This window comes from Schistocerca nitens, chromosome 6 (genome assembly GCF_023898315.1).
Source record: "Schistocerca nitens isolate TAMUIC-IGC-003100 chromosome 6, iqSchNite1.1, whole genome shotgun sequence".
Taxonomy (NCBI): Eukaryota; Metazoa; Arthropoda; class Insecta; order Orthoptera; family Acrididae; genus Schistocerca; species Schistocerca nitens.
In genome coordinates this window covers 465,426,068-465,564,658 of record NC_064619.1, presented here as the reverse complement: position 1 = coordinate 465,564,658, position 138,591 = coordinate 465,426,068, and the positions used below count along the sequence as shown (strand labels likewise).

General features: G+C 40.9%; 1 protein-coding gene across 2 annotated transcripts; it reads left to right on the top strand.

Moving 5' to 3' along the window:
- Positions 1-17,786: 17,786 nt before the first annotated feature.
- On the top strand, positions 17,787-106,904 carry LOC126262472 (alpha- and gamma-adaptin-binding protein p34-like). 2 transcript variants are annotated; one of them, XM_049959133.1, is made up of 9 exons: positions 17,790-17,944; positions 18,013-18,152; positions 19,136-19,326; positions 41,630-41,753; positions 74,957-75,115; positions 101,697-101,852; positions 101,935-102,056; positions 103,515-103,603; positions 105,356-106,904. In XM_049959133.1, the coding sequence occupies exons 2-8, from the start codon at positions 18,086-18,088 to the stop codon at positions 103,581-103,583; spliced, it is 888 nt and encodes a 295-aa protein (XP_049815090.1). In that variant the 5' UTR covers positions 17,790-17,944; positions 18,013-18,085; the 3' UTR covers positions 103,584-103,603; positions 105,356-106,904. The 2 variants fall into 2 exon arrangements, with proteins under 2 accessions (XP_049815089.1, XP_049815090.1); XM_049959132.1 differs by having other exon boundaries at positions 17,787-18,152.
- Positions 106,905-138,591: the final 31,687 nt, after the last annotated feature.

Below are 138,591 nucleotides of genomic sequence, written 5' to 3'. Positions count from 1 at the left end.
ACTTTTGTCTTACAGTAGATTCACTAAAAGCCAGTCAACATTTCAAATGTGGTGCTGCACTTCATTCCATTTTTCATGCTAAACCTAATGCAAAGTTTTTGATCCATCTCTTTCCAAAGTAAGAATTCACCGTGCACTTGGACACGTATAACCTTCTTGTTCTGCAGTCAGGTTGAAATGCCAGTTCTCTAAATTTCCTCAATAGTGTTCCTTGAAGAGAACATCACCTTTCTTCCAAAGATTATCATCTTGGAAATATACTGGCCACTAAGGGTGAAAATTGCCCATCAGATTTATGAGCTCATTGATTATGCAAGCAATGCATCTGTGAATAGTCATTTGATTCATTCTCTCTCTCACAGTACAGATTTGTACTTAAACTTAAGTGATTTAAATATTTCATTTCTCTTTCTTTGTAAGGCTGAATGAAATCCTTTTTGGAACCCCTCAACGTGATTGTGTGCTGCAAAAGTCTCTCCTTTACATCAAATATAGTTCTATGAAGAAAGTGAAGGTTTGATTATGTTCAGCATACTCATCCACAATCAATCATTCTGTTAATGAAATTTTTGTATTCAAATTTACTTCTTAAATACTTTTTTTGTATGTGGTGCCCCACAGATTCTAAATATTTAAAGAACTTAATAATAATCAGGATAACTACTACTCGAATAAAAACTTTTTATTGACAAGTTTTGATTGCACATATCAGATCCATGTATAAGAATGGAAAAGCTTTCTTTCTTTTTTCTTCTTCTTCTTCTTCTTCTTCTTTTTTTTTGGGGGGGGGGGGGGTGTAACAGCAGTCATCATTTTAGGGGGAATAAATAAAGATTTTATGAATCATCAACACTAACCAGCAATGAGAAACAAGATGACCGATCTGGGAGAGACACCAATAACTGCCATTTGCAGTGAGGATACAAGTATGGGCACAAGTATAATCTTTGTTCCAATTTAAGTTTAAAGAATTTTTTGCATTGTTAATCACAAAAAATTGGAAATATGATTTTCCTCAACCCCTCAAGTTTTTTTAGGGCATCCATTAGGCAACTTTTTTTGTCCTAAACTGCAATTATTTAGCACCAATAAATTTTTTTAGCATCCCCTCAATAGAATCAGTGCAACATATCAGGATACTTTCCAGAGAAACATCCCATTTTGAGAATGATCCCAGTTTCAATCTGTCACTATATTTGAAACTTTTTGGTTCATCTACCTTTACTGATAACATAAAGGTCAGTTATAGACACATACATTTCTGCTCGGCAAGCCACTTTATGGTTGTGTGGCAGAGGATGTACATCTATATGTGCAGCACTGAAGTGGATGACAGTGGGTGCTTTTATTTTAACTCTGTATTACAATTATTCCTATTCCATTTACAGATGGAATGTGCAATGAATGATTGCTTTCAGGCTTCAGTGGGAGCTGTTATGTACCTAATTTTATCAGCATGACCCACACCATATAGGATGTGTAATGCTGAAGAATATTTGTAGTTTTGCCCTAAAGGACTACAGTTGAGCCTCTGTGGTCACGGTTGTTCCATTTCATATCTCCGCACTCCCAAGTATTTGTATGTTATGGCTGACTACTTGTCATTCACCACATGCGTGCTCCCCCACCGTTACCCTGCTCTCTCTCCCCTTCTCGCCCTATGCCGCCTCCTTACTCCAACAACCAATCCCTGATTGCTGCTCATGTCAGACGCAGGCACGGCCTATAGTTTGGCCAGTGGGACTGTAGACAGTAGGGCATGTGCATGTTTTTTTTTTTTACTTCTGAAGGAGGATATTATCTTTTTGTCTGAAAGCTAAAAGTGCGGTGGTCTTTTCATTGTTTCAGTCTGCGACCCGACTTTTCTCTAAGGTGAGCGATCTATCCTTTTCATACTGTTTACTCCAGCCTTGGCTTTCCATTCTTTGATTTTGTCACTTAGCAATACATTAGTTAAGGGTTACACACTTTCATTTTTGTGAAGTCCAAACCTTTGCCTTTCTCTGCATTGAGAGGAAGTTCCAGCTTTGAAAAAGACTGATTTGATTGAGGTGTATTGGGATATTAATATTTTCCCAATTTTTTTTCCCCCCAATAACTGGATCATGGGAAAAGCCTCAAATTACTGTCCATTCAATCGTTAATGTATAACAAGAACATAAACTGTCCTGTTACGCTGCCTTGGGACAAAGTGCAAATTACACCAAAATAACATTTTGCAACCTCTCCTCTACAGGAACTCTTTGTTACGTAATCCATCGCTAGCTTTTTCTTTAGAAGCAGCAATGTGGTGCTGAATCCAATGCTTTTCTAAAGTCTATACACATCAAATCAATGTTTTTTCCTCTATCGTAGCACTATGGATATTATGCGCATTCCTAGATTTTCCTTTGTGAAGGAACATTTGAAGATGGAATTTAATTTTTTGGATTTGATTTGCTACTTTTGCTAACTATACCATCCACAAGCATCAGGACACTGCCACTGACAGTCTACCACAGTATTTTGGGGTTTTAAGGTAGTTCATTTGATAACATTTCACAGTGATAAGTTACTGTAGTATTTACACAATGCCCTTCTCTTACGTTCCTGTGTTTCAGTAATCTGCCTATGAGTAGATTTGTGCTTTGGTTTGTACAGATTATGCAGCAGGTGCTGTACTCAAGGAAATTCTTGATATTTCTTGTTTACCAAGGAGGGATCTCTACCATTCTTAATTATGCTGCTAGGTACATAATTTTCTAATCACATAAACAAACACTGGAATTCAGGGAAACAATTTTCTTAAACAATATATCTCCACAATGATTAGGAAAATACAGATGTAGATCACAGGTGTAAAATTTAGTACAGAATTTGTTTCATGTGACGTACGTGAACTATCAAAAGTCCTAAAATATGTCTCTAGTAAAAACTATCAAAACTTCATAATATGTCTCTAGTAACACTGCAGTTTGCAAGAACGAGATACTATGAATTATATTATTAATTGTACTCATAAACTTATGAACATTTTAAAAATATAGTAATTATAATTCTTAATGAATTTCATCTGAAAAAGCTTGGTCAAAGTTTTCAAGAAATGGGAATGCTAAGAAGGAGTAGATACCCAGTACATTTAATCTCCAGGTTCCCTTGTTTTCTTCTCTGGCGTGAACATTGTTTCAATGTTTAAAAGTGTATCTGTTCGTGTTTTTGTGTCTCTTTACATATTTTTAAGCATTTTTATGTGTCTTTTCACCTATCCGGCTCCTCTCACAATAGTCAACACCTTTTTTTTTTTTTGTGCATTTCTGCGTCATTCCTGTTTCCCTAGCTAAAACCTAGTCCCACATCCTGTTTCTCAAATGCTGCCTACATCATGGAATCCTCTCAAATGGCCTAACTGTAAAGATTCCTTTTTCTGGATCCCACCCCTCCTTTCACAATGACCTACACCGTTTCAGATTCTGCCAATCCATGGCCCCCACAAACCTGGTACTGCAAAAGTACATCTCCGTGGCACAGACATCCCAGAACCACCTTTGCTCCATCCACAAATGCTATTACTCTAAGTGATCCCTACTCCATACACCACCTCCATAAGTTATCCAACCTGCTGGTATCCTACTGTCATCTCGGAGCACCATATCCATCCCCTATTGTACCCACAGTGTTCCTCCTCGTCCATTCTGCCTAGCTGACCTTTTCTACTTGTCACATCCCCTAAACTTCCTGCCAACTATCCACCAAACCCAGAGCCAAAACATCCACATAACACTGTTGTTAAACTTTCCACCAAAACCCTCATCTCCATAGAAGTTTCATTCCTGTCCATAGCGCTACTCACAAATTTAACCAAGACCTACTCTCCTCCCCGATTCCTGCAATGGAAGCACTTCTCTACTGCCAATTCCTCCATCCAAAACTACCCTAAATCCAACATTGAACCCTCCCTCTTCCAGTTCATACCACCATCCAACTGTGATCTCTCCCTCCCACTTAACGACCTGCTGGTCACTTCCAGGAATTCCTACCTCCAGTTTAGGCTCACCATCCTTCCCCAGGTCCCTTCTTCAGAACCCCAACCTTTCAGCAGAAGAAAGAACAGCCATACAAAACCTCAAAACCAATCATGACCTAATCGTCTTACCTGCAGACAAAGGTTACACCACTGTTGTTATGAATCGCAGTGACTACCTGGCAGGTGGCCTCTGCCAGTTCTGACTCCACCTATAAACTCTTCCAGTAGGCCCTTCCCAGAATATCTCCCTTGAATCCATCTCTCTCCTCACCCTGTGACATCCTGCACACCCACGTTCCTCTTGCTCCCCAAAATCCACAAACCCATCAATCCTTGACATCCCATTGTGGCTTATTATTGTGTCCTATTGAAAGAATTTCGGCCCTCCAACCAATTTCCTGTTATCTAGCTTCCCATGCTGACACACCAACCACTTCCTACCCCAACTCTTCTCAATCCTCACCCTTTTACGTCCTGGATTTCTACTCGTCACTCTTGATGCCACCTCGACTACACACCAACATGCCTCTTGCCCAAGGCCTTACCGCTATTGAACACAATCTTTCCCAATGTCCTTCAGACTCCAATCTCACTACCTCATGCTTCAAAACACCTTACTAATTTTATACTAACCCACAACTACTTGGCCTTTACCGAGCGGGGTGGCGCAGTGGTTAGACACTGGACTCGCATTCGGAAGGACGACGGTTCAATCCCACGTCCGGCCATCCTGATTTAGGTTTTCCGTGATTTCCCTAAATCACTCCAGGCAAATGCCGGGATGGTTCCTCTGAAAGGGCACGGCCGACTTCCTTCCCAATCCTTCCCTAATCTGATGAGACCGATGACCACGCTGTCTGGTCTCCTTCCCCAAACCAACCAACCAACCAACTTGGCCTTTGAAGGGAAGATATATAAAAAAATCTGCGGCACAGTCATGGCTAACCGCATGGCACCATCCTACCCTCCCAAAACACCAAACCCCTAGTATGGCTCAGGTTCATTGATGATATCTTCATGATCTGGACTTGGCCAAGACACCCTATCTTCATACCTTCCCAAGCTCAACACTTTCTCTCCCATCCACTTCACATGGTCCTCTTCAACCCAGAGTGCCACCTTCCTTGATGTTGACCACCTCCTCTCTGATGGCTCCATCTGCACCTCTGTCCACATTAAACCCACGAACCACCAACAGTACCTGCATTTTGACAGCTGTCATCCCTTTCACACCAAAAAATCCCTCTCATATAGCTGGGCCCCTCAGGGATGGTGTATCTGCAGTGACAAAACTACCTTGCTCAGTATGCGGAGGCTCTTACCAAGGTCTTCACAGACAGACATTATCCTCCAGACCTGGTCCACAAGCAGATCTCCAGTGTCATTTCTCCTCACACCCCCAATCCTCCAACCACCTCCAAGAACCAGCCACCACGGAGTGTCCCCTTCATAACCCAGTACGTCCTGAACTGGAACAACCGAGCCACATCCTTGGCCAGGGCTCTGATTACCTATTGTTATGCCATCATATGATGGACATCCTACTTGAGATACTTCCTGCCCCTCCTCCTAGTCCATCCCTATGCCACTCCCAATCCGAACCTTTTGCCTAAAGCACCATATCCCTGTGGAAGACCAAGGTGCAAAACCGGCCCAATGGACCCACCCAGCACTTCCTATTCCGGTCCTGTCATAGGTTTATCTTATTCCATCAGAGACGGCCACCTGTGAAAGCAGCCATGTCATTTACCAGTTCTGTTGCGATCACTGCACAGCTTTTAAATTGTTATGGATACCAACCAGCTGTCCACCAGGATGAACAGCCACTGGCAAGCTGTGCCCAAGAGCAAAGTAGACCACCGTGTGGCACAACATACAGCTGAACATAAGTTGCTTGATTTCAATGGCTGCTTCACTACCGGAGCCATCTGGTGGATCCCCCATCCCCACCAACGGCAGTTTTTCTGTACTGTGCAGATGAAAGTTATCCTCCGTCCCTACGATTATCTTGGCCTCAACCTATGGTAACCTACTGTCCCCACACCCTTCATCCAACAGTTTCCACCCCCTCTGTCCTATCATCTCCTCCCCATTCTCATCTCCCATCCTGTTTATTTGCCACTCTCTGCCAATGCAACCACCCATTTTCCCTGCTCCTCTCCTTTTTTTCCCCACCTCCCTGCCCCACAATCTCTCTCTCTCTCTCTCTCTCTCTCTCTCTCTCTCTCTCTCTCTCTCTCCCCTCCCCCTCCCCCCACCCACCGGCCTGTACACTACTATCCCTTCTCCTGTCCCACCCTGTCCAGATTGCTGCTTGCATCCCACAAGATAGTTGCATTCTGGCCCGAGATGCTGGAGTTGGCATGTGTGCATGAGGTGTGCTTGCTTGTGTGTACGAATGGTGTGTCTATTACTGATGAAGTCTAGGGCCAAAAGCTTTATTTAAGTGTCTTTTAATTGTGCCTGTCTGCAACTGCCAGCTGGTGTGGCCGGGCGGTTCTAGACGCTTCAGTCTGGAACCGCACGACCGCTACAGTTGCAGGTTCGAATCCTGCCATGGGCATGGATGTGTGTGATTTCCATAGGTTAGTTAGGTTTAAATAGTTCTAAGTTCTAGGGGACTGATGACCTCAGATGTTAAGTCCCAAAGTGCTCAGAACCATTTGAACCATTTTGTCTGCAACTTAACATGTCTTCTTTATGGTAAGTAGCAATCCGTCTTCTTGATATTCCTACCTGGAGTTTCCATTGTTTGATTTTGGAATGATAAAAAAAGTTACTTATTTATATAGTCCCATGGTGTGAAGCATGACGCTTAAGCTTCCAGGTAGGAGTAAGTTATTTAGCTTCCAAATTGAGACCTCCAATTCCCTGTCCCCCACAGAGAAAATGTGGTGGCATCAGGTCTGAGTCTGCACATTATGTAAAGCATGGTGGGAGGTTGGAAGTGATAAGGAAATAAATGGCACTGATGGAATTTTTATTTCTTTCACTATTTTTTGTGTGTAGGCAAGAGAAGAAGGAATTGATTGTGCATGAAGAACCACTAACTTGATTTTCACCACATCATCGAAGTTCAGAATAGGTGAACTGCATCACTGAACTCAGTGATAGTGTGCTACAAGTATTATGAGTCACTTCATCAAGCATTTCATATAACATAAACTGTTATTAAATGCTTCGCATTGTAGAGAATGGGTCATTACAGTGAGGTCTTGTTCAAATTTTTAAATGTACCATAGAATGAAGGCTTTCACGACTGGATGACATAGCTGCTGGTAAACCTTTTTGGATGTAAAGTCGTGGACCAAGAAACTCTTCTGTTCCTGATGTTTTGTCCAGCACAGACCTGTAAGAAACATCAGGAACAGAAGAGTTTCTTGGACCACTACTTTACATCCCGAAAGGTTTTAAATATATGCTTAACAATATGTGTTGGCAACACGTGGATTCAATGAACTGAACTATAATGGATATGTATTGTAGATCGTTTCCAAAGACAAGCATAAATCTAAATTTTTCTAAAGCCATAATATAACTCAAGGGAAAAAGATGCTGGTTGGCCTAAATGAAGGCTTGGTTGGTTTACAAGAAGGAACAATGACAGTATGGCAGCATTAACTCAGTGACTAGAAGTGTGCCTAGAAATTAAATACAGAATTGTAGAAGCAAGAATACTTAATTGTGAAAATAAAATGAACTGGAGAAATAATAATTAAAATCAATAAATTTGAATGAAATAGAGAATGGTAAAACATCTTAGGACTACCTAAATTTGAAACACTGCAGAATGGTAAGGTCACAGAGAAAGCAGAAGACTCAAGCTTTTCTCAAATCAAAGTAAGTACACAGGAATCTACAAAAAGCCTGGGAAGACTTGAATTTGAGAGAGAGAGAGAGAGAGAGAGAGAGAGAGAGAGAGAGAGAGAGAGATAATGCATGGAATTCGCTTCATGGTCCCAAAAGTACAAGATTTTTTTTTTCATATGACTTAATTTTCTGTCCTGTATTAAGCTGGTGAGAAACTACCAGGCTTCAAATAACTAAAAATAATCACTCACCATGCAGTTGACTGGTCAACAGGCACAGAAATTCATTGCTAAACTTTGGGGGAATGTCCTGTTCCAGAGCCAAGTAGTACATAATCCAAGTCACAAGTCAGCTCTAAAGGACACTGTCAAAAAGATAAGCAACATTTTCAACCTCTTTTATGAGCTTGTCAACTGTATAACTCCTCAGCTATGTGGTGGATGGTTACCTTTACTCCTTCAATTAATTAATTTGTATTCCATCAGGACACCCCATTACTGTTCAGATATCAACAACTTTCTGTAAACAAAACATGGAATGTTTGTTTACTGTTGCCCTAGCTTGTGCCACTGATTTAGAGCACCCAAAATATGATTATTTCACTAATAAGTATAATGTACCCCATAAAGAATCACCAGTGGAAATTATGAAAACATTCCTCACATACTACTCTATTTGTCAGAGACTACATATGAGGTCTGATTTCAGCTGGAATAAATGCATGGACAGCCAGTATGCTATAATCAATCTGCCATCTCCATAGCACTTTGCACACAGATCTTGTGAAACTGAGTGGTTGGTTTTTTTTCTGTTAAACCCATCAAATTGTCATGTCATGAGTTGTTACTAAAATTTGTGATTCTAATTTAACATGACTGTTAATAATCTGACAAAGATGGTTTTTGATGTCTGCTATGTGTCTAGTTGACAAGATAAAATAACCTCTGCATCATCTAATCTGCATCTATAGAAATGCCGGATCAGTGGGTTCCCTGAGACTTCTCCAATGGCAACTGATGTGAGCTGTAATTTGTTGTTGTTATTGTGGTCTTCAGTCCAGAGACTAGTTTGATGCAGCTCTCCATGCTACTCTATCATGTGCAGTCTTCTTCGTCTCCCAGAACCTACAGCAACCTACATCCTTCTGAATTTGCTTAGTGTATTCATCTTTTGGTCTCCCTCTATGATTTTTATCCTCCAATACTGAATTGGTGATCCCTTGATGCCTCAGAACATGTCCTACCAACCAATCCTTTCTTCTAGTCAAGTTGTGCCACAGATTCCTCTTTGCCCCAATTCTATTCAATATCTCCTCATTAGTTACATGATCTACTCATCTAATCTTCAGCATTCTTCTGTTGCACCACATTTCAAAAGCTTCTATTCTCTTCTTGTCTACACCACTTACCACCCATGTTTCACTTCCATACAAGGGTACACTCCATACGAATGCTTTCAGAAAAAAACTTCTTGACACTTAAATCTGTACTCTATGTTAACAAATATCTCTTCTTCAGAAGCGCTTTCCTTGCCATTTCTAGTCTACATTTTATATCCTCTCTACTTCAACCATCATCAGTTATTTTGCTCCCCAATAGCAAAAACTAATCTACCACTTTAAGTGTCTCATTTCCTAATCTAATTCCCTCAGCATCACCCGACTTAATTCAACTACATTCCATTATCCTCTTTTTGCTTCTGTTGATGTTCATTTTACATCCTCCTTTCAAGACACGGTCCATTCCATTCAACTGCTCTTCCAGGTCCTTTGCTATCTCTCACAGAATTACAATCTCATCGAACCTAAAAATTTTTGTTTCTTCTCTGTGGATTTTAATTCCTACTCCGAATTTTTCTTTTGTTTCCTTTACTGCTTGCTGAATGTACAGATTGAATAACATCGGGGATAGGCTACAACCCTGTCTCACTCCCTTCTTGACCACTGCTTCTTGTAAATAGCCTTTTACTCCCTATATTTTACCCCTGACACCTTCCGAATTTGAAAGATAGTATTCCAGTCAACATTGTCAAAAGCTTTCTCTAAGACTACAAATGCTAGAAACGTAGGTTTGCCTTTCCTTAATCTATCTTCTAAGATAAGTTGTAGGGTCAGTATTGCCTCACATGTGTATTCTCATAAGACAGTTCCTGATTCCTCAAAGTGTGTATCATTGTTACATAAACACTTTATATTAACATGTTGTAACCAAAACCTTAATTTTGTAAATGGTTTTAGACAGTGTAGATGTTTATGGCTTTTAGTCATTAATCTTGTTGTCTTTTCTTGTAATTTAGAATTATTTAATTTACTTGAACCCAAGAAATCATTCCTTATATAAGGATGTGTAAGAGAAATTATTCCTTAATTAAAGGTGTGCAAAATAATGGCTCCCCACAGACAGATCAGTTATAGAACTTACCAGCTATAGAGCTTTTCTCTTCATGGTCTGGACTCTGTGTGAAAAGTGGGATATGTGTCGTCATGCCTGAGAGGATTTGATCACTCTTATGACAAATGCTTTCACTCAAATGTTCTGGTGATCTAATTAGAGCAATCTAACAAATATGCACAAAATGATGTATCATGAACTATTCTGTATTACTTCTTATAAAGGTTGGCAAAATATTCCGAAGAGTCTTTATTACTTGCGCCTTCTTGGGGAAGTCACTTATGCAGATCCCAAATCCAAACAAATGCCCATGATCAGTACTTTCAGTTAACAGGGTAGGGGGAGGGGGAATTATACACAACCAAGTGTATTCTGGGTGTAGGTGTCCAGATTTGGAAAACCTCAATAAATACGTTAGTACTGGCTGGCTGAGCATGCATGTAGTATCACTTTTGACTAGTCCCACTTTCTTCCTTGTTAGTGAGGGACAGTATGACTTTACTATCAGTATTTACTTTCTTGCCTTCTCCAAAACTGAGTCACCAAAGTGAAACACATTTAACTCGTGTACTTCCCTCTTTACTTTTATGGACAACCATGCACAGCTGCAGCATTGTCCCTGGGTCAATTGATATGTAATGACACTTTGTCAGCAGTTGTAATACTAGTCTGATGCAAGCAAATCTTCACACTAGGCCATTATTTTCATAAGAGCGTAACAACTGCACACTATATCCATTTGAACCTCACTCGGTGACTCTTGTATAAGATCAGAGAGTTCCAATAGCACCTTGCATTTACAATTACACTCTGTGGGCATTGCCTGAATATAAAACAAGGATTCTTTGATAATGACTTTGGCTGGGTTGGAGCAGCAGTCAAATCCTTATTCTGATTTAGAACATTACTGAGACCCATTATTGAGTACTGTCTGAGTTTTTGGGCTTCCCACCAAATCACATTAAAGGAAGACATTGAACCAATTGAGAGGTGGGTTGCTAGATTTGTTAACCGGTAGATTCGATTAGGCCTAACACCCAAGTATTACAGAAATGCTTCATGAACTCAAATGGGAATCTATAGAGGGAAGATGATGCTCTTTCCACGTGGCGCTATTGGGGAAATTTAGAGAACTAGCACTTGAGGCTACTGCAGAATGATTATACCGCTGCCAATGTAAATTTTGTGTAAGGACCACAAAGATAAGCTGCAAGAAACTAGGGCTCATACAGAGGCTCATAAGACAACTGTTTTCCTGCACTATTTGTGAATGAAATGACAAGTAGTGGTATGTGATACCCACGCCATGCTCCATACGGTGACTTGCAAAGTGTGCTTGTAAATGGAGATGTACACACAGTAATCATTGTTTCGATAATAACTACTTGGACAGTGGCTGTGGTAGGAATGACAGTATAACAATTTCTTGCATTTAATGTTGTGTTAAAAGAGAAGGCTTGCCATTGGGAGGTACAAAAAAGAAGGGTTGATGGGCCAAGGATATAGACAATGGGGGAGGGGGACAGGTGACTGGGCTATTTTCATCATATGACAAATAAGGGACACAAACTATCTACACTCCTCGAAATTGAAATAAGAACACCGTGAATTCATTGTCCCAGGAAGGGGAAACTTTATTGACACATTCCTGGGGTCAGATACATCACATGATCACACTGACAGAACCACAGGCACATAGACACAGGCAACAGAGCATGCACAATGTCGGCACTAGTACAGTGTATATCCACCTTTCGCAGCAATGCAGGCTGATATTCTCCCATGGAGACGATCGTAGAGATGCTGGATGTAGTCCTGTGGAACGGCTTGCCATGCCATTTCCACCTGGCGCCTCAGTTGGACCAGCGTTCGTGCTGGGCGTGCAGACCGCGTGAGACGACGCTTCATCCAGTCCCAAACATGCTCAATGGGGGACAGATCCGGAGATCTTGCTGGCCAGGGTAGTTGACTTACACCTTCTAGAGCACGTTGGGTGGCACGGGATACATGCGGACGTGCATTGTCCTGTTGGAACAGCAAGTTCCCTTGCCGGTCTAGGAATGGTAGAACGATGGGTTCGATGACGGTTTGGATGTACCGTGCACTATTCAGTGTCCCCTCGACGATCACCAGTGCTGTACGGCCAGTGTAGGAGATCGCTCCCCACACCATGATGCCAGGTGTTGGCCCTGTGTGCCTCGGTCGTATGCAGTCCTGATTGTGGCGCTCACCTGCACGGCGCCAAACACGCATACGACCATCATTGGCACCAAGGCAGAAGCGACTCTCATCGCTGAAAACGACACGTCTCCATTTGTCCCTCCATTCACGCCTGTCGCGACACCACTGGAGGCGGGCTGCACGATGTTGGGGCGTGAGCGGAAGACGGCCTAACGGTGTGCGGGACCGTAGCCCAGCTTCATTGAGACGGTTGCGAATGGTCCTCGCCGATACCCCAGGAGCAACAGTGTCCCTAATTTGCTGGGAAGTGGCGGTGCGGTCCCCTACGGCACTGCGTAGGATCCTACGGTCTTGGCGTGCATCCGTGCGTCGCTGCGGCCCGGTCCCAGGTCGACGGGCACATGCACCTTCCGCCGACCACTGGCGACAACATCGATGTACTGTGGAGACCTCACGCCCCACGTGTTGAGCAATTCGGCGGTACGTCCACCCGGCCTCCCGCATGCCCACTATACGCCCTCGCTCAAAGTCCGTCAACTGCACATACGGTTCACGTTCACGTCCACGCTGTCGCGGCATGCTACCAGTGTTAAAGACTGCGATGGAGCTCCGTATGCCACGGCAAACTGGCTGACACTGACGGCGGCGGTGCACAAATGCTGCGCAGCTAGCGCCATTCGACGGCCAACACCGCGGTTCCTGGTGTGTCCGCTGTGCCGTGCGTGTGATCATTGCTTGTACAACCCTCTCGCAGTGTCCGGAGCAAGTATGGTGGGTCTGACACACCGGTGTCAATGTGTTCTATTTTCCATTTCCAGGAGTGTATATATCAACAGCACTATTAGCTATTATCCAATCCTGTTTTATCCAAAATCATTTTTGGCCTTGTTTGAGCTCAATTGTTGTTATTTTAATCAGTTCAGTCCTTATTTGTAATTGAATTCAATGTAAGTGCTACTATTTACTGATTTTCTGTTGTGTGCTGTTGTGATAGTTTCTAATTATGGGTAAGTTTGGAAGAAGAAAGGAGGAGGAAACTGATTTTGTTCATCCGCTAGCATTATGGTAAGTTGAAAACATGTATGCACTACTAAAATAGCCTAATTACCAGCAGTTTGATGTTAGCACTGAGTTGTTATTTGGAGGCTGGTAGAACTTTGGGGGTTGCAATATTTCAGTTTTTCACAAGGCAGCAACACAGTAAATATCATAACAAATGGTATTAAATTAAAATCAGTGCACAAAAATACACTTGGATTTAGCTGCATCACACAGAGATTGCATTGACCAACAAAAATATTGCCCAAATGGTGATGGTTACATTTCTTTGACAAATTTGCTCAATATCCTATTATTAATAGCCAAAATGGCAACATCTGGTTACCCAGTTACGAAACCAGTTTTGATGTGGAATGATGGGGAGGGATTTGGGGAGAGCGGGTGGGATATGTGATGACAGCACATTCTATAGTTTGTTTCTAAAAGATTTTTTTCAGTGAGTTGCTTGGATTCGTCGTAAGCCAACAGCGCCCTTCGTCCCTCCTTCAACCTTTAGTCGAAAATCTATTTACACTCTTGTAAATAACTGAAGTTATCAATTCCATGCAGTGTTAAATCTTAAAATTAGCAGGCATTCATACACTACCGAAAGACCAAATTTGCACAGTTAAAGGAAAAAATGTAATGTCAGAACTTAATCTGTTGTTGTAATGCATTTTATTTTAGTTTAAAACAAAGTACAAGAAGCCATTTTACCAAATTCTCCACTGACTTTCGGTAGCTCTGCATGTTGAGTCACTGAGCTGGCAACTCCTGGATTTGGGAGACTACGTGGCTCGAGTCCATCCACTGCCAATCTTGAAAATGATTTTCAGTGGTTTCCCATTTTACTTTAGGCAAATGCTGAGGTTGGTCCCTTACTACATGCCACAGCCAGTTCCTTGCAAACACCTTTATTTCCTGACGGATCCCAAGTCCCATAAAGCTGCAGCCCCTCTGCTTAAATGAAAAGAGTTGCACTGAAGATGAGCCAAGCACCTCTTTGGAGACTCACAGCACTAAAAGCCGTATGATAAATAATTAATAATCCAAATGCTTCGCATTTAGGCTCATGCATTTATCTGCTGGGATATTCTCTCGTGCAAAAAATGATCTTTCTTATATTGCAAGTAGAGGCAGATGCATACTTAAATGAGGAAATTTGGGAAAGTGTAAGGATGAATAATTCCAGATAATTTGCATTTTTGCTACCAGAAATTATTACAGTTTCTCTGTCGAACAGAGGTCTCCCTATTCCAAAAGTCCTGTTGGTAATAATTATGGTGTACCAAAAAAAATTAGTGCTTGTGCATTCCAGATCACTTCCTCAGCTCAACTCCACACTGAAAGAAAAAGGGTGTAAAATAACCTAAGATGGTGAAGGGAAATTGGAGCATGACTGCTTTCTAGTGGTTTGCCAATGTACAGCACTTCTAACTAATGAGATTATATCTCTGCTTGGTGAAAACTAAGAGAGCAATTTCGAATAAAACGGTTTATTGTTCTTATGAAAATTTTCAGAATAAATGAAAAACGTGTCATTGTACGATCCTCTTTAACAAATCTGACCCCCCTCCCTCGACAAAATCCTGGCTTCGTCCTTACATTTGGATTAGGAGACTGACAGTCTTCTAAGAGTTGCTATTTTGACTATTCCACAATATGACAAGAGAAAAAGACATTAAATAGGAAAAAATTAGCTTTTAACAGTTTATAGCCTATTAAGTTTTTGGATGATTTACGTATGCTCTGTAAGTTGTTGCTGTCCCTTAACTTTAATTATTGGGAAATTAAATATTTCTTTAAGTTAATGCAGCTGACTAAATAATACATTCAGGTCCTGTAAACATCTCTCCAAAGGGAAATGACATGTATTAGGCAAATTATACAAGCATTTTTTTGCAGTTAATCACTTTTGATGTTGATAATTGGCTATTATTCAAATTTTTCTTTTAAAAAGTGTTTAATAGCAAGTCATCACCAAGGTTATTAGATAATCAGATTTCCTCAGATCTTTCACGAGCTGGAAAAGGAATCAGGTTAATTTTAAAGTAACCTCCTGCCATTTTATTTTGAGCTGTTATAAAAGCTATGATAGCCAAAACTATGCTTCAATGTTAACACTTTCAAAAACTGGTTTGTTACATCTCTGACTGAAGTGTGGGGTTCAAAACCATTTATTTCTCCGACATCTGATATAAGTGAATGAAGTCCTTATGGGTATCACACTGTAAAATTAATACCAACTAAAAACAAAAGCAGTCATTTCAATGGCTGGAAATTAGTTGAAACATTTGTTTTACAGCTGCAATTTAATGTTACATTATGACATGGCATACTGCGTAATGATTCAGATTCATTCAACAAAAAACAAACTCTCAAGTCTCTTTATAAATGGTTGGATCAACTGTTTGGTTGGGGTATGGTTGACCCCTTCCTCCCACAATGGAACCACGCTAGTAATGAAGGAATCCTTGTGTACATTAGGCCATGTAATAATAGGAATTTCCTATGAAGCTTAATTCATATGCCTGTTTCAAAACCACAGTAATAAAAACAAACAACTAAAATATGGTTAAGACAAACAAATATTTATTTAGCAATCATTTTAAAACAATTTTTGAAAATCAAAAATGCCATAGAAATTTGTGCCACAGCTATCCAATGAAATTCATAACTACAAGATGAAGAATGATGTGCGCGAAGAGGAAGTCCGCGAAGCCCCTTTCAGGACTTATTCCATAGAACTGGCTCTTGTTCTGAGGATTGACTTGTAGTCGCAGACAAACTGAAAAGCAAAACAACGATCTGATATAGTGAAAAATAATTTAGGCCCTAATACACATTACTTATGCCAGCTGATTTTACAGCATGGAGTTTCGCTTATTAGAAAGAACAATGAATTTGCTAACATGTCATGATTATTTTATGCAAAATATCAGAACATAACTACATGCAGATGAGAACTCTATGAAGTACTGTGACAACTCTAATGTTACTGTCACCCTTGCTAAGAACCACATTACTGTTTAATATGGACAATTGAAATATCTTCACCAAGAATGCCTGAATGTAGTTACACATAAAAATGCTCTGCGTTTCTATGAAATGCTGGCCTCATACATTCCCAATGATGAAGATCACCGAGTAAGAAATGTCAAGTATTGTATTAATGCGTATATGTTATAAAGTGAAATGAAGTACACGTTTCACCTATCAACCACTTATCTTTGTGAAGAGTGCACATGAGTAATTTAAGTAGGTCTATAATCATTGTTACAAGCAAAAAGAGAAAACATGAACATTACTATGGTGAAATAAATAAAAGAATAATAAATAATGAGCCTCAATGGTAACAGGTACACGTAGAAATAAAGACTGAAAATTAAGGAAATGGATAGTTTTCAGTGTGTCTTCACTCCCTCTCCCTAGTGCAAGCCTCACTCCTCCTACATAGTGCAAGAGCACTGCAAACACAAAGCCATTAAAACATGGAAAAAACATTCATATGTTACTTCCCTCCTACGTCTGGCAGTCACGTCCTTGCAATCTTCGTAGTATATGGAAAAAAGAGAACACTGAATTTGTGAATCATACCTGATCAAAAGTCAGCAAGAATCACCAATTCTTCCAGTACAAACGAAGTGTTAAAATGGGACTGCCTAACGTAACACCCACCTAATGATACTTCAATTTGTCCTGAGAAATGAAGATATTTTTCCCCTAATCCGAGACAGAAATTGATCCCCGGGCAACTTAAAGTATTAAATCAACACTGGCAGTCTTCTACCAGCAATGCCACATAATCTTCGACTAAACAGCACTACACAACTAAAACCTGAAACGAACACAAAAACATACAGTGATAGTCCTCTGTGTACAGTGCGCCCTATAGTGTGCTTTCATCTCAAAATTGGAGGAACACGTGCCTACAATGCTACAAATGGGAGTTATATGGTTATCTACTACACAGGCCTAAAAATTCTTAACAGACTCTAAGTGCTTACCAACGAATACACCTACCTCCTAAGACGAAACAGCTCACGCATGAAATAAATCCACTTAAGAAGGAATTAAATGGAAATGTGCCCACTAAGCAGCAGTACACGAACTGAATAACGCCGGTTAGGAATATGTATAGCAAGTACGCATCAATTATTTTCAACTTCTTGGGTGTGTTGTTAGCATATTCCACGTAAAATTTACCCAGCACAGTTTGTAACGTTGACATTTTCTTTAATTTGTATAAATTTTTGCAACCACAGCCACGACAACAAACTCCAACGCTAACTGCTCACGTCAGAACCCGTCAACAACCGAATATCTACTGCGATTCTACAGAACACTAATATCGCACACAGCGTACCATCTTGCAACAAGCACACATGCAGAGATAATTATGCATATCATATTTTGTCATTTAATAGGAAATAAAGTATCATAGGCAAGCATAACTTAAAAAGAAATCTGCACTAATCCGGAATGTGTTGGTGCCATGACACAAAATGACACATACTGTAAGGTAACAGGAGGTGGTGCGTATTTCGGCGTTTTGAGTTTGGTACTATCATTGCCTGTTCCTGTTGACAGAGTAATCAATTTGGAGCGACAGAATTGCTTTTATATTTGTCACTTAAGAAAAGATTTCATAAATATTTAAACAATGGAGTCTCGCCCATGTGCAGTAATAGCCAGCTGCACTAGCACACACCCAGAAGATATAATAAAATGTAAGTTTACATTTCATATTATTGTCGATGTGGGGTCAATAACATGAAATTTAATAAATTTTTGCTGACTAAAAGTTCGTAAAATATCATGAAATCATCAAGAGCTGCTCTTGTACTGTTTAAATATTCGAAGTTCCCTAAGTCCTAATAACTGTCTTGATTGTGGTTATGAGTTTGTTTTTCGTTCATATTTGTTAATGCATCTTACTTTGATTCCCCTAAATATCATATAATTTCACGTTGTAGAGAGGATACTCGCAATTACAGTCCACGAAATATGAACACAAACTGATAGGTAAAAAATGTTTGCTAACATATTGCAGAGCTGCGTTATTCATGGACATTAAAACGTTGTAGTGTTTGTGCTTACTTTTAGGTAGCTTCCTTATTGTGTATTCTTATTCAGCTTCGCATTTCTCACTAAACAGATTGCAATGTTACATTATGATCATTTGCTATTTGTGGCGACTTAAGTTTTGTCTCTTACATGGCCACTTGCAAAGCGGGATCAGTTGCTTTTCTTGGCCTTGACAAGCAAGCCACTACGTTAACTAATCATAAACATTCACACTAGAAATCAAAATTAACCGCTGTAGAAATGCTATACCGTTTTATTCGTATAATTTTAATGAGTGGCCACTGAGTAAAAAAGTATTTGGTAGGATGTACGATTTATATGATAATTTAGTTCACCTAGACAATAGCCCTTGTCATAATAGGGCCTATATTATTTTCAGTTTTGCTCCTTTATCATAAGACATTATTTCCAATTTTGCTCCAGTTATAACTAATTGCATTTGGGAGTTGCTTTGTCAAACAGATATTGTCATTGACAGCTCACCTCTTAATGTATGTTACAAAATTTGTAATATTTACATTCAGTGAGCTGAACTGCAGTTGAAGTGAAAAAAATGCATACATGCGTTGTCTTTTATCTTTCTCAAAACCCTGTTATAGTTTCACTTTGCTTTCACATTTTTCAGCAATTCTGGGTGTAGAGGAACTTCCAGACTATACAGAGGTGGAAGATGGGATAAAGGCATATCCCTGGCATATAGATACTAAGTACTACACAGCAGATGTAAACCTGTGTGCTGTTGAGAAGAAAACCTTGGGCAGTGAAGATTTTGCTGTTTCTGTTGAAGCAATAGTTGTCCACTTTGACAGCAACAGGGTGAGACATTATTTACTTTATGTACGCCTACCAAAAGATAAATAAGTAATCAGTCCTCTTAATCATAATTGTTGAGAAGAAAATGTAAGCTTCTTTTCTTTCTTACAGTCAGTTTTAACTACATTAGCAGGGCATTTAAACCATTAGACAAATTGTTTCTCTTATATATATTCTTTGTCCTTACACAGATCATTTCTGTAAGAGCGCGCAAAAATGTAACAGTAATAGAGAATGCACCACTGAACTATTTGAGGGAGGGAACCTGCAGTCAGAGAAGCCAGCTTAAGGAGATACGGAAGTAAACTTGTCTACCATGTTGTCTAGCATTACTGTTTTCCAGCTTATTTACTACTAACATAGATACAAGTTTGCACATATTGTGCTGTTTATTTACATGTACACTCTTTATTTCCTGGAAGGAAACGAGGAGGATGAGCCTGATTACTAGGAAGCCATGATGCAGGTTACATTTGCTTTACTTGTCCATAAGGTGGCTCTGTTGTATCATATGACAGAGCATGTTATAAATCAACAAAAGACCTATTCATTACTCAGTGCTATTCAGAGACGTACAGTCCAACATGATGGAGCAGTACTGGTACAGTTTTGCAGAACTCTGTGATGTGCATCTTGTGTATGGGGAAGTATGCTTCTATGCTCTTGCTGCTGAAAGGCTGTACAGGGAACGATTTCTTATCAGGTATCATCCATCATGATGACAGTTTTTCTCTTGATCATCGAAGGTGGGAGACTGGTTCATTGGAAAGAAGAAACAAGAGACCTGGCAATATGAGGCCACTCGCACACCTGATTCTAAAGAGGAGTTGCTGGAATGTGTTGCAGTGGAGCCCACCACAAGTACTTGTCGTATTGCACGTGAGATGGGTGCTGCACATACTAGCATGTGGCGAGTACTCCACGAACAACAATTATACCCATATCACCCTTAACGAGTCAATGCAATGCTTGTGACTGACTTTACACTGAGCTTCACATTGTGTCAGTGGCTGTTTCAGCAATGGATTGATCGACTAGATTTCCTCAAAATCATGCTGTTTACTGACAAGGCGTCATTTAATTGGGATGGTATTTCGAACAGCAGGATGTGTGGGATGAGGAAAATCTCCGCGCTGTACTAGAGTCACACCATCAGGTACGTTTTGCTGTGATTGTCTGGGCCGACATTGCAGGCCACAATCTCATTGAACCATATCTGCTACCTGTCTGTCTGAATGGCTACCTGTATTTGAGGTTCGTGCAAAGAGTTCTACCTGAGTTGTTGGAGAATATACCCTTGGCTCTTCATGAGAAGATGTGGATACAAAATGACAGTGCACCGCCTCACTTCACTGTGGATGTCTGCAATCGTCTGAATGCTGTATTTATTGGTCGTTGGATTGGAAGGAGAGGTCCTATTCCATGGCCTGCAGGGTCACCTGACCTGAATCTTCTTGATGATTTCCTATGGTGATATCTGAAGTCATGTATGGCATTCATAACGTAATTTGATTTGCATAGTACAATGACATACTGCAGGAATGCGCGCCAGCTCGTGCCGCATTCGTGTACTAATGAGCGGCCATTTCTAGTGTGACAGTGATATGGAGCTGTGGAGTGCACAGCATCGTGCCTTCGCTGTTGAAAGTTATTTAAAAAAATAACAACTCTGTTATTGCTACCGAGCATCTATTTTGGCAACATTTCAACTTGGAACGTCATGGGAAAGTTCTGAATGAACGGACCATTTTGAGGTGGGTACGTGCATTTCAAACAACATGTTCTGTTTGCAATGGCAAACTGGGAAGAAGTGAAAGAACTTTGTGGACACCAGAAGCCATGGAAAATGTTCATGCTGCACTATTGTGTAGCCCAAAAAGATCTGCTCATCGTCAAGCACAAGCTGTGAATATGTCCGATCGCTTGTTCAGGAGAATATTGCCCGAAGATCTCCATTTTTCACCCATATAAGCTGCAGATTGTTCAGGAAATTAGGCCTCATGATAGGGTTTCACGCGAAACATTCTGCTTAACTGTGTGTGGTCTCCTTTGCCAAAATCCACAAATGTTGCACATCATCCTGATGTCAGATGAAGCTCATTTTGAGTTATGTGGCTCAGTGAATAAACAGAATGTGCATTATTGGAGTGATGTAAACCCACATGAACTGCACATCAAGCCCTTGCACAGTTCTTGTGTCACAATGTGGTGTGGAATTGCTTCCTTTGGGATTATTGGCACTTACTTCTTTGGGGATGACAGCAGTGTGGCTGTAACTGTCACCAGTGAATGCTACCTAAAGATGCTGCAAGACTTTGTTCTTCCCCAGTTAGGTATGGCCGATGTGGATGTGGAACAATTATGGTTTCAACAAGACGGATCTACCTCGCATACATCCAGAATTTGCATGTATTTCTCATGACAGACTTTTCCCGGTAGAGTAATTTCCTGTTTTCGTGACATTTCGTGGGCGCCTCGTTCACCTGACCTTTCATGAGCAGACTTTTTCCTTTGGGGCTACCTGAAGCAAGAAGTGTTCTGAACACGTTGTGCCACCATTCCTGAGTTGAAGGATCGCATCAGAACTGTTGTCGGCAATGTCCGAGGGAATACGCTACGCCTTGTTATGGAAAGCTTCCAACGCCACTTAGATGAATGTGTTCTGCAGAGGGGGCATCATTTGACAGGAGGCATATTCAAAAAGCAATCTACGCAATGGACAATGACTTACTTACACATTAGTAAATGGCATACCTTTAACTATTAATTGACATAAGAGGTAATAAATAAATTACAGTTACTGCCCGATGGTGTGTTTGTAATATCATACTATGAATGCTGCCGCACCCTGTATTTGCGATTAACTGTATCTAATGTAAATAAAAAAAGTACACAGTAATGTTATTTTGTTCCTATTATCTGCTTAAGCTGGCTTCTCTGACCTCAGGTTCCGTACCTTAAATTTTTCAGTGGAGCATCCTCTACGTCCTGCTGAATTTTTGCGTGTTCTTACAGAAACACCCTGTATATAAGCTTAAAAAAATGGTTTACACATCAATGTGCTGTTTTGTTTTCTTCCTTGCATTCTATTTTAACAGAAAACAGGAAAGCTATATTTATAACTTACTGGCTTATGATTAGAATATTGCTTTGGGATCTGAAACATTGTAATTCTACCTATTTGCAGAATAAAACTATGCAAAATACTGTCATCAGATCTACTATTGTGACAGATTCAGCAGCTGGAGAGGTCTCTCTCGTACCCCGTATACAAATGATCCCATCTGATTTACCCATTCATTTTAAACAACTTTAATTCCCAATAAAGTTTTCATTTGTAATAACAATAAACAAGACTTGAGGCCAGAGATATGGGGGAAGAAGAGGTGGACAGAGGGGCCAGGGGGCGACGGCGAAAGGAAATGGACATGCAGAGGTGGAAGGAGATGGGCGGAGAGATGTGGGGGAAAGACATTAGGATGTATATATCCATTTCCCATTCATATTTAGCAGTTGTCAAACTTTGCCAGGTTCATTAATTGTCTGTGTGAACCGGGAAGTCCCCCAGGCAGTTGCTTGTATGAAGATCTGCACTTGATTGGCTATTTTGGCTGTAGGAGTTCTTCCTATGCACAAAAAATCTTTGGTATTACTTACTGAAATGTTGACCAAACAAAAAAAAAGTGGGATAGGAATAATTTTTTTTTTTGGAAATCATCTGTTCTTTCGACAGACAATATTCCAACACAAATATAAAAGTTTGTATTTATATAATGCTGCTGAAATTTGCCACCAAGAAAGAAGTTGTGGTAACAAAAACTGATATATTACTACCTTCTGGAGTGGAGTGACAGAAACTGGTGTATGATGCTTTCTGTGCAGAGAGATATATAAAATATTCATCTGTGTCCTGCTAGCAACTGGAAATACTATGAAATTCTCTACATTCAGCTCAGTTTCTGCTTTTAAGCCTCTCTCCAGTGATCAGTATACACTAAACAGTATCATTCCAATTTGTTTATGCAACTGTAATCATTGAACTAGACTTATTTAAGTTCAGATTCTGAACTGATATAGAAATTGGCCATGTCTCATCCACTAACCATAAGCGTAAAGTGCTGTGTGTATATAAGAAGGCAGGTGATGGCATGAAGCACAGTGGTAAGGGCATTGTACCACATAGCACTCCAATGAACAATGTAATTTTGTCGCATTTGTTTGTAGCACGCAGTTTTGGGTTTCTATAGAACATGTAGCCCACATTTTCATCTTAGTGTAAGTATGATGATGGTGATTTTTAGCCACAGTAATGTTCATTCTGGGTGGCATAAAATGAATATGTCAAGTGTTACGTTAAGAAGTGACAGTGATAGTTCTCCAAGAAAATAATTGTTCTAGGGAGAGTCAGAAGCAGAAACAGCATCCAAATGTGGACTTACCCCAGTGTTACCAGTTACGGCGATGACTGGAGCATATGGTGTGGGACAGAGGGGGCATACTTGCAGTGTAGTATTCTCTGTCTATATCTCCACGGACTTCCCCCATTGAACTGTGGACATTGCCATTGGTGGGGAGGCTTGCATGCTTCAGCGATACAGATAACCATACTGTACGTGCAACCATAATGGAGGGGTATCTGTTGCTTGTGGTTCCTGAAGAGGGGCAGGAGCCTTTTCAGTAGTTTCAGGGGCAGCAGTCTGGATGATTGACTGATCTGGCCTTGTAACATCAACCAAGACGGCCTAGCTGTGTTGGTACTGTGAACAACTGAAAGCAAGGGGAAACTACAGCTGTAATTTTTCCTGAGGGCACGCAGCTCCACTGTATGGTTAAATGATGATGGCATCCTCTTGGGTAAAATATTCCAGAGGTAAAATAGTCCCCCTTCGGATGTCTGGACAGGGACTACTAAGGAGTATGTCGTTGTCAGGAGAAACAAAACTGCAAAACTGACATTCTAAGGATTGGAGGGTGAAATCTTAGACCCGTTAATCGGGCAAGTATGTTAGAAATTTTAAAAAGGGAAATGGACAGGTTAATGTTAGATATAGCGGGAATTAGTGAAGTTCGGTGGCAGGAGGAACAGGACTTCTGGTCAGGTAAATATAGAGTTTTAAATACAAAATCAAATAGGGGTAATGCAGTAGTAGGTTGAATAATGAATAAGATAATAGGAACACGGGTAACCTACTATGAACAGCATAGTGAACGCCTTATTGTAGCCATGATAGACACGAAGCCCACACCCACAATAATAGTACAAATTTATATACCAATTAGCTTCGCAGATGAGGAAGAGATTGAGGAAATGTATGATGAGGTAAAAGAAATTATTCAAATAGTTAAGGAATGAAAGAGGAAGCTGTCTGGTAGAATTTTGCACAGAGCATAATTTGATCGTAAGTCATACTAGGTTTAAGAATTGTGAAAGAAGATTGTATATGTGGAAGAGACCTGGAGAGACAGGAAGGTTTCAGATTGATTATACGAGGATTGGAATTTCAATTGTGGCAACTATTTATTTACAGCTCGTACAAAATAGATACGTGTTTCAAAGTTTTACTGACCTTCAAAGTAGTCACCATCATTGTGTATAACCCGTTGCCAGCGATATGGAAGTTGCAGGATACTCTTACCAGTGCCAGTTGTGTTGACAGTTTGAGCTGCGTGGTCTATTGCCTGACGAATTTGTAGCAGTTCTGAAGCAAATGCCTTGGAGTGTTTCCTTCAGTTTAGAAATCGAGTTGAACTTAATGAGGGCTTACGTCAGGGGACTGCAGTAAGCAGCCCCATCAGTCAAACAAATCAGTAACAGCTTGCATCCACACACTGTCCTGTAAAATGATGATCAGATCTTGCAGAAAGTGTCACCACTTCTTTCTCTATGCTGTTCATTTTTGGAACACAATCTACGACCTGATTAGAGACAGAAGTGATGACACTTTCTGCAGGACCTGATCATCATTTTGCAGCACAATGTTCAAGCAGGTACAGTGCAAGCTGTTACTGATTTGTTTGGTGGATGGGGCTGATAAGTGCTGTACCACCTGCTGCACTCCCCTGACTTAATTAAGCCCTTGTAAGTTCAACTTGATTTCTAAACTGGAGGAAACACTTCACGACATTCACTTCAGAACTGCTACAAATTTGTTGGGCAATAGACCGCACTGCTCAAACTGTCAATACAACTGCACCGCTAAGAGTATCCTACAACTTCCACATCGCTGGCAATGGGTTATACACAATGCTGGTGACTACTTTGAAGGTCAGTAAAACTTTGAAACATTTTGTACGAGCTGTAAATAAATAGTTGCTACTGTTAAAGGCCCAACCCTCGTATAATAGTAAGATAGAGATTGTGGAACCAGGTTTTAAATTGTAAGACATTTCCAGGGGCAGATGTGGACTCTGGTCACAATATATGGGTTATGAACTGCAGATTAAAACTGAAGAAATTGCAAAAAGGATGGAATTTAAGGAGATGGGACCTGGATAAACTGAAAGAACCAGAGGTTGTAGAGAGTTTCAGTGTGAGCATTAGGGAATGATTGACAAGAACAAGGGAAAGAAATACAGTAGAAGAAGAATGGGTAGCTTTGAGAGACGAAATAGTGAAGGCAGCAGAGGATCTAGTAGGTAAAAAGTTGAGGGCTTGTAGAAATCCTTGGGTGACACAAGAAATATTGAATTTAGTCGATGAAAGGAGAAAATATAAAAATGCGATAAATGAGGCAGGCAAAAGGTAAAACGAATGTCTAATAAATGAGATTGACAGGAAGTGCAAAATGGCTAAGCAGGAATGGCTAGAGAACAAATGTAAGGATCTACAAGCATATATCACTCGTGGTAAGATAGTGGCTGCATACAGGAAGATTAAGGAGACCTTTGCGAAAAAGAGAACCACCTCTATGAACATCAAGAGCTCGGATAGAAAACCAGTCCTAAGAAAAGAAGGAAAAGCAGAAAGGTGGAAGGAGTATATAGATGGTCTTTACAGGGGAGATGTATTTAAGGACAATATTATGGAAATGCAAGAGGTTGTAGATGAAGATGAGAAGGGAGATATCATACTGCATGAAGAATTTGTCAAAGCACTGAAAGACTTAAATTGAAATAAGTCCCTGGGAATAGACAACATTCCATTAGAGCTACTGATAGCCGTGGGAGAGCCAGTCACGACAAAATTCTTCCATGTGGTCAGCCAGATGTATGAGACAAGCAGAATACAAACAGACTTCATGACGAATATAATAATTCCAATTCCAAAGAAAGCATGTGCTGACAGATGTGAAAATTACAGGCCTATCAGTTTAATAAGTCACATTTGGAAAATACTAACATGAATCCTTTACAGAAGAATGGAAAAACTGGTATAAGCCGACGTCGGGGAAGATCAGTTTGGATTCCAGAGAAATGTAGGAAGAACCCGTGAGGCAATACTATACATACGGCTTCTCGTAGAAGATAGTTTAAGAAAGGCAAAACTACATTTATGGCATATGTAGACGAGGGGCATGGAAGGGAAGCAGTGATTGAGAAGGGAGTGAGACAGGGCTGTAGCCTATCCCTGATGTTATTCGCCTGTATACTGAGCAAGCAGTAAAGGAAACAAAAGAAAAGTTTGGATTAGGTATTAGTCCAGAGAGAAGAAATAAAACCTCTGAGATTTTCCTATGGCATTCTAATTCTCTCAGGGGCAGCAGAGGACTTGAAAGAGCAGTTGAATGGAATGGACAGTGTCTTGAATGGAGAATATAAAATGAGCATCGACAAAAGCAAAATGAGGATAGTGGAATGTAGTTGAATTAAATCAGGTGATGCTGAGGGAATTAAAGTAGGAAATGAGACACTTAAAGTAGTAATGAGTTTTTCTGTTTGGGAAGAAAAATAACTGACGATGATTGAAGTAACGAGGGTATAAAATTTAGACTGGCAATGGCAACGAGAGCGTTTCTGAGGAAGAGAAATTTGTTAACTTTGAGTATAGATTTAATTGGCAGGAAGTCGTTTCTGAAAGTATTTGTATGGTGTATAGCCATGTATGAAAGTGAAACATGGACAATATACAGTTAAGGCAAGAAGAGACTAGCTTTTGAAATGTGATGCTTCAGAAGAATGCTGAAGATTAGATGGGTCAGTCAGGTAACTAATGAGGAGGTACTGAAGAGAATTGAGGAAATAAAGAATTTGTGGCAAAACTTGACCAAAAGAAGGGATCGGTTGATAGTATTATCATTCTGAGACGTCAAAAGATTACCATTTTAGTATTGGATGGAAGTGTGGGTGGTAAAAATCATAGAGAAACCAAGAGATGAATACAGTAATCAGATTCAGAAAAATGCAGCTTACAGTAGTTATTCAGAGATGAAGAGGCTTGCACTGGATAGAGCAGCATGGAGAGCTGCATCAAACCAGCCTTTGGACTGAAAACAACAACAGTGACTTTGTGCTAATGCCTTGTTTTTGGGTTTGACAATGTTAAACAGTATTGGTCTGATGCTACCCTACCTTTGAGGTAACATTATAACAAGAAAATAAGAACACTCCCATATAATTATTTTTTATTCTGTTCTTCAGATATTGTTACAACTAGCTGAGAATATCCGGTGTTGCCCAGGGTTGTATTTGTTCCAATCTTCTGTTAGCTGATTTCTTCCTCCCCCCTGCCCCCTGTCCATCTCCTCCTGCACTCTGTCTGTGTCCATCTGCTCATCCCTTCCTTGGTTCATCTCTTCCTTCCCCTCTCTCTGTCCATCTCCTCCTCTTCATTTTGCCCATTTCCTCCTCTTCCCATGCTACATTTCCTCCTCCTCCTTTTGTCCAATTCCTCCTATTTCCTTTGTCTGTTCCCTGTTCCCTTCTCCTTGTACATCTCCTCCTCCACATTCTTCCTGTCCATCGTCTTATTCCTTTCTGTGTCCATTTCCTTTTCCCCCACTCTCTGTCTATTTCCTCTTTCCCCTCTCTGTATCCATTTCCTCTTTCCCCCCTCTCTGTCTACATTATCAATCTCACCCCAGCTGAAGGTTGCATGTTCTTAACCCCACAGTATTTCTTTTCATATAGTAATATGGATACCAAGTTTGGTTGAAACCGATACAGAGGATTAGGAGGAGCTTTCTGCCCATGGCTTTGCCTGCATACGCACGTCGCATATATTTAACATAGTCCACACATATCTGTATACATATTTGACTTGCATCTGTAATGAATTTTGCCCTAAAATTTTGTTTACGCATAGCTTAGTGTTTATGACATCATATCTCTTGAACTACGTGCGGTCCGATGATATAATTTTGCAGGTACCTTCAGTGATATATTTAAATACTGTCTGCAAAAGTGTTGCAAATAGAGTTAGCAGTATAGAGGTAATAAATTAAAATGTCGTGCTTGATGCGGCAGTTTTAGTGCATGAATAGCAAAAATGTAATAAGCGATAAACTTTTTTTTTTTTCATTTCATCATTTTGTAGGCGATGTCAGTGAGAAAAGTCTTGTAAATATTTTAAATTGTGCATAAAGTCTGTTAAAAGTCACTGGTGTTCTCATTCTCAAGTGCTGGCTGGATATAGACTAGCTATTTGTTCGCCATGAGCAGTGCTTCTTTTCTGCCCCCTATCCCCATTCCTTTGAGAGGTATGTGGTTCTTCCCCTCACAGTGATTCTTTCAATACAGTTAGTGATATGTGTACAGGTTTGATTGAAATCAGTGTAGTGCTTTAGGAGGCGACATGGAACATACATACGTACATACATACATATATCTAAAAACAAAGATGATGTGACTTACCAAATGAAAGTGCTGGCAGGTCGACAGACACACAAACAAACACAAACATACACACAAAATTCAAGCTTTCGCAACAAACTGTTGCCTCATCAGGAAAGAGGGAAGGAGAGGGAAAGACGAAAGGATGTGGGTTTTAAGGGAGAGGGTAAGGAGTCATTCCAATCCCGGGAGCGGAAAGACTTACCTTAGGGGGAAAAAAAGGACGGGTATACACTTGCGCACACACACACACATATCCATCCACACATATACAGACACAAGCAGACACATTTAAAGACCAAAATGTGTCTGCTTGTGTCTGTATATGTGTGGATGGATATGTGTGTGTGTGTGCGAGTGTATACCCGTCCTTTTTTCCCCCTAAGGTAAGTCTTTCCGCTCCCGGGATTGGAATGACTCCTTACCCTCTCCCTTAAAACCCACATCCTTTCGTCTTTCCCTCTCCTTCCCTCTTTCCTGATGAGGCAACAGTTTGTTGCGAAAGCTTGAATTTTGTGTGTATGTTTGTGTTTGTTTGTGTGTCTGTCGACCTGCCAGCACTTTCATTTGGTAAGTCACATCATCTTTGTTTTTAGATATATTTTTCCTACGTGGAATGTTTCCCTCTATTATATACATACATACATACACGTTTATAATATTTATGCATATGTTAGCTTAACTCAGGAATACAAGAGTCTTGTGTTTTTTGCCTTTAACTCTGTTTTGTTTTCTATTTCTTAGAGAATGTTTTATTAAGTGTAAAATATTTCAGCCCTTTCTTTTGACTACTTCCAAAAAGTCACAACTTTTTTGAGGAATTTTCATTGGACTGCCCAGGGTACAGCTCTCCCTTATACTGCACAATTATGTAATTCCCTGTTAAGTAAGTTATGGAACACAGTACAGATAATGCATGATTACTGCAGAAGGCATGAGTCTCTGGTACTGATCATTTCAGTCTCACTGTCCATAGACATGCCACTACTGCTGTCTTCGGTACAGAATATTAGTTTCACCTTCACTGCTGTAATTTGAACTTCTGGTTTTTGTTGGCCATTTTAGTTTTGTTCCTCTGATTTCTGAGATACGGAAGCTCTTGGTGTATGTTGAGAATTGTGTGTCTCTAGCAAAACTTCACTGACTCTTGGTCAGTTCTTAATTTGAATTGCTTTTTCAATCAAGAATTTTCTCCTCATTATTTCTTGTAATGCATATTCCAACAAATATGTTAACCTTTGTTGTTTTCTCCAATAAATCATCAGCATAACTGGTTCAAGAATGAGAACCTATGACTTTTTTGTATGTTTGTAGTATTTTCTCCAAAGTATTATGTACAGCAAGATCAGTCATATTTCGATTTTCAGTGTATGGTATGAAGGCAATAGAATTTCTTTTATTGTTAATCCGCAACACTGATGCTGTTTTCTCTTTACATTAATTCCCACAGTGTCAACTTTCTCTCCTTTACTTGGCCAAAAATTATGAGAAACGTCATTGAAAAATGACTTAAACCATTATGAGAACATGGCACAAAGTTACCCCTGCAAGTCTCAGTTTCTAGCATCTCTTGCTAATGTGCAAAAACTAGCAGCAAAGAGGAACTTATACTGCATCGCCAGACTGTTGAACATTGTAGCTGAAGTTGTGACATAACAGGAGATGGTAGGGTTTGGTTGAGCAGTGAGTGATTATAAATTAAACCTTTTATTAATATCAAGGAAGAAGCTAAACCTTTTATTAATATCAAGGAAGAAGCTTTACATTATGACCAATATATTTAAAGAAGTTTATAAGACCTATGTGTTAAACTGCGACAAGTGCCTGAATAACAGCAAAAGGCGAAATTCAAGAACTGTTACAATTAATTAAAATCTGAAACCAGGAAATGGACCCAAAGACAATAACAGTAATATCAAAAACAAATAACATAATAAAATTACACTGGGGCAACCCACAGAATAAGAAAATTGAAAACTAATATCAAATTTTAAAAAAAGGGTTATTTCCAAGAAATGTGCACATCAAATTCATAGCCTTACTATGAGCAATATGTATCCAGCCCTTGAATCTTGAGATGTTGAAAAGAGAGACAATAAAAGACAAAAGTATTGAAAACAGGAAGTCATTAAAAAAGAGAGAGAATAGCAGTTCTTCTTTCACTCATGGGAATTGATTAAAGAAATGAATAATATCACTTACATTACTCACCAGGTGTATTATCGTCGTGCAAGGTATCGTTTCTCCTGTTGGCACCATTTCTTCTACCCAGTACCCAGGATACATGTGTGATCCATCTTTTCAGAAAATTGGGAGAATCTCACAGGAGAGAGAGATACCAGATAGTCGTAAGGTGGGAAAATATAAAAACTGAAATATTTACTCTCATGCTACATTCTGCTACTCTTGTGTGACATTTCACTGTCACAGCAAAAATTAATATCTACATTTCTTGCTTAGAGAGTTGAGCGTTCTATGTATTTCGCTCATTGTTAGGCCATGACTTCGATGTGCACTATTTCTTGGAAGTTACCTAAAAATGAATTGACTACATATGACCAGAAGACCAAATACACAATGAGTGTGCTCTGAATATTTGTGCCCACCATCTCTGCCAAATAACACAGTGACAGCAAATCAGAAATACAACAAAGCATAAGGAATTTAGTTGCAATTCAAAATTACAAGATAGAAAACATTTCCAAATAATTTTCCAAATAGTTTTAGGCCTTGTACTCAAAACCGGTGTTACGGATTAACAAGAACATATGAGGTTCATAACTCACTCATTGCAAAGGGAACCACAGCTGTAATTGAAGTCATCAAAACTCTCCAAGAGTTTGCTTTACTTAGATATGCTTACATCACCTGGCAGAAGATACAGTAATACAACTCAGTGGTTCATTGAGTCCTACTGCATCACAAGCATGACACCAGCCATGTAAGGGAGAGAGTTAGCAACAGGTTGCACCAGAAATGAGGGAAATGCTGTAGGACAACACACTCGCATACCTCAAGACACTGCCCCAGTTTGCGCCTTCTGGGAACAGACTGCTCTGTAGCAAACAGTACTGGGCATGCCGTACTTCCATTCTTCTTATTAGCTGCCAACTAGACCATGGCTACCCAGCTGTCCAATCAAAGCCCTTCTATTCAGCTGCTTGCTGGTATTCCAGGGTTCCTTCTCATGTTATTCACTCAGTCATACTCCCAGCTCCACCCAGTTCCCCCCCCCCCCCCCCCCCCCCCAGGGGGCTCACGGTTCTTTTGTGAGTATGTGCATGGTGAGCACGGGCCCCGAGCTATTGCAGCCTTCCTTCTTTCCGGAGCTGCATTTCCTTGCCCTTCCCTTCCTTTCATCTCCTTGCTCCTTCCCCTTCGCCCTCTCCTCTCCCTCTCTTGGTGTCCTTGCTTATGTTGGCCGTGCTATCCTCCTGGTTATGTTGGTTTTGCAATTTACTTTTGTTGCGTAAACACCTCATCCTTTTGGCATTCCCTGGTCCCCCTCTGGGGTTTGACCTCCATTACTAAATTTTTATTCCGTACTGTGAGCCATTTAGGGAAGAGCACGTTACCTAGTGTCTCCGACGTGTGCCCTCCTAGTTCATTCCACCTTTCCTTTCACGTCATTGATGCTAGGGTGCATAGCCAGCATGGTAGCCAGCCCTTGTGGTGGGGTTGCTATGTACCCTTTTGGTTGAGCCCCCTGAACACACAGGGATGTCACTTCTGATACCTGAGTTGTGACCTCCTCATGTAAGCCTAGGAGTGGTTGCTTGTCATCCTGGAGCATCGGAACTCCCAGCAATGGCCGCCGTGCCAGACTGCTCTTGCTGTGGCTGGGTGGGGCCTGTGAGGGCTTTCTCCTGATCAGAGTGGGTGGTATCAGGGCGGACGCTATGCAAATGAAACACATACGGGTCCAGAACTCTGGCCGTTCTTCTGCAACTGTCTCTCTGCGTGGAACTGATTCTTTTAGTGCTGCTTCTCCTGCCCCTTCGGCCTTCCCTTCCATGGCTACCCCCTGGGAGGAGGGTCAGGCCTGTCGGCTAGGGGCGAAACCTTTCCCCTGCTATCTGGTTTGCACCATGACTCATGACTGATGGGGATACTTTCACCAATACCAAACCTTTATTCTTTGTGGAACACATTGAAGACAAGTTTGGCGAAGTGGACTCCCTGAGCAAGATGCGGTCGAGTTCGTTGTTGATCAAAACTGCTTCAGCTGCCCAATCTGTGGCCCTTCATGCCTGTAACCAGTCTCTCAATAGGGTTCAAGGTGTAATTTTTCACAGGGACCTCGTTCTTCAAACTGATGAGGAACTTCGTGACGATCTCAGACGGTGGGGTGTTCAGAAGGGTCCGAAGGACAATCGCATTGATACTGGTGCCTTTATCCTGGCCTTTGAAGGGGATACCCTCCCTGTGACATGAAACCACACATCCCACCACCTGTGAGATGTTTTAAGTGCTTTCGTTTTGGACGCGTCTTCCCACTGTTCGCAGGCCGCTCTCTGTGGTGACTGTGGACGTCCACTCCATGAGGGGAGTTCCTGTGTTCCCCCTCCTGTGTGTGTTAATTGTCATGGCAATCATTCTCCACTTTCACCAGATTGCCCAGTATATAAACAGGAAAAGAAGATACAGGAGTATAAGTCCATTGATCGTTTAACCTACACTGAGTTGTGCTTTAGTTACATCTTCACCCCTTCCTTACCCCAGTCCCAGATCACTCTCTTCCCCCTCCTCTCAGCGTCTGCTGGTGAAGGGCGTCCCTCCTGGGATACCCCTTCCCGGCACCTTCCAGGCCAAAGGTCTGCTGCCACGCGGCGACCGCGAGAACCACGGTCTGTTGGCCCCCAGGTTGCCCGATCTCTTTCTGTTCCTGATCTTGCTGCAGCTGCCTCCTTTATGCCACACAGCCCTCCTCGATCTCAAACAGAAAAGTAGTGTCCCAGGACAAGGAGTCTCTGGTGTCACCAGAGGTCCCATCCCCAGTTCCACAACCAGATTCTGACCTTTTGTTCATGGATGTCGCCCCCTCCTTGTCGGTGATGGGTGGTGACCCGGTGGCATGACTGGCTTAGTCTGTTCACCCCAAATTTGAATCATCGTTCTGTGGTTACCCAATGGAATTGTAATGGATGTTACCGTCACCTTCAGGAGTTGAAATCCCTTATTTCGTCTTACTCTGCAACTTGTGTGGTTCTACAGGAATCTCATTTTACTGATGTTCACTCACCGCCCTCTGTGGGTTCCGTGTTTTCTGTCGAAATCGGGTCGGTCCCCTGCGGGCCTCTTGTGCCGTTTGTACGTTGGTCTGTACAGACGTTGCTAGAATGTGGATTCCTCTTCAAACTACATTGGAAGCGGTTGCTGTTAGGGTCCACCTAGACTCTGGGGTCACAGTTTGCAATCTTTATCTCCCTCCTGACAGGACTCTTACACCTGCTGCCCTAACTGCCCTCCTTCAACAACTTCCTCCTCCCTTCCTCCTTCTCAGGGATTTTAATGCTCATCATCCCTTGTGGGGCAATGCATTTCCATCTAGATGAGGTCTTCTCATAGACCAGTTTATTGCTGACCACGACTTGTGCCATCTTAATGATGGCTCCCCTACTCATTTCAGCGCCAGTCATGGTACCTTTTCTGCAATTGATCTTTCTCTTTCTTCTCCCTCCCTCCTCCCTTCGTTACACTGGTCACTACATGACAACCATTGTGATAGTGACCATTTCCCATTGATTCTCTCGCTCCCTTCCCACTCCCCGATGGACAGGTTACCTCGTTGGTCGTTCCAATGCGCCGATTGGCCTCTATACACTGCACAGGTCTTGTTTTCTCCCTCCTTGTCAGGTTGTATTGATGATGTCCTACGTGACGTGTCTGACGCGATTGTTCACGCTGCTACCCTTGCTGTACCTCGTTGGTCGTTCCAATGCGCCGATTGGCCTCTATACACTGCACAGGTCTTGTTTTCTTCCTCCTTGTCAGGTTGTATTGATGATGTCCTACGTGACATGTCTGACGCGATTGTTCACGCTGCTACCCTTGCTGTACCGCAGGCATCTGGACCATTTCACCGCTGGCAAGTCCCGTGGTGGAGTACGGCCATTGCTATCCATGATCACCGTCGAGATTTGCAACACCTTAAGAGGCACCCATCCATTGCCACTCTTATTACATTTAAACGCCTTCACGCTGAAGCCTGTTATTTAATCAAACAGAGCAAAAGGATATGTTGGGAACGCTTTGTTTCTTCCCTCGGTTTTACTGTTACTATGTCATGGGTATGAGCTACATTTCGCTCTCTCCAAGGTTGCCATCGGCAGTCCACCCTCCCAGGCCTTCACCTCCCAGATGGTCTTTCTACGGACCCATTGATTCTTGCGTAACATCTTGCAACCCATTTTGCAACGGCATCAGCATCAGCCTCCTATCTGGCTGCTTTGCTTCACCAGAAACAGCGGGCCGAAAATTCCGCCTTATGTTTTACCCCTGGTCAGTCAGAATCTTACAACAAACCTTTTACTGAATGGGAATTTCTTTCCGCACTTTCTTCTTGTCATGATATGGCCTCTGGCCTAGACTCCATTCATAACCAACTGCTTCAATATCTCAGTGCTCCACAACGGCAACATCTTCTCCGGGTGTTTAACCATATTTGGCAACAGGGTGACTTCCCTTCTCAGTGGAGGGATTGCATCGTGGTTCCGGTCCTTAAGCCTGGTAAGAACCCCCTATTTGTTGAAAGCTATCGGCCAGTTAGTCTGACAAATGTTGTTTGCAATTTAATTGAACGGATGGTAGCCCATCGGTTCAATTGGGTCCTCGAATCTTGGGATCTATTGTCCCCTTACCAGTGTGGCTTCCGAGAGGGACAGTCTCCGATAGATCATGTACTTTGCTTGGAATCCGCAGTACGGCAGGCTTTTTCCCAGCGCTGCCATTTGGTTGCAGTACTTTTCAACCCTTGCAAGGCCTATGACACGGCTTGGTGCCATCGCATCTTACACTTCATCAGTGGGGTCTTTGGGGCCCACTCCCGATTCTTATATGCCAGTTCCTGTTCCATCAGTCGTTCAGGGTTCGGGTTGGTACTGTTTTTAGTTCTCCACGGTCCCAGGAGACTGGCATCCCACAGGGTTCTGTATTGAGTGTACTTCTTTTCCTGATTGCCATCAATGGACTTGTGGCCTCTGTCGGTCCTTTGGTCGCCCCTGCTCTGTACGTGGATGATTTCTGCATTTTGGTTAGTTCCTCTTTGATGGCCTCTGCAGAGCGGCAACTCCAGGGAGCTGTACGGTGTGCCTCTGCATGGACCCTCTCACATGGGTTTCAATTCTCTCCTTTAAAATTGCGGGTGGTAGACTTTTGTCACTGTACTATGAACCACCCCGATCCGGAGCTCTATCTCGAATCACAACGATTGCCTGTGGTCCCACAGTTTCGTTTCTTGGGTCTTCTTTTCGACAACAAGCTCACTTGGCTGCCTCATATCAGACTTCTGCATGTAGGATGTTTCTGTAAACTCAATGTTCTTCGCTTCCTTGCCCACACCTCTTTGGGTGTGGACCGCTCCATCCTTCTCCGCCTTGATCGTGGTTTAGTTCTGTCTCGCTTGGACCATGCTTGTCAAGTTTATGGTTCGGCTGCTCCTTCCACACTGCACGTGCTGGATCCAGTCCACCATCGTGGTATCTGTTTGGCCACTGGTGCCTTCCCTACTAGTCCTGTTGATAGTCTCCTGGTTGAAGCTGAGATCCCCCCCCCCCCCCCCCACCCCTTTCTGTTCGGCAGTCCCAGCTTCTGGTGTCTTATGCAATCACTATCCGTTCCTCTCCCACTCATCCTTCCTATTCTATCCTGTTCCCAGACCATGGACGTCGCCCACCTGATTCCCGCCCTCGGGCGGGTTTACCGGTTGGGCTCCGCCTTGTGTCTCTTCGCCGTAATTTTCAGTTTCCTTCTTTGTCCTGTCTTCCATGCTCCCTCTGCCCCCCCCCCCCCCTCCCTCCCCATTGGTTAGTTCCTCAGCGCCGAATTCGGATGGATCTCTGCTGAGGTCCGAAAGATTCCATCCCCCCCAATGGTGTTCTGTTCCTTTTTCCGTCAGATTTTATGGGAGTTTCAGGATGCTGTTGTTTTTTACACCGATGGCTCTAAATCTGCTGATCGTGTGGGATATGCCTTCACGTCCTCTGTTGGCACGGAAAATCATCTGCTGCCACCTACATGTGGGGTGTTTACTGCGGAATTGATGGCAATTTCCCAGTCCCTTACCTTTATTAAACAGTCCCAACACAACCACGTTTTGTTATGTACGGACTCAGAGTGGCCTTCTTGCTATTGACTGGTGTTTTTCGCGCCATCCCTTGGTCTCGGCCATCCATGACCATTTAGCTTATCTTCACCGTGCTGCTTGTTCTATTGACTTCCTTTGGGTCCCTGGCCATATGGGTATCCCAGGTAATGAGCTTGCTGATCGTTTGGCTGGGGGAGCAGTCACTTACCCCCATTCTCTGTAACCCCTCCTGCAGCGGATTTACGGCTCCACATCAAATCCCACTTCGCACAATCATGGGCCAACTCTTGGGAGGCTACCTCCCTGTCTAATAAACTTCGTGTGATTAAGGTGACACCAGACCCGTGGCGTTCTTCCTTTCACCTCTCCCGAAAGGACTTGACCACACTGTGTCCTCTCCGCATCAGCCATACCAGGCTGACCCATGGTTTTCTTTTGCATAAAGAGCCACCCCCACTTTGTGGTTGTGGAGCCTTCCAGTCAGTAGCCCACATTTTGGTGGAATACCCCCTTCTTTTGGCTCTGCGTACTAAGTACAGACTTCCCCGCACTTTACCTTTAATGTTGGCTGATGATTCCCAGATGGTCGAACTGGTTCTCTGTTTCCTCCGGGAAAGTGGTTTTTATTCTCAATTTTAAGGTTTTTAATCTCACTCTGGTGTTGGGGCAGGGTGGTGAGTGTTGGGGTATCTCCCACTGTAAGCTGTGTTTGGAGATTCCCGACTCCCCTCCCTGGCCAAGATCCTCTTTTCTTCCCCTTTTACTCTGTTTTTATCACTTTTTAGAATTTGTTAGTCTCCTTTTCCCATAGTACTTCTACGTTGTAGTGGTTGAACACTTTTAAGTCGCAGGTGGTCTTGCCTCTACTGCTTCCAGAGGTGGGATATTTCCTGCCTCTAACATAGCCTTGGGGTCGCTCTCTTGCTGACTTACCTCATTTTGTTTTTACCATTGACAATGCAACTGCACTTTTACATTTTTTAGTCTTTCCCCTGTTATCATTCTGACTTTTCTGAGATGTCAAATTATCTGAATGGACCACATTCGAAACAAGGGACTGATGACCTTGCTGTTATGTCCCTTCAACTCCAATCAACCAACCATCTACCCAATTTGTCCAGCTGGTCTCATACACCGGCTCATCACAGCACTGGTGTCGCATTGCTCTTGCTGACAGTTCCCTCATGGAGCCGCACTGATGCAGCTGAGTGGTGTCTTACGATAATGGCTTGGTTTAGCTGACATCCTCCCTTCTGTGAGATGCAGTAGAAATTTTTAGACATATGAACTTGCCTGCAAAATGGGCAGACAATACCAGATGATTTGGTGGGAACATCTGAAGGCAGATGAAAATGATTAATGCGTGTGCTGATGGTACAAATTTCCAGTCAACTTTGAGGGTGTTTAACGCTTCTGGTTGGGAGGATGCAAACTGCCTGGAGACATTTGTTTAGAAGGAGGTGCTATTGGCACAAAGCCACCCATGTGACACAAAGTCTCCTCTGTTTATAGTAACTGGAAAGGACATTCCTGGTTATACCAGGGGTAGGCAGAGAAACCAAGTGACTACCTGTCTTTGAAATGCCGCTGGTGACCTGTCAGGAAGCATTATTGACAATCATGAGATGTGATGCGTTTTCGGGCCATCTGCCAAAATTATAGTTCCGTGGCAACATAAAAGACCATTTTTACATCTAAAAGTTAGGAGCTTAACAGATCGTTATCCAATGCAGTCGGTCACACACAGACCAAACATTTAGACTCACAGAAGAGTGCTGCTCTCAACACCAGAGGTACACACATTTTTAATAACCATGTTGGTCAATGGTTGCAGAGCACTGCTTGGCAGCAATACACTCCATGGATTTCAAGCACATGAATAGGCTGATGTATACATTTATCTTCTGAAATTTCACTCCGAAAGAATCCCTTGAAATATAGAGAGCTTGCCCTTGCCTTTATCTATTAAAAAATAGTTGAAACATAGACCAAAATCAGAGACTGAAAAAGCAAAGGTCAAACAACAAGATGGATAAAGGGAAGTTGAGGTCGTTGGAAACTAGTTTTGTCTTCTGTGTTTTTTCTGCCTATATTATTTCCCATTTGTAGGAATTCATAATTCTGAAAGAGTATTTTATGAGAATAGATGTAAACAGCCAATGTCAAACTGCTCAGATTTTTGTTTTTGTTTAATAACACATTTTGCACGAGATATATACCTTGTCGAACACATGGATAGTTGCTGCTTAGAATAGAGTACTTTTTGGTTTAATATAACATGCAGCATAAAAATGACTATTTAATGGGGTTCATTGATTCAGAAGTAGAATTTACTTGAGACAACTGTAAACTTAGGAGGAGACTGAATGACGGCCACTACCTACTTTCAGGTAGCTACTTTCTATTTATGCTAATAAGTATATTTTAAAAAAAAACTGCCATTTATATCTTATGGAACTGTTAGTTCTTTCATCAGGAAGATTGGGAAGGAGGGCAGGTCACTCAGATCCCAAATTGAGAAGAACTTGCCCATAATGTAACAGGTTCATCTTGTTTATGTCATAGTTCATCTTGTTACTGTTAAATACTGTAAATAATGGGAAAAAATTACTTATGGTTAATAGGAGTGTGCTGCACATTTGATACTCTGCAGTTTGCAGAATTTTAAATCATCATCATATACTTTGGGCCTTTGTTCCACTTCAACGCGGGGGCGGCCTAGTTACTATGGATTTGGTGATGTTGGTGTCAGAGGGTGGCCAGATGCCCTTCCTGTCACCACCCGTACCCCCAGGATGGAATTATTGTACCCCAGCTGTCTGTGTCTAGTGTAAGCCATGAAACAGTGTGAACATTTTTCAAATGTCTGTGAGTTGCGTAACTGAGGTGGGATGTGTAGAACAGCCCGGTATTCACCTAGTGGGATGTGTAAAACAGCCTAAAAACCACATCCAGGCTGGCCGCCACACCGGCCCTCGTCGTTAATCCACTGGGCGGATTCGATCTGGGGCCGGTGCGCCTACCTGAGTTGAGGTGCATTAGCACTCTCGGCTAACCTGGTGGGTTAAGCAGAATTTTAAATACTTCATGTTAATAATAATTGGTTGACATGAACTGTGTGTTGATAGTAATTTTTCAACCTGACTAGTTTAGAAGAGAATAGAAGCTTTCGAAATGTGGTGCTACAGAAGAATGCTGAAGATAAGGTGGGTAGATCACATAACTAATGAGGAGGTATTGAATAGGATTGGGGAGAAGAGAAGTTTGTGGCACAACTTGACTAGAAGAAGGGATCGGTTGGTAGGACATGTTTTGAGGCATCAAGGGATCACAAATTTAGCATTGGAGGGCAGTGTGGAGGGTAAAAATCGTAGAGGGAGACCAAGAGATGAATACACTAAGCAGATTCGGAAGGATGTAGGTTGCAGTAGGTACTGGGAGATGAAGAAGCTTGCACAGGATAGAGTAGCATGGAGAGCTGCATCAAACCAGTCTCAGGACTGAAGACCACAACAACAACAACAACATAGTTTTAGGCACTCGTCCATTGTCAACAGTACCTTATGTGCAATGCTTTTTAGCGTGTGACAGAGATGATTTTATGTAATAATACAATTATATGATTTATATATGTAATCAGCATAGTGGTAGAAGTGAAGCTGTGAGGACGGGTTGTGAATCATGCTTGGGTAGCTCAGTTGGTAATAGCACTTGCTGCGAAAGATGAAGGTCCTGAGTTTGAGTCTTGGTCCGACACACAGTTTTAATCTACCAGGAAGTTTCAGCAAACACCTGAAACTAGTCCGGCAAGATAAATTGCCATCAATAAGCAGCTTACGTCAAACAGTTAATTAGTAATATGACATATTTACAATATTGTTAATATGTTTGTGTATTTCATATGATAACTTAAAATGATTTTACAGTGTTGTGCAGATTGAAGTTTATTTATCAGCAATACATTGAAATTTGGCAATGACAGTCTGGACAGTGGAGATCTGTATTTATAAGATTTTTATGGAAAATCATCACTTGCATTTATGGCTATAAGATTTTTGGGACAGTATTGTTGCATGCACAGTTTCACATATTTATATCGCCACGTAATTTTCATTTGTAACAACTAGAAATACATCATAATAACCACATTGTTCTGCAGCATATCTGGCTGTATTGCTAACTTAAGTAGAAATATGTTATCAATTCATAACATTCTATGTTAATTATTTTCAGAGTGATGGTCTTTCTGCTGTTGAAGGTTGGTTGTCATTCCTTAAGGAGTTTGAGCCTGAAGTTCAAATATTGCTATGTGATCGATGTGAGGAGGAACCCCCTGAAGGACTGGCCAGAGTCACAGGTACGGCGTGTTTTCCAGAGAAAACTGCGTATTGATGTGTGTAGCTGTTCTAGAGCTTGCTGTATCTAAAGAAACTTAAACTGGAAAATGAGATTGAAAAGCTATGTAATTGTGAAGAGAAAAGCAGTGAATAAGTCCCTTAAATAAGTATTGAAGTATGCTCTCCTGCTATACCCAGTGTGAATGCTATGTCAACTGGGAAATAATTTTTGGTATACTCACAAAAAATTATGACCTTAAGTACTTAACAATTTTATGTGCTGGCAGTGGTGTCACTATTACAGAACAGATAGAAATTTTGAGTTAAGGCTTACCATTCCAGCTTTAAATTTATTTCTCTATAAATTCTGCAGTGTCGGTCATTTTATCAGTCAGTATCAGCAAAATTATGAAGAGTTTCCACTTTCCCTGGAGCCCTTCATGATTATCACAAATGATATAAAACAAAGGTAGTTATTTGTACGAAGGGTATGTCACATAGCATTAAGACTAGTATGTGGGTCCGTAAAACTTACAATGTTGATGCTACTAAAAATATTTCTTTCTTCTGGTTGTTTCACTAGATACCATGAGCATAAGAACACTGAGGAACATACAGGGACATTAGTTGGTGCAAGTCATTGAAATTAAGGTATCCTTTTCATGGTTCCGCACCTCAGTCTGTATAAACAGAACCCTTATAGGGTCACTTTGCCTGCCTGCCTGCCTGTCTACCTTTCCATCGGACTTTTCAGAACCCCTTTATTGAAGAACCAGTAGATATATCAAGTTGAAATTTATGTCACGTATTAAGTGCTATGATCCCTTGGTGATGTAAAAAATTAAATGTTTTAAATCAATGCAATTGAAAGATATGGCCTCGAAAGATGTGGCCATTTATGGTCAATTTCTGATAATCACAAATGTACCCATCAAAACCTATGTGATACTTCCTGTTAATCTGGAATCATGAAATTTATCAAGAAGCTCATGTTTTTGCATCTGGCGACTGCCGCCTGCAGGCTCAGTGATCCAATACAGAACCTTGCATACACAGCCATTTCGAAGTGATTGTTATGCTGTGTTGTGTTGCAAATTAATACATATCTTGATGAGTGGCAAAGGGGTTCCTGACCAATCACAGACAGCGTCAGATGCTCTTTCCAGTCCTTGGAGAATGATATAGGGTAGTACTGTATGGAGTGAACACTGTGTCAACCAGAATCTGATTTTGGACATACTATCACACACCTTAAGTACTTTGCAATTTTATGTCCTGGCAGTGGTGCTGCTAGAACAGAACAGACAGAAATTTTGAGTCAAAGATTACCATCTCAGCTTTAAATTTATTTCACCATAAATTTTACAGTATCAGTCATTTTATCAGTCTGCATCAGTAAAATGACGAAGGGAGCTTGCCACTCTTTGGTGGGTTCATGCTTGGCTACCATGGGGCCCCAGCCATTGCAGCATTTTTTCCCTTCCATGCTGCATGTCTATCCTCTTGCTATTCTTTTTCCCCTCCCTTGGGGAACATATCTGGGGTGTTATAGCCCTGGTTCTACAGGTAGGGTTCGTAAGTACCCCCTGGTACTGGCCAGGCCCAGGGAGGGGTGATTGCCTGATCTGCAACCTTCCCAAATCACCGATTGGTTCCTCAGTCAGGTGTTCGGGAGGTGTGACCTGAGGTGTGAACAATCGCCTAAGGCGAGTGTGCCCCCTTGAGATGCTGGCAATCATGGAGGATTTTCTCGCAATGAGTCACTCATCTTCACAATCAATGTCTGCAAAACGTAAACATAAAGAGCCTAATGATTCAAAGAATCTTCCTGCTGCACCATGGTTCCTCGTGGTCTCATGTACTGAAGCCAGTCAGTCCTTCACCACGGAATATCCATGTGTTATTCAGAAAGGTGTTGATGCAATTGTCAGCCCTGTGAAATCCTGCTCTCATTTATGGAATGGCACTTTGCTTTTGGAGACCTTCTGATTCTCAGGCACAACTGTTTGCTGCCTCGCTTCTCCACGGCTACCCTGTTCGTGTCGAGGCCCATAGAACTTTTAATTCTTTCCTTGATGTAATTTACACCAGGCTGCTCGACGGTCTAACTGAGGCCGAAATCCAGTCTTACCTCTCTGATCAGGTTGTCAGTGCCGTCCATCATGTAATGAAGAAGGTAGTTTCTTCCTTACTGCCCACCTGCACTCTCTTTCTCACCTTTGATAGAGTGGTGCTTCTGTCCAAGATCAAAGCAGGCTATGAAATTATCACAGTTCGGCCGTACATTCTGAACCCGTTTCATCCGCACTAGAACGTCTTGTCGACACCCAGCCAAGTGTGTAACCTGTGATAGGTATCCGCACGAGGGCAATTGTCCGCCTCCTTGTCCCCGTTGTATCAACTGGAATGGCGGCCATGCCGCCTCCTCTCAGGATTGTCCTGTGTATCTTTGAGTGGGCTGTCCAAGAGATCTGGGTAAACGAAAAAGTGCCTTACCCAGACGCTCACAAGTTACTGGCTAGTCAAAAACCCTGCATTCTCCTGTCTGGCACCTATAGTTCTGTTCTTGTTACCCCGTGCTCCATGAAGGACATGGCCAAGCAGACATGTGATCTCCAATTCAGCTCTGAGGTTGTGAAATTGCCCAGTGTCAAGGTAGCTTCGCCATCCCCCCATCCGGCTGTGCAACAAGCCATCAAACCCTCGCCTCGAGGGGCGAAGTCACTGTTACACAACCGGTAGGTCAGAAAGGACAGAAGGTGTACTCCCATGAATACTTCAGCCAGACAACACCCGAGTCTTCCTCTAACTGGAAAGGCTCGAAGAAGTCCACCAAAGGCAAACAAACGGTCTTCTCCTTCGCTGACTCAAAGATCCTCTTCGACGGTGTTGCCACAGGATACCTTAGCCAGGCAGGCCTCCATGTGGCCGGTGCGCACCACCAACCATTTTTCAGCATTGGACTCCACAGACTGACCACACAAGCAAGCCGATGCTTCTGTGGACCGCATGGAGTAGGATCCTCCTACTTCTGAGCCTTACAGTAGTAACCCTTCACAGGCTGTCACTCGGCAGCCGCTATGGTGACACCTCTACATCTCTGCCTCATCATGACTCTCCTCCAATGGAATATTTGCAGCCTTCGGTCCCATAAAGAGGATTTACTGCTGTTTTTAGCATTGGAGCATCCCCTTGTACTCTGCCTTCAGGAAACGATATTGTGCTCCCCCTCCCCTCCCGATTGCTTTGAGCTTTCACATTTCTTACTGGTTCATTTTGGCATTCCCCCTGAGGTTGGCATTCCATCTCTTGGGGGTGTCGTGCTGCTCATATGGGATGACATTCATAGTCAGCCCATCTCGCTGATACTCATCTTCAAGCTGTTGCAGTTCGCCTTTTCCTTCCCCACCTTACTTTTTCCCACTGTACCATTTGTGTCCCTCCATCATTCATTGTCACCGGAGCAAACTCCCTTCAGCTTATTGAGCAGCTACTTCCCCTATTTTTGCTACTCGGTGACTTTAATGCCCATCATCCCCTTTGGGTTTCTCCCAGGACCTGTCACGGAGGTTCCCTCTTGGCTGACCTTCTTAACCAACTTAACCTCTTCTGCCTTAACAATGAAGCACCCACTTTCCTTTCCGACTCCTCGCACACTTATTCGCATTTGGACCTATCCTTCTGCACTGCCCAGCTTGCCCATCATCTTGAGTGGTCCTTTCTTTCTGACACCTACTCGAGCGACCATTTCCCATGTACTATCCGTTTGCTGACTCCTACCCCATCTTGGTGCACACCCAAATGGCAGCTTACTAAGGCTGACTGGCAGCTTTACTCCTTCCTGATGACCTTCGAAGAACAAGATTTCCCCAGTTGGGATGACCAGGTGGAATATTTCACAAACGTTATTCTTACTGCTGCGGAAAGTTCCATTCCTCACACTTCATTTTTACCACATCGTTTCCCAGTCCCTTGGTGGACTGAGGCATGCCACGACACGATTCGCGGACGGAGACTTTCTCACCACATTTTTAATGGTCATCCTACTATGGCAAACTGCATTCATTATAAACAGATGCATGCAAATTGTCATCAGGTTCTTCGGGATAGCAAAAGAGCTAGCTGGATTTCATTCACTAGTTCTTTTAACAGTTCCACTCCTTCCTCTGTTGTGTGGGCCAACCTCTGACAGCTCACTGGGACAGAGAGACAGAGATCCATTCCCCTATTTCCGGCCTGACAGTAGCAGACGATGTCATCGTGGACCCTTATTGCTATCTCTAACTTCCTCCATCAGAAACAAGCAGAGTAGTCTCAGGTGATACCCTTCTCTTCTCCGACTCGTGAGTGGTACAATGGCATTCTTTACTATGAGGGAGCTAGCTCATGCTCTCAGTTCATCCTGATCCTCCATCCGAGGGCCAGACACCATCCACATTCAGATGTTGCGGCACCTTCCTCTTGCGGGCAAGCACTTTCTGCTTAACATGTACAACCGCATCTGGGCAGAGGGCACATTTCCTGGACGTTGGTATGAAGCCACCGTCATACCCATACCTAAGCCCAGTAAGGACAAAAACCTCCCTTCTAGCTACTGTCCCATCTCTCTTACCAGCTGCGTTTGCAAGGTGATGGAATGTATGATTCATGCCCGTCTGGTATGATGGCTTGAGTCTTGCAATTTACTAACAAATGCACAGTGTGGATTTCGAGCATGGCATTCCTCAATTGACCATCTCGTTATTTTGTCCACCCACGTCATGAATGGCTTTTTTTACAGTGACCATGTTTTTCAATTTGGAAAAGGCCTACGACACCTGATGGAGAACTGGTATCCTGCATACTCATTACAGTGGGGCTTCCGTGGCCACGTGCCATGTTTCCTTTAGGAACTTTTAAAAGCCAGAGTTTTCAAGGTGCGTGTGGGTTCTGTCTTGTCAGACACCTTTATCCATGAAAACGGTGTGCCCCTGGTTTCCATCCTGAGCATCATCCTCTTTGCTATTGCGATTAACCCTATAATGGCCTATCTCCCGCCAGGCATCTCCAGCTCCCTTTTTGTTGACGATTTTGACATCTATTGAATTCTCCACTGACATGTCTCGCTGACCGGCGTCTTCAGTGATGTCTTGATCATCTTTACTCATGGAGCATCGACAGTGGCTTTCACTTTTAAACTGACAAAATCGTCTGTATGAATTTCTGGTGACGCAATTGGTTTCTCCCACCATCCTGAAATCTGGGGCTATTTCCTTTCCATTCGTTGAATTTGCGAAATTCCTGGGGCTTATGCTCGATAGGAAACTCCCTTCGTCCTCCCATGTGTCTTACCTGGCAGCCCTCTGTACGCCGTTCCTCAATGTCCTATGTGTCCTGAATAGTACTTCCTGGGATGCTGATCGAACCTCCCTCCTCCGTTTGTACCGGTCCCTTGTCCATTCAAAACTCGACTATGAGTGCTTTGTTTATGCATCTGCATGTCCATCCCTCTTACAACGTCTCAACACTATCCACCACCGTGGCATCCATTTGGCCACTAGTGCCTTTTATACAAGCCAGCTTGAGAGTCTGTATGCTGAAGGTGCTGAACTACTACTGTCCTACTGCCATGACTTTCTCCTCAGCAGGTATGCATGCCATTTGCCTGCCATGCGTGGCCACCCATCCAATGCCTCCTTTGTTGATGATGCCTTTGATCGCCTGTATGGGGCGCGTCCGTCTTCAGGTTACCTCCTGGAGTCCACTTTCGGCACTTGCTATGGCGGCTCTATTTCACACTACCTGCAACTTTCTCGGTGGGTTAAACTCTTCATAAAGTGGCCCATGTTAACGTTGGCTTTCATTTGCTTCCTAAGGGCTGTACTCCAGCCTCCCTCTATTGCCTTCAGTTTCATGACTTTTGCATGGAACTTTGCGATAGTACCTTTGTATACACTGATGGCTCTCGGACTGACAGTGGGGTCAGGTGTGCCTTTGTCATTGGCACCCATGCCTTTCGATATCGGCTTCCAGCACACTGCTCAGTATTTACAGCCAAGCTCTTCGCCCTGTATCAGGTCATGGAGTACATCCGGCAACACAGCCTTTTCAATTGTGTCCTCTGCTCAGACTCGCTCAGCACCCTTCAAAGTCTATATGCGCTGTACACTGCCCATCCCTTAGTGCAGTGGGTCCAGGAAAACTGTTACTTGCTTGCTCTTGGTGGAGCCACTGTGAAGTTTCTGTGGGTTCCTGGTCATGTTGGTCTGCCAGGAAACGAGGCTGCTGGCGCTGCTGTCAAGGCTGCCATCCTCGTACCTCAGCCTGCTAGTCCCTATTTCCTCCAATGATCTCTGTGTTGCTTGTCTGTCAGGAGGTGGTTTCTCTCTGGCATTGCCAATGGTCCTCCCTTCGCGGGGATAAGCTCCAGCTTATTTAGCCTCTCCTAGCGGCTTGGACGACCTCCTCTCGGCCCTCCCACCAGGAGGTCATTTTAACTAGGCCACATATTGGGCAGTGCCTTTTTAACCATCATCATTTGATAAGTGGCGCTACCCCATCAGTTTGTAACCATTGCACTCAAGTTTTAACTGTCCGCCACCTCCTGATGGAATGCTCATGTTTTAACCGTTTACGTTTCTGTTTGGGTTTGCCATCTGAGTTATCGGCTGTTTTAGCAAATGACGCGTGGGCTGTCGACCACATTTTACTTTTTATCCGCCAAAGCAATATGATGAAGGCCATTTAATTTTTAGTTTTGGACCTCCATTTCTGTATGGTGTCTTATTCAGCCCTTTCTCCTCGTGCCTTTTTTTAGCTGTCTTCTCTTATGTCAATTGGGACTGACATATAGTTGTTTTTTAACTCCTCTCTGTCTTCGTGTTCTATAGTTTTGACTTGGCCACGTATGACCCCAGTTGTTTTTTGCGCCCTAAAGCAAAACAAAGCCAACTTTCCCTGGAATGTTTAAAACATATTGAGAACAATATAAAACAAAAGCAGTTACTTGCACAGAGGGTACACCACTTAGTACTGAGAACAGTTTCCTGTCTATGGGACTCTGAAACGCACAGATTTTGTGCACATTGCTCTGTTGTACCAAAGTATTGCTTGAAAGGGAATCAGCATCCTTGTATTTATGTCTGTTTTTTCTATACTGTACTGTTGTGATGTCAAACTCTTGAAGCCTAGTGCCCATCTTGCCATTCAACCCAACAGATCCTCCAGGCTATTCTGCCAGCATGGAGAATGGTGATCCATCACGACAGTGAATGGTTTGCTAATAAATATGGCCGGAACGTGTTGATCACTCAAACATCTGCTAGGCATGCTTTCTCTTTGTAGAATAATTCTTCTTGCACTTGGAGAAAACTCTGGAAGCATCACTTTTTCAGCACCTTCCTGAATTTGTACTCTAATTGCACGTATCCCAAAACTGCTGGCGTCAGTGTGCAGTTCTGTCTGAGCAGTCTCGTCATAAAAAGCTGGAACTGTGCAATATGTTTGTACATCCTTAAGGACAAGGAAAGATCCTTCTTGCACATCATCCCAGGCAAATTTGGCATCTCCTTGCAGCAGCTCTTGCAAGGAATGTACCGTGGTACAGAAGTCCTTTAAGAATCACCGATGGTATGAGCACATTCCGTGAAAACTTCTCACATCATGGATGTGCCAAAAAGCTGGAAATCTGTGACTTTTCTAATTTTCTCTGGATTGGGATGGACTCCATCCCCATTCACTAGATGCCTCAAGTTTTTATTTTTTGGATGATGAAAAGACACTTCTTTGGATTGAGGAAGAGATCTGTGGTCTGAACACACATCAGCATAGTTGTCAGATGGCATACACGTTCTTCAGATGTCTTCAAAAATTGACCGTGTCATTCAGGTAGCAAAGACACATCATCAACTTACTCATAGAGGCTGTCAGGAGTTATACAAAGAGTGTCTTTTTCTGGTCAGCCTTGTAACCTCTGTTTGCCAGTAGCCGGTCTCCATGTCCTCAGTCGAGTAATACCTCTCTACTTTCAAGCAATCCAGGGTGTCAATGCACAACAATGGATAGACATCTTTTTATGTGATTTTGTTCAGTTGTTAGTAGGTGATGCAGAAATGCCATTGTCGTCTTTCACAAGGATCATCGGAGAGGATCAATGACACTCTGAAGGTTCAATGATGTCATCATGCAGCATCTTTCCATTTCCTCTCAGATAATCCGTCATCCAGTCGGCGGCACTGCATATGAGTGATGGCTAATTAGTGGGCGATTCCCAGAGTTTATATGGTGGTCTATCATGGGTTGCTTGGTCTGACTTTTCTCAACTATGGGTTTGAAAGCATCTGATGATTGATGCTGAGTAGCTAGCACTCACCAGAGTTACTCCCTTTGTGAGGCTAGATACAGGTGGCAGTTCAATAGCATTGTGTGTAATGGTAGCAGAGCACTATTATTTGTCAGTAACATTAAGCTGCCCTTCCTGGACTGGTTCACCTGTACATTTGCACATGCAGTGGGTAAACAAAAATGTGAAAACACCAGGCAAACAACACATTGGGCCTGCAATGCTTATTACTGTGTAGGAAAACTGTTGATGTTCAAAACAGTTCCTTTGAATCGATTAGTACAGGTCCTATATGGTTTTCAAGGAAATCTTATACAATTCTTCCTGCATAATTGTGCTAAGTTTGGGTAAAGATGATGAAGGTGGATAGCGATCGTGCATCCTTCTCCACAAAGAAGACCACAAAGGCTCAATAATATTGAGATCTGATGACTGTGGTGGCCAGAGGACATGTGACATTTCATCCTTTTGCTCACAAAAGCAGTCCTGGGCACTGTGAGCTGTGTGAACAGGGCCCTTGCCATCTTGGACCACAGCATCGTTATTGGGGAATAATCATTGTACCTTGGAATCAACCTGACCAGCAAAATGGTCACATAATCTTTGGCAGTAGTGCGACCTTGCAGAGTACTGAATTAGGCTGTCCAAATCATTACCAATCCCCCGCCATAGTTCACTCTTGGGTCATAAACTTGACCAGAAGTTGTGAGCATCATGCAACAAAACTCATCCAACTAAGTGACTTTCTTGCATCATTCCAGAGCCCATGTGTTATGGATTCAGCACCACTTTTCCCTGTTATGGGTGTTTGCATGACTGATGGATGGTTTTGGAGTTGCACTCACTCTGCAGTTCCTTGTTGATGGAGCTGCTTTTGTGTTATTTTGGTGCTAACAGGGTTCGCGTGTGTGACATTCAGTTCCACAGTGAACTTTGCAGCTATCGCCTTTTAATTTTTTGTCACAGTCCTCTTCAATGACCGTACCGATCACTCGGTACACACCTTTGTCCGCATTGTGATGTAGCAGATGATGATCATCTACATGGTTGCCCTTGAAATATCAAATACTTTGGCTACTTTGGTTATGAAAACACTCACCATATGAGAACCAGCAGTTTGTCCATGTTAGAAATCATTTAGTTCCAACATAAAGCACTCACAACTGCACAGAACACTGTTCTGACCATGGCTGACACTTGCAATGTATCAACATTGCACAGGTACTATTTGTGGTTAAAGACAACCAGGCAACCTGCTGGCTTGGCTAGCATCTGTATGTATGTTCAAGCATGCATTCCTCACTGTGTTTTCATGTATTTGCCCAACTGCTGTACATGTAGAGATGAGTCGTTGCTGTTCATGGCAGTCAGTGTTCCAGTGTTCTCCTTGACCACCCCCAATGCTTATGTTTATTGCTGGCATTTAGATTTATTTTATGAGCCTAAGTAGCTTTTTGCAGTTGACAGAAGCTTGACAGTTTAGCTATGGTTCTCAGTTGAGGACTGGAACTCATGTCATTGATGATGGTAGGATGTCTTCAGTGTCAAACAATCACACAGAGCAATCTTTGTTGAGTGTGCTTGTTGGAATAGCTCATCAATCTGGAGCTCTTATCTTTTAGAGTCTATGATTGCTTGTTATGCCTGCAAGAAATCCCATCCAAGAACAACATCATGACTACTTTCTATTAAAAAGTGATAGTGATCGTTATTCTTTCAATGCGTGTTCCTGTCGGCTGGACATATTTCCCATTTGCGACCTACAGCACAGTCAGTTTTGTCATGGAACATAGTCCTCTTTAGTTGGTGATGATAAGCATTTGACAGTACGGAAAAAGAAATCTCATTGACTAGCAACCAGATTGATTTACCATTGATGATGATGTCAGTAAAATTTCGTGTCATCTTGGTAACAGTGGTAACTTTACCTCTCACATCCCATTACATTTTCACCAGAGGCAGCCTCACCTCCATAGATGGACGCCTCGCTTAGTTTTTCTGTACAGGCTGTTAGAGGAGCTCTTGGTACCTCTGTACAGCGGCAATGAATGGCTATGGCATGCTGGGGAGCAACCTTGTCCAGGGTACGGTGATGAGCTTCGGCCCAAAGATAAACTATAATTGTCTTCAGTTAATAGGCTTGAATAGGTCTGTTGTGACAATGAGTACTCATTTTCTTTCTTTGCAGTAGCGCACATGTCCATAGCATCCACAGTGAAAATGGACTGGCATACTGTCCTCCGTTCTTCAAATGTCTGTTCTTTTGCGGGGCATTTTACTTGGTTGGTCGGATGCTGGGTTGTCATTTGATAGTGGTGCTTATGTCTGCATTGGCCGAGGCCGTTCTTTATGGTGTGTTCGACTGGTGTTGGATATTGATTCCATAGATAGATAAACTTTTCCTCTCATCACTATTACATTATGAAGCAGGGGGTCAGTGTTCATACCGCTATGTCACTTGTACTGTCTGACCATTCTGGCTGTCACAAAATGCTGTGTGTCTTATTTGAAAAAGTGGCATATGAGAGAAGGTAGGTCATGGTATTCCACAAATGTCATAGGGACCACATTCAGGAGTCAATCAAAACTCTGTTGTCTGAATATTCGCTGCTGCATTTCCTCAATCTGCTGTCAGAACTTAACGAATACTTCTGTTGTTGTGGCATCCTTTACCAGAAGAGCTTGGTACATATCTTCTGTGACTCCTTTCATCAAATGTGGCATTTTGTCAGTTTTCGACAAATGTGGCATTTTGTCGGCTTCTGCCACATTTGGAGCTGATGGAAGTGTTTTCTTGCCAGCGGCAGTGGACCAGGCAAGGCAGTTGTAATGCTGAGTTCAGCCCCCATGGACCTCAACTTGCATATCTCTATGCATCTACCAACATGGTTTTGGACTTTTTACTTCCCCATAGATTGACTCGCACAGCAAGTTTTCATTTCCTCTTGGGGGAGGGGGTTTGTACTCCAGCTTCTTGTTGAGCCACTGTTGGCCAGTACTGTACCTTTTGGCAACAGTGTTGTTTAGCGGCATTGTCAAGCCTGCACAGATACTAAAGTGGCAAGGAAGGATGTTCTTTTACATGTGATGCTTCTATTTCTTTCTTCCTATTTCATAGTGTTAATTGTGGGCCACCGTGGGCCCAACATTTCTGCAGTGGTGGGAGGAACAGTTGTGCCTACAGAAAGAGCAGCATCATGAGCAGATGGGGGCACTTCTAAAGCAGAATACAGAGTTACTTCACTTCCACGCCATGCAGGTTGCGGGCATGGGGCCTGGTGTGCAGTGTTCTTCTCTGCTCCCAATGCTGTTTGCTGGTTTCAATGAATTTATGGAAAAGCGGGAAAATTACATGCACCAGTTGTTGCTGCACTGCCAGGTAAGGCATATCGTTGATCCAGTTGATAAAGCTGCCTTGTTAGTGTCCAGCAGTATGGGGCTATATGAACTTGTCAAATTTTGAAGCCCTTCACTGAGCCTGAGAAATTTCCCTTTGGCAAACTTCACCAATTGCTTACACGGCATTTTGTACATCAAACCCATGCGTGGTTGCAGTTTAACCCGCACAACAAGTGTGTTGGAGACTCATATGTGGCCTGGATTGTTAGTTTGCAGGGTTCTTCATGCAAACGTCGTTTTCAGTGTTCAAAATGTGTTACTTCATATGCAGACTCGCTAATTCTGGACGTGATGGTCTGGTTAGCACCAGATCCTGAAGTTCAAATTAGGGTGTTGACTATGTCCTGTCCTTCTTAATGACATTGCCCAGATTGCGAAATTGTATGGGCTTAATGGCAGCGGCGGGAATGTCATTTCTGACAGTTGGGAGGTGGCACAATTAGGTGTGCATGGTGCCCTGTGGGGTTCACTGGTGGCCTTCCTTCCTGCCAAGTTGCCATGTATTGACACTGTTGGTAATTCTTGTGCAGTGGGTCTGCGGTGTTGCTTTGAGCTCAACGTGTTCGCATTGGTTGCTGTGTCATAGTTCATGCCCCAACATTCTTCAGGTCACTGGTGGTGTTCTCCTTCTGCTCGTTTCCAATTGTCTTTTAGACATGTTCGATGGAATTGCTCACACATGGAGGCCCTGTGTGGGGTATGCTGTAAGGTAGGTGATTCCCCTCTCCATTTGCGACCCCCCAGGGGGTCCACAACTCTTTTGTGGATACGGGCGTGGCGAGCACGGGGCCCCGAGCCATTGCAGCCTTCTTTCTCTCCCGGGCTGCATTTCCTTTCCCTTCCCCTCCTTTCCCCTCCATGCTCCTTTCCCCTCGCCCTCTCCTCTCCCTCTATTGGTGTCCTTGCTTATGTTGGCCCCCCGCTATCCTCTTGGTTCTGTTGGTTTTACACTCCGGCTTTGTTGCGTAATCATCTCCTCCTTTTGGCATTCCTTGGTCCCCCTCTGGGGTTTGACCTCCATTACAAAATTTCTCCTCCATAGTGTGAGCCATTTGGGGAAGAGCAACTTACCTAGTGTCTCCGACGTGCGCCCTCCTAGTACATTCCACCTTTTCTTTCACGTCGTTGTCTGATGCTAGGGTGCATAGCCAGCACGGTAGCCAGCCCGTGTGGTGGGGTCGCTATGTACCCTTTTGGTTGAGCCCCCTGAACACACAGGGATCACACTTCTGATACCTGAGCTGTGACCTCCTCATGCATGCCTTGGAGTGGTTGCTCGTCATCCTGGAGCATCGGAACTCCCGGCAATGGCCGCCGTGCCAGACGGCCCTTGCTGGGGCTGGGTGGCGCCCGTGAGGAGAGCCCCTGATCGGAGTGGGTGGTATCAGGGCGGACGCTATGCAGATGAAATGCATACGGGTCCAAAACATTGGCTGTTCTTCTGCGGCCGTCTCTCTGCGTGGTACTGATTCCTCAAGTGCTGCTTCTCTTGCCCCTTCGGCCTTCCCTTCCATGGCTACCCCCTGGGAAGAGGGTCAGGCCCGTCGTCTAGGGGCAAAACCTTTCCCCCGTTATCTAGTTTGCACCAGGACTGATGGAGATACTTTGACCAGTGTCAAACCTTTATTCTTTGTGGAACACATTGAAGACAAGTTTGGCGAAGTGGACTCCCTGAGCAAGATGCGGTTGGGTTCGTTGCTGATAAAAACTGCTTCAGCTGCCCAATCTGCGGCCCTTTGTGCCTGTACCCACCTTGGCACAATTCCTGTGTCCATTACCCCTCACCAGTCTCTAAATATGGTACAAGGTGTGATTTTTCACAGGGACCTCATCCTTCAAACTGATGAGGAACTTCGGGACAATCTCGGACGGCGGGGTGTTCACTTTGTTCGGCGTGTTCAGAAGGGTCCTAAAGATAATCGTATTGATACTGGTGCCTTTATCCTGGCCTTTGAAGGGGATACCCTCCCTGAGAAAGTTAAGATTATGGTCTATCGCTGTGATGTGAAGCCGTACATCCCACCTCCTATGAGGTGTTTTAAGTGCTTGCGTTTTGGCCACATGTCTTCTCGCTGTTCCCAGGACCCGCTCTGTGGTGACTGTGGACGTCCACTCCATGAGGGGAGTCATTGTGTTCCGCCTCCTGTATGTGTAAATTGTCATGGTAGTCATTCTCCACGTTCACCAGATTGCCCAGTATATAAGAAAGAAAAAAAGATACAGGAGTATAAGTCCCTCGATCATTTAACCTACACAGAGGCCCATAAGAAATATGCACGACTGCACCCTGTGTCCATGACATCTAGTTACGCCTTGGTTACATCTTCACCCCTTCCTCCCCCTTCCTTACCCCCATCCCGGACCCCTCTCCTCCCTCCCTCCCCTGCGGCTCCCACACCTTCTCCTATGGGCGCTGCTCCCCCTCCCCAGCCGGAGAAGTGTCCCACTCCTTCGGCATCTGCCGGTCAAGGGCGCCTCTCCCGAGATGCCCCTTCCCGGCACCTTCCAGGTCAAAGGTCTGCTGCCGCGCGGCGACCGCGAGAGCCGCGGTCTGTCGGCCCCCAGGTCGCCCGGTCTCTTTCTGTTCCTGATCTTGCTGCAGCTGGCTCCTTTATGCCACACAGCCCTCCTCGATCTCAGCCTGAAAAGAAGAAGAAACATAAGTCCCGGGACAAAGAGCCTCTGCTGTCACCGGAGGTCCCTTCCCCGACTTCACAACCGGATTCTGACCTGTCGTTCATGGATGTCGCCCCCTCCTTGTCGGTGACGGGTGGGGACGCGGCGGCATGACTGGATTTAGCGTGTTCAGCCCTCATTTAAACCATCGTTCTGTGGTTCTCCAATGGAATTGTAATGGATACTATCGTCGCCTTCCGGAATTGAAATCCCTTCTTTCGTCCTACTCTGCAGCTTGTGTGGTTCTCCAGGAATCTCATTTTACTGAAGCTCACTCACTGACCCTCCGTGGGTTCCGTGTTTTCTGTCGAAATCGGGTCGGACCCTTGCGGGCTTCTGGTGGCGTTTGTACGTTGGTCCGTACAGACATTGCTAGCACGTGGATTCCTCTCCAAACTACATTGGAAGCGGTTGCTGTTAGGTTCCACTTCGACTCTGCAGTCACAGTTTGCAATCTTTATCTCCCTCCTGACAGGACTCTTACACCTGCTGCCTTAACCACCCTTCTTCAGCACCTTCCTCCTCCCTTCCTCCTCCTTGGGGATTTTAATGCTCGTCATCCTTTGTGGGCCAGTGCCTTTCCATCTAGACGAGGTCTTCTTATAGACCAATTTATTGCAGACCACGACCTGTGCCTTCTTAATGATGGCTCCCCTACTCATTTCAGTGCCGGTCATGGTACCTTTTCTGCCATTGATCTTTCTCTTTCTTCTCCCTCTCTCCTCCCTTCATTACACTGGTCGCCACACGACGACCTTTGTGATAGTGACCACTTCCCGTTGATTATCACGCTCCCTTCCCGCTCCCCGATGGACAGGTTACCTCGTTGGTCTTTCCACCGCGCCGATTGGCCTCTATACACTGCACAGGTCGAGTTTTCTCCCTCTTTGTCGGGTTGTATTGATGACGTCCTACGTGACATGTCTGACGCGATTGTTCGCGCTGCTAGCCTTGCTGTCCCGCGCTCATCTGGACCATTTCGTCGCCGGCAAGTCCCGTGGTGGAGTACGGCCATTGCCATTGCCATCCGTGATCGCCGTCGAGCTTTGCAACACTTTAAGAGGCACCCATCCGTAGCCAGTCTTACTACCTTTAAACGCCTCCGTGCTAAAGCCCGTTATTTAATCAAACAGAGTAAGCGGATATGTTGGGAACGATTCGTTTCTTCACTTGGTTCTACTGTCCCTCTGTCACGGGTATGGGCTACACTTCGTTCTCTCCAAGGTTGCCATCGGCAGTCCACCCTCCCAGGCCTTCACCTCCCAGATGGCATTTGTACGGACCCATTAGTTCTTGCAGAACGTCTTGCGACCCATTTTGCAGTGGCGTCAGCGTCAGCCTCCTATCCAGCTGCTTTCCTTCATCAAAAACAGCTGGCTGAAGCTTCCACCTTATGTTTCACCCCTTGTGAGTCAGAATCTTACAACGAACCTTTTAATGAATGGGAATTTCTTTCTGCTCTATCTTCTTCTCATAATACGGCCCCTGGCCCAGATTCCATTCATAATCAACTGCTTCAACATCTCAGTGCTCCACAACGGCAAGATCTTCTTCGGGTGTTTAACCGTATCTGGCTCCAGGGTGACTTCCCTTCTCAGTGGAGGTATAGCATTGTGGTTCCTGTCCTTAAGCCTGGTAAGAACCCCTTATCTGTTGACAGCTATCGGCCAGTTAGTTTGACCAATGTTGTTTGTAAGTTACTTGAACGGATGGTAGCCTGTCGGCTCAATTGGGTCCTCGAATCTCGGGATCTATTGTCGCCTTACCAGTGTGGCTTTCGAGAGGGACGGTCTTCAATCGATCATTTACTTCGCTTGGAATCCGCAGTTCGGCAGGCTTTTTCCCAGCGCCGCCATTTGGTTGCAGTGTTTTTTGACCTTCGCAAGGCCTATGACACGGCCTGGCGCCATCACATCTTACTTACCCTTCATCAGTGGGGTCTTCGTGGCCCACTCCTGATTTTTATCCGCCAGTTCCTGATCCATCGGTCATTCAGAGTTCGAGTTGGTACTGCTTTTAGTTCTCCACAGACCCAGGAGAGGGGCATCCCACAGGGTTCTGTCTTGAGTGTCCTTCTTTTCCTCATTGCTATCGATGGACTTGTGGCCTCTGTCGGTCCCTTGGTCGCCCGTGCCCTGTATGTGGATGATTTCTGCATTTGGGTTAGTTCCTCCTCGATGGCATCTGCAGAACGGCAGCTCCAGGTGGCTATACGGCATGCCTCTGCATGGACCCTCTCATACGGGTTTCAATTCTCTCCTTTAAAATCGCGGGTGGTCCAGTTCTGTCGCCGTACTACGATCCACCCTGATCCAGAGCTCTATCTCGCTGCACAACAATTGCCTGTGGTTCCACAGTTTCGTTTCCTGGGTCTTCTTTTCGACAACAAGCTCACTTGGCTGCCCCATATCAGACTCCTGAAGGTAGGATGTTTCCGTAAACTCAATGTCCTTTGCTTCCTTGCCCACTCCTCTTGGGGTGCGGACCGTTCCCTCCTCCTCCGTCTTTATCGTGCTCTAGTTCTGTCTCGCTTGGACTATGGTTGTCAAGTTTATGGTTCAGCTGCTCCTTCCACACTGCACGTGCTGGATCCAGTCCACCATCGTGGTATCCGTTTGGCCACCGGTGCCTTCCCTACTAGCCCTGTTGATAGTCTCCTGGTTGAAGCTGGGATCCCCCCCCCCCCCCCCCCCCCTTTCTGTTCGGTGGTCCCAGCTTCTGGTGTCTTATGCCCTCACTATCCGTTCTTCTCCCACTCATCCTTCCTATTCTATCCTGTTTCCAGACCATGGACGTCGCCCACCCGACTCCCGCCCTCGGGCGGGTTTACCGGTTGGGCTGCGCCTTGCGTCCCTTTGCTGTGATTTTCAGCTTCCTTCTTTGTCCTGTCTTCCTCGCTCCCTCCCCTCCACCCCTCCTTGGTTAGTTCCTCGGCCTCGAATTCGGATGGATCTCCGCCGAGGTCCGAAAGATTCCATCCCCCCGGTGGTGTTCCATTCCTTTTTCTGCCAAATTTTATGGGAGTTTCGGGATGCTGTTGTTTTTTACACTGATGGCTCTAAATCTGCTGATCATGTTGGGTATGCCTTCACGTCCTCTGTTGGAACGGAAAGTCATCTGCTGCCACCTACATGTGGGGTGTTTACTGCGGAATTGATGGCAATTTCCCAGGCCCTTACCTTTATTAAACAATCCCAACACAACCGCGTTTTGTTATGTACGGACTCGATGAGTGGCCTTCTTGCTATTGACTGGTGTTTTTCGCGCCATCCCTTGGTCTCTGCCATCCATGACCATCTCGCTGATATTCACCGTGCTGCTTGTTCCGTTGACTTCCTATGGGTCCCTGGCCATGTGGGTATCCCGGGTAATGAGCTTGCTGATCGTTTGGCTGGGGGAGCAGTTACTTACCCCCCGTTTTCTGTAACCCCTCCTGCAGCGGATTTACGGCTTCACATCAAATCCCACTTCGCACAGTCATGGGCCAATTCTTGGGAGGCTACTCCACTGTCTAATAAACTTCGTGCAATTAAGGTGACACCAGGCCCATGGCGTTCTTCCTTTCGCCTGTCCCGAAAGGACTCGACCACCCTGTGTCGTCTTCGCATTGGCCATACCAGGCTGACCCATGGTTTTCTTTTGCATGATGAGCCACCCCCGCTATGTGGTTGTGGAGCCTTCCAGTCAGTAGCCCACATTTTGGTTGAATGCCCCCTTCTTTTGGCTCTGCGTGCTAAGTACAGACTCCCCCACACTTTACCTTTGATGTTGGCTGACGATTCCCAGATGGTCTCTCTGATTCTCGGTTTCCTTCGGGAGAGTGGTTTTTATTCTCAGTTTTAAGGTTTTTAATCTCTCTCTGGTGTTGGGGCAGGGCGGTGAGTGTTTGGGTGTCTCCCACTGTAGGCAGTGTTCAGAGATTCCCGATTCACCTCCCTGACCGGAATCCTCTTTTCTTCCCCTTTTCCTATGTTTTTGCCCTTTTTTTTAAGGCTTGGTTAGTCTTTCTATTCCCATACGTACTTTCTACATTATAGCAGTTGTACCTTTTAAGTTACAGGTGGTCTTGCCTATGCTGCTTCAGCATAGTGTTGGGTTCGTTCTCTTGCCCCGTTCCCTCATTTTGTTTTTTTACCAATGACAACGTGACTTCCCTTTTACGTTTTTCCCTTTTTCCGTTTTATTGTTCTGACTTTTCTGAGATGTCCCATTAGCAGAATGGAGTATATTTGAAACAAGGGACTGATGACCTTGCTGTTTGGTCCCTTAAACCTCGAACAACCAACCAACCAATCCATTTGCGACAAGGTAAAGGCTGAGATGCAGTGTTGGTAGGATTAGGGTGTCGTTTCTTGTATTTTGTTGATACAGTGGGTCATCCTGTTCGTAGTGTTTCAGAGCCCAACTGCATGATGCATCTTTGTGTCGAATTTGAAAAGATGGTCAATGAGCAATATGTCATGGATTTGTATATGAAACTGCAGCTGGTGGAGTTGTTGAGGGGCCGGTATTTTGCATACATCGACTTGCACGATGCATACATGCAGTTGCCGTTGGATTAAACTTCTTGGACTTCCTTTAGCCCTCAACACACCCTTTGGGCTTTACCAGCTTGATCACATGACTTTTGGAATCTCACCTGTGTCAGGAATTTATCAACCATATTTGGACCAGTTGATTCTAGACGTTTCTGTCACACAAAGTACCTTTATGACATTTGCAACCTGGAAAATTGGAGTTTCTTTCTCCTCAAAGGTTCATTTTTTGGGACATGTGCTCAGCAAAGCTGGCCTTGTCCCTATGGACAGATGTGTCAAAGTCAACTGTCAGTGCTCAGGAAAGTGAAGGGCAAGATTTCATATCATGCTAAGTTCATTCCCCAGACAGCATACACCCGCCATCCTCTTAATGAGTTTTACCAAAAGGACATTAAGTTCCTCTGGTCTGCAGACTGTCACCTGGCTTTTCAATTCCTCAAGCAGTTACACCATGTAGACCTTTAACCGTGACTGGTGAACATCTCAATATGGTGTTGGGTATGGTTCTATCCCATCAGCGCCCGGATGGCACTGAACAGCCCTTCGTTTATGCTTTAAAGACACTTTTTGCGGCTTAGTTTAATTATTCACAGTTGGGGAAAGGAGGCACTGGCTACAGTCCTTCATCATAATAAACTACAAGCTAGTGGTTTCCCTATTTGGCACTTGTTGCTTCCATTATGATGTCTGCTGAGGGGATACTAAATACATCCTCACTGAAAAGGCCTGACAAAACACCATCACAGGAAGAGCCAGGCGTTCATGGACTCCTTCATTTGAGTCTTAAACGCATGCACAAAGCACTTGGACACGTACAACACAAAAGCGTACAGGCCGACCTCATCTGTTCACTGACAGAGACCGCCGACAGTTGAAGAGGGTTGTAATGTGTAATAGGCAGACATCTATCCAGACCATCACACAGGAATTCCAAACTGCATCAGGATCCACTACAAGTACTATGACAGTTAGGCTGCAGGTGAGAAAACTTGCCACTGATGGCAGAGATGGGCCCGTTTCTCAGTAATTCTTGCTTTGACATTCATTACTGCTCCACCATGCTGGATGCAAATGCTGATGCTCCATTGCATCTACCAGTGGGGCCCAGTCCAGAGTTCGATCAGCAGGAGGCTCTCATGTTCGTATTAGATGATACCTTGCTGCAAACCCTGTCAGATTTTTCATTGACATTGTGAGAGGTCACAACTACCACAGCTGCCGACCCACTTTTCCAGTAAATCATTTCGGCTGTCCATATGGTTTGGTCAGAACACGTCTCTTCAGGTGTGGATCAGTAACGGTGTGACATATGTTTTTTATCCTATGCAGTTAACTCAAGATTGTCCAAGGGCTCTTCATGCTGGTCACAGAGGAACAATGTTGTCAAGTGGTCATCCCCCAGCATTGTGTCCTCACATAATCCAGTTGCTGGACATGTTGCAGTGGGGTATGACTTGTACGAAGGCATTAACATGATGTCGCGTCTACTGGCTGGCAATCTGTCGCAACATTGAACATCTGGCGCAGGCTTTCGGGGCATTTGTATAGAACCAGGGTGCATTGCTGTGCCAGTTTTTTCCTTGGCTGGTCTCAGAACACCCTTGGGGACAGAGTGCACGTCGATTTCACACATTACTTTTAGGACAACATGTGGTTGTTGGTGGTCGATGCTGTGTCAGATTTCCTGTATGTGGCGAAGATGTCCTCCACATTGTTGACTGCCACTGTACACACTTCGTCAGTCGTTCCCCTGGACCCTCATGGCCAATAACAGTTGGCAATTTGTGTTGTGAAAGTTTGAAAACTCTTACATTTGCAATGGTATCCAGCATCTACACTATGTAATCAAAAGTATCCGGGCACCCCCAGAAACAAACATTTTCATATTAGGTGCATTGTGCTGCTGCCTACTGCCAGGTATTCCATATCAGTGACCTCAGCAGTCATTAGATGTCAAGAGAGAGCAGAATGGGGCACTCCGCGGAACTCATGGACAAATGTGGTCAGGTAATTGGGTGTCACTTGCGTCATACATCTGTACGCAAGATTTCCACACTCTTACACAAAAGCGTACAGGCCGACCTCATCTGTTCACTGACAGAGACCGCCGACAGTTGAAAAGGGTTGTAATGTGTAATAGGCAGACATCTATCCAGACCATCACACAGGAATTCCAAACTGCATCAGGATCCACTACAAGTACTATGACAGTTAGGCTGCAGGTGAGAAAACTTGGATTTCTGGATTTCATGGTCGAGAGGCTGCTCATAAGGCACACATCACACCGGTAAATGCCAAATGACACCTTGCTTATTGTAAGGAGCATATACATTGGATGATTGAATAGTGAAAAAACATGTGGAATGACCAATCATGCTACAGAATGTGGTGATGCCATAGCAGGGTGTGGGTATGGTGAATGTTTGGTGAACATCATCTGCCAGCCTGTGTAGTGCCAACAGTAAAATTCGGAGGCGGTGATGTTATGGTGTGGTGGTGTTTTTCATGGAGGGGGCTTGCACCACTTGTTTTGTGTGGAACTATCACAGAACAGGCCTACATTGATGATTTAAGCATCTTCTTGCTTGCCACTGTTGAAGAGCAATTCGGGGATCGCGATTGCATCTTTCAACACTATCGAGCACCTGTTCATAATGCACTGCCTGTGGTGGAGTGGTTACATGACAATAACATCCCTGTAATGGACTGGCCTGCACAGAGTCCTGACCTGAATCCTATAGAACACCTTTGGAATTTTTTGGAATGCCGACTTCATGCCAGGCCCCACTGACCAACATCGAAACCTCTCCTCAGTACAGCAGTCCGTGAAGAATGGGCTGTCATTCCCCAAGAAACCTTCCAGCGCCTGATTGACCATATGCCTGCGAGAGCGGAACTGTCATCAAGACTAAGGGTTGGCCAACACCATATTGAATTCCAGCATTACCGATGGAGGGCGTCATGAACTTATAAGTCATTTTCAGCCAGGTGTCCGGATACTTTTGATCACACAGTGTAACTACTACGCCGTTTGAGTCACTGTCCAAATGGAGGTGGAGTGCTTTGTGCATGCGTTTAAGACTCAAATGAAGTAGTCCATGAACGCCTGGCTCTTCCTGTGATGGTGTTTTGTCGGGCCTTTTCAGTGAGGATGTATTTAGTATCCCCTCCAGCAGACATCATAATGGAAGCAGGTGAGCTGATGTAGTTAGTGGCGGAATAGTGTGACGTGGGGGACGCACGTGACATGTCATCTGGACAGACACACTGAGGGAAGTGTTTACCTGCTGACAACAGTAAGTCATGTGGGCAGTTCTAATACTTCAACCACTGCAGACTTTCAACACACTGACAAAAGTATTTACCTGCCGGTAGCAGTAAGTCAGGTGGGGCTGTTCAACCACTGCAGACTTTGCCTTGTACCTCATGCTGTATACCATTGTTGCAAGCTTGATTGTCAGCAATCCATGCCTGCTGTATGTTTTGTTTATACCCGTGCTTGTCTGTATACGATTTTGGCTTTCTGCTTCCTCTGGATTGACTTGCATGGCAAGTTTTCATTTCCTCTTGTGGGGTTATGTTCCCCGACTTGTTATTGAGCCGCTGGCAGCCTGTTCTGTACCTTGTGCCAACAGTGGTGTTTAGCAGCATTGTCATGCCTGTGCAGATACTAAAATAATATATTTCAAGAACCTTCCAGAAATCATAATGCTAAATAACAAATAATTGCTAGTGGATGGGTTTGAACTGTTGACCTGCAACACATCAGGCTGCACTGCTAACCCCAGCACCACACTGCAAGCACCAGAGCTGGTTGCATGTTAATAATTTGTTATGCAGTTATGGCTGACTCATTTGTGATGATAACAAAGACGTTCACTTCTGTGGATGGAGAGATTGTGTTGAGATGTTTTAACTGAAGGTTACTGTCAATTCAGCACAAACATACACAATAGCAGAAAAATTATTTCGTACTGTGGTTCTATACCCACCTCAGTGGCCGAGGTTGCTAATGCATGCATGTGTGGTAGCACTCCACCTGGGGGGTAAGGCAGTTCGAATCCTGGTGATGGAAAAACTTTTGCTGCCAGTATTTCGCCAAGGTGGTCACAAGACTTTGCACCAATGTCATGGTTTAAATATCAAACCTCTCTGCAGTGTCTCATGAAGTGAGGGCATGTGACACTGTTGATGATGATCCGTCCATCAGATGGGGACTTTAAGCTTGGCAGCCCACTTTGTGCTATTAGCGAGGAGCAGGCTAAGTGCTTGCACTGGGTTTCACTCTCTCCGTTCTCTCGCCATTGTCGTCGTCATCATCATCATACAGCACAAACATTACGCTGCATCACACAAACGCACACACACAATTCATATATGCATACAGGGTGTTACAAAAAGGTACGGCGAAACTTTCAGAAACATTCTTCACACATAAAGAAAGAAAATGTGTTATGCGGACACGTGTCTGGAAACGCTTACTTTCCATGTTAGAGCTCATTTTATTACTTCTCTTCAAATCACATTAATCATGGAATGGAAACACACAGCAACAGAACGTACCAGCGTGACTTCAAACACTTTGTTACAGGAAATGTTCAAAATGTCCTCCGTTAGCGAGGATACATGCATCCACCCTCCGTCGCATGGGATCCCTGATGCGCTGATGCAGCCCTGGAGAATGACATATTGTATCACAGCCGACCACAATACGAGCACGAAGAGTCTCTACATTTGCTACTGGGGTTGCGTAGACAAGAGCTTTCAAATGCCCCCATAAATGAAAGTCAAGAGGGTTGAGGTCAGGAGAGCGTGGAGGCCATGGAATTGGTCCGCCTCTACCAATCCATCGGTCACCGAATCTGTTGTTGAGAAGCGTACGAACACTTCGACTGAAATTTGCAGGAGCTCTATCGTGCATGAACCACATGTTGTGTCGTACTTGTAAAGGCACATGTTCTAGCAGCACAGGTAGAGTATCCCGTATGAAATCATGATAATGTGCTCCATTGAGCGTAGGTGGAAGAACATGGGGCCCAATCAAGACATCACCAACAATGCCTGCCCGAACGTTCACAGAAAATCTGTGTTGCTGACATGATTGCACAATTGCGTGCAGATTCTCGTCAGCCCACACATGTTGATTGTGAAAATTTACAATTTGATCACGTTGGAATGAAGCCTCATCCGTAAAGAGAACATTTGCACTGAAATGAGGATTGACACATTGTTGGATGAACCATTCGCAGAAGTGTACCCGTGGAGGCCAATCAGCTGCTGATAGTGCCTGCACATGCTGTACATGGTACGGAAACAACTGGTTCTCCCGTGGCACTCTCCATACAGTGACGTGGTCAGCGTTACCTTGTACAGCAGCAACTTCTCTGACGCTGACATTAGGGTTATCGTCAACTGCACGAAGAATTGCCTCGTCCATTGCAGGTGTCCTCATCGTTCTAGGTCTTCCCCAGTTGCGAGTCATAGGCTGGAATGTTCTGTGCTCCCTAAGACACCGATCAATTGCTTCGAACGTCTTCCTGTTGGGACACCTTCGTTCTGGAAATCTGTCTCGATACAAACTTACTGCGCCACGGCTATTGCCCCATGCTAATCCATACATCAAATGGGCATCTGCCAACTCCGCTTTTGTAAACATTGCACTGACTGCAAAACCACATTCGTGATTAACACTAACCTGTAGATGCTACGTACTGATGTGCTTGATGCTAGTACTGTAGAGCAATGAGTCACATTGTCAACACAAGCACCGAAGTCAACATTACCTTCCTTCAGTTGGGCCAACTGGCGGTGAATCGAGGAAGTACAGTACATACTGACGAAACTAAAATGAGCTCTAACATGGAAATTAAGCATTTCCGGACACATGTCCACGTAACATCTTTTCTTTATTTGTGTGTGAGGAATGTTTCCTGAAAGTTTGGCCGTACCTTTTTGTAACACCCTGTATATGTAGTATTACAAATATTGTAATGGAGCATGTTATAAACAAAACTATGGTTCTGCATGAGGTGGCACCATGCATAATAGTAATGTCTAATTATACACTCATTTTGAGGAGGCACCATGCATACTAGTAATTTCTAATTATATACTCATTAGACAGTGCAGCAGTAGCACAGGAATGTGACAATGTAATAAGAAATAATCAATGACATTCATTAATAGTGATGATACACAATTGTAAATAATTTTGGTAACAATTTGATGCCTGGCAGTTGATGCCCTACTCCAAATGCTATCCCTTGGCATTCTACAATATAGTCACTATGACAGAAAGTATTACGCAGACACTCATAGTGAATTTTTTCTTTTGCTCTCTACAGAGTGACTGCTGTGTTGGAACTGTAGTATTCTGAATGGAACTGTCAGAACTTGTGGAACTGTGTAATTGCTGTAACTATAGGAACTGAATGAATGTTGGCAGCACATCACCTTGTGGCTGTTGGTGGAAGGATGTCCATCTGTGCCCATACTTGGGAGAAGTGCGAAATAGTCCCTGGTTGCCAGTGCTTTCTCTGGTGGCTGGCAACACTAGCAGTGGATAAATATAATGTGCGGATGGACATGGGGCAGATGGAAAATGTGGTCCTGATTAGTGAGCATCATCTATGGGCGTTTGCTCAGAACTGAGAAGGCGCCTGGCTAGTGGTTGTGCCTATGCTCTGACAGTGTCTCTTGACCTATGTACATAGCACAACATGCTATGTGGGGTAGAAAATAACTGTTTAGAAAGAAGAAATAGTAGTGTTTTGACACAAAGGTGGACAAAGAACAAAGAGAAAGCTTCTGTCTATGAACTTGCAAAGTCAATGTCCTGTCGCAATTACTGTTCATAATGATTACAAGTGAAATTGAGGAAACAGTGTTTTTTAATTGACGTGGGTTACTTGAACATGCTGCATGCATATACCTGGGAATGGATAGTAAGAATGCTTGCATTTTTTGAGTCAGTCTTGTTAAAAAGTAAATGTTAGCAATTTTTTTTAATGATTTCTTGAAGCCTTCAACTGCCATTTTCTTTATTTCCTGTATGATTGCACAATTTCGGCTTTAGGACATTTTCAAATATTTTATGAATGATTTTTTGGTAACACATTATATCATATGCATCTTTGCTCTTATGACATCATGTCACGCAACGACGCATATGACATAATCTGTTACCAAAAAATCATCCGTAAAATACTTGAAAATGGCTTAAGGCCGAAATTGTACAATAGTACAGGAAATAAAGACAATGGCAGCTGAAGGCATCAAGAAATCATTCAAAAAATTCATTGCAGTTGCGGATCCTATCGCATTGATAATTATAAATGTTTGTAGTAGAATAAGGTCGTATTCAGGTGAAAGGGCAGCAAAAAAACAGAATTAAAAATAATAAACTATAGATGGAAAATGAAAGCTGGAAGAGTGGAGGAGATAGTTAAGGAGAGGAACCCAGCAGATGAGGTACCAGTGAAGCTTATTGAGTAAAGATGAGGAGTAAGAGATAAAAGGATTAAATTGGAGCATTAAATGAAACAAGAGATTAAGGAGATGCTATCTGGATAAACTGAGGGAACCAGAGGTTGTTGAGAGTTTCAGAGGGAGGAGTAGGTGATGATTGATTTAAGTAAGTGAAAGGAATACAGCAAAAGTCGGCTTTGTAGCTTTGAGAGATAAAATGGTGAAGGTGGCAGATGATCAAATAGCTAAAAAGATAAGATCTAGTAGAAGTCACAGATAACACAGAAGATACTGAATTTATTTGATGAAAGGAGAAAATAGAAAAATGCAGTAATCAAAGTAGGCAAAAGGGATATATATATATATATATATATATATATATATATATATATATATATATATATATATATATATATATATATATATATATATATGTGTGTGTGTGTACGAGTATATACCTGTCCTTTTTTCCCCCTAAGTTAAGTCTTTCCGCTCCTGGGATTGGAATGACTCCTTACCCTCTCCCTTAAAACCCACATCCTTTCGTCTTTGCCTCTCCTTCCCTCTTTCCTGATGAGGCAACAGTTTGTTGCGAAAGCTTTAATTTTGTGTGTATGTTTGTGTGTCTATCGACCTGCCAGCACTTTCGTTCGGTAAGTCACATCATCTGTGTATATATATATATATATATATAGAAACATTCCACATAGGAAAAATATAGCTAAAAACAAAGATGATGTGACTTACCAAATGAAAGTGCTGGCAGGTCGACAGACACACAAACAAACACAAACGAAAGTGCTGGCAGGTCGACAGACACACAAACAAACACAAACATACATGTGTGTATGTTTGTGTTTGTTTGTGTGTCTGTCGACCTGCCAGCACTTTCATTTGGTAAGTCACATCATCTTTGTTTATATATATATATATATATATATATATATATATATATATATATATATATATATATATATATATATATATATATATATATATATATATATATCCTACAGGCAGCTTCTATCTTTCCCCTACTAACACAAACTTCTACAGCCTGGCATTTGTTTTCTAGCTATCTTGCACTTTCTGTCAATCTCATATATATATATATATATATATATATATATAAGGTCTTCGTGGCAAACAAATCTGCTCCAGCCCGGAATCCCTGAACCATTACACCAACAACCTGACAACAGCTTTCGCATCCCGTAACTACCGTCCCGACCTGGTACAGAAGCAAATAACCAGAGCCACTTCCTCATCCCCTCAAACCCAGAACCGCCCACAGAAGAACCACAAAAGTGCCCCACTTGTGACAGGATATTTTCCTGGGACTGGACCAGACTCTGAATGTGGCTCTCCAGCAGGGATACGACTTCCTCAAATCCTGCCCTGAAATGAGATCCATCCTTCATGAAATCCTCCCCACTCCACCAAGAGTGTCTTTCCGCCGTCCACCTTACCTTCGTAACCTGTTAGTTCATCCCTATGAAATCCCCAAACCACCTTCCCTACCCTCTGGCTCCTATCCTTGTAACCGCCCCCGGTGTAAAACCTGTCCCATGCACCCTCCCACCACCACCTACTCCAGTCCTGTAACCCGGAAGGTGTACACGATCAAAGGCAGAGCCACGTGTGAAAGCACCCATGTGATTAACCAACTGACCTGCCTACACTGTGATGCATTCTATGTGGGAATGACCAGCAACAAACTGTCCATTCGCATGAATGGACACAGGCAGACAGTTTTTGTTGGTAATGAGGATCACCCTGTGGCTAAACATGCCTTGGTGCACGGCCAGCACATCTTGGCACAGTGTTACACCGTCCGGGTTATCTGGCTACTTCCCACCAACACCAACCTATCCGAACTCCGGAGGTGGGAACTTGCTCTTCAATATATCCTCTCTTCCCGTTACCCACCAGGCCTCAATCTCCACTAATTTCAAGTTGCCGCCACTCATACCTCACCTGTCATTCAACATCATCTTTGCCTCTTCACTTCTGCCTCGACTGACATCTCTGCCCAAACTCTTTGTCTTTAAATATGTCTGCTTGTGAGATGTCTGCTTGTGTCTGTATATGTGTGGATGGATATGTGTGTGTGTGTGTGCGCGAGTGTATACCCGTCCTTTTTTCCCCCTAAGGTAAGTCTTTCCGCTCCCGGGATTGGAATGACTCCTTACCCTCTCCCTTAAAACCCACATCCTTTCGTCTTTCCCTCTCCTTCCCTCTTCCCTGATGAGGCAACAGTTTGTTGCGAAAGCTTGAATTTTGTGTGTGTGTTTGTGTTTGTTTGTGTGTCTATCGACCTGCCAGCGCTTTCGTTCGGTAAGTCACATCATCTTTGTTTTTATAGAGGGAAACGTTCCACGTAGGAAAAATATATCTAAAAACAATGATGATGTGACTTACCAAATGAAAGTGCTGGCAAGTCGACAGACACACAAACAAACACAAACATACACACAAAATACAAGCTTTCGCAACAAACTGTTGCCTCATCAGGAAAGAGGGAAGGAGAGGGAAAGACGAAAGGATGTGGGTTTTAAGGGAGAGGGTAAGGAGTCATTCCAATCCCGGGAGCGGAAAGACTTACCTTAGGGGGAAAAAAGGACGGGTATACACTCGCGCGCGCGCACACACACACACACACACACACACACACACACACACACACACATATCCATCCACACATATACAGACACGTGTGGATGGATATGTGTGTGTGTGTGTGCGAGTGTATACCCGTCCTTTTTTCCCCCTAAGGTAAGTCTTTCCGCTCCCGGGATTGGAATGACTCCTCACCCTCCCCCTTAAAACCCAAATCCCTTCGTCTTTCCCTCTCCTTCCCTCTTTCCTGACGAGGCAACCGTTGGTTGCGAAAGCTAGAATTTTGTGTGTATGTTTGTGTTTTTACCGAACTATGAAGTTGACGAACCAGGGTTGCAAAATGCTTACACAAATTATTTACAGATGGACAGCAAAACGGGCAGAAGCTGACTTTGGAGAAGATCAGTTTGGGATCCGGAGAAATGTAAGAACACACAAGACAATGTTGATCCTACAACTTATCATTGAAGATAGATTACATAAAGATAGATTACATAAAGATAGATTGCATAAAGATAGATTACATTGAAGATAGAGTACATAAAGGCATTTATATTTGTTGATTTAGAGAAAACTTGTGACAATATTGACTGGCATACACTCTGAAATTTTGAAGGTAGTAAGGATAAAATGTAGGGAACTGAGACTATTAACAACTTGTACTGAAACCAGACGGCAGTTATAAGAGGAAGCAGTGGAAGAGAAAGAAGTGTTACAGAGTTGTAGTCTATCCGTGACGTTATTCAAACTGTATATTAAGCAAGCAGTAAAGGAAAACAAGGAGGACTTTGGAAAGGGTATTAAAGTTAAAGGAGAAGAAATAAAAACTTGGAGGTTTGCTGAACATATTGGAGTTCTGTCAGAGACAGCAAATTATTTGGAAGAGCAGCTAAATGCAGTTGATGGAGTCTTGAAAAGAGGTTATAAGATAAACATCAACAAACATAAAACATGAATGATGGAATGTAGCCAAATTAATTCAGGTAATGACGAGGGAATTAGTTTAGTGAATGAGACATTAACCCTTTAACTGCTGTGGACATGTTAACGCGCACGCCTTTGTACCTGTCCCTGTGTGCTCTGAACGTGTTTATGCACGCCACCAGTCCTTCTACCTGGTACTCTGAACGTGTCTAGAGTACCAGGTAGAAGGACTGGTGGCGCGCGTAAACTTGTTCAGAGCACACAGAGACAGGTACAAAGGCGCGCATGTTAACACGTCCAGAGAAGTTAAATGTGCTAGATGAGTTTTGCTATTTGATCAGTAAAATAACTGATGATGGTGGAAATTGAAAGGATGTAAAAGGCATACAGGTGATGGTGAGAAAAGCATTTCTGGGAAAGAGCAGTTTGTTAATATATAATTGAAATTTAAGTGTTAGGAAGGTTTTTCTGAAGGTATTTGTCTGGAGTGTAGCCTTTCACAGAAGTGAAATGTGGATGATAAGCATTTCAGACACGAAGAGAGTAGCAGCTTTTGCAATGTGGTGCTACAGAAAAATTTTGAATATTAGATGGATAGTTTGAGTAAATAATGAGGAGGTGCTAAATCAAATTGGGGGAAAAAATTATGGCTCCACTTGACAAAAAGAAGAGATCAGAGGAGATGACACATCCTGAAGCATCAAGAATTCATCAGTTTAGTTATAGAGGAATGTGTAGATAGTAAAGTTACAGAGGTAGGCAAAGGTGTGAATACAGTAAGCAGGTTCAAATGCATGGTTATAGAAATGAGGACATTCATACCTTCTGATGAGACAAGTGACATTTGTATTAGACAAGATTATAAAAAGAATTCCATTCCATCTTATAAAAGTTGATATCTTGATCACATAACATGTTATTAAAATTTATTACCAGTTTTGGCTTTTCAACCATCATAAATCTAAAAATGAAAAAATGTAAACAAAAACATCAATAGATTTACCAAACAGAAATATGCATATTTTTGTTTGTTTTGTGTGAATAAAAGGAACAAGTTACCTAAAAATTTAGTGGGCACATAGACAGTACATAAAAGAACAAGAGCAGAGAATGCATAGTTGTAGATTAAAGTTCAAAATAATTGGAACTAGTAGAATACTAGTTACAGACAACTAAAAGTATATATAGCCAATACAAAAATATAAATGTTGTAGAAAGTTCTTGCAGAATGTAAGTGCTTTTGAATTAAAGCAACCCACTTACCAAAAGGTAGAAATGTGGAGTTGTTGACAGGTACACACAACAGAAAGGAAATTTACACATGCACGTGTATGACCTTACATGGTGCCAGCTAGACGTAGAGGGCCAATGCTGTTTTTTGGCTGATGGACTGGTTGTGGTGGGGCAGTGTCTGAAGGCACAAATTTTCAGCTTGTCCAGTTGATATAAATCAAAGCCCACTGGCAACAAATGTCTTTAATTTCAGTGTGTCTTGATTCTCATTGTTGTTTAGGCAGTTCATGTGACTATCTTTACAGTTGGCATATATTTCTGTTTTTTGTTGTATATTTAGTCGAGCTTGTTTTTGTTCAACGGCCTTGCTGCAGTGGTAACACCGTTTCCCATCAAATCACTGAAGTTCAAGTACTGTCGGGCTGGGCTAGCACTTGGATGGGTGACCATCCAGCCTGCCGAGCGCTTTTAGCCAGCGGAGTGCACTCAACACTTGCGAAGCAAACTGAGGAGCTACTTGACTGAGAAGTAGTGGCTCCGGTCACGAAAACTGACGACGGCTGGGAGAGCGGTGTGCTGACCATGTGCCCCTCCATATCCGTATCGTGATGCCTTCGAGCTGAGGATGACATTGCAGCCGGACGGTACCGTTGGCCTTCATGGTCTGTTTGGGTGGAGTTTAGTTTTTATGTTTTTGTTCTTGATGATGAACTCTGTACAAACATTTCAATTGTTGAAACTATAGGTATTAAAAAATAATTTTTTTATGTCACAAAAAAGTGACCACAGGTGCAGCACTGGAAATCTGTTACTCTTAGAAAGCCTTGATGTAGAAGAGTTTCTGGAAATGGGAAACAGCCTTGCAGGCATTTATCTGAAGTTTTTATCAGTAATGTCAGAGTCGAATTTTTTAGGCGGTACCCAAGTTTAATGAACTTTTATGTGACACAGGCATTGTCTTTCATTACTTAGAAAAGGCGAAGCTGGTCACCTGTTCACAGGCTGTTAACGTGAGTATCTATGCAAAGTAATTGATTGAATAGGCAATGTGGTCTTGGACGTCTGTGCTTGTCCTTCATTATGGAACATGGCGGTTGAAGTTTTACCCATTCTATGAAGCAGGAGAGACAGCAATCTGTATCAGATCTGATGACAGGGTATGGGAAGTTATGATTGCCTTGGGCGTAGGATATTCGAGATTGAACCAGGGATCAGTGAAAATGTGTTGCCTGGTTAAATGAATCAGCATTTTTTGCTACGACAAGTTGGTAATCACATCCAGCTACACCACTGACCAGGCAAACAGCCATTGGAAACAATCACTTCACCACTGGCAAGGCCGGTGGAGGCAGTATTATGCTGTTTGGGGAGGGGGGGTCAAATGGGCTTCCATAGGCCCTGTGGTAGTAATTGAAGGCACCATGACAGCTGTGGACGATGTGAACATTATTGCGGACCACATGCATCCTTTCATGCTTGATTACTTCCCCAACAGTGGTGGCATCTTCCAGTAGGATAACTTTTCATTTTGATGGAATCATGCTGCAGTTATTTGAGGAACATGATTGTGACCTTGTGTTGATGCCATGGCCACCAAATTCACCTCATCTGAACCCAATGGAACACGTCTGCGACACTGTTGGGTGCCAGCTCCATGTCTGCAAGCCACTGGCCTATAGTTTTAAGGGAATTACATGATGTACGCATAAACATCTGGTGCCACATACTTCTGGTAACCAAACAAGGACTTGTGAATCTGTGCCCTGCAGAATAGTTGTATTGTGTTTGAGAGGCAGACCATCACGGTTTTAAGCAGATGATCATAATGTTTTGGCTTGTCACTGCATCTCTTTACATGTGTACGAATGCAATTCTCTCTCTCTCTCTCTCTCTCAATTAAATTTTACCAATTTCATAATAAACATTAATACCTGCATAATATTCCAGGTCTGATAAACTGTTACATGGCTCTCTTGCAGTCAGTACCACCAGTTACACCTTTTCTAGCTGGTGTTATTTGTCTTTAGATGTTGTGTTGATTTTACAGTGCAAGAATGGTGTGTTGAACAAGGCTTTGAATTGGTGGAACTCAATCCAGATCTTGACCCTGAGTGGGAAGCAGAACAAGATTTCCTGGAGACTACTGGTGTGAAACGAGTTATCCAAGCTCTACATGCTCACCTTTGGCCGAATTTGCACATGAAAGGTAAGTGCAGTAATACTGTGATATACACAAAACTGACTAAACATTGCTTTTAGTTGATATTCAAACAATGGAAAATCCAGGATGCAATGTAACAATATTATGAGAAGGAAAGTTGCTACTCACCTTATAGCAGAGACCCAGAGTCCCGATAGGCACAACAAAAAGACTATCACAATTAAAGCTTTCGGCCATTAAGGCCTTCAACAACAACAACAACAACAACAAAATGGTTCAAATGGCTCTGAGCACTATGGGACTTAACATATGTGGTCATCAGTCCCCTAGAACTTAGAACTACTTAAACCTAACTAACCTAAGGACATCACACACATCCATGCCCGAGGCAGGATTCGAACCTGCAACCGTAGCGGTCACACGGTTTCAGACTGAAGCGCCTAGAACCGCACGGCCACACCGGCCGGCCCAACAACAACAACAACAACATCACACACACACACACACACACACACACACACACACACAAATCACAAACACGACTGCAGTCTCAGGCAACTGAAACCACACTGCGAGCAGCAGCACCAGTGCATGATGGGAGTTTGGGGTGGGGAGGGGGGGAGGGATAATATGGTGGGGGTGGATGACAGTGAAGTGCTGAATGTTAGACAGAGAGCGGGGGATGGCTATGGAAGGGGAGGGGAGGAGGGAGTAGCGGAAAAGGAGAGAAATAAAAAGACTGGGTGTGATGGTGGAATGTTGACTGTGTAGCACTGGAATGGTAACAGGGAAGGGGCTGGATGGGTGAGGACAGTGACTAATGAAGGTTGAGGCCAGGAGGCTTACAGGAATGTAGGATGTATTGCAGGGTGTTCAGCAACAGGGTGGTCCACTTGTCTCTTGGGTACAGTTTATCAGTGGCAATTCATGCAGGCCGACAACTTGTTGGGCGTCATGCCTACATAGAATGCTGCCCAGTGGGGAAGGGGGGCGGGGGCAAAATCGGGGTGTCTGTCCTGGGCAGCAATTTAAGGGGGGGGTCAAATGGGGGTGTCTGTCCTGGGCAGCAAATTTGGGGGGGGGGGGTCACGAAGTACACACCTTGGTCTATCATTGCATGGAATGAGTTGGCACGCAAATGGTTTCATATAGGACTGTAGATACTGTGACAATAGTGTACACTTCAGTTTTGTCATTTTGTGGGTTCCCGAGTCGTGTCTGAAATAAATGTTTTGGCAGCTGCACATCGTGCAAGCTGTGATTGTGTTAAAGCTTGTTGCGTGACATCGCTGTATAAGAAAATAATCAGAAACGTGTTTTGTTTCGTGACTGGGTGAAGAAAAGGTGTCAGCTCGGTTGCTCAGCAACCTTGCTGAAATAATTTGTTATGGAAGACCCAAGAAGTTTTTCAAGTATCTTAGAATGTCACCAGAACTGTTCATGTTTCTTCTAAATAGAGTTAATTGTGCGATAAGGAGAAGATACTGCAGTGCATGAAGCACTGTCACCAAAACTGAAATTACATATCACATTGTGTGCATTACAATCGAGAACACTCGTCATGCTAGAAGAGTAGTTTTAGTTGGTGATGACACTTTTTCGTTAATGCCAATAGTTATTAACATTAACAGTAATAACTATTAACATTAACAGCAATAATTATTTGAAGCAGGCTGCATTAAGAGGAAAATGGTCTTGAAGATAGATCTGTACAGTGGCAATATTTCAAAATTCAAACATATATGAGTGGGAAGCACTGCTGCGATGTTTTAAATAAATAATTATTGAATAAAGAATGCAGCTTCTTGATTTGTGTACCCTTCCCTCCTGTCAACAATATTCCTTAGAAAAGAGTCGACCAACTCGAACAACAGGATTTTGGTCTTGTAGACAAGAGCTTTTCCACAGCCAGAATTGTACTTGCTTGTATTTTTCGTAATTCAGTTGTATATGTGCTCCTAATTCAATAAATTTTGCCCTGCAGCTAAGATATTATCAAATCATCTATGATCTGATCGTACATGACGGTCTGAGGAGCAGTAATATGTTGCTTATTTTTGTAATCAGCATCAGTGAAATCCCACAAACACCTATGCAAAGCATAGATATCCAAAAGGTGGACATTGTTATCCGTTCTCCACTTCATATTTCAGTTTGTCCACACACTATGAACACATGTAACCTCAAAATTCAAACAACTTGTGTTGCCAAAGTTGGAACACGCAGAAAGTGTTGAGTTTCACCAACGAGTTGGACAATTGTGCGGCGTGCATGCACGCCTGCAATCTAGTGTCATTGTGTAAACTAATGTTTACTTTTATAAGGGGGTTAGTCTGTGTTGTTGCCCCGGATGATGATTACACGAACATTTTGTCAGGTTTTGTAAGCGGTGGGTCCTGGAGGTACGGCAGTACGCGAACACAAGAAGTAAGTTTAAACAGTTTTATTAACAAAGGCAGATTATAAAACACACACGCTATGCGCACACATCATCACTGTGTCTGACATCCTAACACCAGCTAATTACGGTCATATTGAAAGGCTCCATGGGGAGTTAAGAAAAGAGACATATTCGCGCCCGAGGCCACATTAGTTAATACTGCCCACTGCGGATGGCGGCCAATTGCGTACTCCCCGTCGCAGTGTGGCCGGACGCGCGTCTACTGACCAAGGGAATCTTCCGCATTCCAGAATCTTCAGCATTCCAGATAGGCCAGCTGGCAAGCGCGTGTTAACGCACTGTACGGCTGCGCGCAATCCGTAGACCCTTACACTTTTGAAGTAAATTTCCTTTTACGCAAGATGAATTACGTGCGAGAATGTACGATGAATTTCTTAAATCACGGAGCGTTTGACTCTCATTTAAAAATTAACTCTTTGAGGATGAGCCGTTTAGTAGAATTTCAAGCCCAGAAGATCAGACATTTATGTTGATATTAAACATTTTACTGGCACATTTGTGCGATGTATCTTAAAGTGTAACATGTGCAAAAAAGATAACATTATATGTGAAAGCTTAGCTTCTCTTGCAGCTAATTAATCTATAGGCAGTGGAGAGCGGGTGTGGTAATTACAACGATAAATAATCACTCACACGCTCATCACTTACTATGAATAGGCTACTTTTATTCTCACAGCATATACAGAATCGCATAGCATAGAGCATGTACTACAGAGAACTGATCTGGTAAAGATACAGTTGTTCTTGCTGCTGTAGGGTAGCAATAATATTGGGGCATGAGCCAGTGGTTCTATGTCCCCACAAATCTTGGAGACCAATATTATATATGAAAGCCTTGCTTTTCTTGTAGCAGCACTAAGTATATTAATTTAAACCATTAACTTTTCCTATTTGTGTGTTCGCGCTACTTAACAGTGATGTTGCTATTGGCTGACTACATCACATGTCCCATACTCTGGAGGCTGGCGAGATCACGTGACATGAGCTGAGCTGCCACTGGCTTACAAAAGCGCATCGCAGCCTCGATTTCAATGCTTTGGGAAGTAACATGCGCTGTTTGGTGGAATTTGCATTTATACTTTCGTAATACAAAAATATGCAGTGTACGTGTTGTTGCACATGAAACATCTTTCCAAAATGTGTTTTTTTTTTTTTTTCCCGTGAGTTGCATTTTATAAAGTGCTAAGAAATTCTGCGCTGGTGTATAAAACCATAGACATTAAAAGGATTGATAACTTTTACAGTTCCAAGGGAAAGAATATTGTCATTTAACGTGGAAAAAGTGTATTTTCACCCGGGAGAAAATATATTTTTAACCAGGAAATCCGGGAAATTTTTTTTCCTTGTGGACAATGTAATTCAGTTGTTCCAGTCATGGGTGGTACTGAGTCACGAGGGGAATGCTCCTCTGTGGCCGGATGGTGGGACTTTGGGAGGTGGTGGGAGATTGGAAAGATAAGGAATGGGAGATTTGTTTCTGTACAAGGTTGGGAAGATAACTACAGTCAGTGAAGGCTTCAGTGAGACCCTCAGTATATTTTGAAAGGGACTGCTCATCACTGCAGATGCGACGGCCACATGTAGCTAGGCTGTATGGAAGGGACCTCTTGGTATGGAATGGATGGCAGCTGTCGAAGTGGATGTATTGCTGGTGGTTAGTAGGTGATATGGACGGAGGTACTGATGTAGCCATCTTTGAGGTGGGGGTCAATATCTAGAAAGGTGGCTTGTTCAGTTGAGTAGGACCAGGTGAAGCAAATGGGGGAGGTGTTGAGGTTCTGGAGGAATGAGGGCAGGGTAACCTGACCTTTGATCCAGATAGCAAAGACGTCATCAATGAATCTGAATGTGCCCATAGTCATACCCCAGAGTTGTTTGTAGGTAATGCCTTCGAAGGGGAAGTAATTGGTTTGGAATGCGTCAGGCATTGGGAAAGGTAGTGTTCAGTAGCGGTAAGGCCATGGGCCTTAGGAATGTTAGTGTACAGGGAGGTGGCATCAATAGTGATGAGCAGGGCACCATGCCTTATCTTTCCAGTCTCCCACCACCTCCCAGAGTCCCACCATCCAGCCACAGAGGAGCATTCCCTTCATAACTCAGTACCACCCAGGACTGGAGCAACTGAATTATATTCTCTGCCAGGGTTTCGATTACTTCTCATTGTGCCATGAAATGAGAAATGTCCTGCCCACTATCCTTCGAATCCTGCCCACAGTGGTATTCCGCTGTCCACCGAACCTACACAACATACTCGTCCATATTCACACAGCTCCTGCTCCTAATCCCTTGCCTCTTGGCTCATACCCCTGTAATAGATCTGTCCCATACATCCTGCCACCACCACCACTACCACCACCTTCACCAGTCCGGTCACTAACATCACCTATCCCATCAAAGGCAGGGCTATCTTTGAAACCAGTCATGTGGTCTACAAGCTAAGCTGCAACCACTGTGCTGCGTTCTATGTAGGCATGACAACCAACAAGCTGTCTGTCCACATGAATGGCCGCCGACAAACTGTGCCCAAGAGTCAAGTGGACCACCCTGTTGATGAACACAATCTCAAACATGGTATCTTTCATTTCAATGACTGCTTCACAGCTTGTGCCATGTAGATCCTTCCCACCAACACCAGCTTTTATGAACTGTGCAGGTGGGAACTTTCCCTACAATACATCTTATGTTCCTGTAACCCTCCTGGCTCAACCTTCATTGGTCACTGTCCTCACCCATACAGCCCCCTTTCCTGTTCCCAATCCAGCACTACACAGCCATCATTCCACCATCACACCCATTCTTTTTATTTCTCTCCTTTTCCGCTACTTCACTCCTCCCCCTCCCCAAATCTCCCCTGCCCTCTGTCCAACGTGCAGCAATTCACTGCCTGCTACCGCTACCATACTATCCCTCCCCCTCCCCTCCCCTGCCTCCTCCTTCCCCCCACCCATTTGCTACTCCAATCACGCACTGGTGGTGCTGCTTACAATGTGGTTTCAGTTGCCTGAGACTGCAGTTACTTAACCATTTGTTGATGTGCCGTATAATTGCTTTCCTCTCAGTTTTCTATGTGAAGTAAATTCCTTTCAGTTGTAATACTTTTGGATGAAAAACTGGTCAGCTAGAAACATATTCTGTGTGTAGATTTCATATATTTCATATCTTCCATTTGCCAAACTGTTGTTTTGTTCTAGCATAATTTTGAAAAGTATTAAGTCACTCAGGTACTCCAATGATACTGGAGTAAAGAGTTCTTTGCAGCGAACTTCTTATAGAAGAAATGAGCATCTGTAATCTTAATATTGTGTATGTGTGTGTATTAGAGAAAACTAAAGCAGCATAGAAAGGTGTAGCATTGGCTATGATGGTGCCAGAGGTTACCACAAATGGAACAGCTGAGTTGGCTGTGAGTAGAACTGATGTGACTGCAGGTGCCTCATCTGTATAAGATGTATGAATGGATGTAGAAGGAATTAACGTAATGATAATAAATATTGGCTTTATAACAATGATCTCCTTATAACTTTTCTACTGAGTTTCAGCATTAAAGTAGTTCATGAACCATAATAAGTACTCAATGTGGTAAATACACACATCCAGTGGCAATTTGGGCCTGCCTTCCAGTTTTAATCTGAGAGTGAATGTGAAATGGACAAGCAGATAAGAGAGTGTGCTCAACTTTTTCGAGGACTGATCTTTGATAGCACTATATCGTATGTTCTTTGCTTTAGTTTTTATTTATTTGTTGTACATGTGTCCCACAGATCCGTGCAGTCATGATATGCACTGTGTATGAAAATAATAATGAATAAAAAATAGGAGTGCGGGTTAGCTACTACAAACAGCATAGTGAACGCATTATTGTGGCCAAGATAGACACAAAGCCCATGCCTACTACAGTAGTACAAGTTTATATGCCAACTAGCTCTGCAGATGATGAAGAAATAGATGAAATGCATAAAAGAAGGTTGTATACCTGGAAGAATCCTGGAGATACTGAAAGGTATCAGATAGATTATATAATGGTAAGACAGAGATTTAGGAACCAGGTTTTAAATTGTAAGACATTTCCTGGGGCAGATGTGGATTCTGACCACAATCTATTGGTTATGAACTGCAGATTGAAACTGAAGAAACTGCAAAAAGGTGGGAATTTAAGGAGATGGGACCTGGATAAACTGAAAGAACCAGAGGTTGTAGAGTGTTTCAGGGAGAGCATAAGGGAACAATTGACAGGAATGGGGGAAAGAAATACAGTAGAAGAAGAATGGGTAGCTCTGAGGGATGAAGTAGTGAAGGCAGCAGAGGATCAAGTAGGTAAAAAGACGAGGGCTAATAGAAATCCTTGGGTAACAGAAGAAATATTGAATTTAATTGATGAAAGGAGAAAATATAAAAATGCAGCAAATGAAGCAGGCAAAAAGGAATACAAACGTCTCAAAAATGAGATTGACAGGAAGTGCAAAATGGCTAAGCAGGGATGGCTAGAGGAAAAACGTAAGGATGTAGAGGCTTGTCTCACTAGGGGTAAGATAGATACTGCCTACAGGAAAATTAAAGAGACCTTTGGAGAGAAGGGAACCACTTGTATGAATATCAAAGAGCTCAGATGGAAACCCAGTTCTAAGCAAAGAAGGGAAGGCAGAAAGGTGGAAGGAGTATATAGAGGGTTTATACAAGGGCGATGTACTTGAGGACAATATTATGGAAATGGAAGAGGATGTAGATGAAGATGAAATGGGAGATAAGATACTGCGTGAAGAGTTTGACAGAGCACTGAAAGACCTGAGTCGAAACAAGGCCCCGGGAGTAGACAACATTCCATTAGAACTACTGATGGCCTCTGATGGCCTCGGGAGAGCCAGTCATGACAAAACTCTACCATCTGGTGAGCAAGATGTATGAGACAGGCGAAATACCCACATACTTCAAGAAGAATATAATAATTCCAATCCCAAAGAAAGCAGGTGTTGACAGATGTGAAAATTACCGAACTATCAGTTTAATAAGTCACAGCTGCAAAATACTAACGCGAATTCTTTACAGACGAATGGAAAAACTGGTAGAAGCCGACCTCGGGGAAGATCAGTTTGGATTCCGTAGAAATGTTGGAACACGTGAGGCAATACTAACCTTACGACTTATCTTAGAAGAAAGATTAAGAAAAGGCAAACCTACGTTTCTAGGATTTGTAGACTTAGAGAAAGCTTTTGACAATGTTAACTGGAATACTCTCTTTCAAATTCTGAAGGTGGCAGGGGTAAAATACAGGTAGCGAAAGGCTATTTACAATTTGTACAGAAACCAGATGGCAGTTATAAGAGTCGAGGGGCATGAAAGGGAAGCAGTGGTTGGGAAGGGAGTAAGACAGGGTTGTAGCCTCTCCCCGATGTTATTCAATCTGTATATTGAGCAAGCAGTAAAGGAAACAAAAGAAAAATTTGGAGTCGGTATTAAAATCCATGGAGAAGAAATAAAAACTTTGAGGTTCGCCGATGACAATGTAATTCTGTCAGAGACAGCAAAGGACTTGGAAGAGCAGTTGAACGGAATGGACAGTGTCTTGATAGGAGGATATAAGATGAACATCAACAAAAGCAAAACGAGGATAATGGAATGTAGTCAAATTAAATCGGGTGATGGTGAGGGGATTAGATTAGGAAATGAGACACTTAAAGTAGTAAAGGAGTTTTGCTATTTGGGGAGCAAAATAACTGATGATGGTCGAAGTAGAGAGGATATAAAATGTAGACTGGCAATGGCAAGGAAATCGTTTCTGAAGAAGAGAAATTTGTTAACATCGAGTATAGATTTAAGTGTCAGGAAGTCGTTTCTGAAAGTATTTGTATGGAGTGTAGCTACGTATGGAAGTGAAACATGGACGATAACCAGTTTGGACAAGAAGAGAATAGAAGCTTTCGAAATGTGGTGCTACAGAAGAATGCTGAAGATAAGGTGGGTAGATCACGTAACTAATGAGGAGGTATTGAATAGGATTGGGGAGAAGAGAAGTTTGTGGCACAACTTGACTAGAAGAAGGGATCGGGTGGTAGGACATGTTTTGAGGCGTCAAGGGATCACAAATTTAGCATTGGAGGGCAGCGTGGAGGGTAAAAATCGTAGAGGGAGACCAAGAGATGAATACACTAAGCAGATTCAGAAGGATGTAGGTTGCAGTAGGTACTGGGAGATGAAGAAGCTTGCGCAGGATAGAGTAGCATGGAGAGCTGCATCAAACCAGTCTCAGGACTGAAGACAACAACAACAACAACAACAACAACAACAACAACATGAAAAGTGCTTAGTTATGCTGTACATATCAGTTAAATGCTAACATATACACTCTGCAAACCACCTTGAAGTGCATGACAGAGTGTACTTTCTATTGTCCATTTAGGATGGTTTCTTCCCATTCCATTCACGTATGGAGCACCAGATGAGTGATTGTTTGAATGCCTCTGTGTGTGCTGTAATTATTCTATTCCTTTTTGAGTGATACATAGGGGGTAGTAGTATATTCCTAGAGACCTCATTTAAAGCTGGCTCTTGAAACTTCGTTAGCAGACTTTATTGGGATATGAAACTTCCTGGCAGATTAAAACTGTGTGCCCGACCGAGACTCGAACTCGGGACCTTTTGCCTTTTGCGGGCAAGTGCTCTACCATCTGAGCTACCGAAGCACGACTCACGCCCGGTACTCACAGCTTTACTTCTGCCAGTATCTCGTCTCCTACCTTCCAAACTTTACAGAAGCTCTCATGTGAACCTTGCAGAACTAGCACTCCTGAAAGAAAGCTACCGAAGCAGACGGTAGAGCACTTGCCCGCGAAAGGCAAAAGGTCCTGAGTTCGAGTCTCGGTCGGGCACACAGTTTTAATCTGCCAGGAAGTTTCATATCAGCGCACACTCCGCTGCAGAGTGAAAATCTCATTCTGGAAACATCCCCCAGGCTGTGGCTAAGCTATGTCTCCCTCAGGAGTGCTAGTTCTGCAAGGTTCGCAGGAGAGCTTCTGTAAAGTTTGGAAGGTAGGAGACGAGATACTGGCAGAAGTAAAGCTGTGAGTACCGGGCGTGAGTCGTGCTTCGGTAGCTCAGATGGTAGAGCACTTGCCCGCGAAATGCAAAAGGTCCCGAGTTCGAGTCTCGGTCGGGCACACAGTTTTAATCTGCCAGGAAGTTTCATATCAGCACACACTCCGCTGCAGAGTGAAAATCTCATTCTTTATTGGGATAGTTTAAGTCTATCTTGAAGAGTCTTCCACTTCAGTTTCTCCGTTATCTCTGTGACACTTTCCCTCAGATCAAACAAATCTGTGATCATTTGTGCTGCCCTTCTCTGTATACGTCCAATAACTCCTGTTAGCCCTATTTGGTATGGGTCCCTTGCATTTGAGCAATATTATAGAATGGATCATGACTGATTTGTAAGCAATCTCCTTTGTAGACTGATTGCACTTCCCTGGTATTCTACCAATAAACTGGTCTACCACTTGCTTTCCCCATAGCAGAGCCTATGTGATCATTCCATTTCATATCCCTATAAAATGTTACCCAGGAATTTGTGTGAATTGGCTGATTCCAATAGTGAAGTGTTGATATTATAGTCATAGGATACTACGTTTTTTTGTTTTGTGAAGTGCACAATTTTACATTTTCAACATTTAAAGCAAGTTGCCAATCTTTGCACCACTTGAAAATCTTATCGGGATCTGGCTGAATATTTATGCAGCTTCTTTCGGACAGTAATTCATTACAGATAACTGCATCATCTTCAAGAAGTCTGAGGCTACTGTTAATATTGTGTGTGAGATCATTAATGTACAGCATGAACAGTAAGAGTCTCAACACAAATCCCTGTGGCACACCCGCAGTCACTTCTACATCTGATGATGACCCTTCATTCAAGATAGCCCCTGCATCCTCCCTACCAAAAAGTCCTGATTCCAGCCACAAATTTTACTTGGTACCCCATATGATTGCACTTTTGATAAGAAACGTAGGTATGGTACTGAGTCAAAGGCTTTTTGGAAATCAAGAAATACTACATCTACCTGCCTGCTTTCATCCAAAACTTTCAGTATGTCATGTGAGAAATGTGTGAGTTGGGTTACACATGATTGATGTTTTTGGAATCCACATCTCGTTATGTTTGAGATGCTTCAACAAACTGATCAAGGATATTGGACTGTAGTTTTGTGGATCTTGGACCGTAGTTTCGTGGATCACTTCTACTATCCTTCTTGTAGAAGGTAGTGACCTTTGCATTCCCCAAGAACTGGGCACTATCTTTTGTTCAAGGGATCTACAATAAATTATAGTTAGAAGAGAGGCTAACCCAGCTGCAAATTTTGTATAGAATCCGATAGGAATTCCATCGTGCCCTAGAGCTTTGTTCAGTTTTAACAATTTCAGCTGTTTCTCAATGCCACGTACACTAATACTTTTTCAGTCATCTTTACAATGATATGAAAATTAAATTGGGGCAGTTCTCTTGGGTTTTCCTTTGTAAAGGAACATTTGAAAACGGAGTTAAGTATGTCAGCTTTTGAAAGATAGCACATAATAAACAATTTGACAGGTGCGTTTGTTTTCATACTGTAGTGCTGATATCTGCCAGTAACATGTTTAGAAACTCTTCAGTGTCTAAATGATAACAACTTACATGAACATTTGAGAAACTAGAAACTAACCATGATTGATGATATAGCTGTCAGGCAAGTCCTGAATGGTCTCTCTGACCTTGATGGACAAAGACTCACCATTAACAATTCAAGTATTTGTGATATTAATAGTGGTCCCTACTGGAAAATTACAAGGAAATCTACTGATGAAACTATTGAGATCTTTAAATCACATCTCCAAAACGTAGACTGGGGTCCAGTATATAATGTAGAAAATGCCAATTCCAAGTACAACCTTTTAAAGAATATATAAAACCCATACTAAAAAATCCACCAACAAGCCTTGGATTACCACTGGAATTAGGATCTTATGCAAAAGAAAGAGAGAGTTGTACATTGCCTCCAAAATATCAGATGATCCTAACCTTTTAAATAACTATAAAAAATACTGTAAAATATTGAACAAAGTCATTCAGAAATCAAAAAGTATGTATCTGTGCTCAAACTGTGCTCAAAAACTAATAACTTCACTATTGAAATCAAAACAATATGGGAAGTGATACGAAATGAGACTGGTGCAAATTACCCCAACAAGGCCCAAAATATAGCTCTTAACAATGAAGGTAAGCTAGTTCAAAATCAAGATATTGTAGCTAAAATCTTTAATGAGCACTTTTTAACTGTTGCTGAGAAAACAGCATGCAAAGGCTCTTCAGAAAAGGCAATAAAAACTCTGAAAGAACTTTACACTAACTCTATAGACATGATAGGTACAGCCCCCATAACAGTGCAAGAAGTAAAAAAACCATAGTTTCTCTAAAAAGTAAAAATGCATTGGCTGTAGAAAATATTTCCAGCAAAGTGCTAAAAGCCAGCTGTAATCAACTCTCTAAAGTTCTAGCACATATATTCAATGCCTCTCTAAATCAAGGTATCTTCCCTGACAGAATGAAGTATGTAACTGTGAAGCCCCTCTACAAAAAAGGTGATCCCACAGATGTTTCCAACTATCATTCTATCTCTCTTGTAACAGTTTTTTTTTAAAGTTTTGAAAAATTAATGTATGTCAGGATTGTCAATCACCTTGAAAAATTTGTGCTAATTGGTAAACAACAGTTTGGTTTCAGATCAGGTACATCTACAACCGAAGCAATTTATGCACTTACAAATAATGTTTTAGAATGCCTTGACAAGAAAAAATTACCTGTTGGTGTATTCTGTGACCTGAATAAGGCTTTTGACTGCGTCGATCACAGAATACTTTTAGGAAAAGCAGCCCAATGTGGAATCCGTGGGCAAATGGGTAACTGGATCATATCATATCTAGAAGACAGATAACAAAAAATAGTATTAGGTGTTAACAATCTACAAGTAGGAGAGGTAGAGTCTGACAGGAGAACAGTACATCATGGAGTTCCACAAGGGTCAGTCCTTGGTCGCCCTCCTATTTATTATATATATTAATGACCTACCCGCGTCCTCAAACAGTGCTAGCAATATCACAATGTTTGCAGATGACACAAGCATAGTGACAGCCAGCAAAACCTCCACTGACATAGAGTTAAATGCCAACCAAGCACTTGCAAATGCTCTGAACTGGTTCACAGCAAATTCTCTAGCAATAAATCTCAATAAAACAAATTACATGCAGTTCCAATCCAGTTACATAAGCCCGGAAGAGATTAACATTGCACACGAGAGCCAACAGTTACAGAGCGTTCAGTGCACAAAGTTCCTAGGCGTTCACATACATAACTGGCTCAACTGGGAATTCCACATACAGCAAACACTAAAAAAGCTTAGCTCAGCAACATTTGCCATCCGAATAATCTTCAAAATTGGAGACATCAATGAATCAAAGTCTGCATATTTTGGCTACTTTCATTCAGTGATGTGCTATGGAATAATCTTTTGGGGCAACTCACCACTTTCAAAAACATTTTTTGTAATCCAGAAAAAAGTAGTCCGAATTATATGTAGTGCTCCTCCAAGAACCTCATGTCACAATCTTTTTTAACAGTTAGGTATATTAACCACTACCTCACAATAGCTCCTCTCAGTCATGGTTTTCACACTTCTCAATTCCTCTGAATATGAAACAGATGAGGTATACCATAATTATAACACAAGACAGAAAGGTGATATGCACTGTGAACGGAAAAATCTGTCTCTGGTAAAAAAAAGGGGTAAAGTACACAAGTACAAAAATCTTTAACACACTCCCGAGTGATATAAAGTGTCTAAAAGAAAAGAAAACACTAATAAAAAAAAGCTAACGGAATTCCTACTGGAAAAATGTTTCTACTCTTTAGATGAATTCTTCAGCAGAGATAAATAATTTGAGTAGTAAATCAGATTTTTTTTTCATTGTATCTATATTGTTTTTTTATCACTCTTGTATTTTTGTATTGTATTGTTTATTATCTCTATTATATTATTGTATTGTACCAGTTGTGAATAATTCATCTAATATCAATATAACAGTTTGTATTGTATGATATCTATATTGTATCTGCTTTGACTCGTCCCACATCCATGCGTAATCACGCCATACTGGATCTATGGAATATGTATCTCAAATAAATAAATAAGTCAGTTCAGGCTAGTGATCCCAGAGGTGAGAGTTTCAGTCTTTCATTAGGACAATATTGATTTTCTTCCTCTTCTTTTTTTCGCTAATTCCTTGTTCCTCCTCTGGTGTTGCTTATGAGAAAAATACAAAGTTGCACATTAAACTGTCTGTCTGTCTCTGTGTGTGTGTGTGTGTGTGTGTGTGTGTGTGTGTAGGTTGGGGGGGGGGGGTGTTTCTATAACTGGTTTGCTAAGTCAACTCAAAGCTTGGAAGAAGGCAAGGGCATACTGCCTCCAGTAGGACCATGGCCTAGGAAAGCACTGCAGTTATCAAATCAGCCTCTAGTTTTGTTTTGCCAGGGTGTCATTCTTCTGTCTAGTGTTCACCACATGGATTTTTTTGCATACTGTTCATCACATATGAGGGGAAAATATGTGATGAACATTAAAAACTTTCTGTGAAAAAGAAATTTTCCCGTAGAAAACAATTCCATAATACATAGCAACAAAGATGGTGCAGGGTATGAAATCAAAAGAAAAGAAAATCTTGGGTGTAGCAAGGAAGCTATTAAAGAGAAGATAAGAGTTTTGAGAAAACCAGAAATAAAGGACTTTTAGATTTTGTTGAATTAAACAGTATTATTCAGAAATATATTAAATTTCAGCCTCCAGTTGCATAAGCAAAGAAACTTTACCTAGGTTTCAGCTATAATAATGTAGCCTTCTTCAGTAATGTCACAATATAAAATAAATTAAAACATGCCAGATATTGGCCTTTTCAAACTTAAAATGTTAGCCATACAGTAGATAGTCATAAGACTGCGTCACTTCTACCAGTGTTTTGTCAATAGGGCACACCAACAGGCCAGACAGGTGGGCTGCGGGCACTGAGTCGTAACTGGGTGCCGTGGGCAGCAATGCATCGCGCTCATATGGTGGTCGCACGCATGCGCGTGCGGAGTAATACAGACTTAAACCCAGTAAAACACTAGTAGAAGTGACGCAGTCTTATGACTATGTATTGTAGTACTAACATTTTAAGTTTGACAAGCCCAATATCTGGCATGTTTTAATTTATTTTATATTGTGACATTTCTGAAGAAGGCTACATTATTATAGCCGAAACCTAGGTAAAATTCCTTTGCTTATGCAACTGGAGACTGAAATTTAATATAATTACATTTTACAGTTGCTGACTCTGCTGCACCATGCTAAAAATATTCAGAAATATGTCCAAGAGGATATGAGAAGATACAATTGAAAACAATAAGAGCATGAAGAAAACAAAACATACTCTCATTGGATAGATGCCACATTTTAGCAATTAAGATAGCAGATGGCAAAGTAACTAACAACAGAGATAAAATTATACAGACGTTCTAAGATTTTTTGAATTTTATCCAGGGTGATTCAAAATTCCTGCTACAGGCTTCTAGGGAGGACTTAGATGAAGTTTTGATCAGAAACCCATGTCTGAAAATATACTGTTTGGATGTAAAATCAGTTTGAGGATTGGGTGACTTTGAAATCTCCCATTTCACAGTACGCACGCAACAGAGACAGTGAGCTCTGACCTGCGTGCTCAAGGAGCACATGGCCTGAGCAATATTTTGAGTAATTGTCCTTGTGTTCTCCTCTACATGACGAAGGACATCTTCTTTGAAGTTAAAGAGTGCAGCGAGTCTGTGGAGCACCCAGCGAGCCCTTCTAATTTCGAACCTATCAATTTCTTCCAGCCATTGTTGTAGTCAGATGAAGACTTTATGTGATTCATAATTATAACAGGGACCGGAAATGGTGTCCTTTTATTAGCTCATGCACACTGTCGAGTGGGAGATTTGAATGTGATCCAGTCTTCAAATTGATTTTAATCCAAATGATACATTTCCAGACAAGCGTTCCTTTTCAGAACTTCATCTACTAAGCTGCCCTACGACCCCTAGAAGCCTGTAATAGGAATTTTGAATGACCTGTGTAGTTCAAGGGATCAATCAGAAATACTGGTAGTTAATAATAAGAAGAGTGACACTAAATAACCGTCTGGGATACCAGATAAGATGTATAAAGGCATTTGAGATGTGAAGAAAGGTATGGTGGTAGAAGCTGTGTTCCATTAGAAATGCTTAAGGCTGAAGGGAAAATGATACGTAGTTACCCAAAATGTAAGTCCTTTGACATGAAGCAGTGATCTTGGGTTGATCCTACGTGGTGTAGTGCAACGGTTACATGTTTTGTGCCTTGTAATGCAATACTTATGTACATGGAAGATTTGATAATGGTCGAGCAGTCTGAAACTAATCATCAGTGAATAAATAAAGTTGCCATGCAACTTAACACAGTTTCTTTAAAGCTTATTGTAATCGTGGCGTGCTTATGTTGTGGTTGTACTGTTTGTTTTGCGTCTCTTGCAGTAGTATTGACTATGGCCTGTAGAGGTGGCAGTCTACAGTACATGTCTGCGCAATGATGGATACCAGGGGATACCACAGCCTTGCACACAACTGAATGAAGTGAGAATGAGTATAACGACAACACTGTGAGAAGTATTCAATAAATTCTTGAGTAAAATTTTGCAGATCAATCGAGTGAAAAATCCTAAGAAATTTTGATCTTGTAAAAGCCAGTAAATGGATAAAATCACCTGTTCAGATGCTCAGTTACTATGCTGGGACCTGGACAGAAGGTAATAGACAGAAGGCTTGAATACTGAATTTGGTCTTCCAAAAGTGTTTTGCTGCAGGACATCACTGTATAGTTCCTCATTTGAATTGTTACACGAATGCCAAAACAACAGATATTGAAATTAAGTGATTGGAGTATAGGAAATTAGCTACAGTCACTGAGCATAGGAAAGGCATCTGGACTTTGCGAATACCAGTACTGTTATATTCAGATTATGTGAAAGAACAGGCTCCTCTTCTAGCAGCAGTTAACAATAGGTCACTGGAACAAAAAAATGTACCAAGCATGAGACAGATCTGCATATAATCATATGCCTACGTCACTGATGTCGTCGTAGTAGAATTGTGGAACACATTTTAGGCTTGTATATCATGATCTTCTTGAACAAAAACCTCTGTGAAATTAGGTGACAGTCAGTGCCCAGATTGCTAATGTGTTCCCCGACTTCTGCTGGTCTTCCAAACTGATCGCATGGTGAACAAAATACAAGTTTACTGAATATTGCACCAGATTTGTGACTGAGTCATCATTTCATAGCAGATAGAACTACAGACATTCTGATGGTAAATTAACTATGGAAGTGTTCCGAGGGACCATTATAGTGCCATTAAGAATCACTGTGTGTATAAATGATTTAGAGGATAATGTCGGAAGTTCTGTTGTTGTTGTTGTTTGTTGTTGTTGTTGTCTTTAGTTCGAAGACTGGTTTGATGCAGAACTCCAAGCTACTCTTCCCTTTGCATGCCTCTTCATCTCTGAGTAACTACTGCAGCCCACATCTCTCTGAATCTGTTTACTGTATTCATCTTTTGGTCTCGCTCTACGATTTTTACACCAAACGCTTCCCTCCAATACTAAATTGGTGATCCCTCGATGCCTCAGAACATGTCCTACCAACCGATCCCTTCTTTTATTCAGGTTGTACTGCAAAATTCTTTTCTCCCCAATTCTATTCACTACCTCCTCATTTGTTATGTGATCTATCACTCTAATCTTCAGCATTCTTCTGTAGCACCACATTTCAAAAGCTTCTGTTCTCTTCTTGTCTTAACAGTTTATTGTCAATGTTTGACTTCCATACATGGCTACTTTCCATACAAATACTTTCAGAAAGGCTTTCCTGACAAACCTATACTTAATGTTAACTAATTTCTCTTCTTCAGAAACACTTTTCTTGCCATTGCCAGTCTACCTTTTATATCCTCCCTACTTCGACCATCATCAGTTATGAGGGTTGGAACTTCTCGTACAAAATAGATAGGTGTTTCAAAGTTTTACTGACCTTCAGGGCAGTCTCCAGCATTGTGTATAACTCGTTGCCAGTGATATGGAAGTCGTAGCAGTGCCAGTTGTGTTGACAGTTCGAGCGGCACGGTCTATTGCCTGACGAATTTCTAGCAGTTCTGAAGTGAATGCCGTGAAGTGTTTCCTTCAGTTTAGAAGTCGAGCTGAACTCACGAGGGATTAAGTCAGGGGGGTGCATTAGGTGGTATAGCACTTAGCAGCCCCAACAGTCAAACAAATCAGTAACAGCTTGCACTGTACCTGCTTGAACATTGTGCTGCAAAATGATGATCAGGTCCTGCAGAAAGTGTCATCACTTTTGTCTCTAATCAGGTCGTAGGTTGTGTTCCAAAAATGAACAGTATAGAGAAAGAAGTGGTGACACTTTTTGCAGGATCTGAACATCATTTTGCAGGACAGTGTGTGGATACAAGCTGTTACTGATTTGTTTGACTGATGGGGCTGTTAAGTGCTATACCAGCTACTGCACTCCCCTGACTTAAGCCCTCATGAGTTCAACTCTATTTCTAAACTGAAGGAAACACTTCACGGTATTCACTTCAGAACTACTACAAATTCTTCGGGTATTAGTCTACACCACTCGAACTGTTAACACTACTGGCTCTGCTAAGAGTATCCTACGTCTTCCACATCGCTGCCAAAGAGTTATGCACAATGCTGGTGACTACTTTGAAGGTCAGTAAAACTTTGAAACATGTAAATATTTTGTACGAGTTATAAATAAATAGTTACCACTATTAAAGTTCCAACCCTCGTATTTTGCTTCCCAAATAAAAAAAAAACTCATTGCTACTTTAAGTGTCTCATTTCATAATATAATTCCCTCAGCATCACCTGTTTTATTTTGACTACATTCCATTATCATTATTTTACTTTTGTTGATGTTCATCTTTACTGCTCTTCCAAGTCCTTTGCCGTCCCTAAGAGGATTACAATGCTATCAGCGAACTTCAAAGTTTTTATTTCTTCTCTCTGGATTTTAATTCATAATCCAAATTTTTCTTTTGTTTCCTTTACTGCTTGCTCAATATACAGGTGAATAACATCAGGGATAGGCTACAACCCTGTCTCACTTCCTTCTTAACCATTGCTGTTCTTTTATACCCCTTGACTCTTATAACTGTCATCTGGTTTCTGTATTTTACAGCTGCCACCTTTAGAATATAAATGAGAGTGTTCTGGTCAACATTGTCAAAAGCTTTCTCTAAGGCCACACATGCTGTAAATGTAGGTTTGCCTTTCCTTAACCTATCTTCTATGAGAAGTTGTAGGGCCAGTATTGCCTTGCGTGTTCCTATATTTCTTCAGAATCCAAACTGATCTTCCCTGAGGTCAGCTTCTACGAGTTTTTCCATTCTTCTGTAATGGATTCCTGTTAGTATTTTGCAGCCGCGACTTATTAAACTGATAGTTCTGTAATTTTCACACCTGTCAGTGCCTGCTTTCTTTGGGATTGGGATTATTACATTCTTCTTGAAGTCTGAGGATGTTTCGCCAGTCTCGTACATCTTGCTCACCAGATGAAAGAGTTTTGTCATGGCTGTCTCTCCCAAGGCTACAATAGTTCTGATTGAATGTTATCTGCACCCGGGGCTTTGTATCGACTTAGGTCTTTCAGTGATTCGTCAAATTCTTCATGCAGTATCATATCCTCCTTCTCTTCTTCCTCTATGTCCTCTTCCATTTTCATAATATTGTCCTCAAGGGCATTTCCCTTGTATAGACCCTCTATATACTCATTTCATCTTTCTGCTTTCCCTTCTTTTCTTAGGACTGGTTTTCCATCTGAGCTCTTGATGTTCATGCACGGTGGTTCTCTTTTCTCAGAAGGACTCTTTAATTTTCCTGTAGGCAGTATCTATCTTACCCTTAGTAGTGATATAGCTTCTGCATCCTCTCATTTTTCATCTAGCCATTCCTGCTTAGTCATTTTGCACTTCCTGTCAGTCTCATTTTTTAGACATTTATGTTCCCCTTCGTCCGCTTCATTTCTCTCATTTTTATATTTTCTCCTTTCACCAATTAAATTCAATATATTTTGTGTTACCCAAGGATTTCTACTAGCCCTGGTCTTTTTACCTACTTGATCCTCTGCTGCCTTTACTATTTCATCTCTTAAAGCTACCAATTCTTCTTCTACTGTATTCCTTTCCCATGTTCTTGCCAATTGTTCCCTAATACTCCCTCTGAAACTCTCTACAACCTCTGATTCATTCTGTTTATCCATATCTCAGGTCCTTAAATTCCCTCCTTTTGCAATTTCTTCAGTTTTAATCTGCAGTTCCTAACCAATAAATAGTGGTCAGAATCCACATCTGCCTCTGGAAATATCTTACAATTTAAAATCTGGTGCCCAAATCTCTTCTAACCAGTGTATAATCATTCTGAAACCTTCTGGTGTCTCCAAGTCTCTTCCACATATAAAGCCTTCTTTCAAGATTTTATATAAAGTGTTAGCTATGATTAAATTATGCTCTGTGCAGAATTTTACCAGATGACTTCCTCTTCCATTCCTTTCCCCCCGTCCGTATTCACGTACTACTTTCCCTCTCTTCCTTTTCCTACTGTTGAATTCTAGTCTCTCGTGACAATTAAATTTTTGTCTCCGTTTATTATCTGGATACTTTCTTTTATCTCATCATACATTTCCTCAATCTCCTCATCATCTGGAAAGCCAGTTGGCATATAAACTTATACTACTGTGGTGGGTGTGGACTTTGTGTCTATCTTGGTTACAATATTGTGTTCACTATGCTGTTCATAGTAGTTTATCCACATTCCTATTTTTTTTATTCATGATTAAACCTACTTCTTCATTACCCCTATTTCATTTTGTATTTATAACTCTAGTCACCTGACCAGAAGTCGTGTTTCTCCTGACACCGAACTTCACTAATTCCCACTATATCTAACTTTAACCTATCCACCTCCATTTTTAAATTTTCTAACCTACATGACCAATTAAGGGTCTGACATTCCAAACTCTGATCTGTAGGACACCAGTTTTGTTTCTACTGATGACCATGTCCACTTGAGCAGTCCCCACTTAGAGATCCGTATGGGGCACTATTTTACCCCTGGAATATTTTACCCAAGAGGGTTCAGTCATCATTTAACCATGTAGTAGAGCTGCATGTCCTCTGGAAAAATTACGGCTGTTGTTTCCCCTTGCGTTCAGCTGTTTGCAGTACCAGCACAGCAAGGCCATTTTGGTTGATGTTACAAGGCCAGATCAGTCAATCATCCAGACCGTTGCCCCTGTAACTACTGAAAAGGCTGCTGCCCCTCTTCAGGAACCACAAGTTTGTCTAGACTCTCAACAGATACCCCTCCATTGTGGTTGCATCTATGGTATGGTTATCTGTATCGCTGAGGCACACAAGCCTCCCCACCAACGGCAAGGTCCATGGTTCGTTGGGGGAGGGGGAGGAGGCTATTTACAGAAGATAAATTCAGAAGACGCAATCTCAGAAAACTGTATTGAAATCCAGAAAGAAGACCTACAGAGGGTCGCCATTTGGTGCAGGGCGTGCCAGTTGACCCTCAGTATAAATAAATGTAATGCATTGTGAATAAATGGACAGAAAGACCCATCACTGTATGATTATACCATCACCAGTAAATAACATGGAAACCATACCAACCACAAAAATTTCTTTTTAATGCAACTGTCCTGGGTGACCCAAAGTTGAATGACTGCTTAAACCTGGTTGTAATAAACCAAATGCCCGACAGTCGTTGGAAGACTGCTAAGGATATGCAGGCTGTCCTTTCTTCTCTCCATTTGTGATGACACATGAAAGGAGGTAAATCATACAGCTGTAATAAATACACTTTCTCACACTCTGTAAAGCGGCTGCAGAGTATGAGTCTTTCATGATACACCCCAGTAATGCAAAGTGCAATTGTGGTTTTGATATAAAGAATTTGTTTTGAATGCGACAATACGTACTATATTTTATCGTAATCAATATAAAAAAAATTACATGGGAAATGTTTGATGATTGCTACTTTAATTATAACCTTATACTAGTTGATGACAAACTCCTGTTGCACTTTTAGAAATGTGTCACTTTTCGGTAATAAGAGGAAATTAAGGAGCTGCTGACATCTGTGTATTTTGTGCATTTTTTGGACAAGTTGTTCAGGCAGTTGCAATTGTCTGTAATAGAATGATGATTATGTCAATATGTAGCTGTATATTTTTATAATTATTAATATATTTTTCTGATTGTTATTTGTGTTTCTTTTATGAGTAATTACAGGGATAGGCAAAACAATACGGACACCTGTACTTACTTGCAAGTGGTTTACTAATAAGGGGTTGGACCCACATTTGCCTGTAATACAGCTGCCCCCCATGAACCATGGACCTTGCCGTTGGTGGGGAGGCTTGCGTGCCTCAGCGATACAGATGGCTGTACCGTAGGTGCAACCACAACGGAGGGGTATCTGTTGAGAGGCCAGACAAACATGTGGTTCCTGAAGAGGGGCAGCAGCCTTTTCAGTAGTTGCAGGGGCAACAGTCTGGATGATTGACTGATCTGGCCTTGTAACATTAACCAAAACGGCCTTGCTGTGCTGGTACTGCGAACGGCTGAAAGCAAGGGGAAACTACAGCCGTAATTTTTCCCGAGGACATGCAGCTTTACTGTATGATTAAATGATGATGGCGTTCTCTTGGGTAAAATATTCCGGAGGTAAAATAGTCCCCCATTCGGATCTCCGGGCGGGGACTACTGAAGAGGATGTTATCAGGAGAAAGAAAACTGGCGTTCTGCGGATCGGAGCGTGGAATGCCCGATCCCTTAATCGGGCAGGTAGGTTAGAAAATTTAAAAAGGGAAATGGATAGGTTAAAGTTAGATATAGTGGGAATTAGTGAAGTTCGGTGGCAGGAGGAACAAGACTTTTGGTCAGGTGATTACAGGGTTATAAATACAAAATCAAATAGGGGTAATGCAGGAGTAGGTTTAATAATGAATAAAAGAATAGGAGTGCGGGTTAGCTACTACAAACAGCATAGTGAACGCATTATTGTGGCCAAGATAGACACAAAGCCCATGCCTACTACAGTAGTACAAGTTTATATGCCAACTAGCTCTGCAGATGATGAAGAAATAGATGAAATGCATAAAAGAAGGTTGTATACCTGGAAGAATCCTGGAGATACTAAAAGGTATCAGATCAATTATATAATGGTAAGACAGAGATTTAGGAACCAGGTTTTAAATTGTAAGACATTTCCTGGGGCAGATGTGGATTCTGACCACAATCTATTGGTTATGAACTGCAGATTGAAACTGAAGAAACTGCAAAAAGGTGGGAATTTAAGGAGATGGGACCTGGATAAACTGAAAGAACTAGAGGTTGTAGAGTGTTTCAGGGAGAGCGTAAGGGAACAATTGACAGGAATGGGGGAAAGAAATACAGTAGAAGAAGAATGGGTAGCTCTGAGGGATGAAGTAGTGAAGGCAGCAGAGGATCAAGTAGGTAAAAAGACGAGGGCTAATAGAAATCCTTGGGTAACAGAAGAAATATTGAATTTAATTGATGAAAGGAGAAAATATAAAAATGCAGTAAATGAAGCAGGCAAAAAGGAATACAAACATCTCAAAAATGAAATCGATGGGAAGTGCAAAATGGCTAAGCAGGGATGGCTAGAGGACAAATGTAAGGATGTAGAGGCTTGTCTCACTAGGGGTAGGATAGATACTGCCAACAGGAAAATTAAAGAGACCTTTGGAGAGTAGAGAACCACTTGTATGAATATCAAGAGCTCAGATGGAAACCCAGTTCTAAGCAAAGAAGGGAAGGCAGAAAGGTGGAAGGAGTATATAGAGGGTTTATACAAGGGCGATGTACTTGAGGACAATATTATGGAAATGGAAGAGGATGCAGATGAAGATGAAATGGGAGATAAGATACTGCGTGAAGAGTTTGACAGAGCACTGAAAGACCTGAGTCGAAACAAGGCCCCGGGAGTAGACAACATTCCATTAGAACTACTGATGGCCTCTGATGGCCTCGGGAGAGCCAGTCATGACAAAACTCTACCATCTGGTGAGCACGATCTATGAGACAGGCAAAATACCCTCAGACTTCAAGAAGAATATAATAATTCCAATCCCAAAGAAAGCAGGTGTTGACAGATGTGAAAATTACTGAACTATCAGTTTAATAAGTCACAGTTGCAAAATACTAACGCGAGTTCTTTACAGACGAATGGAAAAACTGATAGAAGCCGACCTCGGGGAAGATCAGTTTGGATTCCGTAGAAATGTTGGAACACGTGAGGCAATACTGACTTTACGACTTATCTTAGAAGAAAGATTAAGGAAAGGCAAACCTACGTTTCTAGGATTTGTAGACTTAGAGAAAGCTTTTGACAATGTTAACTGGAATACTCTCTTTCAAATTCTGAAGGTGGCAGGGGTAAAATACAGGTAGCGAAAGGCTATTTACAATTTGTACAGAAACCAGATGGCAGTTATAAGGGTCGAGGGGCATGAAAGGGAAGCAGTGGTTGGGAAGGGAGTGAGACAGGGTTGTAGCCTCTCCCCGATGTTATTCAATCTGTATATTGAGCAAGCAGTAAAGGAAACAAAAGAAAAATTCGGAGTAGGTATTAAAATTCATGGAGAAGTAGTAAAAACTTTGAGGTTCGCCGATGACATTGTAATTCTGTCAGAGACAGCAAAGGACTTGGAAGAGCAGTTGAACGGAATGGACAGTGTCTTGAAAGGAGGATATAAGATGAACATCTTCAAAAGCAAACGAGGATAATGGAATGTAGTCAAATGAAATCGGGTGATGCTGAGGGAATTAGATTAGGAAATGAGACACTTAAAGCAGTAAAGGAGTTTTGCTATTTGGGGAGCAAAGTAACTGATGATGGTCGAAGTAGAGAGGATATAAAATGTAGACTGGCAATGGCAAGGAAAGCGTTTCTCAAGAAGAGAAATTTGTTAACATCGAGTATAGAGTTAAGTGTCAGGAAGTCGTTTCTGAAAGTATTTGTATGGAGTGTAGCCATGTATGGAAGTGAAACATGGACGATAACTAGTTTGGACAAGATGAGAATAGAAGCTTTCAAAATGTGGTGCTACAGAAGAATGCTGAAGATAAGGTGGGTAGATCACGTAACTAATGAGGAGGTATTGAATAGGATTGGGGAGAAGAGAAGTTTGTGGCACAACTTGACTAGAAGAAGGGATCGGTTGGTAGGACATGTTTTGAGGCATCGAGGGATCACAAATTTAGCATTGGAGGGCACCGTGGAGGGTAAAAATCGTAGAGGGAGACCAAGAGATGAATACACTAAGCAGATTCAGAAGGATGTAGGTTGCAGTAGGTACTGGGAGATGAAGAAGCTTGCACAGGATAGAGTAGCATGGAGAACTGCATCAAACCAGTCTCAGGACTGAAGACCACAACAAACAGCTGCGATTCTTCTGGGAATACAGGCGTATAATGATTGTGTAGTCTCCAGTGGAACGTTAACGCCACTCTTCAATCACAACCTCTTCTAACTCCTGTAGTGACGAGGGAGATGGAAATCTGCTCCGGAGTCTGTGCTCCAATGCCGCCCACAAGGATTCGATAATGTTAAAGTCTAGGGACTGTTCTGGCTTAGAAGACGCTGCAGTTCAGTTGCATGCTCCTCATACCACGATTGTACTGTTTTGACTGTGTGGATTGGTGTATTATTGTCCTGAAATGTGGCATCATTGTTGGGAACAATATTTGAATCATGGGATGCACCTGATCACCTAAAATGTTCACATAATCAGCGGCTGTAAAACGGCCTTTGAAAGTAATGATGATGTGACCAGCAGAATACCGTGATATGGATGCCCACACCATCACACTTCCATCTCCATGCTTAACTGTTTGATTCGAGTACTCAGAATGCTAGGCTTCTTTTGGCTTTCTCCAGATGTAAATCAGGTCCGATGTGGAAATAACAAAAACATTGACTCGTTGGACCATATGTCGTGTTTACACTGATCAGCTGTTAAGGATTTATGCTCATGACACCAGATTTTACACTTCTTTGTATTGTTTGTCATCAATATAGGTTTCGATGTAGCAGCTTGTCCATGAATATTCATTTTATGGAGTCCTCGGCGACGAGTGTCAATAGATATGGGGTCTCGAAGAAGGGTATTGAGCTATGCAGTCACTTTAGTGGATGTAGTTTTGTATTGTTTTGACACAATTCGTGTGTAAATAATTCTTCAGCACTAGAAACAACACACAGTAATAATAGTTATCATGTATGACACTCTCAGTCATTTAGTTTTCATTTGTGCCCACTATTACATTTACATGATGATGTCTTTCCATGTTTTGTGTAGGCTATGATGACTGTTGGAACAGTTACTCTTGAACGTTCAATGAGTTGGCGGCATTGGTTACTGACGCTCCAGCTAATCGGGCTCCCACAATCTGTCCTCGTTGAAACTCTGTTAGGTCTTTCGTTACACATCTACCTTGACCTCTGAATGCAAATACGAAGTGTGCACTACTCATAAACAACCTGAACTGATGTCTAGTCCGTACTGAACATGCACAGTCCAGCACGACACATGTCTTACCTGTGTTGTTGACCGTCAAACGCAACCATCCCATTACTACCACTGTTCACATTATTTTGTCTATCTCCTGTATCTCTCACATTGAGTGTGCATTTTGTAATGTAGGCTATTATTTGAATTAAATTGCTTACTTCTAAAACTAATAATTTGTTAGAAATTTATGGAATAAATGTGTAAATAATTCTTCAGCACTAGAAACAACACACAGTAATAATAGTTATCATGTTATAAGTTATTTCTTATTCCTGTTGGATGTCACATTATTAAATAGTTGTTAATTTCTCCTTTTCGTGTTCAGAGGTTTTTATTTTTCTGCTTCAACAGTACTGACATTGAAGACTTACGCACCTTTCTTCAATTGTTCTTTACTAAAGTGCAGTTGTTTTGCAGGTAAGCCCCAGCAGCTATCTCGAACAGTCCAATCAATGTTAGTGGGTAATGCTCCCACAACACCCACAAATGGCAACAGTGATGAGGATGCAGACCAGGGGTCTACTCTTGATAACAGTTCTTTCTTTGCAGCTACGTGTACAGAGGAACGAATAGGTAAATAGTCATCTGTGGGGTATTTTTCTTTGTCACTGTTTGTGGCTAAAATATTCTCTGTAGCTTTATGTTTCTGTTGCAGATGAGTTACTTGGTGATAGTGGTGGTGTAGCAGGTTTCTCTTCTTTATTTGAACAACTGTGTACAATGAAGGAGCGAGTCTCTAAACTTCCAAGTGACCAAAGAAGAGCTTGTGCTGAACAGGTGTGTTTATTGGAAATAAATGTTTGTTTCATCATATTGTGTTTCCTCTTTTGTGTATCCACAATGCATTAAAACTTGATGCCAGTCTGAGATTCAAATTTGGAATTCACTTGAATCTGTCATTACCATTTTTGTTGTGTACTCCTTTTCCAATGGGTGCAAGAGCTGCAGCATTGCAGCAAAGCTTTTAGGCACTTTGAAATGGGAAAGGAGCTGGCTGTGGCTCATTGAAGCCTTGTTTGCAAGATGTGCAGTTATCTACTTTACACAATATTCTTACTGCTTGCTGCTGCTGAATAAACACTTAATTTACTTTAGGTGCACTGTCAGAGTAAATAATTCCATAATACTACAGGAAGTGAATATCTGCAAATGAAGCCAACACTCTTGTCTTTAGGTCAATGCTAGGAGAGATGCTTCTATCCCAAAACATGCTGAAGTGAACTTTTAATTATTTTATCTGTGTTTTGATCCATTTGTGTTATTCAGCTGGACGAGGAATTTGGCAGTGTGTGCTCCAATTAGTGTGTGGCCATTATCTCTGGTTTAAAATGGCATAATATGGGTCATTTTGAGACTCTAGTTTACTAAGTATAATTTTATCCAAACAAACACAGGCTTTCGTAAGATTATAGAATGTATTGACAGAATAATTTTTCTATTTTAGCTCTGCTTGCACTTTTGGGAGGTTTGTACCTGTGAAGAATCCTTTATGAAGGGCAAGCCAAGAGGCAATTAACAAGTTCTGGTCAATTAAATGTGTCAATATTCTGTCATAGGCTAATTTCTCAAGCACCTTTGAGAAGCTTGGAAGCAGTGACATAGATCTGTAATTAGAGGTAGTTTGCGTATCTCTAGTTTTGTTGATGGGTGTTATAACAACTTAATGAAGTCTGTTGCAAATATGCCTTAGTCATTGATTGATTACAAAGATAGTTTAAGGGTAATCCTATCAAGTCAGCACAAGATTTTAATATTCTGCTAGAAAAACAGTCAGAGCTAGCAGAATCGCTATGTTTCAGTGACCTAATACATTCTGTAATTTCCTTAGGGGCTGCATTTTTAAAATTAATATCTGTTAGTGGTGCATACAGTGTCTTTGAGTAAATATAATGTATCTGTGTTTGGTTGTCTCATGGTGAGTGCAAAGTTAGCTCCCAATGTGAGGAAGTAATCATTGGATTTGACGGCCAGTGATTTGAAAATGTCACCATTTCAGCCACAGATATTTTCTGGAATCAATATTATTATGAAACGTTACACATATGGTTAGTGTTGGATCAGTTTTTGGGTTTAAATATTTCTCACCAGCTTCCAGAATAATGTACTGTTTTCCAATTTTAGTTCCTTTTGTTATTGTTCTTTCAGTGAAGAATAGGCCCCTGAACATATATATTATATCTGGTGTCCAACATTTGTAATTTATGGAATTATAAAAATTACCTTATTATTTTACAGGTTGTAATGGCGTTTTGGAAAGCAATAGGTGGAGATGATGATGAGTTATCAGGTCTTGGTTCAAACTGAAATAAATGAGAAGGGACAAGGTAATATTTGCTTGAATATTCATTTGCTGTTGTACTTGTAGTTGTATTTTGTAATATGTTTATAATATATAATAAGGAAACTACTATTTAAACATCAGAATTAAAACTGTAATTTCTGTTTTATCTGTATTGTTATATTCTAATGCTATTCATCTACAAAAAATTTACTTTACTTTTGGTCAATTTTTGAAATTTAAATGATAATAGTTCTTATAACCTACTAATTACAGTTATGTTAGGCTTCCTGTTTAGAGAAAGAATGAGACCCATCAAACATGAAAGCCAAAGTACCAAACATTTTGGCTAAATCTTTATATTTATGTAAGCGTAGGCTTCCGAAGAACAAATGCTATACAAGGCTGAGGTAACGCTAAAATGTTTGTAGCAGGCTTATACAGTTCTTTCATATACTTGCTGAGTAGTAATTGACTATCAGATGGAAGACAAGAGAGATGACTGGTGTATTTAAGCAGCCCATTAATGTGAACTGTGGTAATGGTTAAAACGTACCACCATCCTGGCTGTCAATAGTAATGGGTCCAAGGACTGATACAGCTTACACAGCTGCCCAGCCATATGTGGCAGTGCGCTTTTCAATAACAAACTCTAGGCACTGATGTGTGTCATCTACTGCCAGGAATAACCTCAGACATGGTCTCCTGGCCAATAGTACCTTATGATCATTTCATTTGTTTCCCCATCGGGAAACAGTGGTATGTCACAGTAGTGGATCTACATCTCTCTGTATAATTTGCAAGCCATTGTGCAATGCTTGGCCAGTATTAGAATTTTCTGTCTATTGCATAGTAAGCAAAAGAGAAATGACTGTTGATACGACTCTAGATGTGCCCTTTTTTTTTCTTTATCTTATTCTCTTGATTCTCAAGTGAGATACATAATAGTGGGAGCAGAAGTATTGCACAGTCTTTCTCAGATACTGATGCTTGGCATGATTTCGTGAGAATTCTGTCCCCTTTCTTCTAAATATTCCCCAGATGTTAATCTTCAGTTTTAGTAAATACTTCTAAACATCCACCTGAAAAAAAACTAAGTGTAGGGATTTGAACCAAGAATATTCTGCTTGATAAGTAATAGCTCTAATTGCTGCACCAAGTGTCTAGTTGAAAGTAGGAAAGCAATCAAACACGTTGACCTCAATTTTTTTTTTTTTTTTAAAGAAGGCATGGGGACCTAAGCCCTGTGTGGAAGCATTTAGACTTTAAAATGTTTAACTTGTTGTAGGATCACCATCTCACCAGGATGGGAATGTCATTCTGGTGTAATTTACCACCTTAGACATTATCCCCACATGTGATTGTGGTAGTCTACTGCCCTGATACTCACTAAATTTGTTGTTTCTGTGTGATTTATACCATTTCTTTCAAATAAGTGTGTTAGATATTTAGTTTTAAAAATGGGTTGTTATTCATCAAAGTCTTTGTAATGTGGCAAATTATGTGTGTCATATCCCTATTCTTTCTATAATAGTCAGTGACAGTATGTGATTCAAGATCAAATACCTGAACTGCCTTGCTTTTAGTCCAATTTGTGAGAAAAGAATGAAATTTGGTTGTTCAGTGCTTTCTATTATCTCTGCACTCTTTGTCTCATAGATTTCCTTTTATTGAGATAATTCCCCCCCCCCTCCCCCCCTCATAAGTGCATCTGTACTGTCTCCTCCTCCCCCTCCCTCTTATTTTTTCTGAATTGCATGATATGATTGCATTTCAAGCTTTCTGTTTTCTGTTTCAGAGTTGATGTTTCATCCAAGGATGTGATTACTGCAACTCATTCTCCGAATGAAGAACCACGTTTGATATGAAATCATGATGTTCCAAATTTCTTCAGAGAGGATATCTTGTGATTCTTAGCTTTCTCCGAGTATTATATTTATACCACTTTTGTCATATCAGTACTGATGTGAGGAAGCAGAAAAGTTTTCTAGTCGATTACATCTGTATTCTGATGTTGATAGGGCAGTATATTATTGGGAGCAATATAAATCTTTTCTAGGAACTATACTTTAGTCATATGTAAAGGAACTGTGTGAAAACATTAACACCTGTGTACCAATCTCCTATGCCGAAGAGCTATTGGTGTCTTTGAATCAAACTTAATTAAAATAAATATTTGGTAGTTGTTTTCCCAGGTGCTATCATCACTGCCTGAGAAACTGAGAATTTTTCCAAAGCAGTTTTGGACTTGATAACTTCATTGATATTGTTTTGTGATCCAGAGATATACCCTCTGTTTGTTGTACATAAAAAGGATATTTTTTGTTTTAATTCAACACTGAATTGTAATGCTCTAGAATATCATGTTCCTAATGAAAGAAGGAAATGGAAACTCTTCTCTTTGATTTGGTAACATAGAGACCAGTGTATACAGTAAATATCTGGTTTCACATAGTGTATTGTTGTTTTTCATTTTTAATGCCTTTTTAGAAAATTTAGCAAACTTAAACATGATATGCATGTAGTCTAAAAAGAGACAATTTATCTTTTGTACCACGTTATTGGAGGTACAATCTTGTTACTCTGCAGCAGTAAATTCTGATGTGTAATAAAACTGGAAGTGCATGTGATCAGCATGTAAATAGTTTATCCTTAAGAAGACAGTTTTGCTTGGAGTATATAATAGCATGAGAATTGGGAAGTTATATCTGTGCAATATTAATCTGCTGTAGTGTATGTCACAATCGTATCATGTTGTTATATTATTATAGTCTCAGTTTCAAAGCTAATTTCATGATTCAGAACTTATCTTGCTCTGTTGTCTCATTTCAATTGAAACGCTATTTTTTGTTTCATACAAGTGAAGGATACTGTATGTCTGTCTGGTCATTGCCAGTCACATTTTGTAAAATCATTGATTCTATAATATATCAATTGGAAAATGATCTGTAGAAGTTATTAATTTGTGTATAATGAAAATATAAAATTAAAAACAAATATTGTTGATTATGATATGGACAGATTCTTATAGTTGGTCTGTACTTTTGCTATCCTAGACATCACTGTAAGATATAGCACTTGGTATGCTGTTACAGTTTTTGCCAAAATGCTAGTGTTAATGAATGTCATTATGGTCATCGTAGACAGCTTCTCACATCTTCGACTGTGCCAGAATAAAAGAAGTTTTGTACATTAGAGCATCATGATACTGTGTTATTTTGTATTACTGTTGTTACGTTGTTCTTGCTTTATGATGGAATTTACCTTAGTGTATGCTGTTTTCAGTGCACTTGGACTTTATGTAACGTATTCATTGGTGCCTCAAGTAGTAAAGGGTACAGCAATCAGTTGAAAATAATTTTTATTGCATATCCACATTTTGGTCACTGTGTGGCCATCTTCAGTGCTTACCAGTTACAATATTTTTGATGTGTTCATACACCTATTAACATTATCTTACACTTTGTTCATTTTATCATTTTATTTTATATTAAAAAAAATGTGTCCATAAAACAAGTAAGGTGGTTGTGACTAAAAGCAGTGATTAATGTTTTACAGTTACACTTGATGGTAGTTGGGTGAACTATCAGTGGCACTGATTATTGCTGCACACTTTACAACTGAACAGATATGGAGACAATTATTGAACTATATGAAATAAAATAGTCATAACTTCTGAACAGTTTGGGTTAGGACTTTCAAACTGCATGGTTGGCTGCAGGGCATGATGGGAATTAGTATGTGCTGTTTGATTTGGTTTAGCAATGTAGCCCACTTTCATTTGCATGGGTTCGTCAATAAGCAAAATGATGCATTTGAGGTACTGAGAAAGGCCATTTCGCGATCAAGAAGTCTCTTCACCCTCAACAGGTGACTGTGTGGTGTGCAATGTCCAGACACGGAATAATAAGTGCAATATTCCTTGTTGGCATGGTGACTACCAATTGGTACATGAAGGTTTTGGAAGATGATTTCATCCCCTTTATCCAAAGTGACCCTGATTTCGGCAAGATGTGGTTCTTGCAGGACAGAGCTCGACCTCAGCAAAGCAGGTGACCGCATTCTAGCTCTGCGGTACCCAGAGGCCACTGGCATTGGCCTTGATAGGTCACCATATTCTCCAGATCTGAATACATGCGACTCCTTTTGGTGGGGCTATATTTCAAGACAAGGTGTACAGCAATAGCCCCAAAACCATTGCTTAGCTGAAAACAGTCATTCAGGCGGTCATCGACAGCATCGATGTTCTGACACTCCAGTGTGTCGAGGAGAATTCCGCTATTCGTCTGTGCCACATCGTCGCATATCGAACATGTCATAACCGAAATCTGAATATCTGTAGTGACGTTTACACGTTGAATAAAGTGTGCGCACACTACAGTTTGTAACTAATTTAAGTTTTTTCATATAGTTCAATAATTGTCACCCTATAGTTTAAAAATACAAAACATCTTGTTCAAAATACCCAAGTTACTCAGCTTTTCATTAAAAACCGTGTTGCATACTAGGCACAGTTGAAGGAATTGGAACAGACAAGAGTGGTGATACACGTTACTGCACCAGAAGTGGTATGTCAAGAGGCTCAGAAATCTTTCCACTTTAAAATAACTTCTCTCATAAATCTAACATAAAAAATACATTATAATGTACAAGATCTGTGTTAAAACTAATAAACTTTCAACTACTTCATGTAATAATGTGGGAAACACATTTATCACCAGAAATAAATATAGCTGCTGGGCACAACTGCTTCCTCATGGAATCAGACCTGCTATTCATTGATCGATTTAGGGGCACTCTTGGAGATCTTTTAATAGTTTACTTAAGTGTTCTAATGGTCTCTCTTCACAGTATAATATAATAGTTTAGGTATTACTTTTGATACTTGACAGTCATTTAACCTGTATGGCCTAGAGCTGTGGTTTTCAAACTTTTTAGGACCTTGACGGAACATAAACACCTGCAGTTTCTCCTTCACAATGAGATCTGACTCAAAGTGTGGGGTAAATAAAATTAAGGAAAAAAATGGGAACAGTTATTTATTTATAAAGTGTGGGACATATAAACAATTTAATTGACTTTTAATGTAATTACATCTTATTCTTGCAATGAAATCAACTGGAAGGAAGAGCTTGCTTCTTCGTCATCAGTTCTTCAAATCTTGCCACAAGATTGGAAATTGGGACTTGCATGCCTTTTTCCGCGTTCATTCGTGACATATATATATTGTTGATGACTGCTAATGGTGAAACACCTACCTCACATAAGATGTTGCAAAAAGTATCAAAACTCGTAGGGCACTATTACCTACCCCTCTTCACCAATCTCTAAATGCCAAGCAGTGGTCAGGAAACGAACTTTGATTTCAGTGTGGAGTATGAAGAAATATTAATAAATTGCTCTTTGTATTTCAGTGCTAAATGTTGATGGAAGTTCTGTACTTAAAAGGTCTTTGATACAGCTGTGTTGTTTAATTTTGTGTGGAAAGTAATTCAGAAAGGAATCAGTGAATTCAGTTAAATGGTTTACAAATACAGACTTTTCAAGTCTCTGCTCGACTGAAAGTGATTGTCATCTAAAACTGTGTGAAGACCAGGGAAATTGTAATGTATATCTTTAGCTTGCAACTTTTTCTTCCACAATAGTAGTTTCTTTCCGAAGGCTGAAATTTTGTCTGACAGTTGCAGAATTTTGGCATCATTACTTTGAAGATTTAATGAATTATTATTGTTTTTTTTTCTCCTCTCCCCAAAAATACACTAGCTTCAAAATAATATCAAGGTCTATGAAATTCAAAATATCCCAAGTTAAGTGGACTTCTTTCAATAAGACTTAACATTTTGATGACTGATTGAAAGGCATCATGAAGGACAAGACTCATGCTTTCTGATCACAATGCTTCTCAGTGAATAAAGCAGTGGCTCTAAATAGCATAAGGAGCCTTTACAGATCAGAATTTGGAATACAGTGTACCAGCCAGCCCTACTAAGATATCCATCTGTACACATGCCTACACAATTTTCGCAATTAAAGTTATTTTCTTCTACAAAAGAGTATTTCAAATAGGTCTGTTGCTTTTTCTCCAAGAGTTTTACTGCAGAAAAGAAGATATTCATAACATTTTTTGTAGCATATAAACTGCCTGCAACAAATTAGATACACATCATTCTATTTGTCTGTAGTGTCATCAAATTGAATAAAGACATCACCATTACTTTTTCCCCCAGGGGTCCACCACTCATTGGCTACCACGGGGCTCCAGCCTTTGCAGCATCTTTTCCCTTCTGTGCTGCATGCTGTCATCTTGCTATTCTTTTTCCCCTCCCTTGGGAAACATGTCTGGGGTGTTATTGGGAATGTTCCGCATTGTCTGTTGCTGTCATAAGAATAGTCTCACCAATGTTTTTCGTTCTCTTTTCCTTTCTTTGTTTCCCTTCTCCTCTTGTTCCTCCACTTCGGCGTTTGAGGTTCCTCTTTTTCTTCTTCCTCCCTGTGTGCTCCTGAAGGCCGGTCCATGCATCTGACATGTAACAGATGACTGGGTAACGCGTAATTCCCAGCCCAGGGTTGACAGGTAGGGTTCACACATACCCCCTGGTACAGGTCAGGCCCAGGGAGGGGGTGATTGCCTGAGCTGCTACCTTCTCAAATTGACCATTGGTTCCTCTGTCAGGTGTTCGGGAGGTGTGACCTGAGGTATGAACAATAACCTAAGGTTGGTGTGCCCCTTGTGAAGGGGGCCCCGGTAGGACGGAGTGCACCATCGGAGATGCTGGCAATCTTGGGGTATTTTCTTGCAATGAGCCAATCATCTTCCCAATCAGCATCTGCGAAACATAAACGGAATGAGGCTAATGACTCAAAGACCCTTCCAGCTGCACAACAGTTCCTTGTGATCTCCCATACTGAAGACAGTCAGTCCTTTGCCAGAGTAAATCCATTTATTATTCAGAAAGGTGTTGATGCAATTGCTGGTCCTGTGAAATCCTGCTCTCGTTAATGGAATGGCATTTTGCTTTTGGAGACTACTTCTGATTCTCAAGCACAACTGCTTGCTGCCTTGCTTCTCCATGGCTACCCTGTTCATGTCGTGGCCCATAGAGCTCTGAATTCTCCCATGGTGTTATTCACACTATGCTGTTCGATGATCTGACCGAGGCCAAAATCCCATCTTACCTCTCTGAGCAGGGTGTCATTGCCATCCATTGGCTGATGAAAAAGATGATTCTTCCTTAGTGCCCACCGACATTCTTTTTCTCACCTTTGATAGAGTGATGCTTTCGTCCAAGATCAAAGCAGGCTATGAAATTATCATAGTCTGACCGTACATTCCGAACCCGACCTGCAGCTCGTGGTCTAGTGGCTAGCATTGCTGCCTCTGGATCACGGGCTCCTGTGTTCAATTCCCGGCTGGGTTGGGGATTTTCTCTGCCAGGGCACTGGGCGTTTGAGTTGTCCTCATCATTTCATCATCATCATCATCATCATCATCATCATCATTATTTGTGACAGTGGCTAGAATGCACTGTTAAAAATTGGACTGTGTAAAAATTGTGATTGTATGGGTGCTGATGACTGCGCAGTTGAGTGCCCCACAAACCAAACATCACCACCACCGTCGTCGTCGTCATTCCGAACCCGGATGCGCTACTACCAGTGTCATCATTTCAACCACACTAGAATGTCTTGTCGGCACTCGACCATATGTGTAACCTGTGGTAGGGGTGCGCACGAGGGCGATTGTCCGCCTCCTTGCCCCCGCTGTATCAACTGCAATGGCGGCCATGCCACTTCCTCTTGGGATTGTTTTGTCAGGCTGTCCAAAAAATCTGGGTAAAGGAAAAAGTGCCTTACCCAGTCACTCGCAAGTTACTGGCTAGTCGCAAACCCTGCGCCCTGGCACCTATAATTCTGTTCTGGTTACCCCTCGCTCCATGCAGGACATGGCCATGCAGACATGTGATCTCATATTGAGCTCTGAGGTTGTGAAATCACCCGATGTCAAGGTAGCATTGCCACCCCTCCTCCCCCTTCTCTCCCCCATCTAGCTGTGCAACAAGCCATCAAACTCTTGCCTCAAGGGGTGAAGCCTCCAGTTACACAAATGGTAAGACAGGAAGGACGGAAGGAGTACTCTCTTGAAGACTTTCTGTGTGCCTCCAGCCAAACAACAACTGAGTCTTCCTCTGCTAACCGGAAAGGCTCGAAGAAGTCCGCCAAAGGCAAATGGTGTTTTCCTTAGCCAACTCGAAGATCCTCTTTGGTGGTGTTGCCACATGATACCTTAGCCCGGCCGGCTTCCATGTCACTGATGTGCACCACCAACCGTTTTTCTGCATTAGACTCCACAGACCAACAGCACAAGCAAGTCTATGCTTCTGTGGACCCCATGGGGCAGGATCCTCCTGCTTCTGTGCCCTATAGTAGTAATTCTTCACAGGTTGTCATTCGGCAACTGCCGAGGTGACACCCCTTCATCTCTTCCTCATCATTACTCTCCTCCTATGGAACGTTCGTGGCTTTCAGGCCCATAAAGAGAATTTGCAGCTGCTTTTAGCATCACAGCATCCCCTTGTACTCTGCCTTCAGGAAGCAAAATTGCATACTCACGACCCCTTTGAGTTTTCACACTTCTTCCCAGTTTATTTTGACCTCCTCCCTGAGGTCAGTATTCCATCTCATGGGGACATCATGCTGCTCATACGGGATGACATTCACAGTCAACCCATCTCCCTGACTACCCATCTTCAAGCTGTTGCAGTTTGCCTTTTCCTTCCTCAACTGGCCTTTTCCATCTGTACCATTTATGTCCCTCTGTCATTCGATGTCGCCAGAACAGATTTCCTTCAGCTTATTGGGCAGCTACTTCCCCCATTTCTGCTACTCATTGATTTTAATGTGCGTCATCCCTTTTGGGGTTTTCCCACCACCTGTCTGAGAGGTGTCCTTTTGGCTGATCATCTTAATCAATGCAACCTCTTATGCCTTAACACTGGAGCATCCACATTCCTTTCCGATTCTTCGCACACCTATTCCCATTTGGACCTATCCTTCTGTACCACCCATCTTGCCCATCATCTTTGAGTGGTGCACCCTTTCTGACACCTTCTAGAATAACCATTTTCCACATGCTGTCCATTTGCTGACTCCTAGCCCACCAACGTGCACACCCAAATGGCAGCATACTAAGGCTGACTGGCGGATTTACTCCTCCCTGACGACCTTTGAAGAATAAGATTTCCCCAGTTGGGATGACCAGGTGGAAAATCTCACAAACGTTATCCTTATTGCTGCAGAACATTCCATTCTTCGCACTTACTCTTTACCAAGCCATGTCCCAGTCCCTTGGTGGACTGAGGCATGCCGCGACACAATTCGCACACAGAGCCATGCTCTCCACATTTTTAACCATACTATGATGGAAAACTGTATTAATTATAAACGGATGCATACAAAGTGTCATCGCGCTCTTCAGGATAGCAGAAAAGCTAGCTGGATTTCATTCACTAGTTCTTTTCACAATTGCACCCCTTCTTCTGTTGTGTGGGCCAACTTACCCGACGGCTCTCTGGGACCAAGATCCATTCACCAATATCCGGCCTGACAGCAGCAGATGTGTCATCGTGGACGCTATTGCTATCTTCAACACCTTGGGCCACCATTTTGCAGTAATTTCGAGCCCATCCCACTATCACCCTGCCTTCCTCCATCGGAAATGAGTGGAGGAGGCTTGGGTGATACCCTTCTCTTCTGCGAATCGCGAGTGTTGCAATGCTGCCTTTACTATGAGGGAGCTAGCTCATGCTCTCAGTTCATCCCGATCCTCTGTCCCAGGGCCAGATGCTGTCCACATTCAGATGTTGCAGCAGCTTCCTACTTAATATGTTCAACCACATCTGGGCAGAGGGCACATTTCCTGGATGTTGGCGTGAAGACACCGTCATACCCATACCTAAGCCCAGTAAGGACAAAAACCTTCCTTCTAGCTACCTTCTCATCTCTCTCACCAGCTGCATTTGGAACGTATGATTCATGCCCGACTGGTACGGTGGCTCGAGTCTCGCAGTTTACTAACGACTGTGCAGTGTGGATTTCGGGTGTGGCGTTCTGCAGTTGACCATTTCATTACTTAGTTCACCCATGTCATGAATGGTTTTCTGTGGAAATCCCAAACTGTGGCCATGTTTTTCGATTTGGAGAAGGCCTACGATACCTTCTGGAGCACTGGTATCCTCCGTACTCTTTTCACGTGGCGCTTCCATGGCTGTCTGCCCTGTTTCCTTCAGGCACTTTTACATGTTCGAGTTTTCAGGGTGCATGTGGGTTCTCCCTTGTCAGACACCTGTATCGAGGAAAACGGTGTCCTCTTTGCTATCGCCATGTTCCATATAGTGGCCTGTCTCCCGCTGGGCATCTCCAGCTCTCTTTTTGTTGACAATTTTGCCATCTATTGCAGTTCTCCTTGGACCTGTGTCACTGAGTGATGTCTTCAGTGATGTCTTGATCGTCTTTACTCCTGGGGCATTGACAATAGCTTTCGTTGTTCCACTGACAGAACCGTCTGTATGAATTTCTGGCAGTGCACATAGTTTCTCCCGTCATCCTTACATGTTGGGCGTATTGCTCTTCTGTTTGTTAAAACTACAAAATTCCTGGGGCTCATGCTCGGTAGGAAATACTCTTGGTCCTCCCATGTGTCTTACTGATGGCCTGTTGTACGCGGTCCCTCAATGTCCTACGTGTCCTCAATGGTAGTTCCTGGGGGTGCCAATCCAACCACCCTCCCCTGTTTGTATCCGAGTCTTTTCCGTTCGAAACTCAACTATGGGTGCTTTGTTTATGTCTCTGCATGTCCATCCCTGTTAGGCTGTCTTAACACTATCCACCATCATGGCATCTGTTTATCCGTTTGGCCACTAGTGCTTTCTACACTAGCCCGTTTGAGAGCCTGTATGCTGAAACTGCTGAACTGCCATTGTCCTACTGCTGTGACTTCCTCCTCAGCAGGTATGCCTACCATTTGTCTGCCATGCATGGCCATCCGTCCTATGTCTCCTTCTTCGGTAATTCCTTTGATTGTCAATATGGGGCATGTCCTTTTCTGTTACTCCTGGAGTTCGCTTTTGGTGCTTGCTCCAGCAGTTGTAACTTCACACTACGTGCAATTTTCCCAGTGAATGTGAACCCTTCACCACCTAGGCTTTCTGAAGTGGCCCATGTTAACCTTGTCCTTTATTTGCTTCCTAGGGCACTACTCCATCCTCACTCTATCGTCGTCAGTTTCACGACCTTCGCATGGCATTTCATGATACAGGGTGTATACGACCCGGGACAACCGGGAGATCCGGGAGAAACCCGGGAATTTTTTCATCCGGGAGAAAACCGGAAAATACCCGGGAATTGTTTACAATTCCGGAAATTTTTCATTGTTAGTTTTCAGTTAAATTTTTGTGATTTTGGCTGGTAAGAACAAATACTCTAACAAAGGATATTACTATATCCCGCTACTACAGAATAATACTGCAGCAACAAAACATGAACGAGAGAAGAAACCCGGGTTCGATTCCCGGCGGGGTCAGGGATTTTCTCTGCCTCGTGATGGCTGGGTGTTGTGTGCTGTCCTTAGGTTAGTTAGGTTTATGTAGTTCTAAGTTCTAGGGTACTTATGACCACAGCAGTTGAGTCCCATAGTGCTCAGAGCCATTTTTTTTTTTTTTTTTTTGAGAGAAGAAAGAAAACGAAAATAAAACTTAAGTTGCAAAGGAAATGCGCCATATACAACAACAAAACACAGTGCTCATACAAGCGTCTGCCATCAGCAAAGTGTGTCAAAGGCTCCAGGAAGACTGCCGGCCGCGGTGGTCTCGCGGTTCTAGGCGCGCAGTCCGGAGCCGTGCGACTGCTGCGGTCGCAGGTTCGAATCCTGCCTCGGGCATGGATGTGTGTGATGTCCTTAGGTTAGTTAGGTTTAAGTAGTTCTAAGTTCTAGGGGACTGATGACCACAGCAGTTGAGTCCCATAGTGCTCAGAGCCATTTTTTTAGCTCCAGGAAGACTATGCAATGCTTGATAACAACAAATTGCCTCCGATGAGTGTGACGTGACAACTGTTTAAATCAGATTTGTGTGAGCAGTTGCGGGCGGGCTCTTGGGCATGCGCAGTTGAGTCGCGTATGACTAGTACTTTCTCCTGCTTCTGGGTACAGAAATGTGGCTGGGTGCCACTTGTATTGCCCCGGTTCGGGAATATCGTAGATCCGGGGCTGATGCGAAGAGCAGTCTGAGTTGTGGTGGGGAGGTGGGTCGTCTCCACATGACCTGTGTTCACGTTCAGTGATTTTGTTGTTTCCTCCTTTTTCTTGCTCTCGCGTTAAATGAAAACAAAAGGGATTTTTGTGGCCTGGGAGCTAGCAAATGAATTAAAATATGTTCGAATAACTACGGAAGGCTAAAATATGTTATTAGTTTCAGATTTTATTTCCACCTTTCTGACAGTCAAGCATTAATCGCCTTGCAGAAGAATGAAGATATTTTTGTCGGTTTGAAAAAGAGATTTGGCTTTTATAAATCTTTTCCACTAAGGCAGTCAATTTATTTGAAACAAAGTGTTTAGTTTCACACTGTTGGCTAGTTTCAACTGCTCGCTGCATTTCAGGTGCACGTATGGCATTAAGCCATAATAAAGAACCAAACATGAGATAATACAGTACTGGTACTCCAAGAAAATTTACAGCCGAGTCTGGACATACGAATGTGCACTTTAAGCCGAAATATGCATTTTATGTTATTTTATGTTATCTGGTGCCCTCTGGCAACTGCTGAAATGAACCTATTTGTAAAAGTGTAACACGTGCAAAAAAAGTTAAAGTATTATATGTGGAAGCTTAGCTTCTCTTCCAGCTTATTAATCTTCGAGACCAATATAATATGTGAAAGCTATGTATATTAATTTAAACTATTATTTTTTCTTAATTGTGTGTTCGCGCTACTTAAAGTGATCTTGCTATTGACTGACTACATCACGTGTCCTATGCTGTCATCAGCTGGCGAGATCATGTACCATGAGCTGTGACTGGCTTTCAAAAGCACATCGCAATCTCCATTTCAATTCTTTGGAAAGTAACGCGGTGTTTAGTGGAATCGAATTTATACCTTCGTAATACAAAAATATGCAGCGTACATGTTGCTGCACATGAAAGGTCTTTCAAAACGTGCTGTGCTGCCCCCCCCCCCTCCCTCCCCTCAAGTTTCGTTTTCTAAAGTGCCGGGAAATTCTACGTCAGTATAAAAAACTATAACCATGCATAGAATTGATGAGTTTTACTGTGCCAAGGAAGAGTATACTGTCACTTAATACGGAAAAAGTGTATTTTCACCCAGGAGAAAGTATTTTCAGCAGGGAAATCTGGGAAAAATCCAGGATTTTTTTTTCCTTGTCCACATATACACCCTGTGATAGTGCCTTTGTGTACACTGATGACTCTTGGACTGACCGTGGTGTTGGGTATGCCTTCATCGTTGGTGCCCACGTTTTTAGATATCGGCTTCCGGCACACTGTTCAGTATTTACAGCTGAGCTCTTCGCCCCCTATCAGGCCATGCAGTACCTCTGGTGACACAGACTTTTCAATTGTGTCCTCTGCTCAGACACTCTCAGTGCCCTTCAAAGTCTATGTGCACTGTACACCGCCCATCCCTTAGTGCAATTAGTTCAGGAAAACAGAAACTTGCTCACTCTTGGTGGAGCCAGTGTGAAGTTTCTGTGGGTTCCTGGTCATGTCAGTCTGCCAGGAAACGACGCTGCTGCCAAGGCTGCAGTTCTCGTACCTCAGGCCACTAGTTCCTATATTCCCTCCGATGATCTCTGTGTTGCCATCTGTCAGGAGGTGATGTCACTTTGGCATCGCTATTGATCCAAGCCTCCCCCAGCGGCTTGGATGACCTTCTCTCGGCCCTCCCACCGGGAGGAGGTCATTTTAGCTCGGTTACATATTGGGCACTGCCTTTTTAGCCATTGTCATTTGATAAGTGGCATTCCCCCACCACTTTGTACATATTGCACCCAAGTTTTAATTGTCCACCACTTCCTGATGGAATGTCCATTTTTAACCATCCCACTTCGGTTTGCTGTCTGAGTTATCAGCTGTTTTAGCAAGTGATGCATGGGCTGTCGACTGCTTTTTACTTTTTATCCATCAAAGCAATATGGCGAAGGCCATTTAATTTTTTGTTTTGGACCTTCATTTCCGTCTGGTGTCTTTTGTAGCCCTTTCTCCACCTGTCTGGCAATGGGGATTTACATTTAGTCATTTCTTAATGTCTCTCTGTGTTTGTGTTCTATAGTTTTGAGTTGGGCGTGTATGACCCAGTTGTTTTTGCGCCTCGAAACAAAATAAAACAAACCATTAATTTTAAAATTTTCAAACAACTTACCATTAATATCGTCACCCATATTGAGTATTCCACAACTAATAGTGTTGCCTGACAAAGGTACACGTCCAGTTGCTTGGCCACTGACTCACCTATCTTAATAGAGACCGTGGCCATTGCAGCTGGTAAAATAAAGTCTTCCACTATGGTGTGAAGTTTCTTGCTCTCTTCTAATGAGTAAGAAGATGAGAGAAGAGCCTTTTTAGAAATTGTAACTTATTTAGTGAAATATTCCTTTTAACTTGTGAGAAAAGTATTCTTATTGTAATTTACCAGTCTACCATGATTTGACTTCACTGTTGTTCCATTTTATTAGGACACATGACACACTGTGGTCATTCTTCATTTCGAACAGTAGTTAAAGTAAAACTGAAATTCAAGTATATATTGTCATACATTCTGCATTTTCATCTATTCATTTCCTTACAACTGCACAATACATTTGCAATATCACATGTTGTACTTATATTTAAAACTTTGTACACAGTGACAGAGAACTGACTGTTACTGAGTAAAAACAAATGAGTCACATAGTAGAATTTGATTGTCATCTATCATGCTGCCATAGTAACAACACTTATTTGACGGCCCACTAGACATCGCTGCTGGTGCATACATTGTTGTGTAAATCAGAAAGCAAAACCACCAAATCATTATTTTTATGAAACCACTGAAACTCACCAAGTGTAAGGTGAAGACACCCCTGGGAGCTGTGAAAAACAGTGTAGTGGCACCACCGTTTAGGATTAGGGAAAGTTAGATCTGTATGATATTCGGAGCACAAGTCACAGCCAGGTGCAGTCCGGATTGCAGTTAGTTACGCATACCAGCAATTGCAAAGGCAAATAGAGGCCACAGGGGCGTAGAACTGCCAGAAAGGGCACACACAGCAGCTTCCATGGCGCAAGTCACAGGCAGAAGAGGGCCATTGGCCAACCTAAGTGTTATGCATACGTGACGCAAAGTGGCACGCTCGGCAAAACAGAGGCGCACAGCCAAGTATAAATAGGTGCCATTTTCTAACGAGATTCATTAAGTGTGGCAGCTCTCCTGGACGGCGGAGTGTATCAATCCACCCGGCTACACGCAACAGCAGATGGGGCACCAGCGTCCCAGTGCACGGCGGGTCGTTGGTTTGACCCTCTGAGGCCGACGCGGGGCCTGCAGCCAGCCAGCGGCGGGCCACTCTTCGGCTCTCTACCACGGGCAGTCGTCTCGGCTCCTGACACATGCCGGAGACTTCCTGAGGCGAGGGCCACAGATTCGGACCCCGGATCATGGGTGTTTGTTTGATGCTATCAAGGTAACCCTTTAATCAGGCTCTTCATTTATTTAATATACAAATTAAAAGTTTTATTTTGAAATTTGGTTATGTATTATTTTGGTTATTTTGAATTAATTTGTTTCGATTTGGTTAATTTTTTTTACATTAATTAAATTTAAATACCTATACGTTTATTTTATTATTATTAAGTGATTATTTTAATACGTTTATTTACCGAGGATTATAGCTACTTATGTTTTTAGCTTAAAATAGGTTATTATATTATAATATATATAATAATACGTAAATTAATATTAAATATTATTAAAATTGGATATAATAAATAAAATTATTAACTTTAAATATAAAATATTATATTAATATAAATAATTATTTTAATTATATACTATAATTAATGAATTATCTATAATTAATTATTTAACTATTAGATATTTAAATTAACTTAATATAAAGTTAAATTTATATTACTAACATACTACATTAATTTACATAGTTGTATAAAATATATTTATTATATTATTTAATCTTTCTTTATTATTAAAGAATAAAGAAAGATTAAATAAGAAAGAATATAATATATTGATTGGTATACATGTTCCATATTAATCTTTATTTATATATATCACAGAGAAGTAGTTGTGGTCATACGGGGGTGCGTTTCATTTTTTTTTTGTTAATATTTGTGGTTTTTTTCTTTAAATATTTGAATCTTTTATTTTTTCTTAATTTGATTAATTTTTAAATTTCTTATTTTTTGTTCTTAAAAGTTGTATTCTTGCTTGTTTATTCACTTTTTCTTTGTATTATATGTAAGTTTTGTTAAACTAAATGTTCTTTTTGCGGTAATTTTATTTAATTATCATGTGATTTTGGATTTAGCAATTGATTTAGTATCGGCATAATTCGTGCCAGCAGCCGCGGTTATACAATTGATACAAGTGAATATTATTGGTTAAAACAGATTTTATATTATTAGTGTTAAAATATAAATTTGTAAGGTGAAATGTTAAAATTTATTTGTAGCTCTTTTTATGAGTCTGTGAAATTTAAATAATAAACTAGGATTAGATACCCTATTATTTTAAATGTTAATTATATTTACCAGGGTACTATTAGTTAAGGTCTTTAAACCCAAAGAATTTGGCGGTATCTCATTCCATTCAGAGAAACCTACCCTGTGATTGATAATACATGATTTACTCTACTTAATTTATTTGTTTGTATATCTCCGTTATCAGAGAATCTTTTTAGAGTTATAATTCTCAAGATTTATGATTAAAAATATTTCAGATCAAGGTGCAGGTTACAGTTAAGAGGAGGTGGGTTACAATAGATTTTTGTTTACAACGGATTTGATTGTGAAATACTGTTAATGAAGGTGGATTTGATAGTAATTTAATTTATTTAATTTAAGTTATATTGGCTCTGAGGTGTGTACACATTGCCCGTTGCTCTCATTATTGATTATTCTATTTTGATTATTTTAAGGTAGCTTCAATTTAGATGAGATAAGTCATAACATAGTAGATGTACTGGAAAGTGTATCTAGGAAGAGGCTCAAGATATAACTTATTAGTAAAGTGTTTCACTTACACTGAAAATGTTTCTGTCTAATCAGGATATCTTGCTTATTTATTATATTATATTTATTTTTTGTTTATTTAATTATTAATATAAATAATTTTGTTGGATTTTGTCTTAGTATATTTTATAGAATTGATTTTTTAAATTATAGTGTATTGCTAATGTAAATGTTTTATGAAATATTATTTTAAATTTTTTAAAGTAGATTTCATTTATTGTACCTTTTGTATCAGGGTTTATCAAAATTTTAGTATTTCGTTTACTTGTCTCGATTTGCGTTGATTTATAAATAATTTATAGTTAATGTATCATAATTATCATAAAATTATTTATAGAAATGAGATGTTAATCGTTTCCTAAGATATGTAGTTTCTTAATAAAATATTTAATTTTTTGAAGTTAATTGTATTTATTAAATTTTTTAAGTATAAATATTAACTTATTTATTCTTTAAGTAATAAACTTTGAAGTTAATAACCTATAATTTGTTTTTAAAAATATAATAGTAAGCTTTAAACCAGCTATCTTTAAGATTAATTTTCGTACATTATTTTTTATTCTGATTTTAAAAGTATTTTACGTTTTTTATTAAGATTATTAATTTAATTTTAAAATTTTTGTAATAATGATAGAATTAGTATATTTATTTGTATAAAATTTTACGTTGTAAACTTATTATAAGGAACTAGGCAAAACTGATTTCCGTCTGTTTATCAAAAACATGTCCTCTTGAAAATATTTTGAGGTCTGGCCTGCTCACTGAGCGGATTTTTAAAGAGCCGCAGTATTTTGACCGTGCAAAGGTAGCATAATCATTAGTCTCTTAATTAGTGGCTGGAATGAATGGTTTGATGAGAAATCAACTGCCTCTTAATATATTTTTGAATTTAACTTTTGAGTCAAAAGGCTTAAATTCTTCTGTAGGACGAGAAGAACCTATAGAGCTTAACATTTTACTTTTATGTAGTTTTTTTGTTTGTCTTTCTATATTTAATGATGATGTTTTCTTGGGGTGACATGAAGAATAAATAAACTCTTCATTATTATATCATTGATTTATGTTTGTTGTTTTGATCCATAATTTATGATCATAAGATTAATTTACCTTAGGGATAACAGCGTAATTGTTTTTGAGAGCTCATATCGACAAAGCAGATTGTGATCTTGATGTTGGATTAAGAAAAAATTTTGGGTGCAGGAGCCCAGTGATTAGGTCCGTTCGACCTTTAAATTCTTACATGATCTGAGTTCAGGTGGGCGTGAGGCAGGTCGGTTTCTATCATAAAGCCTGGTCCACACGCAACGATCTGTCTGGGCAGACATCGGCGCAGATGTCTGTACATGCAAAAGATCGCTGCAAATGTGGTGTGTTCACACGACACAAACCCCAATCTACTACTCGCCCGCCATCTGTCGGTGTAGAAAAGAAATATCAGTGGCAAGCGAATACGCTCCCTGTAAACGTCAAAAATTTAATTCAGTTATTTTGAAATATAGAAATGGAGGATGTTCTGTTGTGGTCTGTGTTTGCAACTTGTGTTTAAAAAAAAATTCAGACCAACCGCAGGAAACAGAGAAAGCGGTCAAAATGGTGTAGACAGTGGCTGGTAAAGCGAAAGCAGTTTTCTTGCATAAATTTACTGTGAGATTTGCAGGGTGAACCTTAAGAAAGCCAAGCAGATCAAAATACCATTACGTTGGCTGGAATACTTGATCTACTCCTACACGAGATCTTCTAGATTTCTGAACTTTGGATAACTCTTTTCGGTAAACAGTTCGCAACGAATTTTTTTTTATTACTGTTTCTCTGTTTGCCGAGGCGTCAACTGCCCGCAGTTTTTCAATTAGAGCATTGTATGGTGCTGTGTTTTTGTCTCGGTCACTATATTCTTTACTTTTAATCTTCTACAAACATGGGTGGTTTCTACATATTTCAATGAATTCACTAACAAACTCTCGAGAACACTGACGAGTATCAGCCATTTTAATGCCCTTTGCGCACAAATACAAACACTAGACTGAGCAAACAGCTGTTTCACGCCAAATTTGCGGCGATCTCCTGTCCACACGCTCCAACTTGTCAACGCAAATGTGGTTTGAACTCACAGATTCGAGAGATTTGTCTCAAACTTCCAACTCCAACTGTCAGGTTTGCACACACCTTAGATTGGTGCAAATCTTCTGTCCACACGCAATGATCTGTCTGCGCACAGATTCGAGAGATTTGTCTCAAACCTCCAACTCCAACTTTCAGATTTGCACACACCTTAGATTGGTGCAAATCTTCTGTCCACACGCAATGATCTGTCTGCGCAGATGTGATGTGCGCAGACATTTGCGCAGACAGATTGTTGCGTGTTGATGGGCCTTAAGACTACTAATCCATCTTAGTATGAAAGGACGATACGGTTAAAATATTTTCTATTATATTGATTATATTAATTAATTTACTATTTTGACAGATTAATGTGTTGAATTTAGAATTCATTTATGTAGATTTTTTCTACAAATAGTATTGATACTTTATGATTTATTATGTTTATTTTAAATTTTCTTTTATTAGTTATTTGTGTTTTAATTAGTGTTGATTTTCTAACTGTATTGGAGCGTTAGGTTTTAGGTTACATCCAGACTCGTAAGGGTACAAATAAAGTAGGATTTGTAGGAATCCCGCAGCCCTTTAGTGATGCTATTATGTTGATTTGTAAGGAGCAGCCAATTCCTATTATATCTAATTATTGAGTAATTTTCCCTTATTTAACTTATATATGTTCTTTTTCTTATGGTTTTATATGTTGAACTAGTTTAGGTGTTTATACTGTTATAATCGCTGGTTGATCTTCTAATTCAAATTATTCTTTATTAGGTTCTCTTCGTTCTGTTGCTCAAACAATTTAATATGAAGTTAGTTTGGCTTTAATTTTGTTATCTTTAATTAATTTAATTGGTAGTTTTAACATGTTTGATTTTATAAATTCTCAGCTTTATTGTCGATTTATTATTATTTCCTTTCCTTTAGCTTTAGCTTGTTTTGCTTCTTGTTTAACCGAAACTAACCGTACTCCTTTTGACTTTGCCGAAGGTGAATCTGAGTTAGTTTCAGGTTTTAATATTGAATATGGTGCAGGTGGTTTTACTTTAATTTTTTTAGCTGAGTATACTAGAATTGTTTTTATAAGAATATTATTAGCTTTAATTTTTTTTATTAAGCTTGCTATTATATCCTTTGGCTTTGTTTGAGTTCGGGGTACTTTACCACGGTTCCATTATGATAAATTAATATACTTGGCTTGAAACAGTTTTTTACCTTTATGTTTGAATTTTTTTATTTTCTTTGTTGGTTTAAAGATTTTATTTATCTCATTTAGTTAGTGAATTTTTTTAATGAAAAGTTAATAGAAGAGTTAAACTTCTAGTTTTATGTTTTCAAAACATATGATTTTCCTAAGCTAATTAACTTATTATTCCTTAATTAGCTTATCTCATATGTTTGCAACATGGACAATAATTAAGTAGTATGTAAAGTAGATAATTGTTAAGATATGCCCTGTTATAATGTAAGGCTCTTCAACTGGTCGATTACCAATTCATGTTAATAAACATAAAACAACTACTATGATTCAGAATAAAATCTGATTAATAGGATATAATTGGATACCTCGGAATGGTGTTTTATTATAAAATTATTAAGATTCTAATTGATAAGAATAGTGCAATAACACCTCCTCCTAACTTATCAGGAATTGATCGTAGAATTGCATATGCAAATAAGAAATATCGTTCTGGTTGAATATGAACTGGTATTACTAATGGATTAGCAGGTACAAAATTATCTGGATCTCCTAGGAGGTAAGGATTAATTAAACATAATATAATTAATAATGATGTTATTAATACAAATGTAATAGAATCCTTGAATGTAAAGTATGGATGAATTGGAATTTTTTTGATATCTCCGTTTAGTCCTAATGGGTTATTAGATCCTGTTTGGTGAAGAAAGAATAAATGAATTGCTGCCATAGCTGCAATAATAAATGGTAATACAAAATGAAATGTGAAAAATCGATTTAATGTTGCGTTATCAGCAGCAAATCCTCCCCACACCCATTGAAATAAATCTGTTCCTAAGTATGGAATTGCTGATAATAATTTAGTAATTACTGTTGCACCTCAAAATGATATTTGACCTCAAGGTAAAACGTATCCTATAAATGCAGTTGCTATAACTAAGAATAGAATTACTGTGCCAATTATTCTGGTGTGTGTGTATTTATAAGATCCATAGTAAATTCCTCGTCCTACATGCAAATAAATACAAATGAAAAATATTGATGCTCCATTTGCATGTAAAGTTCGAATAATTCAACCTTTATTTACGTCTCGGCAGATGTGTACTACACTACTAAATGTTATTTCAATATTTGATGTATGATGTATGGCTAAAAATAGTCCAGTTACGATTTGAATTACCAAGTATAACCCGAGCAGGGACCCAAAATTTCATCAAAATGAAATATTTGTTGGTGCAGGTAAATCAACTAAAGAGTTATTAATAATTTTAATTAAAGGATGTCTTAATCATAAGGGTTTATTCTTTAGTAAATTATCTTATTTTACGAATAGGTCCCTGGTTAACATTAGTGTTTTTAACTACTGCTAATATTGCTAAAAGTAAATAAATTATTATTATTATTATTGTGATAATGAATGTTGCTCTGTTATATAATTTTTCTAAAGATATTGTTATTTCTTGGTAATTGATTGAATTATCAATATTTAGAGTTTCAGTATTTTTGAAGAAGTCTATAAATATTGTTATATCGAGGATAATTAATGTCGATATAATGAATACTCATATTGTTAAGGTAATAATTATGGTAATTGATTTAGGTTGAAATATTTCGTTTGATGCAATTCTTGTAATATAAAAAAATAGAACTAATATACCACCAAGAAACGTTAAAAATAAAATATATGATAATCAATATGTTTCCATTATTATTCCTGTTATTAATCCAACTAAAAAGTTAGTAGAATAATGAAAAGCATTATTGATATTGGGTGTCTTAATTTAATAAAATTAATATTCATTACATTTGATAGTGATATAATTATTATTTTAATCATTTCAGGGGTTAGTTTATTTAAAATATTGGTTTTGGGGACCGATGATAGGAAGCTTTTCCACCTCTGAAGTTTTAAAAGTGGGGGCTATTCTTATTTCCGGTTTACAAGAATGGTGTTTTTTTAAACTATGAAAACTAATGTTTATGTTCTCTGTTTTTACTTCTTTGTTGGTTTATTTTACTGGTGTTTATGTTTTTTCTTCTTAACGTAAACATTTATTGATGGTTCTTCTGAGATTAGAGTATATTGTTCTTTCTTTGTTTATATTAATTATTGTTTTTCTTATTGAGCTTGATTATGATTATTTATTTCCTGTTATTTTTTTAGTTTTTTCTGTTTGTGAATGTGCTTTAGGTCTTTCTATTTTGGTTTCAATAATTCGTTCTCATGGTAATGATTTTTTAAATTCTTTTGGTTTATCTTTATGTTAAAGTATTTATTTATAATAATTTTTTTGATCTGTCTTTGTTTGCTGAATAATTGTTGATGGTTGGTTCGTTCTTTAATGTTTCTGTCGAGTTTTGTTTTTATAATTTGTGTTTATTCATATGCTGATTTGAATATAATTAGATATTATTTTGGTATTGATTATTTTTCTTTTAGTTTGATTTTGCTGAGTTTTTGAATTTGTTCTTTAATAATTACTGCTAGAGGTTCAGTTTATTTAAGTTCTTATCATTCTAATTTTTTTGTCCTTATGGTTTTAATTTTAATGATTATGCTTTATTGTTCATTTGCTAGATTGAGTCTTCTTTCTTTTTATATTTTTTTTTGAGGCTAGATTAGTTCCTACTTTACTTTTGAGTTTGGGTTGAGGTTAGCAGCCTGAACATTTACAGCCTGGTGTTGATTTAATTTTTTATACTTTGGTTGCTAGATTACCTTTATTATTGGTTTTATTTAAGGTTTATGGTTTTTCTAACACTTTACATTTCCCTTTATTGGATGATTTTGGTTCTTATTATTTTATGTTTTATGTATTTATAATTTTAGCTTTCTTAGTTAAGATGCCAATATTTTTGGTTATTTTATGGCGTCCTAAGGCTCATGTAGAGGCCCCTATTTCAGGTAGAATAATTCTTGCTGGTGTTTTATTGAAGTTAGGTGGGTATGGTATTTTTGGTGTTATAAAGGTTATTTCTTATTTGGGTTTAAAGTTTAATTATTTTTGATTATCTTTAGGTTTATCTGGTGGGGTTATTGTTAGATTTATTTTTTTCGTCAGGTTGATTTAAAGTCTTTAATTACATACTCTTCTGTAGCTCATATAAGAATGGATATTGGTGGATTGATAACTATAAATTAGTGAGGTTGTATGTGTTCTCTTTCTTTAATGGTTGGTCATGCTTTATGTTCTTCTGGATTGTTTTGTTTATCTAATATTATTTATGAACGTTTCGGTAGACGAAGATTATTAATTAATAAGGGTATAATTAATTTGATACCTATAATGGCTTTATGGTGATTCCTTTTAAGATCATCAAATATAGCTGCCCCTCCATCATTAAATTTGGTAGGTGAACTTAGATTATTAAGTAGAATTATGTCTTGATCTTCTTTTAGATTTTTTGCTATAATTTTTTTACCTTTTTTTAGAGCTGTTTATACTTTATATATATATTCTAATTCTCAGCATGGGAATTATTATTCTGGGATTTATACTTGTTCTCTTTGTTATCTTCGTGAATATCATCTTTTACTTTTGCATTGATTGCCTTTAAATATTTTTTGTTTAAAGGGTGAATAGTTCTTTCTTTAAATTGCTTAAGTATTTTAATTTAAAATATTGTTTTGTGGAATCAATGATATGAAGTTTTTCATCTTAGGCCGCGAATTTATTTTCTATTTGTTTTTTGAGTTTTTTCCTTTATTCTTTTCTAGAACTATAATTTTTATTTTAGGTATTTATTATTTAATAATTGATTATAGAGTTTTTGTTGAATGATAACTTTTTAATTTAAATGCTTCTATGGTTGTTATAACTTTAATTTTGGATTGAGTGTCTCTTATTTTTATGTCTTTTGTTATATATAAATTTTCTTTGGTGATTTATTATAGAGAGGATTATATATCAGGCAAAACGAATATAAATCGTTTTATTATTGTTGTTTTAATATTTATTTTTTCTATAGGTTTTTTAATTATTATTCCTAATTTGATTAGAATTTTGTTAGGATGAGATGGTTTAGGTTCGATTTCTTATTGTTTAGTTATTTATTACAAAAATGTAAAGTCTTATAGTGCTGGTATATTAACTGCACTTTCTAATCGTATTGGTGATGTTGCTATTTTAATTTCTATTGCTTGAATATTAAATTTTGGTGGTTGGAATTATATTTATTATTATGATTTCATTTCTAACTCTTTTGAAATAAAGCTTATTACTATATTAATTGTTTTGGCAGCTATAACTAAGAGAGCTCAGATTCCCTTTTCTTCTTGACTTCTTGCTGCTATGGCTGATCCTACTCCTGTTTCTGCTTTGGTTCATTCTTCAACTCTTGTTACTGCTGGAGTTTATTAATTAACTCGTTTCAGACCAATATTAGATACTTATAATTGTGGTTGATTTTTACTTTTAATTGGCTGTATAACTATATTTATGGCTGGATTGGGTGCTAATTTTGAATTTGATTTGAAGAAGATTATTGCTGTTTCTACTTTAAAACAACTTGTTTTAATAATAAGATTTTTGGCTATAGCTTATCCAAAACTTGCATTTTTTTCACTTATTAGCCCATGCTTTATTTAAGGCATTATTATTTATGTGTGCAGGTTCAATAATTCATAATTTTTAAGGATTCTCAAGATATTCGTTTTATAGGCTCAATTGTTAATTTTATACCTTTAACTTCTGTTTGTTTTAATGTTTCTAGTTTATCTTTGTGTGGTATGACTTTTTTGGTAGGGTTTTATTCAATGGACTTGATTCTTGAAATAGATTGTTTAAGATGAATTAATTGTTCAATTTTTCTTTATTTTTTTTTCTACTGGTTTAAATGCTTCTTATTATTTTCGTTTATTTTATTATTCAATATCTGGGGATACTAATTTTTATTCTAGATTTTCTTTTGATGATAAGGGTTATTATATTTCGTTTGGTATAGTTGGTTTATTGTTTGTTGCTGTTTTTGGTGGTAGTCTTTTGTCTTGATTAATTTTTCCTATTCCTCATATAATTGGTTTACATTATTATTTAAAGTTTTTGACTATTACAGTTGTTGTTTTAGGTGCTTATTTGGGTTATCTTATTTCTTTAAGTTTTCTTTCTTTTGTTAGATTTGCTGGTTCTATATGATTTATACCTTTTCTTTCAACTAAGTTTGTTAGATATATTCCTTTAAAGTTAGGTTATTATTCATCGAAATCATTTGATTATGGTTGAGGTGAATTATTTGGTGGCCAAGGTTTATGTAGATTATTTATTTATTTAATTGGATATATTCAGGGTTGATATGATTCTGATTTCAAGATTTATCGTTTAACTTTTATTTTTTGAATATTTATTTTAGTGATGTTTTTCGTGTACTTAAATAGCCTATAATTAGAGTGTGACACTGAAGATGTTAAGGAAGTATTTTTACTTTTAGGTATTTATAAATGTAGATATATTATTTTCACACTGTTAATGTAATGCTTTATTTAAACTATATAAATTTTAGAAATGTTAACGGAATTTAACCGCTAATATAAAAAGTTAGCAGCTTTCATATTGGCTTTACATTTCCTTAATTGGAACTTTATAGTTCAATTATATTATTAACAGTTATACACCACTTTTTGACTTCAATTAATAAGAATAAGGGTATTTTATTTACCAATCTTCCAGTTCGAAACTGACTGCAATATTTCGCTTCTTATTCTATTTAAGGTTGATTGATTATATCAATACTTTTTGAATAGAACCCAAATGTTATAGTTAACTAGAACCCTTTATTCTGCTCATTGTAAGGCTCCTTGATTTCATTCATGGGATAGTCCACCTAATAGGACTAGAATAAAAACTATTGTTGATACTGTTCAGATTATAATGTCTGAAGTTTTGAAAATAATTACAATTGGAACAATTAGTGCAATTTCTACATCAAAAATAAAAAAAATTACTGCGATTATCAAAAATCGTAGGGAGAATGGTATTCGTGCTGATTTTTTTGGATCGAACCCACATTAAATGGGGATGTTTTTTCTCGATCATTGATTAATTTCTTTGATAATGTTGTTGCAAGGACTATAACAATTATTGGAATAATAAATCTAATAAAAACTCTTGTAGATAGAATTAGGATTGTTTTTCTTGATTTATACCAAGCTTTCTGATTGGAAGTCAAATGTACTATTTATACTAGAAAAACAATTATCTACCTCATCAATAAATAGAGATGTATAAGAATAATGATGGTACGTCTATGAAGCTGCTGCTTCAAATCCAAAGTGGTGTCTTAGTGAGATTTGATTTATTGAGTGTCGAAGTAGACATGTTGTTAAGAAGATTGTTCCAATAATTACATGGAGACCATGGAACCCTGTTGCAACAAAGAATGTTGATCCATAAACTGCGTCTGCAATAGTAAAAGGTGCTTCTCAATATTCATAAGCTTGAAGTATTGTGAAATATAGCCCTAATAATGCTGTAAAAAATAATCCTTGTAATAAGCCAAGTATGATTAGATTCTATTAAACTATGATGTGCTCATGTTACGGTTACTCATGAGGCTAAAAGAATAGCTGTATTAAGTAATGGAATTTGTATGGGATTAAAAGGTTGAATTCCTATTGGAGGTCATAATATTCCTACCTCAATTGTTGGTGCCGGTCTTCTTCTAAAGAAGGCTCAGAAGAATGAAACGAAGAATAATACTTCTGATGCAATAAATAGGATTATTCCTCATCGTAATCCAATTGATACAAACCCTGTATTTAGTCCTTGATATGTTCCTTCTCGTACTACATCTCGTCATCATTGAATTATAGTTAGTAAAGTAATTCCGAATCCAATTATAAATAAGTTAATGTTAAATAGGTGAAATCATTTTGCTAATCCTGATACTAGGACTATTGCTCCAATTGCTCCTGTTAGTGGTCAAGGTCTATAGTCTACTAAGTGGAATGGGTGATTTGAGTGAGTTGTTAACATAGGTTTAGTATACTTCTCTAGAATATAATGTTCTTAAAATTGAGAAAACATAAGCTTGAATTATAGCCACTGCTGATTCTAGAATTAATAGAAGTATTTGTCCAATAATTAGTAGTGAGATTAAATTTATTGCTATAGATGGTCCTGTGTTTCCTAGTAAGGTTAATAGTAAGTGTCCTGCAATTATATTTGCTGCTAGTCGTACTGCTAGTGTACCTGGTCAAATGACATTTCTAATTGTTGCATTAATACTATAAAAGATATTAATGCAGGTTGCGTTCCTTGTGGAACAAGGTGTGTAAATATATGATTAGTATGATTAATTCATCCAAATAATCTGAATCTTAATCATATAGGTAGGGCGATTGCAAATGTTAATGCTAAATGTCTTGTTCTAGTAAAGATGTAAGGGAATAATCCTATAAAATTATTGAATATTATTATAATAAAAATTGAGATAAAGATGAATGTTGTTCTATTAAATGATTTTGGTCCTAGTAGTGTTTTAAATTCGTTGTGTAAGGTTAAGTTTAGTTTATTTCAGATAATATTAATTCGTGCTGGTGTAAGTCAGAACATTGATGGGATTAATAATAGTCCTAAAAATGTTCTAGTTCAATTTAATGATAAAATTAAGCTGTTAGTTGATGATCAAATGTTGAGAATAAGTTTGTTATCATTTTCAATTTAAGTTTTTTGTCTCAATAGTTCTTTTTTCTGCTCTTTTAATAAGGTTAGGTTTAAATGAGAAAAAGTTTATTTGCTTAAATAGGATTAGGGTAGCTGAAAATATAATGAATAGGGAGAATCATATGAGAGGAGATATTTGAGGGATTTAGATTTAATTTCCCCATCAGAGGTAGTCGTTAATGGACTATTGTTTGGTTTAAGAGACCATTACTTACTTTCAGTCATCTGATGCTTCAAGGTATACTAATTGTTTAGTTATTTTAGATTGACACTCTAATGTTATATATTTTAACTAACTCCTTAGATAATCACTTGATAAATAAGTTTACTGAAGTTGTTCCAATTACAATTGGTATAAATCTGTGGTTTGCTCCACAGATTTCTGAGCATTTTCTGAAGAATAATCCAGGTCGGTTTATTGTAAACGTTCCTTGATTTAGTCGACCTGGTGTTGCATCAATTTTAACTCCTAAAACAGGAACTGCTCATGAGTGGAGAACATCTGATGCTCTTGTTAATACTCGTACTTCTGTATTTATTGGGAGAATTGTTCAGTTATCTACGTCTAGAAGTCGAAATCCATCACTTTCTAGATCTTGTTCTGGTGTTAAATAAGTGTCGAATTCTACGTCTATAAAGTCTGAATATTCATATCTTCAGTATCTTTGTCGTCCAATGGGTTTGATTGTAATTATTGCGTCTACTGAATCATCAAGTAAATATAATAGTCATAATGATGGTAAAGCAATAAAAATTAGGGTAATTGCTGGTAATGCTGTTCAGATTGTTTCAATTAAATGTCCATGAAGTATGTTTCGGTTTGTATACACAATAAATAATATATAACTTAGGGCATAACCTACAATTACTGTAATTAATAATAATACGACCATAGTATGATCATGAAAGAATGATAGTTGCTCCATTAATGGTGAAGCTTGTAACGATACATATTAAAGGCTTTACTTTAATGAAGTATGCGATCCCTTCCAAATTCAACCAGTTTAATGAGTATTTATGATTATAGAAAAGTTATTGTGTATGTTAACAATGATTGCACAACATGTCTCCATAAACAGTCAACCCATTAAATTACACTGAATAACTGACCCACACAAAAGTTTATATCACTTGATCACTGATACAGCAAATGTCATCATGAAAAACACTAAGTTTATCTTAAATAATTAATATGAAGTACGAAAAATAGTGGCCAACTTACGTATTTTGGATCTCCTTAAATAAAAATCGCCCAGTGAAACCTATTTGTTCACTAGGAGCGTTTTCACTCAGTATTCACGTAATCAATCCTATTTTAGAAGAAAACCAATGTAATTCTTCATAATTCACGTTACTTACTTATTTATGCAAATTAGAGAAGTCAATTGACAAACTTCTAAAAAACAACCTTTTTGTAACAAAGAATTATTCTGTCAAGTCAACAAATCTGTCTGTCATTTTAATAACATGTTAAATTATGTCACTCGATGCAAATTAATAACTTTTCTGCACAAATTATGATAACAGATGTACATGTGACTTATAAACTATATCTCTTTTTAGTAGTTCTTTGACAATGTTATAAATACAAGCAACGAGGAGGGTCGAGAGGGCAGTCGGAGGCAGTAAGGCAGTCGGAATGTCACTTTGGTGAAGTGTGTTTCTGTGTTATTGTTTGGCAAAACAAGTCAAAGAACATTAAAGGAAGTACTACTTTGTGTTGTGTTATGGTCTTTGGTGGACAGTGGAATCAATATGGCCACCAAAGTAATAAATGTTTGATGTTTACATACGTGTTGGTTTCGCTCGTTCTTTATCATCAAAAGCACATGAAAAACACGGAACCTCATGTGTTTACCCTAGACAACACAAATTTAGAGCCAGCATCAGCAACGAGACACCGCAGCGATCCAGCAAGCAGCAGCGATTACTACAATACAATATTTTGTAATGGCGCCAACCTAACATCAAGTGCTAACAAGCTCCGTAAATGGGAGTGAAATAGTGCGTTTATCAGCAATTAGCAAAAGATATCCAACGACGACTTTTGGCGGTCCATTTACAAGCTCCATCTTGAAGGGATAAATTTGATCATGTTGCCATTTGAATATTTTTCTAATAAAAGGTCAAATCTTTATTTGTAGAGCTTACATCTACTGCACTAATCTGCCATATTAGAATCTAGAGGTTAATGGTAATTCTGAGTAACTGTGTTCTGCAGGTGGGTTATTTTGTAGCCATTCTGTTGGTCTTCTTATATTAGCTCTAAATATAATTGGTCGGTTTGTAACCATTCTTTCTCATATGATTACAATGAATATGATAATTCCTACAATAGAAATTGTAGATCCAATTCTTGATACTACATTTCATGATGTATATGCATCTGGGTAGTCTGAATATTGTAATGGTATTCCTGATAACCCCAAGAAGTGTTGAGGGAAGAATGTTAGGTTTACTCCAATAAATATAATTGTAAATTGGATTTTAGGTGGTAGACTGTAAATCTTCATCACTGAGATTCTCAATTAGTTTTAAAATCATGGGGATTGTCAGGATTGTAATAGTATTTATTTTACCTGGCAATAAAAAATACGACATAAGAATCTAGTAAAATGGCCTCAGGAAACAACTGCCTCTATTATTCTCCTTTAAAAGCAAAAAACGAAATGTTGTCTGAATTACGTTTAAAGATGGTTATAGTTTCCGATTGTATGATATATCTAAAGACAAACTATTACTCTATTACACAAGCCTAGATAAAGATTTTACAACCAGAAACAACATCATTCTCAATTGTTATTTGATCTAATACTAAAAGCATAAACCAAACATTTATATCAATACAAATACACTCCTGGAAATTGAAATAAGAACACCGTGAATTCATTGTCCCAGGAAAGGGAAACTTTATTGACACATTCCTGGGGTCAGATACATCACATGATCACACTGACAGAACCACAGGCACATAGACACAGGCAACAGAGCATGCACAATGTCGGCACTAGTACAGTGTATATCCACCTTTCGCAGCAATGCAGGCTGCTATTCTCCCATGGAGACGATCGTAGAGATGCTGGATGTAGTCCTGTGGAACGGCTTGCCATGCCTTTCCACCTGGCGCCTCAGTTGGACCAGCGTTCGTGCTGGACGTGCAGACCGCGTGAGACGACGCTTCATCCAGTCCCAAACATGCTCAATGGGGGACAGATCCGGAGATCTTACTGGCCAGGGTAGTTGACTTACACCTTCTAGAGCACGTTGGGTGGCACGGGATACATGCGGACGTGCATTGTCCTGTTGGAACAGCAAGCTCCCTTGCCGGTCTAGGAATGGTAGAACGATGGGTTCGATGACGGTTTGGATGTACCGTGCACTATTCAGTGTCCCCTCGACGATCACCAGTGGTGTACGGCCAGTGTAGGAGATCGCTCCCCACACCATGATGCCGGGTGTTGGCCCTGTGTGCCTCGGTCGTATGCAGTCCTGATTGTGGCGCTCACCTGCACGGCGCCAAACACGCATACGACCATCATTGGCACCAAGGCAGAAGCGACTCTCATCGCTGAAGACGACACGTCTCCATTCGTCCCTCCATTCACGCCTGTCGCGACACCACTGGAGGCGGGCTGCACGATGTTGGGGCGTGAGCGGAAGATGGCCTAACGGTGTGCGGGACCGTAGCCCAGCTTCATGGAGACGGTTGCGAATGGTCCTCGGCGATACCCCAGGAGCAACAGTGTCCCTAATTTGCTGGGAAGTGGCGGTGCGGTCCCCTACGGCACTGCGTAAGATCCTACGGTCTTGGCGTGCATCCGTGCGTCGCTGTGGTCCGGTCCCAGGTCGACGGGCATGTGCACCTTCCGCCGACCACTGGCGACAACATCGATGTACTGTGGAGACCTCACGCCCCACGTGTTGAGCAATTCGGCGGTACGTCCACCCGGCCTCTCGCATGCCCACTATACGCCCTCGCTCAAAGTCCGTCAACTGCACATACGGTTCACGTCCACGCTGTCGCGGCATGCTACCAGTGTTAAAGACTGCGATGGAGCTCCGTACGCCACGGCAAACTGGCTGACACTGACGGCGGCGGTGCACAAATGTTGCGCAGCTAGCGCCATTCGACGGCCAACACCGCGGTTCCTGGTGTGTCCGCTGTGCCGTGCGTGTGATCATTGCTTGTACAGCCCTCTCGCAGTGTCCGGAGCAAGTATGGTGGGTCTGACACACCGGTGTCAATGTGTTCTTTTTTTCCATTTCCAGGAGTGTAGTTTCAGTACAGGATAAAATTCTTACCTGTCACACATTATCTTGCCGGCTCAGAGTAGCACTCTGAAGAAATGGCTAACTGTGCAATAATGGAATTTTGTGTCACTGAACACTACCATTGTTGTGGAGCCACACCCACTGACTGTACATGCAAATAACTGTAAGCAGCCTACACCGTTCCATCTAGTAGTAACAATACAAAATTTAAAAAGTGTCTGCAATGTATGATATACCATGGACATTAATGGATTAAACCAGTGTAAGATGTCTACAAGTACAGCATTATGTTTGTTTTCAAGGCCATGGGTTGTTTGGCTTTCAAATAGTAGTGTCATCAGCAAAAAGAGTAAATTTGCTTTCAGTGTACAAACTGGGAGGTTGTTGAAGAAGATAAGAACTAGTAAAGGTCCCAACATCGAGCCTTGTGGCACTCCACATTTTAATGTGCCTCAGTCAGATGAAACAGGACTGCCATCAGTACCAACTGGTGTCCAAAATTAAAGCAATAAAAGGAAATTCTGCAAGGTTGTGTTTGTTTTGCCACAAAATAGTATAAACAGCTGATGGTAAAGTAGAAACAATGTAAAGAATACAGAACACAAACAACTGCATCATGCATAAAGGTAGACAAAAATGTACTTCAGTTTTCCCAACTTAACGGATTTCCACAAATATTCCAACAGCTCATTAATGTGCTCAGTATGGGGTGTGACCACCTCTGGCAGCAATATAGGCCTGACAATGACTGGACATGTTGAGGCAGTAATGCTCATTTTTCCTGTAGAGCTGTGCAATGCCTCTCTGGTGCATCCCAGACATTCTCTATGGGATTCAAATTGGGAGAGTGAGCAGGCCAAGCTATGTGTGCAATATCTTCCATTTCCAAGAAACATGAACCACCCTTGCTGTATGAGGTCAAGCATTTATCAATACAATGTCTGAACTCACAGCACCCCCCAACAACTGCAAATGAGATCCCAAGACCTTTTCACAGTTCCTGACAGCAGTTAAAGCTTGCAAATTCACCTGTACAATTTCATGAAGAGGGGTTCGTGTGGTAAATATTATCCCTGCCCACACCGTTAGGGGCCCTCCTCAATCTCAGTCTCTTCCCACAAAGTTTGTATTCAGAAATTGTGCTCCATGTTCCCTCCAGATGCAAATCTGTGGAGAATCACTCGCCAGACTAAACTGGGACTCATCTGTGAAAACAACATTTGCCCACTGTTCGACTGTCCAAGTGGCATGTTGATTACTCCACTCTAGACGTTCTCTTCTGTGAAGATGCATCAGAGGTAGACATAGAGCATATCTCTAACAATAAAGGCTACTCTGATGAAGCCTTCTGCACACTGTTTGCCTCCATACAACATGTTCCATGTATGCTGTCAGCTCACATGCAAGTTGCCGTGCAGTACTGGGGCAGAACCTTGCAGCATTTCCTTTTATTGCTTTACAGCCAAATAACAGTCCTCTCTTCTGAAGTCACTCATGGTTGCCCCTGTCCTGGTCTTCAGGATACAGTTTTGGTCTCTCTAAACTGTTGCCATATCTAAGGGGGGGGCGGCATACACATCCATGGCCGGGGCAGGATTTGAAACTGCGACCGCAGTAGCAGTGCAGTTCCGGACTGAAGTGCCTAGAACCACTTGGCCACAGCAGCCGGCCGAGGAACAACAGAATGATTAACATTAAGCCATGAGGCCAAATCAGTTTCTGGCTCACCTGCTTTCTTTCTTTCTGTGGCCCACCACATATTATCAATGAGACACAGGACAGGGAGACAGTGGTTTGTTGCTTTAATTTTGGATGCCAGTGTGTTACTTTCTGCTTTCTATTGTGTAGATGTGTTTCAATCCATCTCCCAGTACTACCATTCAAACAATAAAAATTGGCCTTTCCTAAGAGTATGATGTGGTCTACACAGGTGAAAGCTTTGAAAAGTCACAGAAAATTCCAATAGGTGACATTCTGTTATTTATTCGCATAAGAATTTCTTTGTTAAATAGGAAATGGCCTGCTCTGTTGATCTGTTTTTTGTTTAAGCCAAATTGGTCTTTGTTGAGGATGTTGTGAGTGATGTGATGGTCTGCAGTTCTTTCATACATCAGTTTCTCTAATATTTTTAAGAAGCAACTTAGCAGGTATATTGGACAGTAGTTGGATACATTAGTTTTGTCTCCCATCTTAAGAAGTGGTTTTACTATAGCAAACTTTATTCTCTCTGGGACAACACCTTGCTGCAAAGATTCATTGAAAATGTGACACATGACCTGATGTACTTTATAATTTTAGAAGAAATGTGGGCAATACCTGTGGTACTTTTATTTTTTAGGTCATTGGTTATATTTTTAACTTCACTAATAGTGACTGGAGCTATACAAATAGGGTCATATAAGTTGTGGTCACCTCATTGTAATAAATTAATGGCTGTATTTAACAAGCCCTCACAGCCTACATGTTCTGCTGCAGTTAAGAGGTGACTGTTACATATGTTGCAAATTGTTACA

Coding starts and splice junctions, on each gene's coding strand:
- LOC126262472 (XM_049959132.1), top strand. CDS start 18,086: ATGGAGTCTCGCCCATGTGCAGTAATAGCCAGCTGCACTAGCACACAC. Junction 75,116..101,696: donor GCCGAATTTGCACATGAAAG/GTAAGTGCAGTA, acceptor GTTGTTTTGCAG/GTAAGCCCCAGCAGCTATCT. Junction 102,057..103,514: donor GAAGAGCTTGTGCTGAACAG/GTGTGTTTATTG, acceptor ATTATTTTACAG/GTTGTAATGGCGTTTTGGAA.